The sequence below is a fragment of the Rissa tridactyla genome, chromosome 11 (assembly GCF_028500815.1).
Source record: "Rissa tridactyla isolate bRisTri1 chromosome 11, bRisTri1.patW.cur.20221130, whole genome shotgun sequence".
Lineage (NCBI taxonomy): Eukaryota > Metazoa > Chordata > Aves > Charadriiformes > Laridae > Rissa > Rissa tridactyla.
This window is the reverse complement of record NC_071476.1, coordinates 532,334-659,575: the sequence shown is the minus strand read 5'-3', so window position 1 is coordinate 659,575 and position 127,242 is coordinate 532,334. Positions and strand designations below refer to the sequence as shown.

General features: G+C 46.4%; 4 protein-coding genes across 25 annotated transcripts; 2 read left to right on the top strand and 2 right to left on the bottom strand.

Moving 5' to 3' along the window:
• Positions 1–9,192: 9,192 nt before the first annotated feature.
• Positions 9,193–25,295, bottom strand: BRD8 (bromodomain containing 8). Of its 7 annotated transcripts, XR_008468865.1 has the most exons (23): positions 25,231–25,295; positions 24,841–24,937; positions 24,076–24,145; positions 23,013–23,062; positions 21,782–21,904; positions 21,557–21,637; positions 21,034–21,098; positions 20,324–20,460; positions 19,674–19,889; positions 18,240–18,384; positions 16,884–17,093; positions 16,184–16,464; positions 15,226–15,681; positions 14,774–14,867; positions 14,513–14,559; positions 13,945–14,159; positions 13,543–13,635; positions 13,271–13,339; positions 12,404–12,581; positions 11,609–11,746; positions 10,742–10,786; positions 9,964–10,140; positions 9,193–9,589 (listed from the first exon to the last, which is right to left on the bottom strand). XR_008468865.1 is itself a non-coding variant. In XM_054217499.1 (22 exons), exons 1-22 carry the CDS (start codon positions 25,247–25,249, stop codon positions 9,530–9,532), a joined length of 2,889 nt encoding a protein of 962 aa, XP_054073474.1. In that variant the 5' UTR covers positions 25,250–25,295; the 3' UTR covers positions 9,193–9,529. The 7 variants fall into 7 exon arrangements, 6 of the variants coding, with proteins under 6 accessions (XP_054073474.1, XP_054073475.1, XP_054073476.1 ...); XM_054217499.1 differs by lacking the exon at positions 9,964–10,140; XM_054217500.1 differs by lacking the exon at positions 9,964–10,140 and having other exon boundaries at positions 11,642–11,746.
• A 160-nt stretch (positions 25,296–25,455) lies between these two features.
• Positions 25,456–34,412, top strand: KIF20A (kinesin family member 20A). Its single transcript, XM_054217252.1, has 19 exons — positions 25,456–25,603; positions 26,015–26,190; positions 26,661–26,750; positions 26,882–27,001; positions 27,461–27,599; positions 27,675–27,862; positions 27,945–28,086; positions 28,746–28,946; positions 29,188–29,299; positions 29,399–29,470; positions 30,021–30,164; positions 30,246–30,411; positions 30,669–30,833; positions 31,511–31,650; positions 31,741–31,843; positions 32,501–32,708; positions 33,095–33,186; positions 33,484–33,621; positions 34,136–34,412. Exons 2-19 carry the CDS (start codon positions 26,032–26,034, stop codon positions 34,406–34,408), a joined length of 2,652 nt encoding a protein of 883 aa, XP_054073227.1. The 5' UTR covers positions 25,456–25,603; positions 26,015–26,031; the 3' UTR covers positions 34,409–34,412.
• A 130-nt stretch (positions 34,413–34,542) lies between these two features.
• Positions 34,543–84,699, bottom strand: SFXN1 (sideroflexin 1). Of its 11 annotated transcripts, none has more exons than XM_054217265.1 (13): positions 65,444–65,560; positions 64,330–64,431; positions 62,615–62,794; positions 49,796–49,970; positions 48,991–49,161; positions 46,246–46,344; positions 45,088–45,163; positions 43,931–44,016; positions 42,584–42,711; positions 41,982–42,031; positions 36,699–36,748; positions 36,005–36,052; positions 34,543–34,848 (listed from the first exon to the last, which is right to left on the bottom strand). In XM_054217265.1, exons 4-13 carry the CDS (start codon positions 49,957–49,959, stop codon positions 34,752–34,754), a joined length of 969 nt encoding a protein of 322 aa, XP_054073240.1. In that variant the 5' UTR covers positions 49,960–49,970; positions 62,615–62,794; positions 64,330–64,431; positions 65,444–65,560; the 3' UTR covers positions 34,543–34,751. The 11 variants fall into 11 exon arrangements, with proteins under 11 accessions (XP_054073240.1, XP_054073236.1, XP_054073239.1 ...); XM_054217261.1 differs by having other exon boundaries at positions 62,626–62,794; XM_054217264.1 differs by lacking the exons at positions 62,615–62,794; positions 64,330–64,431; positions 65,444–65,560 and adding exons at positions 50,107–50,160; positions 53,873–53,956; positions 55,626–55,934.
• Positions 70,776–84,406, top strand: DRD1 (dopamine receptor D1). 6 transcript variants are annotated; one of them, XM_054217258.1, is made up of 3 exons: positions 70,776–72,125; positions 78,095–78,951; positions 79,688–84,406. In XM_054217258.1, exon 3 carries the CDS (start codon positions 79,696–79,698, stop codon positions 81,049–81,051), a length of 1,356 nt encoding a protein of 451 aa, XP_054073233.1. In that variant the 5' UTR covers positions 70,776–72,125; positions 78,095–78,951; positions 79,688–79,695; the 3' UTR covers positions 81,052–84,406. The 6 variants fall into 6 exon arrangements, with proteins under 6 accessions (XP_054073233.1, XP_054073232.1, XP_054073229.1 ...); XM_054217257.1 differs by having other exon boundaries at positions 79,640–84,406; XM_054217254.1 differs by having other exon boundaries at positions 79,060–84,406.
• Positions 84,700–127,242: the final 42,543 nt, after the last annotated feature.

Sequence of the window (127,242 nt, the reverse complement as noted above, 5' to 3'; positions counted from 1 at the left end):
TTACTGGGGTGCGGCGGGCGGTGCTCTCCCCGGTGGGCCCGGGCCGGAGAACGGCGGGGCCGCGGTGCCCCAGCGGCCTGAGGGAGGAGGGGCGGCAGCGCCCAGCCGTACAGCCAGCCACCGCCGCAGCGCTGGGCCCGGATTCATCCCAACTCGTCACAAAGATGTTTTTCTCTCTTTTTTTTTTTCATCCCAGGGAACCATTTTCTCTCGGCAGGGCTCCGCTCCTGCTTTCCCCAGGGCAGGAAGGAGGTTTCCCTTGCAGTGCCTCTCCTAAAAACCCCTTTGGCCCTTGCCCCATCAGCCTGGCAGCCATCACTGGAGGGTAACTAGGTCTGCTGAGGGCCATGGCTGCAGTGTCAGCGCATCCCCCGGGCCCCAGCAGACCTCTTGAGCCAGGGAGACAAGGCTGCTCCAAAAGAAACGGGCCTCAGGCCTGGCTTGTTACCTTCTCCCCCACCCCAGCCGGTCCCTCGAGCACAGGAGGGCTTCACCCAGCATCTGCAGCTGCTCCAAGACCTCTCGCTGCATCTCCATGGCCATGTGGTGAACGTGGTGGTTGGAGCTGTTGTACATCATCGCGTTCTGGAACATGAGCATGAGGTCACGCTGGAACTGGACCATGGACTGAATGTGTCCCTTTGACAGTCTTCTCTTTATGCTGGTTAAATCCATGGGTCTACAAAAGATAGATAGAATTAAATTGCACCCCACAGCCTGTCATTCTTCAGGCTCTGCATGAACGTGCTTATTCTCGTTTCAGGGTGTCCCTAAAAGCAGAGCTATTTTCAATCAATTTTATTGCTTAGGACAAAAAGGAGGAGTGAGAAATGCTCTTCTTCTAAGTCAGGCAAGTAAGTTTAGCCAATGCGACACTCGCTAGCCAATCAACTTGGCAGGTCATTAGCAGTCACCTCTACTGTTGAGCTCCACAGAAGGCAAGCAGAGCGATTCCTGTAATCAGTCTTCATGAAGTCAGTCCAGGTCTTAGTGGAGAAAGAAAAGTTACTAAAATAGGTATCTATTAAAACCCCTTAAAATCGAATGGTGCCACCAGCAAAAACAGCAGTGCTGATAAGGGGAACATGATGGAGAATAAATATTACTTCCCTTATTTTGACAGAATGAGAAAATGAATGGTTGCAGAGACGACAACTGTGACCAGAATAGAATATGATTCAGCTCTGAAAAATGCCCTTAATCTCTCTGGGAAATATTCTTATGACCTACTTCTCCGCTGAGAGTAAAACATCTGGGGAGCAAGCACTGGATGAGGAGAAGGTATCGACTGAGGCACACACTTCCAACACGGGGAGAAGAGACTGCTGAGCTGCAGAAGCTGAATCCCCGGCTCAGGCAGGGCTTACAGCTGCAGGGACTGTGCCTGGACTAGGTCAGCCATGCAATGCCAGCAAAGGGCAGGCACAACTCCTATCAGCACCAGATTCAGTGCAAGCTTCCAGGTTCTAATCACCCAGAAGGGAGTTTTAATAAAAGAACTCAGTGGGAGATGCTGGTGATGGCCAAACGTTGGAAAAGGAGGAAGGAAACCATCCCACTGGCCCTTTGGAAACCAGAGAAGACAGAAAAAACCAGAGAGAAATGAACTAGCAAAAACCAGAGAGAAATGAACTAGCAAGCACTCCCTCCACAAACTCACCTCTTCACCACATCCCTGTATCCAGGGGCTTGTTTCTCTGACACCGCCTTCAGGAACGGGCTGCTGTATCTACAGGGGCAAGCACAAAGAACGACCTCTTGTCCGCCTCTGCCGAAGACAACATCCCAACACAGATCGGTGCTTGCCTCTCCCTGTGTGCCGTCAGGGCCACCGCCGATTAGCAACAGCCAGTATTCGGTGGCTGGCACGACTCGGCATGGGAGGAGGCTGAGCCCCTCGCCGAAGCTGGCTCTGCCAGCTGTGTAGGAAGCAACATTTGGGCTCTGCCACATTAAGCAGAGGAAATAAATATGCAGTGTTTTCTCCAGCTTTGCAGCACGCAGCTGTTCTTGCTGCGAGGACAGCCAGAAGCAAAGCCATGGAGAGACAAGCCAGCCTGTGGTGGCTGTTGTGGAGGGGAGGACAAGGCCTGGTGACACAGGAGCTGGAAGTCAGGGCAACGTGTTCAAGAGCCGTGTCAATCCAGCCCTTTGCCCCCACATACCTGTGACTGGCTATCATCTTCCAGATGGACAGCAGAGTTCTTTTGAAGAGCAAATGCTGCAGGGGGTTATCCCAGCTCAGCTGCACCCTGTGGAGGGAATATATCACCAGATCATCACACTCGAGGCAAAGTAGGAGGTGGCAATTCTGCTAGCACCCACCACATCCAGGTGGATGAAGCATGGAAATCCATTGCTGTAGCTACACAAAACCTCTCAGGGTGAGACGGTGGAAACATTCTGCATCTGAACACACAACTAAACATCCAGAATGCAGGAAGATGCCTGTCAATAAGCAGAAAGAAGATGTGAGCTGAGCAGCTCTAAAGGGCAGGCTCGAGTTTGATAGGAAACCTCATGCTACTCTGACGGGCAGCACTTTACTGAGGTGTTTTTTATTCAGTTCGTCATCCCAAGAAACTATGTTTTTCCTCCGAAAGGCAGCCCAGGTGATCACACATGTGTGTGTCAGAGCCTGCATGTGACTGACACATCTGCACCTGCCTAAAGGGGGCTGGTAATGCCTCTCTTGGGAGCTGGACTGGACCTTGCCTGACGAAGCGTGATGCGCAGCTCACACAAGGCCTAGCTGCCTTGAGGAAACATGTATTTTCCATTTAATCTCTACTCTTCTCACTTCAGTTTAGGATCAATGCCAAAAATGCTGGCAGATCCACAGAGACAGCACAAGTTACCTCCTTCCCTCCAGCTCTCCTTGGCTATCTCACCTTCCTGGAGGTGACCCGTGCCACACGCTTGTGCCTGCAGGCGGGCAGAACGAACTACTTACAGCTGCGTGTTGGCAGGGCTTGTGAAGGCCAGCACCGGGGCTGTAGAGGTGCTATTGCCGTCATCTTGATCCTGGGCCTGATTACTCATCTCCTGTGGATGCGGCTCACCTAAAGCTTGTTCTCCAGGTGTCTCTTGAGTCTTGTCCTGAAGAGCACAGAAGAAAAGGAAGATACATCTAAAATGGCAGCCCAACACCCGAATGCTTTATCTACAAGCCAGCCTGCTGCACATCCCTTTACTGCACCCAGTCTCAGCTGGGAGCTAGCTCGCTCCCTGTTACTCTGGAAGATGATGTTTGACCTTATTCAGACCTCCAGTAACAGCTGGGTCAGATCTCCTGGATCACAACCACCTCTGGCTAACACGAACACTGTGGAGCTGACTGGCGCCCAGTGTTGTCTGTCTGCTTTTCTGGGAAGAGTCATGGATGTGAGAGGGCAATCAAGAGCTGAGGTAAGACTGCCTCAGGCTTGTTAAAGCTCAAGACACAGATAACACGATCCCCTAGAGTGCAACAAGGTTGTTTCCTCACAAACTCCCACGTGAACATGACAGAGAATAGACTCAGCCAGGAAGGAGAGTGTTGCTGTTGTTGTAGTGATTTGCCAATAAAATGCAGAGAGTGACAGGTGCAGGGAGAGAGGCTCTTTGGAGTCCACAAGTGGGATTATGTGCAGAGGCACCTGAGAGTTCCTCAACAGGAGATCTGAAGCACGGAGCTCTCTCCTCAGGAAGAAAGTCGACACTGTGCTGTGTTTGGCTTTGACCACTGGCAGAACCGCAAGGGAACTGCTGGGAATAACACCATCCTGGCTGAACAGGTGAAATGCGAGAGCCCTGAAAGTTATTTCTGTCTCCAGTGTCTAAGTTTGCAAGGGAACAAATGTGAGTGTGGAAAAACGGTGCTCTTCTTCCACTGCTATGCTACCTCTCCCAGGCAACACCTTGTGGGCTGGTGGGAGCCCACAGCCCCCCTAGACACAGGACTGATGCAAACCCAGGCTAGACAGTGCCTGCTTCCAAGACATGACGGTCTCCAGGGGCAGATGGTTATTGCTATCACAGCCACGTGGGCCTGAAACCAGCCAAGCTGTGTGCTGCATAACACAGCAATTAGAACAAGGCAAGCATTCCAGTCTTGCCTTAAACCTGAGAGCAGACTGCCAGCTCTCATGAGTCACCTTTACACTGCCAAGGAGCAACTCCTCCAACTCACATCTGAGGGTTTGATCTATAACAAGCTTCCTGTTCGTAAAGATACATATCCACGCACAAAAACCATCCTTCCCCTCATATGTTTCTTTTGCATTCCCCTCCCTGCTGTCTCCCCCTCGGTGTTCGTCTCCCCTCTCGGAACCTGGGACTTCCCCATCTCTTCTACAATTTCCTTCACTGTCTCTCGTCTCTTATCCAGGACCAGAGGCTCTCTCAGGACGACCTCTCCCCTACCTCTCTTCCTGGGAAGTGTTCTTTCTCATCGTCTGCCAGGACGTGTAGTTGACTTCCCTCTGTTCCTGTGGTCTTTTCCTGGCACCTCACATCTTCCCCATCACCCTGCTTCCCACAGCCACAATAATCCCACTGAGTCTGTGATGACTCTGTGCTGCTAATGCGGAGAGGTTCCATCATCTGGGTTATCTGCAACACAGAGATTTACTGCTTCAAATTGTGAAGGCAAAAGGAAGAAAAATAAGAGCACAGATGCTATTTTTGCTTTCACTCACGAACGCCTTTCCATTTTTAGGAATCCTTGCAAAGTCTCCTGCTGAAGCCCTGTGTTGTTGTCACAGTGTCAGTTCACTGACATCGCTGTGCTTTCGGGCGAGCTGTGCCTTGGCAAAGCAGCTGCCTGGTTGTGGCGCCAGCTTTACGTGGGAGCAAGGGCTAGGCTTGGGACGGGATGCAAGTGAACTCAGGGCATCTGCTCATCCCCCAGACTTCTCCTGTGTGTAGGGATGGTAGAGGCCCTGAAAACCCAATGTTTCAGGAGGGCCTGAACGATGCTACCCACTTTCCTGTCCAAACAGCCCTACCTCTGAGAAGAACTGGAGAAGACTGTCGTCTTCACGTGGCCTCTCTGCCTTTTGGTAGTCTTCACTATCATCCTCCCAGAGAGGCTCACTGAACTCCAGCTCCCGGTCTCCCTCTCGGCTGCTCTCCTCTAGCTTCCCCATGGCCACCTCTTCAGTACTCCTCCAGCTCCCCACGTCCAGATCCAGGCTTGAATCCCAGCTGAGAAGAGACTGGAAGTCGCTGTTCTTCTCTGACTCGCTGGGAGACTCCGCCTCAGACTCCCACCACCCCCAGGCACGGCCCACCTGCAAACAAACATAAAAAGAGAGACAGCAATTTCTTTGTACCCTGGTCCAGAACTGCAAAGCCCCGCTCATTTCCAGACATACTCAGAGGGCCACATCACGGGAAGGACTCTGTGAGGAGAGCAGCCTGAGCCCACAGCTCACAGCACGTGGCGGGGCTGTAGCTCTGCAACACAAACTGTCATTTCAGAGCAACTGAATTTCAGGTTTTCTGGTGCTTTTGCTGTGCTCTCCCCCTGCCCAGGGCGCTTGGAGGATGCTGAGGCGGTTGGGAGCATCTGGCTTTGCTGGATGCTCCATGTTTACGGTGCTGAAGGCATCCAGCAGCCAGCTCAAAACAAGTCCTGCCGGGCTCCTGAGCGGCTGAACAACTCGTGACTCCAAGGACAACTCACTGAAATTCCCTTTGCTGCCCCTTGAGAACTTTTTACATTGGAAATAACTTATTACAAACTCTACAAACGGTTTGTTTTGAAAGTGACAGATGTGATTTAGCTGCATGGTGACACCCTGTGTACCTGAGTCAGAAGAATTATAACCACGCACAGCCACACACTGACAGGGGACAGTTCTACACATTTCAGAAAATGAAAGTTAATATTCTCTTAAGAAGGAAGAAACAATTAATTTAATCTCTGTTCATTAGTCCATGCACGAGTCCGCTATGATTTCTCTCCGTCTAGGGAATTGCTTGCAGAGTCACAGTAACAACAGTAAAGGCTGTTAGAAAAATCTCTATCTCACCACTGAACTCAGCTGCCTGGATGCTACACCTATGGAGAATTCTATGCATTAATTAGCAGTGTCTTTAGAGTTTTCAGTTAATTATGTACAAACTAATTTTTCCAGAGTTTTGAACAAGCCCATTTCTCACTGATTTCCTTTTGCATTCTCAGGACCGCTAGCACAGCTAGAAATACAGCGTATGCTGCATAACTGGGAGGAACAGGGAATCCATTGGGTTTGGGATAAGAAAAAGAAAACTTATTTGCTTACTTTATGAACTTGCAAGCAGAGCTAGGATCCGAAAGGCTGTCCTTCTGAAACCTCTTTCAAAGTTAACTTCAGTGAAAGCAGTTAAAAGTTGATGAGGTGAGAGATAACATTACCTGCTTTCAGCTTGCAGCTGAAGGAGTTGGGCAAACTGCGATTTCATCTGAAGAGTAACCCCACGCCTGAAGCGCTTTCCTGCACCATCGGCAGAGCTGGCCGCGCACGCGGAGCCAGCCAGCGCGGCTCAGCTGGAGAACAGAAAGCCTTAGCCTAGGGGAATCCAATCACTTGGGATCATCTCGCTGTACTCCAGCTGAGAGGGATAAGCATTTTAACATCAGGAGGCCCAGGGAACTCGGGCAAAAGCATTGATGAGAAAGATCTTCGGCCTTATGTTCCGTTTTACCAAATCTTGGAAGAGTCAAGATGACAGAGAGCGGAACAGCAGCATTGGTGCAAGACAAGCGGGATGAGTGAGATAATTACAGACTGCTTAGTTCCATACTAATCCTGTACAAAAAATAAGGGACAAAAAGATACAGGCTTCAGCGATCAATTAAGAACTGCTGACGGTTCTTAATTATGTTGGCTACATAAGTCACCAGCAAGGAATCGTATCAAATTGGAAAGTTCTAGTTCACCTTGCAGAGATCAGACACTGCGCAACCCTCGCTGATATGAGAGAAAGCTGTTAGAAATAAAAAAGACGTCCTTTAAAAGGAACTTACACGTGTCAAAACAAGAAAAATGATAAAAGCCGTAAGTCTAGTAAATGAAATGTAGAATCCACAAAAAAGTAGGTAAAAAAAAAAAAAGAAAAAATTGAAGAACAATTTGCTAAAGACATAAAAGCAAATAACAACAACAAACTTCATCAAAAACATCAGAAGCAGAGAGCTGCCAGATGATCGGGGGGATGACGCATGATCAGTGCCAAACATCTGAAAATAGGGACAGTTGGGAAAACCAAATTAATCATCATTATCAGCAGTTGCCACAGAGGAGATCACACGAGACTTTCTCTTGGGATTGGCCCGAGAGACTGTTTCTAATTAAAATGTCAACAGGGGAGGTTTTAGAACAATTTGAAGGAGACCTTAGAACCAGTTGGGATTCACTCGGGAGTCCTAAAGAAGCTTAAGTGTAGTGTGACCAAACCTGGGCTGTGTAACCTGTCCCTCAAGCTACCCCCAGCGCAGGAAAACCAGACCGGTGCGACTGCTCCGGCTGTGAAAGGGTGCTGCTGGGAGATGCGGCACACCGAGCCCGAGCTCTGCACTAGACAGATCAGAACCAAGGATTAGCAAAACCAGAATTAGCAGTCAGAGCGTGAGGTGATGAACTGGGAAAGAGGCAACGGGGCTCTGTGGAGGAAAATCATCTCTTAGATTTTTAAACATCTTAAACATCGTTAAAGGCTATTAAAATGTCATGGGACAAGAGAAAAGGCTCTTTGAGGGAAAAATACCTGGTTAAGAGAAGAAACCAAGGGCAGGAATGAGCAGGAACACTTTCCACAGCAAAAGCAAGTTACTAGTGGGAATGACAGAAGTCCTCCCGCGTGTGCAACTTCACTTTCTCAACACGGACAAAGACGGGGCAGAGGCGTTACAGAGGACACGCAGCCACTCTTCTCAGTGGCCGACAGTGAAAGGAGAGGGGGCAGTGATGACAATGCACCAAAGGAAATTCAATGTGGACGTCAATGTTTACTCCATGAGGGTGGGCAAGCACTGAAACCGAGTTGTCCAGAGGGGTTAGGGAATCTCCATCCTTGATTTTCAAAACTTGACTAGACGAGGTTCCGAGCAACCTGATCTACCTTTGAAGCTGGCCCTGCCTGGAGCAGCAGGTTGGACTAGATAAATGCTAAGAGGTCCCTTCCAACTTAAATTATCCCATAAAATACCAGAAACCAAAAGAAACCTGTAAGTTTTTGTGCTATGAACTTAACAACCTGTAATCTCCGGAAACCGAGGCCATAAAAATTCAAACCAGAAATTTGTTCCCAATTTCAGTAGTGAAACAAAATTAAGCAGCAAGCAAACCAAAGGATACACTTCTAGCATCAAATGATTCTACATCTCTAGCATCAATATAGAGTGACTCTTGGTGGAAATATACCCGAGCCAAACATGAGACTCCATACAGCAGGCTCAACCAATTTCAACACAACTTGTGAAAATCAAAGTAAGGTAAGAATCCCTCTGCTCTTAATCGCAATGACTCAAGTTTCCTGCAACTTGTGTCTCAGAGAGCTGCACCCTGTACACTACTCCCAGCTGCTGCAAGCATCGGGAAGGATAATGTTTGTTGGTTTTGGCTTTTTTTCCTCTGGAAGGTCATGGGGGCAGAAAATAGGCAAGCTCACAGGTCGTATGAGCAGAAAATAAGACGGCGACTTGAAAATTGTCACAGAGAACTTAAACCTCAGTTAACCGCCCATCTTGCCGAGGAAAAGAACTGTAATTTCCAGTAGAAAGAAGCAGTTCACAAGCTCAGATGTGAAACCAGGTACTGCTATGCCTACAGCTGCTGGAATCACAGATTTTCACTCTGACGAGCGTACCCTTTACGAATCTCTGGGGAAAGAACCTAAGGTTCAATACACCGGTATCTTAACGAAAACTCCAACAAGGCTGTTGAATACAACTTCTCATGGTTTTCTCATGGTTAGATCTCCTATTCCATCACAGCAGTGCCATATTCTCACACACTTAGGCAGGGAACGTTCCCCTCCATCCAATTCCCATGATTAATGGATTGTCTCTAACGTCAAAGCTCTGCCATGTGTGTATGCTATATGGATAACTGGAAGAGAGTTATATTTGCAGATACTCAAGACAGGTATGCACGCTTGTACAAAAACAGAGTTCCTCACTGCGGAGAGATGCGATGCTCAGTACACTGCACACCAGACCCTGGATTTGTTCCCAGACTTTAATATACATACACATTTACACATCACTAGTAAAAATCTGTACACTTCACATTACAGTACATACGAGCCACCAGCTGCTAGCTAACACCAGAACACTGATGAAGCCCAAGACGACTGCCCTAAAACAGGCAGGGGGGCTAGTCTTCCCCTCCAGGGAATTTTCTTTGGGTTACACATTCCGACGAGACACTGCTTTCCAGAGGGGCAAGCAAAGAAGGTGGTCCAGGTCCCAGAAATGGACCTGCAGCTTTTCTTCCTCTTCCAAGAGCTGTTAACCGCATCGTGCTTGCACTCCAGCTTGGCATGCCAGGTGCCTGCAGCATCATTTCTTCATCTTCATGTCTGCCTCGATGGCACAGCGACGCCCTCTGGTGCCGCCATCCTAGTCACAAGGCAAACAAAAAGAGTTAGTTATGCAACCCTAAACGCGAAACGCTTCCTCCAGCACTCGGGGAGGTAAGGAACTGTGCATCTGGCAACAACTTTTCATGCCTTCCAAACAGGAGAAAGGGAAGCTGTCCCTAAGAAGGCCTGGGGAGGCCTGCCTGCAGACCTACCTAAAATTCACCCTGGGCACAGCACAGACACTGGGATCTGCAGCATTTCTGTGTGCTGCTGGCAGCCAGGGCAGAGAGAGGCAACAAGGCTCTTGCCCAGACAGATGCTTTTGGAGCCTGCACAGTGCAGGCTTTCTCCTAAGTGGCAGATTCTAGCTTGGCTCTTAAGATGGGAAGAGGAAACTGCTGACTAACCTACCTTATCAGCTGCTGATCCCTATGGGAAGTGATCCTCCAGTTGAGTGACCCTGGCACTAGCTCCCTAGTTTCTCCGCACAGCTCCTTTCCATGAGCAGAAGGCGAGCTGAGAGCTTCCTTTGATCCGCTGCCCTCTCCCTCTGGCTGACATGCTGACTCTCCCGGAGTACTCCTCTGTCTTTAGATATGTGCGAGAGAAAAAAACAACTCTCCATCTTCCTCCCCTCTCTCCTCCCCGCAACTCAGAGACTTGGGGTTTTCCCAGAGGGAATATTTTTCCAAACACTTCCAGATCACCAGAGGCAGAGAACAAGGTATTTCTGCAGAGTATCTTATTTCCTTTCTGGACCATGAATGATAAAGGAGCACACGGCTGACTCCTCACTTTCCCAAGACCCTTTGTACTGTCTCGAATGTGCGGAAGGGGCAGCTGCATAAACACGAGAGATGCAAGAACTACAGTACTGCACCACTTGGTCTGTCTTCCCACTTACAAGGAAAGAAAGCAGGAGAGAAGTTGAGGAAAAAAGCAAAGGCAGATGACAAAACGAGAACACTTGGAACCAGAAGAAAAGAGTGAAGCCCCTCCCACTCACCCACGCTGAGAATAAAGAACGGAGATGTTTCTTCTCTAATGATCACAGTTGTACAGCCCGTTAAGTTAAACACACACCGCGGCAATGCTAAGGATGCTGTGACAGCGCAGCGATCACCCAGACAAGGAGCAGAGCACACTGCCAGCAGTACTGCAGTACCTGCTGGAGCCTTTCAATACTTACAAAGAGAGAGAGAAGGAAGGCAGGAGAGCCCATTGGCACACTGTCCTGTTAAAAGGCCAAACAGAAGGACTCATCAGATATCAGATACAGAGATGCACACACCACACAGAAGCACTGAGCCCACGCATGAGCATAGAGAAACATGTGCCCCGCTCCCCATCCCGCATGGCATCAGCCTTATGCAGCAGGAACATTAAAATGGACAAAAGAGGGATACTGCAAGAGTCAGAATGCTAGGAAAGGGATATTCCCTCCTCAGCCGTGGCAACGCCTGGTCTACCAAACAATTTCTGCACCGTGCAGTTGCCACTAGAACTAAGCAGGCGGTCCTTGCTGTCACAATGTTGTGTGCACCAGCTGAAAGCACTTGAGGCCACTTAATCAAGTCTGGATGTGTCTTCACATAAGGAAAAAACCAAACCAATCTACATGGCTATTAGTCCAGATCAGTGCAGAAGTCAAAGGTTCCCTGGTGTGTTTTACACAGCAGACCAGACTGGAGTGATTCCCTGGTTCTAAAAATCTAACTAGGAAGTGAAGAACACAGCAGAGGCTAGTCTTCTAATTCTCTACACCTTCACCTTCCTGCCACATCACGCCTCTTCCAATACTCTGTTCACTTCCCCACAGTTTTCATCACCTGTTTTTAAAAACAGGGAACAGAACTATTGGGATTACAGAAAAAAAACTCCCGAGACCCGCCTCTGGGATGACATACAGCTCCAGAGATGAAATCTCATCCATCGACACATTTAAAGAAAAATTTCTCCACATGAAAATCCCGGACCTACTGCAATGTCAAAGAACATTCTGCCTATCTTTGGTATGGGAACTTCATGCAGTATCTTGGGATTCTTCAAAACATACCAAGTGCCCTTCCACAGGGTGCAGCATTCTCACCTTCTCCGAAGCATCTTGCTTGCGAGTGGAGTCTCGCCCACGCAGGCTCTTTGCACTGATCCCTGACTCCGATGTTTGCATGATCAGCTGCGTGGCCAGAAATTGCTGCAAGAAAACCACACTCCGTTAAGATCCGCAGGCAACACAAGCTCAGTTAGCGTGTGTCAGTGAACTATCACAAACCACAGACTGGGAATGATTGGGTCAGAGGCAGTTTCAGTTCCTTGTCTGCTGCTCAGAATAAGTTCCCCAATTTACCTCAGAAGCCACAAGTCCTGAGGAACTACAATACTCCAGTTCAAACTCTGTTAGCCCTGCCAGTTGGGACATCCTACTTCACAAGAAATTTTGAATGGCATATATTCACAGGACACTGTTCCACGGACACTTCACACCAGCATAAACCAGCACAGCCACCGAAAGAAGGAACTGCGTCCCCTGTCATTCACCGTTCTTGTTGCTTGTTTCTGTTCCTGAACCACACCCTGGTTCTTGCTGGCCTAAGCATTTCCCTGAAGGAAACTAGATTTGAAATTGGTCTGGGCTGAACCTAAAAAACATTTTGCTGCATTAGTTTTACCTTATCCACAATCTAGTTCACCACAAACACTTGATCTAGCACAAGAGATGCAGGAAAGGGTAGGACTACTTCATTCAAAGCCACTGTGAGTGAAACTGTGGTCTCACATCCAGAAGCCTTTCCCGTACCTATGGACCAAGGCAGATGCTCTGTCCTGCACTGGCCTCAGCTCAGTACTTTACCTGGATCTGCTCCAGGACGTCTCGCTGCATCTCCACAGCCATGTGGTACACATCATGGTCAGAGCTGTTGTACATAACTGCATTTTGAAACATCAGCATAATATCACGCTGGAACTCAGCTGTGGTTCGTATCAGACCATTCTCAATGTTCTTTTTGATGGTAGATAAATCCATTGGCCTATGAAAGAAATGCAGTCAAAATAGCAACAGAAATATTTATCGCTTTCCCCACTCTCTTGTGAACAGCCCTTGGTCCGTAACATTTCTCATTAGGCCATCTATTTAATTCAGCCAATAGGTTCTCCCCCACACAGGCTGTGTTCCTGGGTACCAAGGTCTCAGGTCAGAAGACACAAGCCGTCCAGCAGTTACCATGAATGGTAACAATGGTGTGAGAGACGCCTCGGGAAAGGCATTTACGTTCTCCAGGCACCGCTGAAGGAGACACTAAGGAGCTTGAGCTGCAGCCACTGAACTGTTTAGGAGAGATTTCCAGGGCTACCAGGGGATTCTGGTGAAGAGTCCACTACTCAGGACAGTAAAAAAATGCTGACTAAAGAAGATAGGTATTTGGAATTTCAAGGATTAAATCCTACCCTTGGATAGAAACTGAGAGAAGTAAATCAGTCACACACCACCTTACAGATAATGCTCTAGTAAGTCAGTGTACTTCACTCAAAGAGAGAGTTGTGTGAAGTCCCTTTTCTTGGGGAAACCTGTTTCTGACTGAATCATGCCAGAAAAAAAATAATTTTCCAAGTCTTGCAGTCTGCACAGCAGCCAAAAACTACATCGTTCCTGACAGAAATCCCTACACAAATATGCAAATATACAGAGCTCTAATGAGAGAAGACTGCTGAGACTCACCTCTGCACAATACTGTGGTAGCCTGGTGCTATATCGTCAGTTACGGGCTGCAGGAAGACGTTGGCGTACCTGCAGAGAGAAGGAGTCTGTTTAGGGGCTGTCCTTGCTGGTAAATATTTGTTTCATGCTCTCATGTTTATTCGTCTGCTACCAGTAACAATATGATTCATCATCTCCCGGTACCAAGACAGATGAGTCTCCGAGATGGGAGAGTGGAGACTTGTCTTGGATTAGTCACTTCTTTCTGCCAGTTCTCAAGATATCAAACTCACCTGTGATTAGCTGCTGCTCTCCAAACTAGCATGATGGCTTTCTTCCAGATCTTCTGGGCCTGTATTGCTTCCTGGTCCTCACTGCACACTGAGCTGGGAAGAAAAGAATAGGACTTCCTTCAGGAGTCTGCATACTGCCTCGGAGCAGAGACCTTACAGTTCATTTTGCCTTTGACATGCCTACGAAAATCCATGCCAAAGACAGCAAGAAAATAAAAGGGACCTGGTACTATGGCGCTGTCTGTACACTCGCACTTGTAAGCACGGAGAACCAGACAAATCATCAACAATTCCCGCTGCAGACCCACTGAGTCAGCAAAGCAGAAATGAAAATCCTACAGTCCCTCCACAAACTAGCCCGGGCTTTGCACCTGTGTGCCTGAGAGCTTCGCTGATACTCACAACTGTGAGGAGGCCGGGCTGCTGGGGATGGAGTCGGCGAGCGTGTGAGACTGCAAAGGTGCGTTATGGACACTGAAGCCATCATCGCTCTCACTCACAGGAGGTTCGTTATCCATCTCCGATAGATATCCCTCACCCTGATCTTCTTCTTTGGGTTCCTCCAAACTAGCAGCCTCACTGGCACCATCCTCATCATCCTCTTCACCCTGCCCATCCTGAAACACAGAGTTCATGAGTCTGCACAGCCAGCTAAAGCAGCAGCTCAGAGCCTCCAAAGCAACTATGGTTCTGCAAGCAAAGTCATTTTCTTGCTACGGCTGCTGCTAACTGTACAGGCACTTTCACAAAATCCTAGTCATTCTACCCTGCCCTGCCTCCCGCTGCAGAAACAGAAACACACGCACAAACAGCTTTAGTGCCTGAACCGATCTCCCCTTTAGCTCCGACTTCCGACTGACCAATTCTCAGTGCAGAAAGCTGAATGCAAGCTTTGCTTTTCAGCACGTGAAGCAGCAGCAGTGAGATGTTACTAATAAACTCAAGATGACTACAACCAAGGCAGAATTACCTTCATCTGACTCCTAAACAGGGCTTGGGCCTCCTCCTTCATTGACTCTGTGAAAGAAAGAAAGAAGAGCAGAAAGGTTGATTCTCCAAAGCAGTCTTTCCCACACAAGCTCCTGCACCGATGCCTACTGCCCTGCAGTAATTACCACTGTTCCTACACATATCTTTTCTCCCTCCTCCCCAAAAAACCTGAACCAGATCACTGACATCTATCCAGCTAACAATGTTGCATGTAAAAGATTTCCTAGCTGAATTAAGTTACCTGACAGCTCAAATTTGTGCTGAACATCAGCCTGTGAGGAGTCTTCACTCACATTTGGGACTTGTGGAGGGGATGAATCATCATCAGGTGGGGTCTGGAGGGAAGAGAAATGCACAAATCTAGATGTTTGTGTCAGCTTACTTCAGTGAAGGTGTGGGCACATCTCACTCAGCCTGAGCTAACTGAATGCAACAAACTTCCCTGAGCACCTTCCCAACAGCGATTCTGCACATGGGCGGGGGAAGATGCATAAAGGTACTGCCTAAAGCAGAGCGCTTCTCTGCAGATCGAACAGATCAGCAGCACGACTCCCACAAAAACAGTCAAGGCACATTCATTGAAGGGTCACCTTCAACCCAGCAGTCATCCTTCCTCTAAACCTCTTTCCTACCTGCCACAACTGCTCCTTTCTTTCCCCACACCAGTTCCAGAGAGCCTCTCTACTCACATACCTCTATCTTCACTGTACTGTGCACTGCATCTTCTCCCTTGGCCGATTCTATCTCAATTTCAGAAGTCTCTGCTGCTGCTACAGCTGCTCTTTGATCCTCTTCTACCTCTTGACTTCTAAGCTCTGGTGTTTCTGTCGCTCTTGCAGCTGCTGGTACAGTTTCCTCAGAGCCCAGCTGATTCTGCTCCTGCTCTGCAGGTTCTGTCTTTATTTCCGATCCCAGCTCTCCAATGCCCATTAGGTCTCGAATTCCCTTTGCCTCTGGCTCCTCACACTCCAGTCTCTCCTGCTTCACAGTCACAGATACTTGGGGTATCTGGGCCTGTTTCTCATGCTCCTGACGAATTGAGTGTTCCCATGGGCCAGGCAGGGTCTGAGGGTCATCAGTATCTTCACAGAAAGAAGACAGAGCAGCTTCGACGACTGCTGCATCCAGAACTTCAGGGTGGTCATCTACCTTTATTGCCAAAACAAACACACAGCAGTGCAGGCTGAAGTCAGAAAGAGGGATTAAAAAAATATTCATGATACTTGGTAATGAGAAAACTGTGGAAAACCCGGTGTACTGGGTTTACAAAGTTGCCTTTCGCAGGCAGACCCGTATCACTCCCTGTGGGAGTCTCCTGTGGAGCTTCAGTTTCAGGAATACAGCACTCTTGGAAGTAAAGCAGGGCTCATTTGTCTGCCAGAGATGTGACCCAATCCCTACCCAACATGCGGTAGAAAAGAGATTCCTTTCTGCACTCTGAAGGAGCACCAGGCTAAATGTGGCAGATGGGCAGCAGTGGTGTCGTAGGATCATTTCCTATTGATCTGGACAACGATGGTTAAGAATGTGCATTTTGGAACAGTTACTTCGTACTTGTTTAAGCTATCTAAATTGGTGAACAGCAATCACTTGAGATTAACCAAACTAGATGTGGAGCAAAAGGCACTGGCACTCTGCTTTGCTCATTTACCTTGTCCTCAATGATGGCTATAATATTTCCAACTGTATCGAAGTCCAGCTCTTCCCCCGTATAGGACACTGCAATATCCATTTTCTCAGCCAAATCCAGGTCTTCTTTCCCATCTATGCAGTGATCTTTGGAAGACCCTGCAGTGCTGCCAGCCCCAGAACCCAGGCACTCTTTCTTGATGGAATCAATGATCATGGATATTTCACTGCTGTCCATGGATACTGTCACAGTATGGGAATCAGATACTGCCTCCATGGAAACACAGGCTTCTGGCTGGCTCACTGCACAAGGATGAGAGTGACAATCAGAGACCGATCTGGAGAAGTCACGCCCACATAAACAAATACCGCAGTGGGTAAGACCAAGCACTAACCGCAAGTATCCCGGGTCCACCCACAACAGCATGGCTTAGGAAAATGAAAGACAATTATGGGTTTGCTTTCCCACAGTAGAGACAAAGTGAGATTCCAGCCCTTGAACCACAATCCAGCAACATACCATTAGCACCCCCACCCCCACCCAGCAAATCCTGTTTTAAACCATCTGTTTACTCCAGAGCCCAGCCATGACCGTCCTTTCAGCAAGGAGGGTGAGTCTGAGCTGATAAACGGCCAGCTGAGAGCTCGCTGGGTGCTGATCCCAAGGGAAGTTCTGCTTTCCAGCAGTGCATGACCTACGAGTGCGTAGTTCAGGAACGCACCTGTGGCTACGCTTTCTGGAGCTGCAGCTGGTGGCACAACGGATGGTGCTGACAGCGTGGGCATCATGACAATGGTTGCCTGAGGCACAGGCTCTACGGGGGGTGGCAGGAGCTTAGCTGGAGGTTCGCTGGCAACAGCGGAGAAGGAAGCAAGAGGTGAGGTGAACTGTGCAGGACCAGCTTCTAAAAGCCGGGAAAGCGTAGGAGCACCTAACAGAGAGTAGAAGGGAAAGGCACATGAGCAAGAAGCAGCCACCACTGAAGTCCACAAAGCCACCACTGGGCTCTTCACTGTCTGGTGGCTTCTTCTGGGAGAAGACACTGAGAAATACCTATAAACAGTCCCAAAAGCTATATGGAGAACCTGCACCAAAAACGCACAACTCCTTGTGTGTGCAGTCTGAGACAGGATCATGCAGAGTATGGGACACTGTGTTCAATGTAAGGGCTGGACAGGCTAAGCCACACATGCAGAGATGCCCTTCCAAAGGCTCATCCCAATACAATTACAGGAAATCTGAAAAACAGTGCCGAGAGAGCCACACAAGGTAAGCCAAGACAAACAGTCATCACAGGAGCTGGAAGGGAGCAGAGGGGATCTCTTTGCAGAGGTTTCCTGAAGAATTCCTCTTGTATCAAAGGTTGCCACACATCTTAGCTGTAACTTCCAGTCTGAATTTAACTGAACTGTCTGGATCAAATTAACAGGTCTTAAAGAATAGACAGGGATAACGAAAGTGAGATTATTTGTACGGAATTATATATGAATGAATGGCATAAATCCTCAGTTGCAGACAATGTGACTACACCACTGGTTAGCAGTGCCTTTGGCAGGTTGCTCTGATGTGGGCCCATGCAAAGACCCTTGCATTGTCCCTCTCACCCCACTCTGTGGAACTTGCTCTGGAGCCCACAGTCCACTGTGGTCTAACCCTCAACGGCTCTCTAAACTAAAGCAGAGGTAAAGACACATGAGTTCTCCAGATTCACAGGGAGCTGTGGTTTGACACATTGGGAATCAGATACTAGACTAATTTTCCCCCAACTCCCCCTCAACTGACCCTTCCTTTCCACACTGAAATGCCTGGTGTCAAAACCAGAAAACTAGAACGCATGGACCAGGATCAAATCAAGTCTAATTGTTTCAGTAGTTCTAGACGAAGGCACTCTTTCTTCTGCAAGGATTAGATTATTCTTAAAAAAAAGTAGGGGAGAGAGTGACAGGGGTACAGAAATAGGAACATAACTCATAAATAAGCTAGGCTAGATGCCCTTTATCTCTCTCCAAAGAAAATTCATAGAATAGTCTGAAGGGACATCTGGAGGGAGAACTGTACAGGGAGAGTCCTGAGTTACCTGAAGCAGCAGGAGATGCAGGGACAGCACCAGGTGCCGACTGCATTTCCCCACTGTGCAGCACTGGAAGGACGCTTCCTACCTCCAGCAGGACTCCCGAGCTGTTCATGTGACCAGAAACCACTGCCATTTCGCTTTCACCAACCTGCCAAAGAGGACACAGCTGAAGTTCCTGGAGAAACCATCACACCAGTGATTCTCTGCCAGATAGGCACCTTCATGAATATGTCCATCATTTGCTGTCTCAGCATTTCTTCTGGGCTTTTTGTCCCGTCTACTCCCTGCCTGAGGCCCCTTATGCCAGCGCACAACATGACACCCCGAAACTAGTTGTTATTCTTCAGCTACGACACAGCTGCCGTGCCACCTTCTTTTGAAGTTAGGCCAAATACGTCATTTGCTCTACCTTTGTTCCTCTGCTCAAGGACCTCACAATCCTTTAAACGTACCAGCCTGAGTATCCAGATACATCCCTGAGATGGCATGGAATTATCCCTTATTTTGAGCTGAGGGAAAATAAAGCACCAAGATGGAAAGTAACTCTATCAAAGGCCACACAGTAAACCTGTGATGGACCTTGAAGCAGATATAAAACAGTCCTGCTGGTAGAAAGAAAACCCAGTCTTTCACACCCATCATCTTTCCTGTGTTACATTGCACCCTGCAAACACAGAACCCGTGGACCATTTACCTGAGCTAACAAATAGAAAAGACCCCATATCTGACGACTAGAAAAAGAAAGTCAACAGCAATACTCCTATTCCATCACACAAGCACTAACACGGGGAATTCATGCCACAGGCAGGCTGATGGCTGCCATTTTCAGACTGGGCTCTGAACGGTGTCAGCAGTGGTTGCCCTCCTGAGACTTCCAGAGTCTCTAACACCAGAAAGGTCAAAATGGCTTGTCATCACAGTGATTTCAGTAACTGTCTACAACTACGAGAAGACTGAAGCACTTCAACATCGGCCATAAACCCCATTAAAGGACTGCGTACTCCTGTGCTAAGACCCATTACAAATATTGAAACTCAACTTCCTGCCAATACGTAAAGACGAATTGTGAGCCCAAAGTAGGTATCACGAAGAACACCTCCATGGAGACCACTCAGGATGATGCTGACTAACACGCCCCCTCCCCTGGGGAAAACAATTTCCCCTAGCAAAACCTGCAACTCCAACTCCTTACAACTGAAGGGAGACAGCCAGTCCTGTGTGCTGAACGAATCCTGCAGTCCTGCGCCCACAGGACTGCTGGGAAAGGGTCCCATCTCTGTGGCTCACAGGGGTAATTATTTCTCTCAGATATCACTTCTGTTGGGACTGTCACAAAAACTATGTTTTTAAGAAGCCTTTGCAGCTCCCCCTTTTTCAGTGGGAGAGTCTGGAGCAAATTGTTTGTGTGCTTGCATATATGAGCAGAGAGCTCCATACCAGCCTGGGGCTTGTGGGCAGGAGACTGCCCTTCTTCAGCAGCTCTGAGAGCAGAGGGGAAGGAGGCGGAGTTGCTTTTTGTCCTAGCATCTTTTTCTGGGGTGAATCATCAGTGACTGGGGTCATGGGGGCATCCAGGGGAGCAGAGCCTGGAGGGGTGTCAGGGATTCCAATGAAGGAGGCAACTGGGGTGCTGGGCAATGTCCCTGGAGTGACCTGAGAAAGAGAAAAACCACACTGTTCAAAGCCACACTCCACCACACGGACTAGCCCCACTTGCTCCTTCCCCCAAGAGCATTGATCCAGCACACCACAGACACCTACTCCATTCACTCGCTACACCTACTCCAGGCATATGCTTTCACCCTTTCCCTGCCCTGGAGTGCCATTGCCCAGGCACACACAGAAGACTGCCTGGACAACCCACTGACGCCCCTACATAGCCTTTGATCCGGGCGCCTGATCATCACAGACATGGAAGAGGACACGTATCTCGAGCAGCACTGTACATCAACCACACTAAAGCACTACCACAGCGAAAAGTCTGCAAAACAAGGCAAAGGCTTCTCCCCAGGCTCTTGTTCCATGATGGACACGGAGCCCCACGACCCAAGGTGGTCTTCCCCTCTTACCACGGGAAGCATCCTTACCCCTGGACTGGCCTCATCCACAGCGGGCTGAGACAGATCTCCCAGAGCATATTCTCCCCCGGGGGAGGTTGAGCCTGCAGGGGAGCGAACCATCACACCTGTTAATCGTCGTGGCGGATTCTTAATGGCCTGACGAGCTGGAAGAGAACAGAAAAAATAAGTGAGATTCCCTGACTCCATCTTGGACGGTCCCCGAGAGTTACCTCTGACTTTATCCTAAAGAACCCTAAGAAAGCAATTTATATTGTAGGAATTTCTTGCACCACACTAGGCTCAGTTCACAAATAATACAGCTGGGTATTCATCACCTCCCAGCACTGGCAGTTTAGTTCACTGAATTGTCCCAAGAATTAGAAATTAATTAAACACTCAGAACAAATCTCTCTTCCTTTTATCTTCAGACAACAGTAAAACTACAGGCAAAATTAAAGGGGTGAAAAGCCTGACATTCTAGCAGAGAGTTCCTGCTCATCCTGCCTTCTCTTAGATATACCTTTTCTACAGAATTTGTTCTCTTCTCAGAAGACTCTGCATTTTTCCCTGTTACAAATAACAGTACTGGAAAGAGAGTATCATCTTTCTTTCTAACTCCTAGGGTCAAGGAATTCTTCCTGAACAGGTCTTAACAGGACTTAAGTATTTCCCAAATGTTCCTAAGAACATACGCATCTCTCTCTGAGGAGGAGTAAAGCAGCTCATTTCCAGCTTACCCTGATAAGCAGCATCTGTAGCCTTCCTCTTGACTTCTGCCTCCTCCTCTTCCATTTTTTTCTTTCTGTATACAGAACCAAAACCTACTGTCACACAGCGTCCCACTTCCCTTAGTTCCTCCTGCAGTTTACTGACCCCCAGCCCATTATCTCCAGACAACAGTGACCGGCCTGTGGGGACTGAGGCTCAAACCCTCTGAGGAGGGAAGCAGAGTCAGAGGCCAGTCAGAGAACACCACACTTGGCAGAAAATCTCACTTCCAGCTGATTATCAAAACGGAGGAGGCAAGCACAACATCGCAAGCCATCACCAAGCTCTCCACTGAGAAACTCCAAACGATGTTCCACACAAGCTGGTGCCCCCCAATCTAAACTAAGTCTGCCCTCCGAGGCCAAAGCATCTGCCCAGCTGCCCTGTTTCTCTCTCCCAGTGAACGTGGAGCAAGAGGTGTCTGACAAACACAGTGTCAGGCAACTACAATCTCAGAAGAAAGCACAAGATGGAAATAATTAAATAACCCACATCATAATCTCATTGCACAGCTCCTCCAGTCTGTTATCCATGTGTCCAGCCTGGATCAGCTCTGCATCCTTCTTGAGTTGCCTGTAATCAGAAAATCTTCTTACTCACTCATCACTGAACAATACGTCCTAAGCAGCATTTTCACCCCAAGCTCCATCCCACTTAGGCCTCTTTTTCAAGACGGGACTCTCAGGTGCACCACAGCTTAATGGCTCTGCAACACACCTGTATTTCTCCTGTGTTTCTTTAATAATTTTCTTCAACTCCTCAACTCGTTCTGCAGTCAGTTTCCGCACAATAACATCTTCCACAGTTTCCACAACTTCTCCCTTCTCACCACGTTTTCTCCTATACAAAAGAGGAAAACTAAACAGTTCAGACAGGAAACACAGTACTCTCTACATAAATGGCTGCTGTCGTCATTCCTGATACAAGCATGCACAAAAAAAATAATCAACCTCCTCTTCCAATTTCTCTTAAATGATATTGGACAGCACGATGTTCAAACAATCTCTTCTGAAAAGTTTAGCTAATTCCTAAATGTACCCAGTGTTAAAGACTTCAGGAATAGAACAATGATACAAGCCCACTGCAAATTCTCAACCTGAAAAAAATCAATCATTCAACTTCAGAGAAGATTCTTAGTACCCATGAACAAACATCTATTTTTTTTTCCTCAATAACTCTATTAAGTCCTTTGTCCTTGCGACTCTAGTGCTGAAGATCATTCATCACTATCGCAAACAAGTATTACTTTTAAACATCCTGCCTTTAATTTAATTTGACTTGATATGAAGTCTGAAACCAAAATGCGTGGATTTAGGAGTGATAAATATCTGAGACCACAAAGCTGTTGTGATAGCATTGATAAGAAAATTATAAGAAACCACTGCAAAACAGAGATGAACACAGAACATTTCCCTTCTCACAACCCCTTCTCTACCCCTATTCTGAATGATAATTTTATGTGCAAAGCTTCTGATCAATAAGACTAAAATGTAGTGGTTTATTCCAGCCAAACAAATGTTTCTTTTTGCTGCATTAAGTCCTCAAATTCACACCACAACTCTTACAAATGGAGCTGTGGCAAAGGGGCCCCAATTACCCTGCCACGTATTGCAATGACATACATTGTAGTAGCATATGGAAGACACTAATAAGTACACGGTGACCAGTTTTAGAACCATGTAATACTGAAATACTTGGGTCTTATGAAAAAAAGGAGACAAGATAAGGAAATACGGGAAACAACTTCTAAAAAATACCCTGGGCTTGCCAATCTCCCCCACCTGCCATACCCTGATCCCGCTGTTCACCCATGCCCGCTATCACAACTGAATTTCCTCATTCCTGTGCGCTCCTTTTGGGAGGAGCGCTATCAAGTCCTTTGCTGTAAGAACTAACAAGTCCACCCAAAATTCCTGCAGACCGCACTTGCTTCAGACTTTGTACTCACTTAGGGGTCTCTGTAGTCTCCAAGAGCTCTGAATACTGAGATGCACAGTGCTAAGAAGAAACAAAGAAAGTCAGAGGATGATGAAGAGTCAGCATCAGCAAATGCCTATCAACAAAGCCTACAGGGCACTTACTCCTATTTCAGAGGTCTAATGCTTTATGAACATAACTGACAGCCTTCTCCAGCATTTCCCCCACGGCTATAACTTAGTGTAGCTCAAAGGGAGGAAGCATATCCACTCTTTCACTCTCGCACTGCCCAGGCTGATCTTCAAACAAAGCTAAAGAACAGACGCTCCCAATTAACAATTTAGAAATCAAAGCAACAACGATTAGAAAAACTGTAGCTGTAACATTTCCGTCTGTGAACACAAACCAAAAATATTTCAATGGTGAAGACAAAATATCGTTATATCAAGGCCAGTTTCATAGCTTAACAGAAACAGCAAGCAACATAAAAACCTCAGCTTCTCCTCCCTTGATTCTCTTAATCTCTTTCTGTCCCTTATACAACAAAAATCCCAGGCGCTTGCCAAACAGCAGGACACACCAAAATACATGGGCATCCACAAATTCCTGGGGCAAGGAATGCCACAGCTTAATTACTTGCCTGGTGAAGAACAATCTCTTTTGGTTTGCTTTGAACCTGTCTCCTGTTAGTCTTACTTAACATACTCTAAATCTTGTACTGGACAAAGCACTGAACGATTAATCCTTACTCATCCTCAAGATGCCACTTCTGATTGTGCAGACATCTGTTCTATTCCTGTTACTTATCTCTTTTTTATGTTAAGGGTTCTACCTTACTTAGCCATCCCTTACAAGGAAGCTGTTTCACATATTTGATCATCCTCATCTTTTTCTTAACTTTATCCAACTGTACTGTAAGCTCTAATTTAATTTCAGAAACAGGAAGAAGTATTTAATCTAATTTAAAGGAAATTGATTTTTTAAAAATTAGTTTTGCTATCTTTTTTAAAAAACAAGAAATACATCCTCTTAGGCAGCTTACATATCCCATGCAGAATTTGCACGTTTCCAAGATTCAAGTGTCAGTATCTCACCTTTTGGGAAAACCAGTCTGGTGGGCGTCCTGGCTCTGCAAAAGGTTTGATAGCTCTGCTGACTGAGACCCTACAGAGAGAAATGGTACGTCACTGTCAACTTACTTTCTTCCCCAACTAACGCACAGAGAAAAGACGCTGACCTGTCTTGACATTCAGCACTGAATAGCCCCCATAAACACAATAAACATGACAAAACAGAATTGTTACATTTGGGAATTATTCAAGTACAGGCTTTGGACTAAAAAATATTTGCCTGCTCCTAATAAACAACAGCTTCACTTCCTTGCTTTGGAAAGCAAGTTTCTAGCTTCTGATGATATTATGTGTGAGCATTATGTCTCCACAAAAACTTTACTTTGGTGAGGAGAAAAAGGCAGCAAAACAGAGTTGTAAGTGCAGAAGCAACACACAGGAGTCTTGTTATCACATATCCTTCTTGACTACAACTCACGTCTTCCAATTTATGTTGGAATAAAGTTAGTCTTTGTTCTGATTAACACACTTCTGTGTTCACGCGGTAGTTACGAAAGAAGCCAAAGGATTGTCAAGGTATGCCTGTAACATCATATCTTTGGTAGCCCAACGTTGTTTTGTACAGAGAGCGCACAGAAAGCAGAAGTGTTTATGATGAACCCAGCGAACCGGCACGGTGAAAAGCCACACACCGGTACGGCACACAGCCCTGGGAGCGGGCCCGGTGCCTGTGCGCACCGAAGGCGGAGCAGCACCGGGACAGGCCCCTCGCCGCGACCCCTCCCTTACCAGTTCTGGTCCCCGCTCCGCATGACGGAGGAGGCCAGGCAGAGCTTCTCGCGGATGGACCAGGGCTCCGTGGGGCCGGCGCTCAGCAGCTTGTGCTCTGCCGGGAGAGGGGAGGGAGTGCAGGGGCCCGCCGCGCCGGGAGCGCCCCCCGCCACGCCTCCGCTAGCCCCGCCCCCTCCCACCGCCACACACCTGTAGCCCCGCCCCTCCCCGCGTCCGTTGGCCCCACCCTCCCTCGCGCCACCGTAGGCCCCGCCCCCTCCCTTCGGCCCCGCTCAATTCTCCTCAGGAAGTTCCCCTGCTCCCTCCCCACCGCTCCGGCCCCGCCGCCGCTCCCTCTCCGCCGCCCACCCGGTCCCCGCCGCCTCTCCCGACGGGCCCCGCACTCACTGCCCGTCCCCGCCGCCATCTTCCCCTCCCGGCCCGAGGGACGGGGGGCGGAGCCGCGCGCAAAGCCCGCCGGGAGGCGCGCGCGCACTCCCCGCCCTCCCCGGGCACGCCGGGCAGGGGGGCGGGGACCGAGGGCTCAGGCCCCGCCCCCTCTGCCCCACGGCGGGCGCTGATTGGCGGCCGTGCGGGCGCGGGTCCTCATTGGCGGAGCGGGCGGGCGGCGAGGTTTGAAACCCCAACAGTAGGCGCCGTGCGGCCGCGAGGTGGGCTCGAGGCGGCGGCGCGTCTGTGCGGGGAGCGGGGGCCTGCCAGCGTGAGGGAGGGAAAACGGTGGTGGCCATTTCGTGTTCGTGCGGAGAGGAGCTGTGTGCCGGTCGGTGTGGGTGCGGGCAGGTCCCGCGCGGTGGCCTCCGGGGGCGGGTGCTGTGGGGGGCGGCCTGTGTGGAGCTCTGTGGGGGGGTGCCGTGTGGTGGCCTCTGTACGGGTTGCGCCTGTGGGGTCCCGTGTGTTGGGGAGGGCCCTGCGTGATGGTGTCTGTGCGCACGGGGGGAGCTCAGTGCGGCGGTCCGCGCGTGTCGGCGGTGGTGAGTGTGCGCTTGCAGCGGCACCCTCTGTATGAGTGCGCAGGGAGGCTGCCGAGCGCCAGTCTGTGCGTTGTGGGGAACGGCTGGGTGCGGTATGGGCAGGCTGTTTGTAGTGGGGCGTGTGTGTGGGGAGCAAAGCTGGGACTCCCAGCAGATTGCTGTAACATTGCCCTATCCTCACTGTGCCCCTCTATCTCCAGGAGCTGTGTGAGACGCCATGGCGCAAGCACTTGCCTCACCAGGGCTGTTCTCTGATGATGATATTGCAGCCTCCCCTGTCCTCGAATCCACAGCAACAGGGTTTGGGGCTGATGTGTGCAAGGACCTGCTGCCGGAGTTCTCTGCCATCTCTCCAAATGTGGAGGGCTCCCAGCAGGTAAGGCTGGAGCTCTTCTGTCACAAACAGAGCAGTATTTTGAGTTGTGGCTGTCTCTGTACAAAGGTGTTGTGATGCAGGGCCAACAGAAGCTCCTCATAAGAGGCTAGAACAAAATGTTGCGTTGTGGGGAGCAGCTCTTGTTGTGAGCACTGTACTATGAAGGGCACAGTCAGTAAGTGCCTCTTAACATGATGCCTCTTAGTGTGGCACTTGGTCTGGGGGCTGGTTTTGGTGCCAGGTCTTCAGGTTGTTGATCTGATTCACTAGATAAACAAAAGAAATGCTGGTGTGCCTGGAAATGCCTAAGAAAGCTTCTGGCATTGCTGGGGATTTTGGAACCAGAGTTACTGAGTACTAGTCAGGGTAGCCCCCATGCGTGTTCCATGCTGTGGTTCCTGTTTGTGTTCCAACAGATGTGTGTGTACTGCCTCTCTAGCTACCACATTTAACCTGTGCTGGTTTTGCAGTCTGTAGCTGAAGACAATGATGGAAAACTAAAGGTATATCTGAGAGTCCGACCCCTGAAACCTACAGAAGTGGAAAAAGGGGAAGACCAGGTGAGACACTGAATGAAGCAGTCTCTGAGCTGGTTGCCTGTATGCCTGCTGGGAGATGCCATTATCCTTTGCTGTTTATGCTATGGCCTCTTGTAAGCCCCTGTGGTGATAAGGTTTTATTTGTTCTTCAGGGCTGTGTCTGCATTGAGAATTCAGAGACCCTTCTTCTAAAAGCCCCTAAGGACTCCTTCACCATGCGGAGCACAGAACGTGGAGTGGGACAAGCAGCACACAGATTCTCTTTCACCCAGGTAGGTAACTGGGACAAGCAATCCATCTGGAAGTTTTTCAAGCTTAAACCAGCCTTACAGCTTGAAAAGCTGGCTTAGTAATACACACTGATTCCAATGTACTGTGTGAATTATGTAGTCTCGTACAATCCTCTCAAGTTTGTTTCTATTGCTGTTTCCTTAGTTTTTCTCTTTTTAGGCTGATCCTGAGCACTTTTTCATCAGCAAATGCCAAACTTGTTTTACTCACAAGGCTCTAAACATGCTAGAGGCTGTAGGATATCAGACGTTACTGGATTAAGCAAGCAAACGGCTTGTTCTTGTAGGGAGCTTGGACTGGAATTACTGGTGTGTCTGTCAGTCATGATGCGGGGGTAGTGGAGGGAGCAAAGGACTACATAGTATCACTTGAACAACCATCAGCAATCAAAAGATAGGAAAGATCTACATGAGACCACTTTTCACGTGTCTTGTTTGCAGATCTTTGGACCAGATGTGGGGCAGAAATCGTTCTTTGATGAGACAATGAAGCAGGTGGTAAAGGATGTCTTGAATGGACAGAACTGGCTGGTTTACACCTATGGGATCACCAATTCAGGGAAGACCCACACTATTCAGGGTAAGGAAAGCACCAGTTGTTAGTAGCCTGTCGAGGGAGTTGTCTGCTTCTACACGTGAATCCTCTGTTCTTCAGGCAGCAACAAAGACGGGGGGATTCTGCCTCGCTCCTTAGCGGTCATCTTCAACAGTGTGGGGGACCGGCTGTACCAAGCCATGGATCTGAAGCCTTCCCTCTCCAGTGAGGTGATCTGGCTGGACAGCAGGCAGGTGCGACACGAAGAGGCCAAGAAGCAGACCATGCTGCAAGGGGGCCAGTGGGAGGTAAGCATGCAGCTTCTCGGAGGTTTAATAACAATAGGAAAAGGGTGGTGCCATGCTACATGGTCATGTTGTTTCCTTCCAGGAGGAGCTGTTAACGCCAATGAAGAGGAGTCATAGTGCCGAATCTCAGCTCCAGGCCACCACCAGTGGCAGTTTTGACAGTGGAGTTGCTGGCCTCTCCTCATCTAGCCAACTCACCAACCATTCAGACATCCAGACAGAAGGTATGTCTGGAAGTCTGCTGCGCACTACCTGCTGCTCGGTGGAAGACAGGGAGAGAGAGGGTGATGGCTATTTAGATACTGTGTTGAGGGCAAGGGAGCAAAGGTGCTGTAGTTTCACAGCTTTCCCTTTGAAAGATAAGGATGTGGAGGCTGAAGACCTCTGTACTTACGTTTTGCCAACGTATGAAGACCTTACCACTGCATAAAAACTCAAGCCTTGTGAAATGAAAAGTTACTTGATAGTCACTTACTCGATGCATGGGGTATGGTTACTGACTGGCTGAATGCCGTGCAAAGGGGGCAGCTGGGAAGCAGGGTGTTAAAGTGCCGTGTTGCACTGAGCACTTGTGCTCAGGCTTTCGAACCAAGGAACTGCTAGCTGACTAGGTACCCAGAAGCATGGAGTGGCTGAGGTAACAAGGAGTAAAACTTTACACTGGGAAGAGTTCTTGTCCTTACACAGAGGAGGATACTGTCAAAGGAAATGTCAGGCTGACTGGCGACAGGTATTAGTGTAGGCCCATATGGGAGGAGGTCTATAGAACAGACGAGTCTGGGGTAATGCTCCTGCTGAAGAGATACCTCAGTCTATAGCCAAACCATTCAGGTTGCACCTGTGAAAAGCTGCAATCATGACTCTTCTTTTATCTTTCCCCCAGAAATGGGCCCTCACTGGGCTGATTTGGATCGTGTTTCACTCACCAACACAGGAGATGTGCAGTTCTCCATCTGGGTCTCCTTCTTTGAGATTTACAATGAGTTAATCTATGACTTGTTAGAACGAGCTTCACCTGGTCACAACCGCAAGAGGCAGACACTGCGGCTCTGCGAAGACCAGACTGGCAACCCCTATGTGAAAGGTAGATTTGCCTGAAAAGTGTTTCCAGTGGTTTGCTAGGTGGATTGTACCTGAGGTGGGTGGGTGACTTAGCAGTGATGAGTTGGGGAGCATGGTGTCCTCTGTGGCCCCTCAGAGGTCTAGATAACACGGATGTTAAGTTTGTTGATGTCAGGGAAATGCAATGGTGAAGTTGGGGCCAAGAGAATTATTTTTCTGCCAGTCTCCTAACTGCCTTGCCCAATGTGTGCCTGCTTTTCCAGATCTGAACTGGATCAACGTCCGTGATGCCGACGAGGCCTGGAAACTTCTGAAACTGGGTCGGAAAAACCAGAGTTTTGCTAGCACCTACATGAACCAGAACTCCAGTCGCAGGTCTGAAGGGGGAGGGGGGTTGTTTAGGTAAAAATACAATTCTGAAGGGCTTTTAAAGGTTGCATTTCCCTTTTAAAATATCTGCATGTTTCCTTACAGTCACAGTGTCTTCTCCATTCGGATTCTGCACTTGCAAAGAGGTGGCAGTGAAGTTGTTCCAAAAATCAGCGAGTAAGTTTCATGCTGTCTAGGATCTGGGGGTGTTCTCTGTGGATTCAACTTTCCTGTCTCTCTTGTTGTGGGTATGGGAAGTATCTTGAGGAAGGTCTTGTTGAAAGTGCTTTAAAGGAGTAGATGTTCCCACTCTTAAGTCTTGGAACTCACTGAGGAGTTTGTGAGGAGTACTGCAAAGTACAACTTGAGGTAGTTTTCAGGCTTTTTGACTGAAGGGAAATGTGAGTAACTCTGCACTTGCAGCAGGGCGGATTTGAGTGCTGCTGACGCCTGTTCCTGGGATGTGGTTATCTGGAAATGGGTTGGCTCGGTACCTAGGGAGCAACTGTCCTGAGGACTAGTAAAGGATCATTGAACTTGACACTGCAAAGCTCACGTTGGTGTTACCTTGTGTAACCCCTACATTTAGGGTAGACCCTTCTGTCCAGCAATAGCCCATACACGGGAAGGTGAGCAGGGTAGACACCACAGGGTGTCTGAATTCTAAACCTGGACAGAACAGGACAAACCTAGCAGGTCATGCGAGTGTCACCTGTGCTCTTTTCAGGTTATCCCTGTGTGACCTTGCGGGGTCAGAGCGCTGCAAAGACCAGAAAAGCGGGGACCGAATGAAAGAAGCAAACAACATCAATACCTCCCTCCACACATTGGGTCGCTGTATTGCTGCCCTGCGCCAGAACCAGCAGTCCAAGTGAGTATCCAGAAGTCCATAGGGAGCATGTGGGGAGACTGATTTGCTTTCCCATGGGCTCACTCTTGTCTCTCCCCATAGATTGAAGCAGACTGTGGTTCCCTTCCGGGACAGCAAGCTAACCCGTGTGTTCCAGGGTTTCTTCACTGGACGTGGGCGCTCTTGCATGATTGTCAACATCAATCAGTGCGCATCTACATACGATGAAACTCTGTATGTAGCCAAGTTCTCAGCCATTGCCAGCCAGGTAAGTAGGACACACAGCAGGATCATGGCACGCTCGGGATATACTCTGTTTCTGTCAGAATGGGCCCCTGTCCATGACAAGACGGGGGGAATGCTTGCAAGCCTTCCTTATGCTTCTCCAGTGGATTATTACCTTTACAGTTATCTCCAGATTTTGCTAAATTAAAAGGGTTGACAGGTTGCAGAGAAGTAGCGTGTTCAAAGACTACACAACTTCCAGGCTTTTTGGACTAGTACTGATGCCCTTTTTCCCTTTAGCTTGTTCAGGCGCCTCCCACAAAGCTGAGACTTCCATCTATCCAATCAATCATCAAAGAGCACAACAGGCGAACCAGCCAGGGTCTAGAGCCAGCGGCAAAGGAAGAAGAGGAATCAGAAGAGGATGGTGAGGATGAAGCAGATGTCACCATGTATGAGAAGGAGGTGGGTTGTGATTTGTTTTACAGCTTTTATGAATAGAGAGGGAAGAACGTGACTGTTGGCTTTGTCGTTGGGAGGTCTGGCTGGAGCTCAGCACCAGACCAAGAGATGACAGAGATCCTCAGAAGGATATGGGACCCAGAAAATTCAGATCTATGAGGAAACCATCCCACAATTGGTCTAAATCTGAAGCACATGCTTAAATTAGAAACGCTTTTCATCTGTGGAATAGGGACAGTAAGAGCTTGGGTGTAGATCTATAATCCCTACTCTGCAAGGGAAATCTAGAGATCAGAAAACATACAAAACAAATGGCTAAACTAATTGAGGAAAAATAACCAAACTTCCTAGATACTCAAAGTGTCCAGCTGCAATAACTGAAAGATAAAAGATGGAAGTCGTACACCTACAGAGACTTGAGTTGTAATGTGCCGAGGCAGCAAATCCCTGGGCAGTGCAGTAGGGGAAGCTGCTCTGGAGACAGCTCCACATGGAGTGCAATGTTTAAGCCACCTCATGGAAAAGGGATTAAGAGCAAACCTGGCAACTTCTCTTTCCAAGTGACTAAAAGAATCTTAAACCAACATTACCCCAGCCTACGTCTATGGGATCAGCTAACAACTTCTAGGTCTTAATTCCGTTGTGAGGTGTGTGCAATGGAGTTTCCGTCCTTCTTGCAGGACTTGTTGCGTGTAGTGGAAGCTGCACGAGAGCTGCTGGTGCAAGAGCGGCGGGACAAGCTGCAGCTAGAAATGCGCCTCCGTGAGGAGATCTGCAATGAAATGTGGGAGCGCATGCAACGGAAGGAGCAATGGTGCAGGTACAGCTTATGCTGATCTCTCTGCTCAGGGTGAGCTGCAGCACCAAGAACTGCCAGACCCTGACATGTAGATGTTTGCTCCCTTTGTAGCCAGTATGTGGACACTCAGGAGCGGATGCTGGAGGAACTGTATGAGGATAAACTGAATAACCTGAAAGAGTCGCTAACCGACTATTACCAGGAGGAGATCCAGGTTTGTTCAGGGCAATGGAATGACATCAGGAAAGTGGCAGTGGGTTGGGAGAGGACTCAGGATACCTGAGTCCACGAAAGTGACTTATGCAAACCGAGAGGAAAAATTTTGCTTTTTGTGGTATTTCTTGTGATGATGCTTGAGAGCGTGATCTGCAATTTTTGCTTCTTGTCTTCTGCTTTATGTAATTCACCAGGCTTTCTCATTTTCAGCCCTTAATCTAGAAGCTGATGTGCAGCCATTCTGACTCTTCTGTTTGGTCAGCATGATTCTCTCCCCTTTTACTCTTTTCGGTAGTGGCCTGCTTTGCACTCTTCAGACTAACACAAGTTCTGTGAATTTCTCCTCTTTAGTTATGACGGGCATAGCCTGTCTGTTTTCCATGCTATGGCATTCGAGTGGCCTCTGGGACTTGTTGCAGACCTCTCAGAAAATGCCAACTTTAAAAAAATTTCTTGTCTTTAGAGGCTGGAAAAAAGTGGTTTAGGCTCACAGGAAATGGGTTCACTGTTTTCAGTTAAAGGACATTAAAGGCTGGGTCCAATGTGTGAAATGTGTGATTGAGAGAGTCTCCTGGAAGACAGACATTGAAAGTTTCAGAAAAGCTGTGTTAAAGAAATCTTGTTTGAATATTTGAACAAACTTGCTTTTCTTAAGGAGCGTGATGAGAAGATTGAGGAGCTCCAAGTTGCTCTACAGGAGGCAAAACAAAAATTGGAGAGCCTGGAGGCTAAGCAAAAGGACTCGGGGCAAGGCTTGCGTCGATCCAAGCGAGTGGCCACCTCATGCGCTCTGCAACAGGAGCTGGCAGATACTAAAGCCAAACTGGAGCAATGTCAAATGGAGTTAAATACCGCAAATGCAGGTAAGGCAGATGCTGCACTAGCTCTCAAGTACGCCTGAGCAATCCTCGCAGAGGGCTAGTGATGCCTTTTTTCAGTAGGGTACACAGGATTCAGACATCCTGAAACCACTGTTCAGAGTTGTAGATAGGAATGTGCTGGATGGACAGGGTTTCACTTCATTTTCACAAGAAAATGGATTTTAGGGCAGGATCCATCTCCCTGTTCAAATCCTGAAGTCCCTTTGTGTAACTGAAAGGAAGAAGCCTGGACTGTTTGTGCATGTGTCCACGAACTCAAAGCTTGTCTCAGCTTGCCTGTGGCAGCTTGTCTCAATGGAAGTCCTGACTTCAGAAAAAGGGGAAGCTTAGGGATGTACTGTTGGTCACTGCTTTTTGTCTGTTCCTAGAGTTGTGCAAGTACCAGAAGTTACTGGAGCCACCTCCCTCTGCCAGAGCCATTACTGTGGATGTAGACAGGAAGCTGGAGGATGGACAGAAGGTAACTCCATCTCTGCGTTGCAGAAAGGAACATTTGCAGGGCAAAGTGGTTGCCGGTTTAAACAGTGTTTTGGAGCTGCTGTCTCCAGGGTGTTTGTAAACAAATGGCTGAAGGTGAAATGGGTCTGTTGAAAACAAACCCTTACGAGAGATGTGGAAGGTGCTGGTCTCTGATCCCAGCACACCTCACTCAGAGGGGATCCTCCCTTAGTACTGCATGTCTGAGTTACCCTGGAACGGCTTTGTTTGCAGAACCATGTCAAAGCTAGCTGTTGGACTAAACTTCTCTCTCCTGTAGAATGTCAGATTGCTGCGTTCAGAATTACAAAAACTTGGGGAGTCTCTTCAGTCTGCAGAGAGGGCGTGCTGCCACAGCACAAGCGCAGGGAAACTTCGAGAAGCCCTCTGTATGTGCGATGACATTCTGGCTAGACAGGTAACGTGTCTGTGGGTTGCAGGGGGATTTAGTCTGTGCCCTTTGCCCTTATCAGAATAACCTAGGATCTTGCAGCTGCAAATAGAAATGACTTATTCTCCAGACACACATCCTCTATTACATTAGGAAGCTATATTGCTCATTTTTTCAGTGCCTGAGTCACTGCATATTCAGCTCTCCAAAGGAGACCCAAGTTGTTCCTGTGCAGTTAACTGACAGCCTGCACTTAAAGTAGGAGAATTCAGAGTTCTCGCTTCCTTATTTGCTTCACTCCATCCCAGTTGCTATGGCAGTGTGTTTGCAGCACAATGGATTCAGCTTCTTCCTAGCCTCACTGTCCCTATTTTATTATTGAACCGCTACACTGGTGACGCAGAAGCTGTTATGCATGGCCTTATTTAACACACCAGTTAGTGAATTTTGGCAAAGGCAGTTTATTCTCTTCCGTTCACAGTAACCAGGGAGTTATGAAACTTGTCATATCTTTATATATATATTGCCTTCCCTTTTTCAGGACCAGACACTGGCAGAACTACAGAACAACATGATGCTGGTAAAACTAGACCTGCGGAAGAAAGCCGCTTGTATTGCTGAACAGTATCACACGGTGCAGAAGCTCCAGGCTCCTCCAACATCTACCTTAAAGAAACGGTTCTGTTCCAACAGAGAAAACCTCCAACCTAATCAGCCTCCTGGGAAAAAGCCCTTCCTGCACAACCTTCTCTCTTGTTCAGCGACCCGGCCCGGTGCTGGCAGAGGCTGGCAACTTCGCTCAGTTGCTCAATGACTTTTCACAGAGAGATCCCTGCCCCGCTATTACTGGGAACAGGTGCCAAATCCAATATAATAGCATCTCTTTTTCTTTGTGTGCTTGTTTATCGTTATTGTAGCTGCTTGAGAGCTTATGTAAACACTTTTGGATATGTATGGTTAAACTTTTAATTGATACCAAAGTGGACAAAACGACCTTCTGTAACTTAAACAATACAATGAGGAAACTCTTTAAATATAAAATAATGCAGATGACAAAGTTGCTTAACAAAAGTTGTTTAACACCTTCAACTATGTTGGCACATAATTAAAAATAAGTTTGCAAGATCCTCCTTGAAAGATATTTTCCCTTCCTTGCATTATAATCCTTTATTAAAGTATACTCGTTCTAGGTCAGGGCTGTTCTCTCGGATCTTGGCTTGCAGTTCTGGCTCCAAGCGTGTTACAGACATAGAACTAAGCAAAAGAAACAGTAAAATAGTTATATATGACAAGCACTTGAATGTAAAATAAGATGGACAATGCATCCAGTCAAACTTCCTTGTTTTTTTAAGTTCTTATGAGGGAATCATGCTCACGGACCAAATGAATCCCTGCTTAAAAGGCAGCAATCCAGAAATAGCTGTTGCTACTGCCATGAGGGTCACTTCAGGAGGGGCACGTTCTCATATGCAGTTTAAGGTCTAACCTTGCTATGAACTGGAGAGCCAGGGCTGAATGAAGAACTGTACGGCACTTGCTCTGCTCGTTTGTGAAGTCAGCTCCAGGTAGCCTAGTGACACACACTTACACTGCTCCACCCTGTGCCAGGCAGGGAAACGCACGGTGTCACGACTGCTTTGTTGTACTCAAATGATTGCCCTGGATAAGAACTAGGTATTGCTTTCTGGAAGTCAAAAGCTCAATATTTTAACAAAGCTCCAGCTTGCATTGTTTAAGCTTGTCAAGCTTAGACAACCACTAATAACGCAAGAGGAATAGTTTAGTTGAATTTAGGACCCTGTTCATACCATGTACTGCACATTCAGCTAACTTTGTTTGTATGTGATCCATCCAAGTTTCATTATGATTTAAGCTATAATGAATATTGTTTCTAAGACAGCTTACAGTACTGAACTACCTGTGTATTGATGAAAAATAATAATCAAGTGCTGTTCTGTATAACCAAAGGCCTTTCCAGCTGAAAAGAAAATGGGCTCTGACTGTATTTCATGAAGCCATAATGTTGCTGGACACAAATATATTGTTTGGACCACATTAGCCTTTTTTACAAATCATTCCAGTGATTCCTAACTCTGTATTGTCAAACTTTTCAGCTTGAAAGAGTGTGGTTCAACTACTTACCCATACCTCTTGTTCACTGTTCCTATGGAGCTGCGGCTCAAGCTGCTACCAGTTTGTAAATAAGTGAGCCCAATTCAACTATTGTATGTCACTGATGAGAACATAGTTATTGCTTTTCTCAGTATTCTCATGTTTATCACACTTGTTATATGGGAATTATGACTGTGCTCTGGGAGGCAGTGACCGCTGGTTTCTGTCTCTTTGCGGTAGCTTGCACGCAGCTGGGAGCGTAACATTAAAGTAAGAATAATGTAACAGGAGTACGTACCTTTTTTGAGGAAACAGTGCACAACACAGGGGTGTTGCAAACACAAGGCTAGAGGAGACAAAAATGGGTTTACAGTATTTAGGGTGCTAAAAGAAAATTCAAAGCCCTCAGGCATGGTCTTCTAGGCAGAAAGCTTTTTTTTTGTATACAGTGAGGTGAAGTTCCACGATGTGCTGTGTAACCTTTGTTTCTCACTGCATTATACCTTATGAAAGCATTTACCTACTATGTAGTACTAAACGCCTCAATACCATGTTTACAAGTGTGTATAAAATTATCATTTGATGTCGTCTCAGTGTTTTGCATTGGTGTGCGTGACAACAAAAAGTGTCAGACAACGGCAAATGAAGCTCCATTAACCAAGTGTTTCAAGAATTCATCAGCCTGCAGGATCCGATTCCAATTATTATCTATGGAGGTAGCAGTCAAAGCGCCTCTTCTAATCAAGCTGCTACGTGCCTTTTTTTGCCACTCCCTTTCTTTCTCCCTCCTTCCCTCTATTGGCAGCTTCTTTGTTACTAACAGCTTTTTTTTTTTTAATATGGTAGTTATCAGTTACAGATATGGAAGTGAAGTCACTGCTGTAGCTTCATTAACTCTCTCAACTTTAAACAAAGTGCAAATACTGCTACTTCCTCCAAAACCCTACAACTATCTCTTAAAATATCAGACACAACACAAAGAATTCACTTACCAGAATCCGACTAATCCAACTTGAATTGGAGCACTCATCCAAGGAAGTCTCTGTTAAGAATAAACCGCACAGGGTGAGTATGGTATCTTCTCCCCCCTCTTCCCACCTTCCTGGAATTCTTGTATTGTAAGAGACAGACTGCACCTAACAGACTTTTGGACACGATGAAGGCAAAACAATCACCAGCATACCTTAAAGCTGAGCTCCAATTTGAGAGCCCAATCCCTTTGAAAAGTAATAAGAAAATTCCCAGCGATATCGGCGTAGACTTACACCGAGTTAAGTGTCCCTTAGAAACTACGACAGGTGGTTGACTGTTTTACTTACGACCTGATCCCGAGTCTGGGGGCCATTTGAGTCACGCAGGCCCCCAGCAGAAACACGGCCAGAGTTCGGAGCGGTGCTGCAGGAGCAAGGGGCTGCCACACCTAAAGGCACGGCAAATTTTGCCCAGACACCCCTAAGAAGAGCCAGGTCTGGTTACAGCTCCCGCCTCTTCGGTGCCATCAAATGGTTTTGACGCACGACTGGAGATTTACTTTGTGAGCAACAGCAACACCAACCATACATAAGGGAGGTGTCAAGGGAAACGCGAGCCTGCCTCTCTCAGCCCTTTCTCCTGCCTTGTGATTAGTTTCGATGGGTAGGAGCCTGCCCCTGCGGCACTGCCCAGTACACTCCAGTTCTGCAAGAGTTCACCTTTCGTTGAAGGAAAAAAGGCTGGAAGAAGTGTGGATACAAAGCTGAGAAAGCAACATGTGATCTATAAATGCATTTTTAGCACACTCCTCATTACTGTAACTTTTGCAGAACTTGAACATACGCCAAGAAATATAATAGTTCAAATGACTTGGGAATCCGCTCCCCACCCATGTTAGAATTTTAGTTGAAATTAATTACTAACGAAATAAAATCAGACCTGTTTAAATGACACTGCTGCAACGGCCTTCTGTTGCTACAATAAACTCGGTGTCTCCATTGAGCAGGACATACGCAACTGCTGTGCTAACAAGAAGTTGATTTTAAATCAAAACAGCTAATGAGTTAAAAATCACATGTTACAGTGGATGATGTTTTCAACAAAGATGATGTTTTTCTGCAAGAAGCATTTGTCAAGACACGGAAGTTAGAGGGAAACTGGCGAACACAAGACCGTCAGTATTGGAGAGCAGAAATGATAAAAGGAAATTTAGAAAGCTCAATGGGACAAGGCTTGGTGCTAAGGGAAGGTCGCAGCAGCGTAAGAGCCGTGGAAAACAGGTTTGTGTAGATTAAACTTTCTCCAAAGCCTGAAGGAGAAGAAACGACGTAGAAGATTGCTTCTCTATCTCCTTTTTTTTTATTTTTCCTGGAGTCAATCTGTAATCCAGAAATGAATGTAGGAACAACTGTGCAATTCAGCAATCACCTGCAACAAGAGATAACAAATGGAAAAAGACAGCAATAGCAAGAAGGATAAAGTGAATGCAGCAGCGCCTTGCCGTTCTGGCATTCCACTGAACACACATTCGTCTGACTCTTCGCTGAGATAAGTTCACTCAAAAGGCTTAAATTTTATACACTGGGAGAGGTCATGAGGAGAGCTGGTGTGACTGACCGTGCAAGGCAGGCAGGACTGCGGCACTGGTGAATACGGCGTGTTATTTGGGAGCACAAGTGACTCCTGTCCCTAAGGAGAATTAAGGGAAAGGGACGCCACGCACTGCGGTGTGAGCGTGGGACCCGAGACACGTAATGGAAAAGCCCCAAATATGATTTTATAACTGAAAAGGCTGTTGGAGAGCATGACGAGAGCAACAGATGGTTTCATGCCTTTATCCGAGTTGGTCATTAATCTGAGACAGAGAGGTGTCTGCCAGTACAGACAATACAAGCAACATCAGTTTCATGTGGAGGAACGGTTTTTGCCAAGGTCCTTGATCTGAGTCACAGCCTTTATTTTTCAGGAATGTTCCCAGGCTGCACTAATCAAGAAAGACGGTGAGGTAAAACTCTTAATGCTGGGGGTCAAGAGGAGGAATTGGAGTCGGCCAGGAACAGTGTAAAACAATAAAGCAAAACCCAAACGCAGGCTGTACATCCCTACGAAGAGATAAAACGGAAAAGCACAAGACAGCAGAAGAATTTACTGTGTTAGAGATCTATCGTTTAACTCCGGAAGAAGGCCGTTCCCGATGAATTAGGATTTAAGTTCCAGATGTCTTTATGGCGTCTTTAGTGGTTAGTGCAAACAGAGAAAATGGAGAAATGATAATTAAGCAAACAAAAGCCATAAGGAGAATGAGCTTTTTTCTAACTGCTTCCTCTCATTGTTGGATCTCAAAATCTGTCAGCATTCCCAGGCTAGCTATGCCTGTTTTAAAAAAAATGAATAAATGAAACGACAGTTACATTAGGAATGCCCTGAGGACTCTAAGGCATAAGACATTCAATAATGATGGTTTAAAAAAAAATAAAAAAGGCTCTCTGTTCTGGTTTTGTAACAGTTTTGAATAGATATTTTAGTTGCAGACTAAGAGACCTCAAGGAGCTTGTTTTAAGGACATATGAGGAAATTTCTGGAATCAACTTGAATGTTCAATACAGTACGTAGAACAGGAGAGAAACAGCAGCTGAAGCTGTGAGAGTCATAAATTAAAATTTCAGCGCGATTCAAATTTTCAGAAGTTTCTATGGCAAAACCCAATTTATTTCCTTAGGAGAGGTTACCTGTAACTAAAATAAATCTATACGTGCTGCGCCTCAGAGCACGGTTGTTTACGGACCCTTCTGCTGCAGCAGACAGAACAGCCTGGTTCTGCACAGAGCGCCCGCAGGGATAACGAACACAGACGTTAGACAGCCCGGTCAAGAACTGCAGCACTGTGTAATCGCAGAAAAGGCCGCAAAAGCCACTACTGAAACCTATAGCAAAAGCACGCGTAAATATATATATATAAAAAATACTTTTTCAAGTCAAGAAATAATTAGATTCTTTTTGAAGCAGCAAGTACGTGCTCGTGTTCTAAAAACATTCTTCAGCCATTTTCTAGCAATAACTTTTGGGAATATTGTTAATTCATACTAACGTTGCCATCGAAATGTCCTCATGCCAAACGATGTCAGAATACGGGGGATGAGCAGCGCTCCATATCCGACACCTTCTTTCAAATCCCAGAGGCGGACAGCCTGCTATCGCTGAGGCCAGCATTCCAGGAGCATTTCTTTCTCTCTATCTTACTGCAGAACATCAGTCTATTTCCTTCATTATTTCACAACCATCGGACTATTTTCTGGCCCTGTGTGTTGCTTTAATGGGCTCTGGCAAGCGTATGAGAATTATTTTCCAGAGTGACGGTGTGCAAAGCAAAGGCTTAAGAAAAATCAGTTAGTAAAGCGTCGCGTGGATGGTGCTGGAGTACTGCAAATGGGATGGTGCTTCTCAGACCTCAAGAGAACATGCAGAAGCTGCTTGTTAAAAATGCAGCTCATTCCTCAATGGTTTTAATACTAATCTCTACCAGGTGTTACCACTGACTACCTGCAGAGCAGTGTTTCACCTCAACTCACAGTCTTTGAGGCTGAGGGGGAGGAACGGGTGAGCATAAACGGTCACGATGGTACCAAAGACCACTGAGTAGCCACTGACGAAATCGCTCATTTTTGCTGATCTGAAAAATTCACAACACCCTTACATTGATTATACCACACAAAACCAACAGATACTTGTCTGCAAACCCTGAGAATTGCTGCAACTTCTTCACAAAATGTCATGCATTTGCCACTTGAGTTGGCAGCGTTTGTGACATTTCTCCCATGTCGAACACATATAAAATCATATTTGCTCTAAATTTACATGTTTGTTTGTTTTCATTTTTTTTTAAAAAACCAAGAGTTAATGTTCCAAGTAATATACCATCAAGAATACAACAGCACGACAATCTGCTTAAGGCTACTCCGCAGACAGGGTCCAACGACACGAGCGACGAAGAATGAGCCAAGCCAGGACAGGGCTCCTCGTGCCGCAGACGTGCAATCTGGAGAGGCCGCAGCCTCGCGTCTTTCAGGAGACGTAAGCAGCGCACGCTGACTTGCGCTCTAGAACTCATACACCACATTTCCTGTTTTTACACTCTGAGCAATAGTGTTTTCTCTTAACAAGGCGAGGAAAAAAGCAAAGCGCTTCAGGGAAAAGAAGTTTTTAAAATCAGAAGACAATTGGGACCCCTTCCCAATGCATCATTTATATACTGACACGGAAGCACTTTCAAATAACGTATGTAACAGGGTAATCGAACTCGGCACAAGAAAACTGAAAGGCACAAATAATACGGAATAGAATTTAAATATTTTAGAAAACTTTAGCTTAGGCAAATAAAACCAGGCAACGTCCCAGGCTTGTCCTCCCAGTCCCCACCCAAACCGCTTTTCCAAGGGAGGGTCTGCAGGCTCAGACCACACTTTGTTTTCCAAACTTTCCCCACCAGGAAGGAGAGATTCTCTTAGGCTGCTGTTCCCAGCTTAGCTGGTGTCTGTCACAGGCAGAGACCTGGCCCGGAGCTACACGAGTAGATCGGTGATGTCAACTGGCCGAGATGAAACTCTCTTTACTGGCAAAGAAGTTATAGTTTCTTATCTGAAAAGTATTCCTCTTGTGTTAGACAGCCTTATCATTAATTTCACCGCTGCTCTTTACCCTCTCACGCATACACAGTACATGTTGATTCAATTTATATATTTACTAACACTACATCTTTGACTTCACGCTACTTTAGCGTGAACAGAACACAGCAAATCTGCCATCTCCGATGGAGCACGCCCGTCCCACGCTCTCCCCCACTGCTCACCCAGTAAATTTTGATGGATCGTTTGTAAAAGAGATTTTTACTACCATTGTTGTTTACAAAGTCAAATTGCTACTACAGCAGGTAAACAAAGCTTCCTTATTGAAATCTTGAGAAAAAAGCATTGTTAAAATTTTCAGTATCTTTCTAATAAAATGTATACTAAGTCTCAGTACAAGGAAGGCTGATTTACTAGGAGGAACTCTGCGTTTTAAGAACAATTCTAAAAATAACAAAACCCCCCACATTTTCTTAATGTTATTTCACAGCACGATAAAAAGAACCAAACCACCTCTGTCTAAGAAAGGCACATAGAAAGCGACGGCTGTAATGCAAGCTCTGCAGCGATGTCCTCCCAGAGTTTGGGAGGCAAAGATGAAGACTCCGAAAATATTTTAAATTCATGAAAATATTAACTTAGGATACAAAAATACGTATACATATATTATCTAAGACTAACCTTTAAAAAGGCTCTCTTTTCCAATGTATTCATTATGAAGGGAGGAATTGCTGCAAATGAGGGAAAAAAAAAGCATTAATTTTAGAGAAAAAGGCACTTTTAGTTTATGTTAAGATGAACTAATACCATAATACAATTTTCACAGCCATTTGTCATTAAATGAGCTTTCATTTCACATTGCCAATTCAAGATACTGGATTGGTGTTTCCAGAGGTAAATTCTCCCAATGAGTAAAATTTCTAGTTTCACACATAACTGAAGGTGAGCTCCGTAACTCGGCACCGGTCAGAGCACCAACTCTTCACTGCACTAATTCCACTCACGCAGAACTTGCTGCCATTCCTTTGCTGTCTGGGTCTTTTCTGCAAACGCATCCCAGGAGCTTGTCTGCTGCACTCCAGTGTAATCCACTGGGGAGGTGTTCAGAGTAAGAAATGTACATTTCCCTCTGGAACTTCTTGGAACTTCTTAACAGAAATGTAAATACTGCCTGGATAACTGTAAGATAATTTGGCCTCTGGGAAAAAACACTTATTATTTAAGCTCTCTCTCGCATTAGGAGCTGATGACCAGGAGCTGCACGCGACTGCAGTTATTCTTACCCATGCCAGGAGCAGCCATAAGAATCCTTGATATGACCACCTGGGTAATTGCCTGCTGAGCTGCTTTTGTGGATTCACCCAGTCTGTTTCCGTTCTCATCCGTGACTGGGATTCCAAACTTGAGTTCCCTGCCGAATAAGGGGTAAAAATAAAGCAGTGACTGACATGCGTTTATTTACCTTTTTTGTCTCCTTGTATTTGTCCCCTTAAAATTGTCAGTTATAAGAATTAAACTTTTTATTTTGTTTTCCAATTTAGCCTGTTTGTAACACTCTTTGGCACAAAAATTTCAAAAGGCAGAGAAAGATCTGGGGAAAAAAATGCTAAAAAGTAAACAACTGAATATTTGTAACAGCAATCTTCTGCTTGAGCCTGGTCACATGCGTTTCAAGGAGGAAGAAAGGAGATGCGTTATTTCTGTACTCCACAGAAGGGAGAGGCTCCTTCAAAAAGTAATCCAGAAAAGTGGAATTTTCTGGACTGCTCTGGAAGTAGTCTGTCCTCTCCAACAGACAACACAGGGGATACAGGAAGGTTAAGCTTCACCGAACTAAAACATAAGTCTTTGTGAAAAGTCCCCTCTCTCGTTCTAGTCTGAGCTTTCCAACCGCTAAGAACACACCTGAGAGCGTACACGTACGCACAACGCGAACCATCCCTCTGGGACTCGTCACTCAAGCGCGGGATTAGGTGTTGGACTCCCATACTGGGGAGAACTGCCAGGGCGGTGAGGAGCAGACAGAAGGGCAGCTATACCGAGGACTGCCCATCTTTTGTAAGAGATAAAATACTACCACGGATTGAACCCCATTGTGAATATAAACTTTAAATATTCCCTTTTTTGCCCCAAACCTTGTGTTTATAAGAGGATGCTTTTCATTTGTTTCACCCCACTTCCATCCTTAGTCTGAGTCAAATCAGAATACGCATGAAGGTTTGTTTCTGAGAAAGTGCACATTTTTGCAATCTCAGATGATTAAACAGAACTGCAGAGCCTGACTCCTATGACTGACTTCTCTATGTGGGATCTGAAGCACCGCTTTTGAAATTGCTGTATTTTTCCAAAGTGGAGTTTGTATTTAAAGAGTCCATGGGATCAAGTCTCGAAGGAACTTGGTTTCTGAGATCTAAGACTGAAGAACTCTATTGATATTTACCTGAAGAGAATGAGGATTTCTATTTTATACCTGTCACAATTAATCAATCAAAACAAGATCACGCATGAGGTTTTTGCAAGGTTCTAAACCAAGCTAAAGATATATAATGTGCTTTATTTAGTAACTTACTGATCTAAAACTCAATAACATCCTTTCTTCTGGAATGAGTGATCTTTGTTCTTTTTCCTACCTTTGTCTCATTAGTGGAATATTAATGCAGTTAGCAGCAGCAACAGCAGCAAAAGGAACAAACCGCCCTATAAGAGGTGAGACGTGCTGTAAAAAACAGAGAGGGAAAAAAAAGACAGAAAAAGAATTACATAATAATTTGCTTTCCCAAAGGTCATATTAAAATGCTTCATGCGCTAGTGACAGACCAGTCTTATTTCCTTTAGATTAAAATTCAGTGAAAACTCACCGCTGGGGCAGAGATAAAACAACAAACAAACATGAGGCAAGTCATAAACTGCTCTCCGAGAGAGCAGTGGCAGGAGATAGGTGAAACCCATCTCAATTTAGTAGCATCACTGTGGAGAAGTGTCAGCTTCTGAGCATGCCTGTCAGCCCAACGGCAACCCGGAACAGCCATAACGCCCCTGTCTCCACCGGCACGGGGACACCCAGCAGCACCCGCACCAGCCGCTTTGCATCTACGGGCACCGACTACGGAGGCGATTCATCTCGTCAGTGTCTTGTCTGATCTGAATCACTCTGCTGAGAACAGTCTCTCAAATAACTTGTCAATGCTGTTAACGCTCCCAGTCCATAAAGCATAAGCAGAGGGGTACCAAATACAGTGTTACTTTTTTTTTTTTGTAAAGGATCCTTTTTTCTTGATTGTGTTGTGCGCTCGTTTAAAGAATTTGAGTTTTCTGCATTTATGAGTGGCACCTCCTTATAGGTTCTTCAGCCAGTCTAGAGTAGGCGTCCACCTTTGCAGAAGTGATACCGCACCTTAAAAACGCACCTATACAGCGTATGGGATGACGAGTCGCCATTGTTGTAACTACGCATACACTCCAATTAACCTTCAAATGCTATTGGATACTTTGACATGTAAAAAGAAACTGCAAAAAAGGTACCTTATTGGATACAGTTTGTATTAAAAAACCACAAGGCTGTTTGATATACGTATAAGGAGGACAGACTGTCTGAAATACACATAAAACCATCTCCATGGGGCAAAAATAAGGTTGGGATCTAAAGAAGGGAGCTGCCGATTGCCATTACACTCCATACCGGGAGCTGTGCATAACACGACACAGATACACAGGAGGAGAAACGAGCCATTAGCATTTCACAGAACACCAAAGTTTAGTTAAGAATGGGAAAAAATAGTGGCAATACCTTTGTTAGTGCGTTAAGTCCTAAAGCTGTTGCAACAGCACCTGTGGTAGCAGAAACGTAGGCTGTTCCCAGCTGGCTAAAACAAAAATACAGGCGTTTGCACATGCACAACAACTACATTTATGTCACTTTTAAAAATAATTGTATTTTACATGTGTAGTTATGCCCCCCCGCAAAGTTAAGAGGTAGACCTTTCTGTGACGCTGCAATGAGATGCGGATGAAGATGCAAATGGGACACTAAATTAAACACTTTTCTTTCACTAGTAGTAAAAATCACATGCAAGCAACATTTTAAAATTGAATCGGGTTCTGCTGGTTCTGCACTGCTATCTGTTCAGCATTTTCTCATGTGTCTGAATGAACACCTTGAAGGATTTAGTTCTGTATTTAATTTCCTAATTGCTTAAACTAATAAAATCAGTTTGGATTTCTAAGGCCTTGTCTACAATAGCAATTAAATTCAACTGCACTGAAGCCCATTCATGCAGACCAGCTGTACTGCAAACACCCAAATCCAGCCCAAACTGCCCTAAATCATGCTTTGCATGCTTCCCAGCTAGGAGGAAAAACATTCTGGAATCCCCTGCTTTCTCCCAGACCTCTACAAGCCTGCCTCAAAACCAGGAAGTCAAGCACTGCCGTTCCAGTCCCCCATTCATGACCTCTAGCTTTCTGCACCTATTTAATCTCTCTCTCTGCCTTCAAGAGGGGACGGGTACCGTGCAGAGCAGTCCCCCGAAGGGTCCTCTCTTTGTGAATAAGCACAGTGTGGTGTGTGCTCTACTGCAGGGCACAGAGAAGGGGACTCAGGAAGACACCTGAAGGTCCACACAAAATATCCACTTAGAAATATCCTCGTATAACGCCAAGCTGATGAGGCGCTTTCAAATGGCTGACCGAGCAACGCAACCCAGACTCCTATCAAATCCTACGCTGTTCAGTTCCTCTCATCAAGGTGCTTTGGCTTATCTTTGATGGCAGAAATGGAGTTCTCACCTGCCTTGTTCTCAGACTTCTCATCTGCGCACATCAAATTAATGATAAGCAGAGATGAAAAAACTTATCCCTCTATCGCCTCAAACTTTAAACCCCAACCATGTTGCAGTACATCAGAGAGCAACTATACACATCAGAAGTACCTCGTCTGGTGTCTGACCTGACAGTAATTGGGGCATCACCGCTCCTGTTCGTGTAATTGACTATAGCATTGAAGGACTGGTTAATCCACTGCCAGAAAACCACCGCTGGTGTCGTTCTTGAAAAGCGAAATAATTATTATTATTATTAAAAATACAGCAATCAACAGCACAGAAAAATGATGGCAATGCAAGAAAAGACAGCGCAAGCAGTAATCATGCAGATTTATTCTCGTTTACCTGAATGAAACAATACAGTCAATGAGATACTGTCTTAATAATGAAAGTACAAGCTATATCTAAGAATAGAATTTAAAAGCACTGTAATCAAAAAGCAAGGTTCACTTAGGACAAAGGTTTGTTGTGATAACAAAAGCATTATAGCAAACCTCTCTCTAAAGACACACTGAGAAATAGGAAAAGCTCTAATTTCTAGAATACTTTTCCAGGGTTATTATTCCTTTACAGTCTGCTAGTTCTCTTTGGAAGCTCCGTAACTGACTAAGAAGTGGATTTTAGGAGACAGGGTTTATCTTCTCAGTCTTCAAAAAGCGAATATACTGCTATTGCTTTAATAAATATCTGTGACATTAAAACATTCAGCTGCATGTAGAACCAGATAAAAAGACACTTAACTCCAAAATAATTATTTTAATGAAAAGATATGTATGTTTAAGTTGTACAGGTACAACGCAGAAATTAATCTGGTTTAGCACAGCATGAACCAGATGAGCAGTCATCATCAAAAAACAAAAGAGAGCTCCAGGGAATCCTCACAAATGATGTCAGTGCCGGTATGCAGACGCCTTAGGACAGAAGGGTGCTAACTAGCGAGCACCAGCGTAAACTGCAGATAGAATTATTTTACAAATGGTTATGCTGGTAAGTCACAAAAGTGACAGTCAATTTGTTTCACAATGTACGGGGCTGTCTTGTGGAGGGATGAATGCTTTTGCTCTCAAACTAGCAGCATATCTAAACAACGGGACAAACTTATGAAAAAGAAATCCACTACGGGCCATTAAATAAAACATTACCTCTGGATCAGGAAGTTCCTGACCCACAAACAGCTGGAGGCTAGGAGAGTGTACCAGGGGCAAAGTGTTTCTTCGTGTAGTCCGACCACAAACTCTGCCCCCAGTGAGACACCACTGAAGATTCTGCTCCACCGGAATTTCACTCAGGGGAACCAGGCCACCGAAAATAACAGTGGCTACTCAAAACTATTTCCTGACCATTAACATAACTTGTCATAGGACTTTAAAGCTTATACTTAATTAAATTATTTAATAACACAGGCAGTAACGGTAACAGGAAGGTTCTCATTAGAGGGCTGCCATGGAAATTAAGAGTGCTCAAGAGGAAGCAGTAGTTGTACCAACTATTCTGTAACGGGCGGGAAAGCAAAGAGATGCCAGAGCAGAAGGTGTGTGTCTATCATGAGGCTTTGGTTCTGAAATATGAAAATATTTCTGAAAATATGAAATCTGAAGATACGTTATTTCTTTAAATTGCAAAAAACTTAAAGATTCAGGAGATCTGAAAGTGTATTCTTATTCCCTCTGGTTTCCAGTCCCTGAATACGATACCAAAGTAACAGTGATAAACTAGCTGGATTTTTCCCACCACTACTACAGGAATAACCTTCCTTTCTTTGTCTTTTCTTTTCCTCTTTCCTTGCTATTGCTATGTAGAGGATTTTGGTCTGTTACGAAGTTCAGGCACAGCTCACGTCGCCTTGCTGCACGCCCAGGAGCCCCAATACGTATAACGAGGAATTTGCTTCTTCCAGTGGCCAGCAATCACCAGCAGACAGTGACATGGACAGTACGATGGAGGCTACGCTGCATCATCCAAGGACTTCTACACAACCCTGTCTGCACTGCTGAGGGTTTGGTCCAAAGAAACCAGCGTCTTCCAGGCCAGTAAACCACCTCATTTTGAATCTAAGTGACTCTACCAATAATGCAAAGAAAAGGTTTACAGCTGCTGTAAGTATTACAGATAATAAGAGAACATGCATAGAAGAACAACCAGGTAAGAGGAAGGAGTAATTGTGAGAGGGCAGCTGTACTGATGGTTTTATTCATATTCTCAACTGTTTTTTAAACACACACATAAATATGCACCTTCAAAATGGTTGTGCCTTTCTGGAGTGTGAGTCAACTGGATTGTAAAATCTCAGCATCGAAAACGCTATTGTGATTTCCTCTGAACCTCCCACTAGTTCTTGCTAACAAAGCGCTGTGTCACAAAACCATTTCTAACGTGGAGTCTACTAACAGATGGTACTGGCTTCTGCTGTGGGCTCCGCTGTACAGGTGAGTCAAGAACTACTGAGGAAATGGCAAGGATCAAAAAGGCTCTGGAGACACTCGATGGCTGATGGCCTGAAGCATACTGAGTACTCCCTTGGCAGACAGAACGTCCTACTTGCCAGATCTCTAAGGTTAGAAATCCCCAGGTGTCTCCTCCTCTTTGTCCTCCACACAACTCTCCTACAAGAACGGGATTTTGGCACATTCAACTTTCCCAGTTTAAGGACAAGTGGGATGGTGAAGAAGAGGGGCTATCTCACAACTACTTCTAGCGGAAACCATTAATCAGTGTGAGGGAATGCAGAGAGAGAAGACAAAAGGAAGCAAAATTTTACACTTTAAAATATTTCTTATAACTCTTCTAAAACGCTCTTTTGACAATAACATTGATTTTCACTTATCTAACTTGTAAGCAAATGTTTTATGTGTTATATTGCCATCGCTTACCTATAAAAGGTCATCATACAACCTGTGATAGTCATGTTCATGGGTACCTGAGCTGACATTCGGCCAATCAAGACCATCTTTTCACCAGTGTCTGGGTGAAAGGCTGAATCATAGATGTATTTTGCTCTCCACAAGTCATCTTCTGTCAAGCCAGGTGCCACGATACCTTGTCTTGAGACAAGTTAAAAAAACAAAACAAGACAACAGCGAAAAGCAGAACTGTTACAAAATGCTGCAACCTCCAGTGACAAATGTGGCATCAGAGGATTTGGGGATGTTCATACTAAGTTAATCTAGCCTCACCGAAGGCTTGTAGATCTTCAGCTTTTAAATGGACTGGTGAAATAAAAAGAATCAAAACCCCCAGCCGTAGTTATGTTGGCTGAGTCAATACATACAGCATCAAATTTCTATTTACTTAAACCCGTACTAGATTTTAAACGTGCAGCTAAAATCTCTGGGGTCAGTAGCATGAAACTTTGAAAATTTACTTGACAAGTATTTAAGAAAGTGCTTGCTTCAAACAATATAACACATAAGAGGAAGCTTTAAACCCTGTTGTCATATTAACTATTTTCAGAATTAGACACTTCTGTATTTCAGAATACTTAACAGCGGTTCTCAGATGACATAATCTCCCCATTCATTAACAAATTTGTTTAAAAAAAAAAGTGTTTCAATCTCTAAAATAAAGAGTGGTGCAATGAATACAGCGTCTTAAATATTTTCTTTTAAATATATAACCATGTACTTATCATTGACATGGACTTTTTTGGGCTGGCAGTAGAAGTGATCAAGGCCATACCTGTAATCATGCACAATTTTTCTTGCGTTTTCCAGCTGGGCATCAGATAACAAAATATTCCGGGGGTCTGTTACAGTAAAGAAGTGACTGGCTCGTCCAACAAAAGTGCTTTGGTCCCATCGGGGCTCCTTGATATTAATATTTAAGGGTATATCTGCTGACATCTTCAAAAACTCTGTGAAAAAAACCATGAAAATTTGCAATTTAGAATTCCTCTGATTTCATAATGTCTCTATAGGGTGCAAGATGACAAGTGGTTATGCTTACAGTAAAAAGAAAAAAAATCAGGGAAAAAACACTGAACAACTTGCAGAACTGAGCTTCAGAGGGGCCAGTATCCATCCAGAATGCAGATGATGTCAGCCCTCATTACGGGTTTTAACGAGGTAGGTATTGATACGAGTGAAAAAGCAAGAGCTCAGTTAAAAGTCTACAGAAACGCTTCTGTGCCTGCTTCCCCAAGACATTTATACATTACATCTTTGTAAGAGCATGACTATCTGATTATGAGGTAGGGGTTCATCACATACACGTACAAGTCTCTGAGGATGCGGCAGATGCAAAGGAAGTATAGAAATTTATTAATAAGGAGCTGTACTAAATAACAGTACACTAATCAGAAGTGTGCTTTATTTCAGTGATGAATTACTGTTTGCTGAAAATATTGCCTTAAAGGGAAGGAGAAAATAAATATTTCAAGAGATGCCTTAGGGGCGGCTGTAAAGTACAGTGAAAGAAGAAATATTTTATAAGATACAGTCAACTGCTCCGGCATAGCAAAACAAAACAAAAATTAGGAACACAAACCCAACAATTTCTTTTAATAAATGTTGTTTCTATACATCCATGTTTTAGCAAAAAAAAGCTTATATAATGCAACAATTTGCCACATTATGAACGCTTGACCGCATCGCCTACTGATACTCAAAGACGGTTAAAGAACTACAATGAAGGGCACTGACCTAAGACAGTTGTGCATTTATGGGGCCTAAAGCCCAGAAAATTAAAAATTACTTCATGATGACTGGGATTACGTCAACATCCAATGAAAGAAGGACAGTCCCTGCATAGCGCAAGCTATATGACCTTCAACTTTCTTACGAGAAATTTCTGAAACATATTCAATAGCCAATTAAAAAAAAAAAAAGCCATCCTCCAAATAACGCCTGTAATTCAAATGGCTGCAGTAAATTTAGTCTATAAAAATACTGATCACACAGTATTTCATCTGTTTTAATAAGAAAAACATCATCATTATGAGGACAACCGATACATACGGTGTACGCTGCCACTGAAGAGCATTTTCATCTTAACTCAAGAACACCATGAAGTTGTCTGAGACACTTTAGTCAACTTGATGAAACTTGCGTGTTGTAGAACAGAAAAAAAAATAATCACAAAAAGACTAATCACGTAAAGTGTCTCCATCATAAAAAAATGTGAGCTTCATGGGAAAAAAAAAGAGACCATTCATGAAATCTGAAGAAGTTATTGTCCATCTCTCAAATGTAATTATCACCCTTCTCCACCTCAAGTGGAAAAACTTGGAAGTCTTTGGAAAAGTAAACTTCTACAGAAATAAAGGCTTAAGTCTCCCTGTCTATCATAACCAGCCCTAAATCAGCAGCTTTAAGCAACTGGAAGAAGGAGGAAATAAATAAATATTTAGAAGATACTACAGAACAACATTTCTAGGAAAAAAAAAAGAAAAAGAAAATAAACAGAATAGTCTGTTCTTGAAACTGAGATAATCAGCTCAGTTGTACGAGTAAGAGATTATAAACCTTTGTAACGTCCCTCGTCAGAACCATAAAATCAACTCTGTAAGCAGAATGAGGACTGCATAAAAATTATTCTGCCTCGAACCGCTTATCAGCCAGAACTGCTGTTAGAGTGGGAATTACTCAGGGAAGAGACCAACTTCCCTGCCTTTACCCAGACTTAGTATTTTTATTCTTATGTCATAGCGCAAGCACGACTCCTATTTAGGACTTCTGTGGTTATTACTATCGTGATTTAATTACAATGGAAGCCTAGTGGCCACATATTATTTTATGGTGTACCATGCATACACGACAGGAAATATCCGATTTTCTGATATATCATCTGCCAGGAAGAGCTGCTGATGACATTCAGACTGCTCCAGTTCTTCCCAATGCTACACCTGCTCATCACGTCAATAGAAACCGTGTACGCACAAGCACGATGGCATCGTGCACCAGACACGATTGTAAAGCTGTAAAGATAAGGTAGCAAGAACGCAGAATAACTGCATTATAAATGACGATAAGCAATGTTTAAAGAGGATTTGGCAAGTACATTCTACTCAGCACGTTGTAACGGGGAAAGCAAAGTAACCTACTGCTAGTACATTAAACTCTGAGAACCCAGGACAGATTAAATTAATAATAACAAAGGGTTGTCCTTCACAATCACAGCAGGATTAACAGCTGAATGATGAAAATGTCATAGCTCAGCTAGTATTGCTAAATAAGTTTGTTAAAAATCCAGTAGAAAATCCTAATTTGGTGCCACTCAATAAAAACGTCCTTCCTTTCATAGATTGACTGGTAATTATGCAAATTTCTTTAAGTTAAATAATCAGTTTCTATTGAAAACCCAAGGAGTTTGTTTTTATCAAATGAAAAAAAAACCCCAAAACCAAAGCATTTAGGATGTTTACGTCTTATTTTTATGTTTAGCATGTATTATTTGCAATAGAATAGTGGAAGACCAAAAGCATTAAATAAGAAAGACCTCTGTTTTCCACCAGATGCAAGCTCTTCCTTCAACAAATCATCTCCAATTCTATAGGACAGATCTTATTATTGAACTTTACACAAGCCAAGTCAATTTGGTTAAAGTCACACAAAAACTGTAACTACACAGACATTCTGTGTCCTGCTCTCTAAGTCTTCCTGACATCAGGAGAAACTCAGAGTTGTACTGGCAAAGCCGAGCTGTTTGTCCTTGCGGTGTAGACATCGGTTGTGTAAAACCAAGCTGTGTTTCTACAGATATTGCTGAATTCTGGATAATCACGACCTGACAGCACAGGCTGCAGGTACGACACCAGTAGGATCGCTTTTGCTTTCTCCTGATAAACTGTATTAAGAGCTTAAATGCTCAATTAATCCTTTCAAGACAAGTTTAAATTCCCAGTTTCTACTGCAAGTCATCATGTGCAAGGTCGTTTCAAAGACTCCCAAATCATTATAAATTCTCACAGCTTTTATTGCAATAATTAACGCCCCCCAGCTATTTGACGAAAGCATAAATCATTCTGAATGCTTGGATAAAGGAAAATATACTGAAATATCCCCCTAAAATGATACTGTTAAAAACGCATGACCATCTGAAAAGACAAGGCTAGGGTTTTCTGTAACTCTCTCCATCCAGTACAGTGCTCTCTCTGTATTAAGCGTGAAACCAGAAAAAGTAATGAAATAAAGCCAGTTTCCACTAACCTTACTGAGACCTAAGCACACAGAGCTGGATCTACCCCTTTCTGTCCTGCCTTAAAAAGCCCCGTTCACCCGGCACTGGCCCCAACCCGCAGCTCTGAACCCCTGGGTCCAATGAAGGCACCCGTAGCCAGCGCCTTCTTGCCCACTGGGTATATATTTCATGAAATATGAGCTATTTACTGCAGTAAGTTATTGCATAATTTTAATTTAATACATTAAAATGGTATTGTGAGGCGCAACAGAGGAATATGCCCATTTTATTTGGTGAATGTTATGAACAATTAAAAGCTATTCACTCCGTGGTGTTTTACCTGTCAAGGAGGTCATCCACTACTGCATAGAAATAGCTGCCAAATATGTGTTTCAATGATTAAAATGAACATTGATAAATGTATTTAATATTATGAAACCAGATCTACTGAATACACTTTCTTGTGCTTTCACTACGTCATTTTTTCCCTAGTAGCCTCCAGGTTTTCTTTGGTACAAGAGAGCTCAAGAAAAATGTATTGTTCCAAAGGCCTGTTAATGTATTAAAATTTGCAGTAATCAACTCAAATAAGCATAAAGCAAGTATACAAGGAGCATCAGCATTGCTGCTGCAACTTACAGTAAATATAGTCACGATTCAATTACTCTCAGATCTTAAAGTTTCACCATCAAGTTAGGGAAGGTCCTAAAGCTTCCTGGGACACTAGAAGGTGAAAAAATGTGGTACAGTAGGGGAAATTAGTATTTTCCTTGTCCCTCCATTCCCATTTCCTTCACTGTTAAGTTCGTTATTGTATGACACCTTTTATTAACATCTTTACTATATGCTGAGACAGGATTTCCCTACAGTGAAACAATAAATCTTACAAACTTCAAGAAAATTAGGTGCCGTAGCAATATATCGTTTACTAAGCTAACCTTGACGCATGAAGGTATTTGTATCATAATTCTACATAACTGACATTAGACCAGTAAAATCTAACACTACTTCTTTTTGCAATTTATTCCAAAGACATTTAGAGGTGTTACCAGCTTTTCAGCACTGTTAAGAAGCATCTTTCTCCTCACACACAAGTAAAAGAAACAGACCATTAAAGAGAATCACAGAATCACAGGGTGGGAAGGGACCTCTGGAGATCATCCCGTCCAACCCCTTGCCAGAGCAGGGTCACCCAGAGCAGGTGGCACAGGAACGTGTCCAAGCGGGTTTGGAATGTCTTCAGGGATGGAGACTCCCCCACCTCTCTGGGCAGCCTGTGCCAGGGCTCTGCCACCCTCACAGCAAAGAAGTTCTTCCTCATGTTGAGATGGAACTTCGTATGGTCAAGTAACATAACTTGGCTCAAGACCGCAGGTAAAGCCAGAAATGACAGCAGAGCCCAGACCTCCTGACTGTGAACCTGTGCTCCAAGCACTGCTGATACGGCATGGCACAAGTTATTATTTCACAAAAGTGATGATGAGAGATGAAAAGGTGCTGGGTAAGAAGCAGAGAATTCATCCCTCGCTTCCAGTTGAATATTCTTGTCCTTTTATTCCACATTCCTGTTTGCTGTTAAGTACTTCCACAGTCACCAAACAGTTTAAAACACCCCAATGTGAAGATGCCTGTGGATTAGTAGAATTATCTTCACGTGACACATTTCTCAGCAGGCATGCCGCAGAATGAACACAGACTATGGAAATTAAAAGAGAGTCAGGACAGATTTGGAGAACTGAGTTCTCATGCAGAGCGTCAGAATAGGAGATGCTCCTTAGGTTTCCTTGCTCTTTCTTAGTACTATACCATTAAAGACACCCTCCTGTGAACATGATATATTGTGAAAAAACAAACCATTTTCCGTTCTAAAATGGTAACTGCCGTTTTTGCAAAGCAGTACCCTATGAAAGTAGGGTGAACTCATTTATTCAAAAATTGTTTTCCACTAATAAATAAATCTGTACATTAGGGCTGGTAAGTCATTCTATGAATGCTTCCCTGTTGGTATGTTATTTGTAGGAAAGTCCAAGTTTCCATATTTTTATAATTAAATTAACAGTTTCATTAAGAAAGATTAAACCCTGCTTAGGATAGCTTATGTTAATCTGTTTAAAGCTGTCTAATGAATGCTTAATAAAGCAGTCCGTAAACAGAAGCTCTTGTCTTTCTTTTCACTCTGATTAGCATATATACTACTGGGTTGTCTGTGAATTGTTTTTATATACTTATGATACCTCTTGTCCACAAAAACAAGTCCTGCAGTAATAAGAAATCAAAGCAATAAGGATCTGCCTTCACTGGAGATGGTTCATAGTTCAATTTAGTACTGCTTCACTTCATTTCATTTAGCCTACCCTGGCGAAGGCGGATCTACAGAAAATAGACAACTTACCATTTCCACGTCCCATCTTTACCCCCTCCCGACCTGGTCTGCTCTGTGTCCGCTCTGACGCTCCTTGAACCATGTGCGCTGATACAACTTATGACCCTAGCTGAAAACTAATGCAGCAGAGAGAAGAGAGGCCAGCGCAGTCTCCCGGATCAGTACGTTGAAGTGGCACAGGAGAAGGTTCGAGCACTAAAGGTCTGCACCCCCGTGCTCCTTCAACAGACTAACCGGCCATCACCTTGGGTTACCATTTTGCTCAAGTTCAGGATCCGCAGATGCGGGAGGAGCCAGGCGTAATGCAAATCTTGAAGCCTAACCTTAAATCTGCAGGGAAGACAATGAATGAGAAACTTTAGGCATAGATAGTTTTAAACGTTTTGTCTTGCCACAGTTAAGAGATTGAAAGTCTACAATGCAGACCAAGAAATGGGTGCAAGAGAGACCTAACTTGCCGTAAACTGGAAAAACTCCCAGTCCTTGTGTGTTTACATACCAAAAAAAAAGGTATGATGGTCTAAAGAGCTAACGTGATCTAAGTAGCAGGGGTAGGAGCGTAGCCAGGGTGGCCGTAACACACGCTAGCAGAGTAAAAGCACCCCACAGACAACACACAACCACCCTGGTTGCCAGCACAAGGTAAAACTCCCGTTTTGCTGCCTTTCTCACTGCTGTTACCCACGCTAGCCAGACTAAGCTAGCAGCAGCGTGTCAGCACATGCTTTGGTCTCTCTTTCTCCTTGTAAATCTACCAAAAAAGGGTTAGTGCTGCAGCAGCAAAAAAGCAACCTAGCAGGAAAATGGAAAACATACGTTAATGGAGGACCCTTGGTCCCTTGATGAGCTACAACAAAAGATCATGCGTCAAATCACTGTGTCTGTTCACAAAGATAGCAAGAGAAAACTGGCTTTAATATTACTAATCTTAATAAAGTTAAAGGATAGTATATAGCCTCCAATCCTGCACAGGATGGGGGAGAGATGGGGCGGGATAGATGTGCACTGTGCAGAAGATTAGAGCTCATGCAAAAAGGGATTAAAACTTTAGGTGATAGCTACTTAGGTACACGAAAATATTTTCTTCTAAATGATGCACTTGACATACTTGACTTGCACTTTAACAATACATGTAGGAGCAATGCTATTCTAAGTAAGTTTAAAATAAAAATCATAAAGACCCTGGGCAGGGACAGACCACCAGTGCCCACAGAGAAGGAATAAATGTCATGCATACAAGGGAGCATAAAAAGTTCAGACACTGGAATAATGCAATTTGGAGACACATAAAACTTGCAGCGAAGTAGAAAAGGTCGCTGAGTTTGCCGGTCTCGGGACTCTGAGTCATAGGACTGTTACAATGGTGCCTGTGAATTTCTGTCTTGAAAACTTACAAGTTTTCCAGCGAAATATTTTTAGAATAAAAGCCCCACGTCTTGCATTAAAGAGACTGTATGATGCTGCTCAGGACTTACCAGCCCGTCAGTAAATGCTGAAAAGGGAAATAAATCACAGAATCACAGAATCTTCATGGTTGGAAAGCACCCTTAAGATCAACGAGTCCAGCCAAACAACCTACAATCTCTGCCCTGAAGTGCCACATCTAGACGTTTCTTAAACACCTCTAGGGCTGGTGACTCAGCCCCCTCCCTGGGCAGGCTGGTCCAGTGTCTGGCCACTCTTTCAGTAAAGTAATTCTTCCTAATATCTACTCTAAACCTCCCCTGCCGCAGCTTCAGCCCATTTCCTCTGGTCCTGTCATTATTCACCTGGGAGAAGAGGCCAACACCCACCTCTCTCCACCCTCCTTTCAGGGAGTTGTGGAGGACAATGAGGTCTCCCCTCAGCCTCCTCTTCTCCAAGCTAAACATGCCCGGCTCCCTCAGCCTCTCCTCATATGCCCTGGTCTCCAGACCCCTCACCAGCCTGGTCGCTCTCCTCTGGACACGCTCCAGCACCTCAATGTCCCTCTTGTACAGCGGGGCCCAGACCTGGACACAGCACTCGAGGTGAGGCCTCACCAGCGCCCAGTACAGAGGCACCATCACTTCCCTGCTCCTGCTGGCCACGCTATTCCTGATACAAGCCAGAATGCTGCTGGCCGCCTTGGCCACCTGGGCACACTGCTGGCTCATGTTAAACTGGCCGTCCACCAGCACCCCCAGGTCTTTTTCTGCTGGGCAGCTTTCCAGCCACTCTTCCCCAAACCTGTAGCGTTGCTTGGGGTTGGTGTGACCGAAATGCAGGACCCGGCACTTGGCCTTATTAAACCTCACACAGTTGGCCTTGGCCCATGGATCCAGCCTGTCCAGGTCCCTCTGTAGAGCCCTCCTACCCTCCAGCAGATCAACACTCCCACCTAGTTTGGTGTCATCTGCAAACTGACTGAGGGTGCACTCAATCCTCTCATCCAGATCATCGATAAAGATACTAAACAAAACCGGTCCCAAAACTGAGCCCTGAGGGACACCACTGGTGACCGGCCGCCAAGAGGATTTCACCCCATTAATCCCAACTCTCTGGGCACGGCCATCCAGCCACTTTTTAACCCAGCGAAGAGTACACTTGTCTATGCCAGGATTCGTCAGCTTCTCCAGGAGAATGCTGTGGGGGACGGTGTCAAAGGCCTTACCAAAGTCCAGACAGACAACGTCCACGGCCTTCCCTGCATCCAGAAGGCGGGTGACATGGTCATAGAAAGAGATCAGGTTGGTTAGGCAGGACCTCCCCTTCCTAAACCCATGCTGGTTGGCCCTGATCCCTTGGCTGCCCTGCACTTGCCGTGAGAGCTCACTCAAGATGATCCTCTCCATGATCTTTCCTGGTACCGAGGTCAGGCTGACAGGCCCGTAGTTCCCCGATCCTCCTTCTGACCCTTCTTGTAGATGGGTGTCACATTAGCCACCCTCCAGTCATCTGGTACCTCCCCTCTTGACCAGGATTGTTGATAAATGATGGAGAGAGCCTTGGTGAGCTCTCCCGCCAGCTCCCTGAGTACTCTTGGGTGAATCCCATCCGGCCCCATAGACTTGTGTGCGTCTAGGTGCAAAAGCAGATCATTGACTACTTCCTCCTGGATTATGGGTGGGTTGTTCTGCTCTCCATCCTCATCTTCCAGCTCAGGAGGCTGAGCACCCTGGGGATAGCTGGTCTGACTATTGAAGACGGAGGCAAAGAAGGCATTAAGGATCTCAGCCTTCTCCTCGTCATTGGTTGCAACTTTCCCCCACGCATCCAGTAAGGGATGGAGATTCTCCCTGGCTTTCTTTTTGTTGATGTATTTATAAAAGCTTTTTTTGTTGTCCTTAATGTTAGTGGCCAAGTTGAGCTCCAGCTGGGCTTTTGCCTTCCTAATTTTCTCTCTGTATAATCCCATAAAGCAAAACCATAAACCCATAAAATGCCTATGTACTTCGAAGGGATCCTCTGAAAAAACAAAATGTCCAACTATAAAGTAAAAATGGTGACTGTGCACAAAAATGGTTTCATCAATATATCATCCAACAGCCATGCAGTCATCATCATAAACTGTATGGCTATTTTTTTATTTTTTATTTGAACAGTGAGATTGTAAAACTGCAAGAAATAGGTACAACACCCTCAATTTAAGCTGCTGCAAAGTATTTTACCTAGCCGTCACCTTAATTTTCACATACCATTTTAGAGGGGTGCTGCTGTTTGCGTAATCCATTCAACTACTCAATAACAAAAGCACTGTAATAAAATTATTTAAGATTTAATTATTATTTTAACTACAACACTTTGTCAAGGGTGTAACTCCACTACCTTCAGTGGTATAACTCTCCATACACATTAAGCGTGCCCAAGATTTAAGTTCTCATTATCCATATATCCATAATAGAATTGCGTAAAGAAAAAAGAAAGGACATTTGGGTTAAATTGAAATAAATCCACCTGAACCCTGAGATAAGTAGAAAGTTTCCAAAGGCACTGGAAAGTAAATGCACAAATCCTCTAGAACAAAGATAAAAATGTTTGCTTTGTTACGGTCAACTAATGAAGACAACTAACTTCAACAACTACGTAACACTTAACCATCTATATACAAGCATCCAAATTTATTGTTCCCACACCTATGGCTATTCAGTAAGAACAAACAGAGGGGAGACAACCTGTGAATTGGGACAAAATTTTGAACCAACAGCACTTTAAATTTTAAGGTGGAAAGGTAAGCAGCAAAATTACCCAATCTGATCTTGAAACAACTCTCTTCCTCAGACAACTCTCTTAACAGAGGATTTGGGAAACAACGTTAATTTTACAAACACGTAAGTTACTGTAATAATCCATACGGAAATATCACTTTGAGGTCATGTTCACACGGGAGGATCAGCAGTACTGGAAAGGTAAAAGACAACACCATGATGCAGTCAGTTAACATCTGTCATGAAAAATATGTAGTAAGGAAGGAAATAATACATATTTTTGGTGTTTCAAGCAACAAATCAGTTAGAAAAGTATTTAATACAGACACTTGTACGTGCAAACCCTGAAGCTGGTAATAGTCCACGCTAGTCAATTAAACCAGTAACAAAGAACGGGCTACGCTCTCTAGCACATTCATATTATTAAACCCTTTCAGTTTCCAAACTAGGGCGGCTGTATCCAAACTGCCCATGGAGAACGGCTGCTAAACCCTCCCTTGTGCTGCCGGATTGTCTGGGTCAGCATCTGCTGTCCTGGCCAAAACCACTCCGCACTGCGCTCCAGCAAGTTAACAATACGGGGGACTGCATTCCCGCGACCAGGAATACTTTTTGGCACTGTTTACATCCCCAGCACTGACACAGAGGTTTGATTATCCCTGTGTTTCACACCGCGGCTCTTCCTATGTACCAAGGTGTATTTTCAGAATCACAACTGCGACCGTGTGTTCATAAAGGTTTTCATAAACATGACTGTCAAGCTAAAGAAGTGGCCATGGCTTGCCGTGTACTTGGCACCAAAAGCTGAGCTGACGACATGGTTCCGTAGACCGGAGGCAATTAGATGTGGCGATACAGATGGCAGATCAGAGAGGACACCGCGGTGTCAGACTGCACCTCCCGAGTGCTTTAAAGCAAATTTCACTGCCAGCCTCTCCTCTACCGCTCTCTCTCCAAACCTCCCTGCTGCTGCCTCCTCATCTCTCTGCCCAGCGCTCTCCCAGCCCTAGTAATCAGAAAATAAAAACACTAAAAAGCACAGTGGAACTCACTGACAGTGAAAACTAAGGCCTTTGTTTACCTGAAGAGAAACTCTCAACTCCGTATTTTTAATAACCTTCTCCAAAAATCTTTATTTTAAATCGGTAATTCTTTGACTATCTTTTTCATCTTGTACTTTCAATCAGAAAGTGACACTGAAGCAAGTCAGAAGCCCCAGTACCAAGCCACCCAAATTTCTTGCCCTCTCTGGTCAGATGGAATCATCTGCCAGTTCATGGTCTAATGTTTAATATTAACATTAACTGGAGGGAAAACGAATAAGTGAGAGTGGCCTCTCTTAAAAACCAATTACATAAAAACCAGCACAAAGTCTGATCAACAGCTTTAGTACACAGGCTACGCTTAGATTTGCCAAAGAACCAGCAATAGTAGAAGACTTTAAACCCCGTTTAAAGGTTAACAACAGCAGTTTCAGCAATTCTACAAAATGCAGATTCAGGAGTTCAACTCTCCGCTGTTCCTTTTCAAAGTTCACATTTTAAACGTCACATTGAAGGTCATATAACCACTTTTCAAACCAAAGCAATAGCCAAAAGACTATCAATGACTATTTAGTTTATTTCAGGCAGTAACATACTGCTCAATTTTGAACAACCCAGACATTTGATCATTTATTTGAAACCCTGTTGCATGACTGAATAATCCAGGTGGGGGCACACGATGTGGGAAAGTCTGGGCAACTTAAACTCATGCAGCGGTGCCTGAATGATGAAAAGCAGCTTTGCTACCTTCCTCGGAACCATTTGTATTTTCTTACATTAGTGACACCTTGTCTTTCAACTCAAGTCTTAAAAAAAAAATCCACTCCACAATTAAGCAGCTTTGTCAAGTATGTGATTAATTTTTCTAGCACCTAAGCTAAAACTGGGAATAGAGTGACACAAAAAGAAATTTCTTGATGGTATAACTGTGAACCCCGTTCTCCATATCTGATCTAAACACACATTTTTAAAGCTATAGTCACTGCTCTGAATCAAGAAGCATCCCTAATGGCAAAATATCCATTCCTTGAGAGATGCGGACAGTTTAGGTTGACAGGAGTGCGATACTGTCAGAGAGAATATTTGGGAGAGAAACTTGCCTGAGAACTACCCCAGAAGCAGTCTGTCCTCAACAGATGGAAAAGTCTGAATTCTCTTGAGTGAGGATCCTTCCACAAACGTCCTGAGACTGGAGACTGGGTAGGGTACTGCTTCACGCTCTATACAGAACTTTCTGTTGGTTTTTTGCTTTTATGGGGGCTGGAGTCCAGATTACAGCCTCCTGCACCTTCCCCTACAGAAGCGGACTCTATTAATGAGAGTGGCCTTTCACCTCTGGCATGCAATTTCAGAAAGTCAGCAAAAACTGAGCTGGGGGAGGGAGAAGTCTAAAGAGAAGTCTGCGTCCAAAAGCAGCACAGACATAATTGTGATAATGAACATTGCAACATTTCACTTCTTGCTGCCCAACTCCCACACTGCAACCTGCAACCCTCTGGCACAAAGCATGGGACACGCTGGGTGCTCTGGCTTAAAAGAGAATTCAAACCAGCCTGCATACAGGACGGCAAGTGAGTAAATGAGCCAACACAAACGCCGAAAGGAAGGTCTAAGATGTATGGTGTCCTTTACCAGGACTTAGACCCCTAACTTCAGGTGACGTAAAGGCGCTCAGCTCAGATCACGATTCACAAAATCTCCTAGAGGCAACCCAGAGTTCTTTTTTTGAAAAATGAAAAGTGAGGCTTTTCCCTGAAAACCCGGTAAAAATAAAAGGTAACAGCAGTACCACGTTCTTACCAGAATCCTACAGAATAGGAATAGTTCAAAAGTTAGAGCCAGGTGCTGCTGAAAACGTTTCATGTGCTGATTCACTGAGAGAGGAGAAAACAGGTTTGACACACTTAGGCCCCTAGATCTCCGTTCTTCAAAGCAGTCCCCAACAGCCTGACGTCCAGCTGTCAGTGCCCTGTTCTGGGAAACGAGATGCGGTTTGGAGAATCTTTAGGTTGAGAAAAGTACCTGTTGCTACAAAATGGGGAGAGGAACAGCTTCTCTTCCTCCTCTGACACGTTTATAAACCAAAGCGCCCATGGCCACTTGTTTGTTCTGACACAGCTGAGTTCTTCTGAAGTATTTCCCATGCTACTTTCATAGAGAAATATTTAGGGATCCCAGTAAGTCTCTCTATTCCTCAAATAACACGTTAGCCCTTTTGGGGGCCTGAACAAACTCAGATCTTTCTTTTCCAGGAGCAATGCCCACAAGAGCTGCCATGTTGGCTCAGGAGAACAGACAGGAAGTTAACTACCTCCTGATTAGTAAAAGGTGACCTATTCCACTTTAAAACCAATACACACTGGCAAAGCAACAACAGAAAGGCAAACCCAGCTACGACCCATACTTTAATTGCCCTGGCAAAGAAAAGAACACAATGCGTTCTCCAGGGATGTCATGGCAGTATAATTAGTTCAAATGAGAACCACTAAGAGATTTTTAGGGGAAGAAAGCATTTTTGTGTGATGGCAAAAGAGCACATATCAGACTTATCAGGGTCATTAAGCAACGGGCTTCCTCTATTTGCACGACGTTTGCTACACAGTTTGAAAGAAGCAGCCCTGCTGATGACTGGGAGGAGTATGATGCAACGTGCTTACACCAAATGTTAACAAAGCCACTTGCCAAGTTTTCCTTCCCCAAAACAGCTTCTAAAAGTAAGTATCTATTTAAATCACAAGGAAAAAAATCTTTGCACTATGATTTTTCCTACTGCAATCATAAAAACAAGCTGAATGCTGGAGAAGGCAAATCATAGCAACACTACAAGATACTTTTTTTTTTGCTTATAAATGTACGTCCCGCTTGTAGCCTAGCAACAAAAGCAGCAGTCTGTGTTAAACACATCGAGCCTGCTGCTGGGGCTCTCTCCTCAAAACAGCAGCCATCTTTGGCGTGTAACTTGACGAGAGATTTCATCATTCTGCATTAAAGCTACCTCCAGATGTCAGAGGTTGCCCGCAGCCAGCTCAGCAGTGTCGGCTGTTGATTTCCCACCTCTTCTCCCATCGCATGAGGTGCATTGCAGAGACACGTCACACGTTCGCCTCGCCTCTTCATTAAGAAAAATAAAGCTGCTTTGCTAAAAAGGGTTAGTGCAAGCTCTTATTTTATTTCAGTCCTGATAGCTGCAAGCTTGTCTCTGCTCTCCTTATTTTTTTACCCCCTCCATAAATTGAAATAGGATTATCTGACTCTACCCAGGCATGTTCATGGCCCTCTTCTGTAGTTTTTCACTATTTCATGTACCTTTTTCTGACAAGATCCATACAGGTCATTTTTTAATTGCACACTGGTACAAAGCCAGTCTTCACTGCCCCTTTCCCCACCCCCCCCGCTCTCCCAATACCCATTATAATCACAATAAATTATTTATAATTCAATAAATTAAAAAAAAAATTAATACTCATAATTAAAATCCCTGCCCCTGGCTACCAGGTGTCTGACCTCCAAGTTATTCTGTGCGCTCCTCTCCTGGAAAAGGCGATCCCCCAGCAGGGAGGCTTGTTTCCTTCAGGCCTGGGATCCGTGCCGCTGCCACACACTGCCCTGCGACAGACAGCTCATGCTCAGGGGACGGTTGGTGGCCAGGGGGACATTTCAGGAGCGCGTAAGGAAGCAGGGAGCTGTGATATGTGATTTTGGGAGGCGGGAGGGGAGGGCGATGCCAGCCCCCTGCCAGCTGTCGGGCACTGCGAGTGCCCAGGCAGCACCTCCCCGGGAGAGGGGGGACACGCTGGGACGCCGGCCCTGCTCCCAGTGAGGGGATGGGGTGACATGCGGGGATGGGACCCTGTGGAGGGGACAGGGGGACATGTGGGGCTGCGCCCCTATGGAGGAGATGGGGTGACACATGGGTCTGGGCCCCTGTGGAGGGGACCGGGGTGACATGCAGGTCTGGACCCCTACGGAGGGGACAAAGGTGACACACAGGGCTGGGCCCTGTGGAGGAGATGGGGTGACACACAGGGCTGGGCCCTTATGGAGGGGACAAGGGTGACACACAGGGCTGGGCCCTATGGAGGGGACACGGGTGACACATGGGGATGGGCCCTGTGGAGGGGATGCAGTGACACACAGGGCTGGGACCCTGTGGAGGGGACACGGGTGACAAGCGGATCAGGGCCTCTGCAGGGGTAACAGAGGTGACAGATGGGTCTGGGCCCTGCGGAGGGTTCGTGGGGACAGACAGGGCCGGGCCTGTGGGGGAAGGACAGGGGTGACCGGCGGGGCTGGGCCCCTGCCGAGGGGACCGGGGTGGCAGATGGGGCTGGGCCCCTGTGGAGGGTACGGGGTGACCGGCGGAGCTGGGTCCCCGAGGAGGAGACCGGGGTGACACACGGGGCCGGGCCCCTGCGGAGGGAACGGGGTGACACACGGGGCCGGGCCCCTGTGAAGGAGACCGGGGTGACCGGCGGGGCTGGGTCCCCGCGGAGGGCACCGGTGTGGCTCTGGGGTGCCCGGCGCTGGCTCCTCCGCCCGCTCCCCCGCCCGCGGCCCAGCCCCGCAGGGTCCCCGAGCAGCGGGGACGCCCCTGCCCGGCCCGGGCCCCGCTACTCACCGCACCCGCCGCGCTGCCGGCTCCGCGCCGCCCCTGGCCCGCCGCCCGGAAGAGGCTCGCTGGGCGCCGCGGGCGAGGGGCCGGGGAGGCGGCGGGGCCGCCCCGCGCCGCTTCGCTCCGCCCCGGCGGGGCCGGGCGGGGCCGGGCAGGGGGCGGCGGTGCCGCTGGAGGCCGGCCGGGGCCGCCCCCCGCACTCGGCCGCCGCTTGCCGGGGTGGGTCGCCGGGCGAGCCAGGGAGAGCGGCCGGGGAGCGGCGGAGGCCGTGGCCCGGGGGCCGCCTGGGCAGCCGCGGTGCGTCTCGGCCTGCGCTCCGTTTGCATCGCTCCCGCTGTCACGCGCGTTGCAGGGAAAACAACGGGAAAACAGATGTCAAACACACGCGGATCCTTGATTTTGTTGGAAGGCTGAGAATGAGTTCAGAGCGTTTCTTTCCTTTTTGTAATTATGGTCAATCCGCATTTTACAGCATCCGATAGCTTCTCTGTTTGAGATTAGGTGTGCAGTAATTTGAGATTTAATAAAAATGGCAGGGATACTCAATTACACTGTTCTATTCTTTCTCCAGCCCAGCTGACTGATGAACGTGGTGACAGACACACAAACTAGATCCCTAATGCCCATTTCAAAAACTGGCACATTAACGTACGTTGGTGCTTGCCCCGGTTTCATCTGTGCCAGTTGCCGTGTTGCCAGCCACTGGTGACAAACTTCTGGGCAAAATTTCTTCAGAAGGGTCATCAAGCATTGGAACAGGCTGCCCAGGGAAGCGGTTGAGTCGCCATCCCTGGAGATATGTAAAAGATGCGTAGACGTGGTGCTGAGGGACACGGGGTAACTCGGCAGTGCTGGGTTAACGGTTGGACTTGATGATCTTAAAGGTCTCTTCCAAGCAAAAGGATTTTATGATTCTATGCTACTGTCATGAGTCAGCAATGCATGAGCTGTTCTTATCCCATAACTGCTGCTGGCTTCTGGGAACGGGGGAAAACATGTCCAGACACAGCTGTACGGCACCCTCTGTACCTCCTGCAAACAGGGCTAGCTTACCTCTTTTGTGGGCCAGAATAACCTGCCAACACACAGAGGCCGATTGCAACTACCGTCTATAATCCAGCTCAGCTCCTCCGAGATCTTCTGTTAAAATTCCCTTTGTAACAACGCTGCGCTGCCCACAGGTCTCCTCCCCGAAGGGGTGGAAGCTGTGCCCGCGGAGCAATCCTACTCTGAGACACGCCGAGTGACCTCCCCGCCATTGCTCCTTGCAGGGTGCTAACTGGGAATTTTGTATTAAAAAGCCAGAACACTCCCCAGGTATTAAATGATTGTGGAGATGCACTTACTGGTGAAATCTTTGCTGTTAAAACTCAACTTCTGTGAAAAACTGGATTTTTTAAAAATAAAAATATAATTGTTTAGGCTAGAGTCTGTTTTCAGCTTTTAACTGGCCTACTCAGTTTATGGTTTTCAATTAAAAGCTAAGGTTCAACTTTCATTCTGACACAGACACATTCAATCTCAGATGCCCACCTATGTGTTTCCCCTGTGGCTCCACAACTTAGGTCTCACAGATACGTATCACAGAGAGATAGAGATATATATATGTACATATATGACAGCTGCAGGTGCAAATATACCAGGTGAGATTCCGTCATGAAAGAGTAAAAAATGGCACTGATCCCCTTGCACTGCACTTTTCTTGCACAATGAAATTTGCTCATGGTTTATCTACTTTACTGCTGGCGTCTTTAGTTCTTTTTAATCTCGCCGGGCAGATCCCAGTCTCCATGACCAGTGACAGATCCAGCACCGAATACATCTTTGATTCTACCTGGCCCTCACACTTGTTGCTAAAAACATTGCAATGACCGAGCAGGAAAGACATCTCATTCCGACATGGAGACAGCTGGATGTTGTGTATAGAAATAAATTAGTTGCCGGCGGGTACAACTGGTACTGTGGAATATGGTTTATATTTTGAGGATTGATATCTTCTGTCTCTAATAATTCTCTCACATGCCAAAGATACTAACTTGTTAATCTGCTTTAAAACCACGCATGGTCTTTTCTGCAGATCACAACAGAAACTCAGCTTGCAGACTCTTTTAATATAAATATGTAAATTCTTTCTCTGGGTCGGTAGCATGGAAAGCTACATTCATTCCTCGAGTTAATCATTTGCTCTACACTCAGTGCAGATGGTTTTGAACAGCTACGTAACTTCTCTTTCACAGACTGGTCACTTCTCCTATTGCTCGGAAACAAATCTGATTTTTTGCCACGAATCCTGAAAAGTCTTGAGATGGCTCTGACCAACCAACAAGCAATTGCTCGTGAGCCACCAAACTGGAAGGCAAATGGACGAATACGGGTATTCACAAGGAATATCTAATCTCTGGCTACATGTGTTTCTTCGTCTGCACTAATTTTCATGCTCAAGTGTTTTTGTCTGCATTAAAAAAATGCAGAATCCAGGAAGATGTGCCAGCTCCCGGATCCAGATATGTGTTTTGGCCTGATCCAGCTTCCATTCTGAGGTGAGATCCGTGGTGTACCGATCCCCTGGGTGCCCCCAAAGGTGGTTTTGAGCATGTTGATCTGCAGCTGGATATTGTGGATTTGGTCTTCACAAGTCACGGTCCCCCAAAAAGACCGCTTCTCGGACAGTCCCATGCGATCAATCCATGTAACTTGGTCAGTGTCTCGGTTGGAAGCTCAAGCCTGTGTTTTCTTACAGTTTCATGCAGAGTGTAGCATCTTGCTGGTTAAATTGCAGCGCACGTACTGACGGTGCACACAGAACGCATGTGCCTAGAGATGAGGACTGGATTCGTCAAATAAGCCCGTGCCTTAGCTCCTGTTGAAGCATTCCTGTCAGTGGCCTCATTTCCCGGGGAATAAATGAACAAGACTCCTGCAAACCTCCAGGTGTACATTCAGTCCTTTGCATTTGTTGAACTAGGGATGAATTTAACCACCTGCGCGTTGTCACCTGAAAGAGTTCCTGGAATATTACCGAGCAAACTCTTCCCTATGCTCACTAGAAAAGAAGGATTTCTTTTCCTCTACAGTTACTGCCTTCATCTAAGAAATGAGCTTTACTGTATTTGCTTTCCTCAAGCTTTCCTGGATTCATAATATTTACATTGGACACGAATGCTTTTTATGTTTTTTACCATTTCAAATTGGCTCCGGGAATCGACTGAGGAAAATGAAGAGCTGCTGCACGCTCCGTTTATTAACATAAATGTCCAGTAAGCGGCACTGCAGGACCGGGCTTTCTGCAGCCCTGGCTGGCAAGCAGTGCAGTCAGAGAGCACACGCAGACACCGGCTATGTCAAGACTTTTCTGCGCCGTGAAAAAAAAGGAGTTGTGGAGCAGGTGGGAAACGACGTGTGACGATGGCCCTGAAGGTGCAGTGCGAGGAACCGGGGTGCATTCGGATGCTGGCTCTGGAACTGGCTCTGGCACCACGCTGGCTGTTATCAGGGGTTTGCCAGAAGAAACCAGCAGCGTTGCTGGAAACTATTCGTTAGCGCTCACGCGACGGGAGGTGCCTGTGAGGGCTTTGTGCTGGGTTTCGCTGTCCGGAGCAGGACACTGGGCGAGGTGAACCATGTACGTGCAGCATTGCCCATGGTCGAATGACGCACTGGACATGAATTTAATGTAGCAAATCCAAACCCCAGACTGGAAGGGACATCAGTGCAGTCTGAGGAGTGCCCATAACTTCCTAGATTGTTTCTGTCAGTGAGGTAGGGATTTCTGCCAGTCTGTGTCAGTATATCAAAAACCACCACTCTCTTTTCCCAGTCTCAGCTGATAATAAATAAACTATTCCCTAAGGAAATTTTATCAAACAGACAAGTTCCACTACAGTTTTTGGCAATATAAATTGTAACAAAACCCTTATATAAGCTGATAGAGGATTACTTAAATCAATTAAAGCTTTTGGCTCCGTCTGCAATATTTGAACTGAATTTTGGGTTTCTCATTCTATACCGTGCCAAGCTAAATTGATGCATACTCAATTTTCCCGTTTATCTAGATGAAAACGTGCGTAGTTATATCAGATAAGTCGGGAAGGGAATGAACATGAAAAGCCAATCTGCATTTAGAAGGGATATAAAGCTGCATTTAAAGGGATAAACCAGCCTTTCAAGGGGATTAGGAAGCCATTTCCTCTATGATGTGGCTATTTTATAAATGTCTCCTGTGGATCGTTCAGGCCCTGGAGCATCTGTGCCAGCCGCTGTCAGCAACGAGACACTGGACTAGGCAGGCCGATCTGGGATGCAGCTATGGATGTAGCGTGGGGCAAGAGGAGGGGGTGTGGAGCATCACCCCGTAGGGCACAGGGAATGACCACAGGATCTCACGACTGCCTCAACCACGTCTGACAAATTTTTTTCATGACCTTCTAGGGACCAGATGGGGTCCTCTGAGGGCCTCTAGGACACCTCTTGAGTCATTCCAATGGCTTTTGAAAATAGCAATTAAAAATGTGCACTCTCAAGTGTTTATTCCTGCAGCAACACAGGATGGCACTTGATAACCTCTGCCAGCACGCAGAAGCAGAAGATGACATGCACAAGAACATGCCATAATGACATGGGAAGGCATGCAGCAACACGAGCAAGCGGGTGAGAACCACACGTGGCGGCACAACACAGGACAAAATAAGACACCGCAGGACAACTCAGAATAGCACACAACATGCCACAACACTAGCTAGCATGCAACAGCACGAACAGCGTGGAACAACGCTTGACGCCGTGCCACAGCCTGATAGATCTACCTGGAAAGCTGATAGAAATGCCTAGGGAGCAACGAGAGATTTGTAACAGCGGAAAATCCCTAGAAAGGTATGGAAAATGTCTAGAAAGCCATGGGAAATTCTTAGAAAGCTACAGGGAACTCCTGGAAAATTACGGACAATTCTTAGAAAGCAGAACTGAATTCCTAGAAAGCTGCAGGGGGACTCCAGGAAAGCAAAAAGAGAATTCCAAGGAAGTTGGCTACAAATTCCTAGAAAGCTGGAGGGAATTTCTTATGCAGTAAGGAGGAATTGCTATAAAGCAATGGAGGAATCCTAGAAAGAAACGTGCAGCTCCTGGAAAGCTGAGAAAGCTGTGAGAAATTCCTGAAGAGTGGAAGGGAACTGCTGGAAAGCAGAAGGGAATTCCTATAAATAGTGTACAATTACTAGAAAGCATCAGGGAAATTTACAGAAAAGCATTAGGGATTTCTTGAAAGCAGCTGGAAATTCCTAGGAGCAACCATAAATTCCTAGCAAGGTGAAATAAATTCTTGGAAAGCAATGGGAAGGTTTCCTAGAAAGCAATATGAAATTCCCTGAAAGCTGGGTGAAAATTCCTAGAAAGCTGGTGGGGACATTCCCAGAGACCACTAGGAGAATCCTAGAAAGGCATGTGAATTCCTAAAAACATGTAGAAAAACACAAGAAAGGAAAATCCTGGCTGAGCTGTACATCCTGTAGTTCCTAAAGACCGGGGGGGGGGGAAGTTTTTAGGAAGTGATGCCGAGAAAAGCGCAGGAGAAAATCAGCCACTGTAAAGAGTGGGGGAAAAAGTGAACCGAGAAAGCAGACAGGATCAGAGCCCATGGCCTTCCCTAAATGTAACTTGTACCGGGAAGACATCCCTAATTTGAACTTCTCCTGTAAGAGGAGAGGACCAGTCTGGTTGCCTGTGTTGGTGGAGCACTGTGTGCTCCCTGATGTCGCTGGTCCCAGCCCTGGGCAGCTGAGCATCCCGGGAGCGGGGCCAGGGAACTTGCTGCCTTGGAAGGCCCCTGACCTTGAGACAGATTTTGACAAGCAGATGATGAAACTCAGGGAACATTTCCAGCCTGGGAAAGTACTGCCTGTTAGAGACTGACACAGCAACAACTTTTTGCAACACAAGGCAGGGAAAAAGCCAAGGGGGTCGAGGCAGGCTGCAAAGAGCGAGATGTTGCGTATGTTGCCAGGATGAAACAGTCCTGCCTGATGTGGTGGGACAGGGATGGAGCCTGGAAGGGGAAAACGGATCCAGATGAGCTAGGGTGAAAGTGGATTTGGGATTGTATCATAGTTTGGGGTAACCCAGCGAGATCACTGAGTTTTTCAGAAGTTCAAATGAAAGTTACGGCAGGAGGAGTGAAGCAGCCCTACGTTTAGACCTTGGTGTAGATTCTCGTTTGGAGTATTATTCCGGTGTTTTATTTAACTTGGTGGAACATTTCTCACTGCCGTCGAGCCCAGACTGTGTGATTTGGTGAGGACTTGGACAACCAGCGTCCTGCCTCCGAGAACAATTTAACCCAGAACCTGGAGGTGAGACCTGGGGTTGCTACAGCTGCAACACCGCGACGGCAGCAGGGTTGTGTGGAGAGCTGCAGAGGGGAAAATGCTGCCGGAGACAGCAAAGCTCCAGGTCTGGGACACCTGGAGTGTTCTGGTTGTCGCTGGACCGCTGGTGGAGCCTGCCCGCCGTCGCTGGACCTGCTGTGCCCCTGCGTGCGTACCGTGGGGCTGTCCCCCTGCAGAGAGCCCTGGCTGGGTGTCCCTGGCAGAGCTGCCTGCTCCTGCAGCTCCCTGCGGCGCCGACGCAAAATGCTTCTCTTAGCCTTTGCTACGAGCAAGAAGTGATGCTCAGCGCAGTATCAGCTTCTATTTTTGTGGTAAGTACTAGTTTAATTATCTTTAATTCCAGGAGTCTGTAGCCTGCCGATGGGAGGGCTGCGGGGCTTGGCCACACTGGATGTGCAATAATGTGGACTTAAAAATAACCCGCTGTAGTGTGAACTATTGCTCGCTTGCTCCACTAACCTTTAGAGGCAATGGTCTCTGGTAGGTACCAAGCATGGTCTTCACCGTCACATGTTCTGCACCAGAAAGCCACAAAAATCTGCTGGTATAAGTTTAACGGTTCTTCGCCATCCATCAGTCGGGGACTGGGCTGGAATTCGGGGAAGGATCCATTTTCTGCTGGCACGCAGCTCCGGCGTAGATCTGTAACACCAGTTTAGGAGGCGAGAGTGCCACCTACCAAGCCATCTGCTAAGAAAACCGTATCATCTGCAGTCTCATCCACTGTTGCTAGAACTCACTGTAGCACTCATCTGTGAAGAGTTTTGCTGCTAATATATCTATTTGTATTCTTTCTATCCATCCACTCAGAATTAATTATTTCTCAAATTAATTTCATTCTGATGAATCATGCTGTATCACTGGCTTTATTTCATTTCTGAGACACTAATTAATATGTCAAAGCCATCTTCAACATTAAAGCGCTGTCGTTTTTTCTGTGACTTTTCTTTTGATTCATATATTCAACTTCAGTTTTTCTGAGGGCCTAAAATGTCTGCCCAGTGGGGAGTGAAAGAAAAAATACAAGCTATACAGTATTAAAAAAAAATTATGCATATGCAAATGAAGCATAAATTGGGAGGCAACGGCCCAGTCTGTATTTTTGTGTTGATATACTAGTTTATGTGCTATTTCGTACAGGAGGTCCTCAGCAATCAGCTGTGTAGGGCTTTTATATGCATGGATTAGAATATAAAATTCAGCAGTACGTCGAGCGTCTACATTTGTCGGGGAAATGATCAGAAATTTTGATATATTTTGTATCTGTTGGTTTAGTTTAGGTCTTAAAGAAAGGGTCTTGTTGGTTTGCTGTGGATTTCCTGGCACCATTCTGCCGTGCCGCAGGGACGAGGCAGTCGGAGGAAGCGTTTTTCTTTCCTTAGAGCTCTCCTCTCCTCTCAGCTGTAATTTATTCTCATCGTCCTCTGCAGTTTGGCTCTCTACCCACTCTGGAGGGACGTGTTGGCAGGGCAGTAATCCCCCTCCTACCCCGTATCTGCGGCAGATGGAAATCCCAGAAAGAGAAGGGGGGAAAGTTTAGGCTTCCCTGCCGGAGCAATTTCCAGGGTGACTTAAGATCAGTAATGGCCTTCGGTTTGACGGAGCGGGTTGAGCTGAGAGACGAAGGGTCGCCCCAAGTGTTCACTGTGGAAAACTTTTCTTTCTCTGGACCTGTGGGAGTCAGTGGGTGGAACTGGAAAAACCCCATAAAAAGTCACTGCATAAACTCTGCCCATTAAATAACACAGTTATTGGCAGCATCGTACCAAGCTTAAATTACCCATGGCTCCTGCGTGGCAGGAGGCTGGGGACTGTTTAGCTGGCAGCTTCTGCTTGGATCCCCGGCTACAGGTTCAGTATTTCTCTTTCTTTCCTGTCTTCCGCTTCTTGCCAAAAAGAGCTATTTTGTTGTAAAATTTGGGGGGGTTACGGCTGAAAGCAACCAGCTTCGCTCTGGGTTTGCACTGCAAACGTAGAGGGGGATTACTGGGGAGGGAAGGAAAGGGGACGGAGCCTGAACGGGCCGTGAGCAGGAGTGGGGACGGGAGGGGAACACCCCACCTTTCCCTTCACAAACAACCAGGGGACGGTTTCCACCGCTCCTACAGCCTGTGCGTGCGGAGCCCTGCGGACGTGAGGCTGCTCTGTGAGCCTGCTGCCTGATCTGCCACGGAGCAGAAACCCTCTCTGCAGGCTCCCTCCGCGCTGGCCCAGGGGGCTCTCCCGGGGGGGCTCTGCTGGCTGGGACCGGGGCCGCGCTCCCGCAGCCGAGCATCAGTTCCTGGGACAGGAGATGCCGGAGGAGCAGCAGTGCCCGGTCCTGCCTGGTGAGCACCCTGCAGCCAGTGCAGGAGCTCCGGATCCCGGGAACCCGTAGCGCCACCCATCAAATCCTTCCCATTTATACCCTCCTTGCATCACCCTCCGTGTCCAGTTCTACCACCGCCTGAATTAGCTGCCTCGAAAAACTACATTCAGGCTTTCGTAAATGGTGTTGCCTTTTGGGGTTTTTTCATTGTCTTTTTCCCTGACAACGTCCAGGCTTCTGCACACACTTCACCAGTGACCTGACACCCAGGGATGCTTTGTGCACCGCTTGCCATTGGAAATCGCGCACAGAAATGTGCTTTTTGAGATCAGTCCTGCTGAATCCCCCAGACTCCAAGGTCCAGCTGCAGATGGACATGCCTATAATCTACAGACCAAAAACCCCACCCACACTCAATACTGAACATTTAGGCCTCTTGTCGTCAGAGTTTGGGGACTAGAAATCATTTCTCTCACTGATCCTTTCTCCCTGCTGGTGGATCTTTATCATTCAAGAATGAGCTTGAGATCCTTGGAGATGGTTTTTTTTTTTTAGCAGCAATGTAATAGTTTTTTCTGCTGCTCCTCTTTGCTCTGTGCTTTTGTAGTCACTGCTGTGGTTCTCCCTGTGGAATGCCCTACAGGATAATATCAATTTAACCACTGTGCTTCACTGGTCTTTAAGAGAGTTCACAGCTGTTGTTCAATTTCCAGGAACCCTTGATTTTTCCGAGAAGGTTAAATTGAGGCTAAAGTTATCTTGGCTTATTAGTATGACCACTTACTTAGAAACCTGACAGCTCTTTTAGACATTATTTCTGCTAACATGCCTCAGCTGATTTCACGTTTAATAAATCCCATGCATGCAGACTCAAAAAGTCATCCTGAGAGTGACGTGAGTACAGTTTGTATCCATGCATTGCAATATTATTTTGTAAATTAAGCTGCCTTTCCCCAGCTCTAGCATGTGTGCTGTTTTGTAGATTAAAGCACGTTTATCTCTGAATGGAAGATCTGGACTTTGTTCAACTCTGATTTGGTCTTCCAGGAGCTAATTACTGTTTGGATAAAGATCATTTGGATCAAGGTGCTACTCAGTATTTATATTTTTAAATCTTCATATGGACCAAACAGGATTTTCTCCAATCGCAGTCTCCTGGGAGGAGCAGGTGCCTCGCAGGGTGGTAATAGAGACACAAAAGCTTTCCTCTGCTGGGCATTGCTTTAACCCCAGCATCAGTCAGTAGTGATTGAGAAGCATTAAATAAAATTAAAGAGCTCTTTTATGTGGGCACCCAGGGAGAATTAAACAAGGTCTGTGCTTGCTTCTGAATCTCCAAGAAACACCTGCACCGTCGTCCTGTTGCTGGCAGTTTTAGGCAAGTCCCGACCTGGATGAGAGCTGATCCTTCTCGCGCCGGCTGGAGGCAGGATAGCCGGGGAGCAGCAAGAGGAAAATTCACCCTGCACTTTGCATAACTGGCTCCCGGAGTCGTGTCGATCGGCCGCCCAATCCCACCACTAAATTTACCTAAATAATAAGGATTTAATGGATTTCACTTTTCTTCCTCACCTGGTATGACTATTAAGTCATGAAAGTTCTAAAAGCTTACCAATTAGCCGAAGTGACAAATGAGTACGGCAGGGCGCCCTGCTTGAAAAGCTGGTGTTGGGAACCTGCGTAGCTGCTGAAGGGGCTTTGCTCCACTAGAAGGGTCTCGGCTGAGCCAGACCTTGTCACCCCTGAGCTGCTCACGCAAGCTGAGAGACGAGACAGGAGAGGGGCTCTGACTTCTGCAACACGCCCTGAATTGCCAAGTAACGAACCACCGGGAGATTTTTAAAGGCTGCCGTAAGCAGGAAGATAAAAGGCATTTTTTTAATGTCGGATTCAAATGGCAGTTTTAAACCCTCACCCATATGAGCAGCATTAGGGTATTCCAGTGCTGAATTTGGCCTCTGCCCCAGGAAAGGCTACTCCATAGCAAAAATGAACTAAAAAAAAGACTTTGCTCGATGAGCTGATAAGCAGATGATTGAGAGCAGACTGCTCTCTTCTCTGCAACACGTACCTCAGTGTTTCTCTCCAATATGCCTCGAAGATCGTGCTGTTTGTGTACTCTGGAGCTGTGATTTCTCCTGGAATAACCCAGGATGGCTGTGGTAGCAAGCCATTCTGGAGGAGCCCCTTGAAGTTGTTAGAAATAACAGTGCTCAGTGACTTCTTACGCAGGCAACGTTCCCCTCAGCCTAGGGTTTCTACCGAAAGGCAGGAGCATGATAACTTTTTCAGAAGATAAGTATCACACAGTAAACCTCACCTGTGTTGTGCTTTAAGAACAGGAGAAAAAAGAAAAAAATCTTGAAAATAGAAAAAGAAAGCTCACAATGAGTCTCATTAGAGATCTCTATTACCGAACAGCACAGGATTCATTTTCTTGTCTATTTTCACCCTTCCCTAGGGATGAATGATGATCAAAGGACAGGATAATAAGAAGGGGGGGATTGAGAACTTGCTGAGAAGCAGTTAAAAAAAAAGAGAATGAGAGGAGGAAAGGAAAACAAGTGTTTTAGCTAGTCAAGGTTAGTACAGCACTGTATCTGCTTTAACTGACATTATGAAAAATTATAGATGGCACAAAAGCAACTTCACTAATGACGAACCCTACAAAATTTATCTTGACAACTTAGTGAGCTTATTTGTTCTTCTAGGAGGTTTTTACCCCCCCACGATGTTTTTTATCTTAATTTTCTGATTTTTTTTTTTGGAGTAAGATTCCTACACAAAGGTAGCAACTCGCACCTCAGCACGTCCATCATCTTCTGTTGCCTGTTGTGGGTAAGGTAAGACAGAAAAATCCCTTTCGTAGAAAGAAGGGGTCTGGGATGTAACCGCTCCGCTTTTGGCGCTTGCTACCGAACTTGGAAGGCTTTTTGCGAAGGAGAAAACACGGTTTGAGGAGAGCGACAGGTTTTTGCGCGCCAGGACGGCAGTTCACTGAGCTGTTTTCTCTGCAGACACAGAACCAGCTGCCCGAAACGCCGCACCTGCCATCAGGGGGTGCCCGCTCCGAGGCTCCGAAGTTGCTCCCCTGCTGTCCCCTCGCCCGACCGCGACCAGATCAGCCAGGACGCGGGTCCCCAGGCAGCCACACGGCCCTGGCAACCGGGGCTTTGGGGTCCCCCCCCCCCGCCTACGCGCAGAGATAACGATGCCCTTCGCCTGCGTTAGGAACCCAGCCTCTAAACTTGCCCGGGGCGGGACGCGGAGCGCCCCGGCACAGCCCTGCCCCTCGGGGCTGCCTCGCTCGCCCTCGGAGGGGCTGGCGGCCGCCTCCGCGGGGCGGCGCGGAGGGGCGCGGAGCCGCGGCCGCCCAGGAGAGGGAGCCCGGCGGCCGCGGCTGCGCCGGCAGCGGCGGGGGGGCGGCGCGGAGCGCAGCGGAGGGGAGCGGAGCGCTGCCCCGGCCGCAGCCAGCCCCGGCCCACCCCGCCCCCGGTGAGTACCGCCGCCCCTTCCCCGCTCTGCCGGGAGGGGGTCCCGGACAACCCCCCCCCGCCCCCGTCATTCCCGAGGGTGCCCCGGGGCCGGGGAAGCGGCGGGTGGCTCGGCCTGCATCCCGCCTCCTGAGCATCGCCCAGCCCGGAGCGAGGTGCCGGGGACTTACTTTCCGCATCAATTAACTGAACTCCCCAGCGCCGAGGCGTCACGCAGCACCCCCGGCATCGGCGGAGCTCAGGACGGGGCAAAGTAATCCCGTTTGCCCTAAACTCCGGGACAGCCGCTCCGGGAACCCGGCTTTGCGTCTCCCCCCCGGCTGCCTGGGAGGTTATTCCCCAGGAAGGCAGAAAAAGCGGGGAGAGGCTGCCCAGAAGAAGCTGCGCCCGACCGAAGATGTTAGAGGAGGTGAAGGGGGGTTGCTTTTTGCCCGCTGCGTGCCTCCATGCCTGTCTTTCCCTTCTCTTAATCCTTTAGGAAGGAGACGCCGGGCAGACAGACCTTCCCTGGAGGGGCGATGCTGCCGAGCCCTGCCCCGGGCAGAAGGAAGCTTTTGCCGCCGGGACCCCCCGGCACCGGAGATGCTCGGCCCGGGGCAGGCTGCGGGAGAGCGTGAGGAGCTGCCTCCGCCTGCGCTTTCCTGAGAAGGGGGAAAAAGCATGTTAGGAGCTGGACCCGATCCCTGGAGCGCAGCCCCGCTGAGCAGGAGGTGGGATTATTGCGGGGTGGTTATGGAGAGCTACAACCTGGCAGCGGAGCGTTGAAGCGACTTGTCCCTGCTGGAAGAGGAACCCTCTGTGGGCACCGCCAGTGTGGCCGAGGGGAGATCACTCAGGTCCTTCTCCTCCTCTCGCCTTTCTTTCTCCTTCCATTGAACAACAGAAGACGGAACTGCTACTCGGCTCTTGCCAGTGTTGGGAATACTGTGCCTTTTGCCCGGGATGATTTTCCCCGATGTGCCACTTCGACGGGATGTACAAAGTGCGACCGGGACGGATCCAGCCAACAAAGTTTGCGGAGTGATCCGCAGGGGCTGTGGGATGGAGGTGGCTGGGGACATGCCGGCGGGGTCCGTCACACACGGTCCAACAGCGCAGACCTGCTGCTGCTCCCGTGAGAACTAACTCCTGATGGTCAAACCCTGCCGGCTCCTCTTTTTACTTCTCCCCTGCCGATTCGCACTTTCAGGGGAAAAAAACCACACACAGGCACCTGATGCAATGCAGTATTTCTGTGTTGGTTTTGTATATAAGATTTGCTATGCAATTCCAGAACTAAAAGAGGAGGAGAGACGGCCCTGCATCCCAGAGCAAACAGAGAATCAGAGGTGAAAGGTAGGAGCGAGCATTTCTTGTTTAAATAAAACGAAATAACCTGAGCTGCTTCTTACTGAAAACCTTTAAAACACACCTACTGTATGTTTATTTTCGTTGTCTCGGAAGTGTAAAACTTAAAACAGTTTGAAGCAAAGTGAAGAATTGCTCTCTGATGCTGCCCAGAAACAGAGAACTGATGCATTTTCTAACAGGAGAGTACTGAGGAGGAAGGATGGAGTGTTTAATCAGTGAGACATTTAGGAAACTAAACTAGAGAAAAAGCACCTCGTATAGTACGCTTCAGTAAATATGAAGGGCTAGTGCAACGGATGCTGGAAACACTCGATCAATAGCCTATTTAAGTGGGAATATATGCAAGCATGGAAAAGTGATTGCTTTCCTGTCCGTGGGGTGTATTTGCCGAGCGCAGCAGCAGAGCCTTCGCAGGTGAGCTTGTCTGAATTAGGCTACTTCATGCCGGGGTGGTGCAGTGTGTTTCTGAAGGGGTTGCTTAAAAAACCCCCCAGTCTGGAGGGTGGGCTGTATTTGTGCGTTTTCAGTTGCTGCTCATAGAGCTTTCGGTGTTGTTCAGGATGATTCAAAGTGGGTGAAGTCCATCTGGGGGCGAAGGGACCGTAAGAAAGGACCTCTGGTCTGTTTGGTGATGAGTAATTAATGGACGTCTGATGTCTCTGATCTCTGCAAGGAAAGGAGCTGATGTCGTCATGAAAATCATGGTATGATTTTCCCTCAGGAGAAACTATGACTTGGAACGAGACCACTATGGACGGGGAAGGGTTGCTGGTGGAAAGGGACTCTTCCTTTCGGATCCTCACAGGCTGCTTCCTCTCGCTGCTGATCCTCTCCACGCTGCTGGGAAACACGCTGGTCTGTGCAGCTGTCATTAGGTTTCGCCACCTCAGGTCCAAGGTGACCAACTTCTTTGTCATCTCCTTGGCCGTGTCAGATCTCTTAGTGGCAGTTTTGGTCATGCCGTGGAAAGCTGTGGCTGAGATCGCTGGTTTCTGGCCTTTTGGTTCCTTTTGCAACATCTGGGTGGCCTTTGATATTATGTGCTCAACGGCCTCCATCTTAAATCTCTGTGTCATTAGTGTGGACAGATACTGGGCCATCTCCAGCCCATTTAGGTACGAGAGGAAAATGACCCCCAAGGCAGCCTTCATCATGATCAGTGTGGCGTGGACTTTGTCTGTGTTGATTTCCTTCATCCCCGTGCAGCTGAACTGGCACAAGGCTACAACCACAAGCTTTTTGGACCTAAATGCCAGTTTACAAGGTATAAGCATGGACAACTGTGACTCTAGCCTGAACAGGATGTATGCCATCTCCTCTTCTCTAATTAGCTTCTATATACCTGTGGCCATCATGATAGTAACTTACACGAGGATATACCGGATTGCTCAGAAGCAAATACGACGCATCTCGGCTTTGGAGAGAGCAGCAGTGCATGCCAAGAACTGCCAGAACACGAGCGGCAACAGGAGCAGCATGGACTGCCAGCAGCCGGAGAGCAACTTCAAAATGTCCTTCAAGAGGGAAACGAAGGTTTTAAAGACTTTGTCGGTGATCATGGGGGTGTTTGTGTGCTGCTGGTTGCCGTTTTTCGTATTGAACTGCATGATTCCCTTCTGTGAGCCTACCCAACCGTCCAAGGGAGCGGAAGCTTTCTGCATTAATTCCACCACCTTTGATGTTTTTGTTTGGTTTGGATGGGCTAACTCTTCCCTCAACCCCATAATTTATGCCTTCAATGCTGATTTCCGCAAGGCGTTTTCAACCCTGCTGGGATGCTATAGGCTCTGCCCTATGTCCAGCAATGCCATAGAGACTGTTAGTATTAACAATAATGGAGCAGTTGTTTTTTCGAGCCAACATGAGCCCAAAGGGTCCAGCCCCAAAGAGTCTAATCTGGTTTATCTGATTCCACACGCAATTATGTGTCCGGAAGAAGAACCTCTCAAAAAGGAAGAAGAGGGCGAACTATCTAAGACCTTGGAGAAAATGTCTCCAGCACTGTCGGGTATCTTGGATTACGAAGCTGATGTTTCTTTGGAAAAGATCAATCCCATTACACAAAATGGGCAGCATAAAACCTGAACAGTAAGGTTTACCCAGGAAGACCTAATAGTGTATATTGTAATAATCTTTTTTTTTTTTTAAAAAAAAGATATACAAGATTTTTTTGGTAAGAAACTAAACTCTAGGGAGAAATACACATTTACACCAAGCCCAGAATTAATTTTCCTGGCATTCGAAGCAAATTTAACCTTTAGAACAGTAAACAGGAAAAGATACTGAAAATTGGTTAAAAAAAGGGTATTAAACTGTGCTGTTCATACTGAGGGAAATATACAAATTTAGATACAGTGCAGTTTCAAAGAAAATATTGCCTCTCTCCACTGAGAAGCCGATTTCTAGCTTAAAATGAGGCAGAAGATAAGTGTTAAGTATTTAAAGATTAATGTTTACTAGAAGTTCAAAGATTGCCGTGTCTTGTGCTAGTGGGTGTTAACAGGTCCTAATTAAAGACTGAGGGATTGTAAAGGTAGGTAGATGCCTTCTTAAAATTATTTCTGACAAATAATTGAGCCTTATAATGAGAATGGTTATTTTTAAAGCTTTGGGAGGTAATATGTTGATACTGGTTTTATTTATTTATTGTTTTAAATTGATATTTTTCATATGTTATAACAGATCTAGCTTTATTTATGTTATTTAAGATGTCTAAATAATGGGATATTTTTGGAGTGTCATAACTGCGTTTTGACCAGTCAACCAGTCAGCACTTTATTACAGGCTCTGATAGTCTGGAAAGCCGGTGCGGGGAACGGAGGAATGTTAACAAGCTCAGCAAGAAATGAAGGAATCGACAAAACCGATGCTGCGTGGAGTTTGTTTGCTTGTGGGCTTTTTTTTGTTGTTAAGTGGGATTTCTTTCAAAAGATAGGACCAGCGTTGACTGAGTTGTGAATTCTCTTCCCTTATAGAAATAAAAGAAATTGCTGCTATTTATTTTTAAAAAAGTCTCATGTTACAAAGACTTTGCTAGAATGTCAAGTTTGTGGATCTGTAAATACCTTAAATATGACTACAACCTTAAGAAGAATCCAATTTGAGAAGAGAAGCTTCTTAGATAACAATTCTTAGTATATAATGTTTTGTATTTATGTAAGATAAACAGCTTTCTCAGACTTTTCTTATTTCAAGTCTTGGATATCTTTTCTGAACAAACACAATTGGTTATAATGGTAGTAAACATGCCAGACCTCGTTATCATCTCTATTACTGCAGTACCACCAGGATCATGCTGTCTGTCTGCTGCTCTATCACCGTCAGAATTAAAAAGTGAGGTACCTAGTGCTTTACTTTGGAAACGAGGAGGACATTACATTTTAGTAATTACCATGTCAATAGTCCATTCGATAAAGAATAGTGCCTCATTACCATTTTGGATTAAGACATTTCTAAACACGGACGGAACTGCGGCCCCCACCTCCAAAACGTCCTGTGAGCTCCAAAAAAGTTGCCAATGTTTGATTAAAAAAAAAACCTGCTACTTTTCCATTGTCCTTCCCTGCTGCTTTCCCTGTGTAATGCCAAAAGCAATCAGTGAACGTTAGCAACAGGAACATTGGGTGTTAATATTCAGCAGCAATCGAAGAAAGCTCTTTGTTTTCTGAATGGGAGAAAATACCCTTTGGAGCAACTTTTTCAAAACATATATCAAAAAAATGTGTTGTCAGGAAAAGAGAACTGAGAGGGAAAAAAAAAAAAAGTCTAATGAACTATATACATCCTGCATCAGGTCTGTGTATTTATGTATTGTGAATGTTTTCATAATTTTATTGCCTGTATGCTGCTTTCATACATATAATAAAATTATTTTGTGAACAGAAGGTCAAATAAAGCAATCTACATTGCATTTATTAAATACACGCTGGGTGTTGGCAGTTTTATCGATTGTGTTAAAGGCAAGGACAGTTCCTCTTTTTCCATTTGCCCTTATTTGGGATCACACACGTGAGGCAGGTGGGAATTTTTATTAGAAGCAGGAGAAAGTCCTCTCTCCCGAGAGACCTCTGAGCCCTTGCTCTAAACTAGGATTTGAAAGCAGTAAACGCAGTTTGGAAATGACCAGAGTCTGCTTTAATGTGACTAGTTAAAATGTGTAAAGCTCGACCTACCAGTGACTCTTATTTCAATAATTTTTTTTGCCTTGATGTAACAGAGTAGTGAACTTGGTTTATGGTGTGCTTTTATTGTGGCTTTTTTTTTTCTTCTTTTTTCCCCAAGCTGTGCAGTACTTTCCAAGGCCTGTGTCTGTTTTGTGGAACAAACCGAACCATTTCAGAAGTGAGGCGATGGGTGCAGCTGAGGTGCAGCAGTGTCCCTCTATTCGCGGCCGCCATCTCCTTTATTTTTGCCTCTCTCAGAAGATTCATTTTGAAATGAAGAAGCAAACCAACACACAAATGTGGTCACTTCTGCCTCGAGCATTACCGGCGTGACCCATTTGGCAGCTGGGATCTGCGGTGATGCCCAGTTCCCCCCTCGTTCGTGCTGACCCCCCTTGGCCAGGGGATGCAGCAGGGCTGGGGGCAGGCAGGGGGTCCTGTCTGCCTCCAGGCTCTTTTAGCTCCTTACGTAAAATTTCCTTCCATGGTGCTGATTCCTGTTTTTTTTATTATTTTTTTTTGGTACCTTTGAGGATTTATTTTGCTCCTTAAAAAGCGCACAGGCCAAAGATGAAGTTCTGTCGTTGCTTAGTCAAATACATTTGCCTGCAAGGGCTTTTATTCTCAAAACTCCCAGCAGTTTGATATAACAGCAAAATACAAAATACAATTTAAGGAGATGACGTGAAGCAAGAGGCTGTACTTTTTGTACTAGTTTGTATGGTGATGATTTGTGTTCTGAAACAAGTGGCTGGTCTAGTGTGACCAAGAGCCGCCCCCAGACCTCCCTGCTCGCAGCTGGACGCGGGTTTCGGAGGGTCTGCGGGGGTCAGTGGGGAAATGCTCCCTGCTATCGCTGCTAGCTGCTTCCCTTGGCGTGGCAGGCTGAAGGCAGGGCAGGGGAGACAACTGCATGAGTTGATTTTACTGTTTTCTCACTCCTTCTGTTTAAACTGATTTTTGCATCTGCCTCCTTCACCTTACATACATTTTAGAATACCATGAATTCGCCTTGATCCTCCCTTACTGACGTCCCGCATTTACCCCTTCATTTTCCAGCCTTCCCAACGTGCGTTTCTTTACCTGCCCTCTCTTCCTTTCCTCCCACCTGTGCCAGAGCCGTTCTGTCACCCCATTTGGCTTCATTGGCCCCAATAATCATAGAATCACAGAATCACAGAATGGTTGGGGTTGGAAGGGACCTTAAAGATGGTCTCGTTCCAACCCCCCTGCCCTGGGCAGGGACACCTCCCACCAGACCAGGCTGCTCAAGGCCTCGTCCAGCCTGGCCTTGAACCCCTCCAGGGATGGGGCAGCCACAACTTCCCTGTTTGCTTGGGAGAAAAATCCAACTTAAAATCTTATCCCCCAGCACGGCCCAGAGTCCCCTTCCCACGGCCTGCGCCCAGAAACGCCTCTTACCTGTTGCAGAGCCGGAGAGCAGCGTCAGGGGTGACTGGAGGGGACGGCAGCGCCTACCTGCTAACTGCTGCTCTGTTTATGTGCTCGATTAATTGCTCGGAAGCGGTGTTACCTGTCCTGCGCCTGCTCGAGACCAAGCGTTCTGCTGAAACTGCCGGTCACGGCAATGTCAGGGCGCACCCCCGGGGCTGGGGACGGGCCCGAGCCGGCCTGAGAGCGGGGAGGCGGCCGGTGAGGCCTGGCCATGGTGGCCCCCGCCGGTCACCTGCCAGGAGCTTACAGCTGGGTGCCAGCAGCCTCTCTGCTCTCCTGGAGGGCGAGAGCAGCAGAAGGTTGTTGGTAATAAACGTCACGTTTGAGGTAACAGCCGCTCTGGGTGAAACACTTCCCCGGGAGCAGTTTCTGGCCGTGTGTTGCGGAGGCAGAGGTGCCCCAGGACACCAGAGTGCCACTGCTCCCACCAGGATGGCCACCTTCTCAGCCCCACGAGGCAGCAGGTGGCTCTCGTGCCACCTCCTTGTCCCCAAAAAGCAGTATTTTCTGCTGCAGAGCGACCCTTATTGTGCACCTTCCCAGTGGGCCTGGCTGGACCGCGCTGGACGAGGCCTTGAGCAGCCTGGTCTGGTGGGAGGTGTCCCTGCCCAGGGCAGGGGCGTTGGAACGAGATTTTTAAGGTCCCTTCCAACCCCAACCATTCTGTGATTCTGTGATTCTATGAAATAACCCGTGTAACCTTTTTTTTTGGTGTTGCTTCCTTGTGACCGAAGGTATTTTTCTATTTGTGGATGGAATAGGTTAATAATTCACCTGATGGCCTTGATGAAGGAGCTGTTTGCAACGAGTCAACCATAATCACCAGATTAAATCTGAATACATTTCTGCCTTCCTTTGGCAAGCATTTTATGCTGGTTTGGGTTTCTAACTCAACAAAGCATACAAAAGATAGAGGATGAATCAGTAAATGCCTTTGCTAATGTACAGTTTTAATAACACAGTTATTAGGAGCCAGTCCTGGATTTTTTCAAATCAATAGTTTTCAGAAGCACCCAAATCTGATTGAAATCTCAAAGAAGTGCTTTGATTAGTATCTTGAGAGACAGATTATTCCAGTAAATATTTGAGGCTTTTTGATGTAATGATAGTAGAATGTGTTCCTAGTGGTAGCACTTACGTGGCCGACGCAATGAATGTAACTTAAAGACTAAGGAAAACCACGGTATCTGTTTCTTAACTTTTAAAAGATTGAAACATGTAACATGAAATGTTCTTGCACTGCTCTTTGCAGTAGGGACGGGCTGAACCGAGCGTGGGTCTCCGGCCACGAGCCTCGGGTGGGGTGGGTGCTGATCCCCTCTTTGAAGTGGGTCTGGGCTGCCCGGCTGCCACGTCCCGACCTGCAGGCGGCTGCTGGGCTTTGCACCGTGGTCCTCCTTCCCCACCCCGGGTCTCAGCCCCAGGGTTGCTCTTGTGAAGACCAGCCTTCCCAGGCAGATCTGCCCTCCCCAGCCAGGCACAGCTCTTCCCAAAGTACCGCTGGAAGCATCTGTCTACATACGCAGTTTTGGGGCTCCATGTGTCAATGGAGTATGCGATGCCTATTTTCATGTTGGTTGTCTGTACAGTCATGGTCGGAATGAAATGGTACTTTTCTGCCACGCTTGTTTTTATTCTATTTCTAGGAAAAAAACCTCTGGGCCATGATGCAGGAGAAGACTGCTGGGCCCTCCTGTGCTGCTGGCCGTTCCTTTTCTATTTAGATTGCGTTTCCCTTTTGGTCCCGCCAGGCTGTTCCTCCCCCTTTCCAGGAGGGACGTTCCCCTGGATTCTTTGGTGAAGGAGCTTCCCCAGAGCCTGGCGCGTGGGCAGAGGTGGATGGTGCTGGCAGGGCCGCGGTGCAAATCCCACTACGAGTCACGCGGAGCAGCAACACCAGGCCTGGGCTCCAGGTTACACACAGGGATAACAGGGTTGGCATCAACAGCACCGCTCGTTTCTGTCCCTCCAAAATGGGATGGCAACATGGGGATCGGAGAGATACCCTGGGCCTCACTCATCATTGTCCCATGGACCTGGTGAGACAGATGATTTGACTCAAAAAGAAACGAAATTTGTAATAATGCATGTGGTGGGGGATTTGTAGAACTAACTTATACTTTGCTTTGCTCCAGATAACTCACTCATTTGTTTTTCTCGGATCTCCTGTATTTGTTATGCCAGTAGCTCCCCTTTAAATCAGTTGAATTTTTTCCTGTTCGAGTAGCTCCCACCCAACAGATCTATTTGTGGGATATTTGTGGGAATTAATGTGGGATATAATGTGGGAAATTAAAAAAAAAAAAAGAAAAAAAAAGAAAAAAAAGTGTTGTTTGAATATATCATTAGAGGATGTATTTACATTTTAAAAATTAATTTCTTCATTTTTAATTTACTTCACTTTTCAGTGATTTTTAAAATTTTAAAATCAGCTAGATTTTTAAAACACAGATCAGATCTCTGCTTTGAAAATATTGACAAAAAGTTAAATAATAACAATAAAATGAAATTATTTAATATGACTTTTATTAAACAGTTAGCTTGTTTAAAACTTTTTCCTGCTCCCATCCCTTGATTTTCAGATCGTTAAGCTCCTGTTCATTTCACATTTTCCTAAGACAAGGAAATGTCTTGAAATCTTGAAAGATACAGAATGAGAGAAATATTTGCTTCCACTGATGTGAGAAGTCGAACATCTCACTGAACTGAACTACCCTTGCAAAGTTTCTCTTAATTTCAGAGAGAGAATTACGGATTCAGACACCCAGATATTTCCTTCAGTTTGTTCTATTTTATTTCTCTGTTAACAAAGGAGTTTCTGATGGGGCTACTTTTCCTGATTGTTTGGATGCCATTCTGCGTCAGTACCAACAGTTTTACTGTCATGTGCATATACATACACAGCACACATTGTGCTCCATCAGTAGATTCATGGAGCGTGGGGGGGGGAAAACCAAACCTCCATGTGAAGTGACGAGAGGTGAACTTACTTAAATGAATATATTTCTTTGCTACGGAATCAGGCCACAGAAGAAGAACCAGGCCTGCATTGCCTGCATTAAAAGGACAAACCTGCCAGGACTGACAGATCTTTAATGCCAGCGGTCCTTCGCGGCTGACCTTGGGCTCAAGAGCCACCAGCCACACGCCGGAGACGGGCTGGGGCTGGTGGGGCAGCAGTTTGGGAACTGCAGTTCATCAGAGCTGGTTGAGTCCTGCCTGCTTGGAACCACGTGCCTGCCTGGGAGACGAAACGTTCAGAAAACTGTAAAAACACACACTTCGAAATTGCTCAGGAAAAGGTGTTTTAAATAAATAAATAAATAAAGGCCTAAGGGTGCTGTTACGTACTGGTTCGCTTTGTAGTTTTCTAGGGCTTTTGTAACTATTTCCATAATGATTTCAAAGCTGTAAATTTTTCCATCCAATTTTGTTCTCTTTGCTCTTCTGTGGTTGTATTAGACTTTGATATCGATTTATGTTCTCAGCTGAACAGGCTCTGCTCCAGCAGCTCCTGCAGCCTGCTGACGCCTGCTGAAACCCTGGATCCCACCAGCTCCACTGGGATGTGGGACAACCGGGAAAGGAGTCCCCTGGAAACGGCTGCTTTTGAACAGGATATTATTTTTGAGCAAAAAATCCACTTTTCAAGTTGTTATCTATTTTGTAGGTCCTAAAACTAATCCATTTTCATATTTTTCCTGATTTATTTGTAAATAATTTGAATTAATTTTCTCAAAAGGAAGATTAATGGCTTAAATAACACCAGTATTTTCTAAGTGAGAAAGATTTTAACATTATACTAGTTACCATTTCAGAAACATTTTAATTAAATATCATTACAATCTTCATAAAGTGGAACATTTCCAATGCATTTTGTTCACATACAACATTCTTCAAAATGCCAGGACGACTTCTGACGAGAACAGTTTAGTGCAGAAAACTTCCAGTCACGTTTCTTTCTTGCTTCAGAGGACAAAATAGAGCGGTGGGTAGCTTCGTGATAGCATGTAGCGCTAGTAAAAGCATTTCCCAGCAAACGGCGTAAGCAGTCACCTTCAGACATTTAGTAATTCTGCTTGTGCTGTTTAGTCCTCCTCATTCTGCAGTATCGATTATATTTAATGTTGTTTATATTTAAAAATAAATAATTATCTAAAGGTAACTTCTATCATAATAAGTGCCATTAATTGGCCTTTTGCTGGGAGTTTCCACAGACCCCCCCCCGAGGATGGAGTCCTGGCCAGGACTTAGAAGGACCTTTACCCCTCGAAATGGCATTTTCGTACCCAGGTTACGGCACATGAATTCCTGCCCTCTGTGTCCGTGTTGCTGCCTTTCAGCAGGAGCAAATTCCTTCTTCCCCCTTCACTATCCTTTATTCTCTCCATTCTGCCTCTTTTCCCCTTATTTATTAGGATAACGTAAGTTGTAGGAATGTGATTTGAACTGATACACTGAACAGTTTTTTACTGGAACAGCTGAGGACCCGTCTCTAACGCAGCCAGTCCCGCTGTGAAGACGGCCGTGGTCCTTTTCACGTCCCCTGCCCAGGCACACGAGCGTGGACACAGCTCATCCGTCGGGACAGCCCCGGGGTGCATGATGTGCCTGTGGAGGTGGGACGAGCTCATCCTCTTTTGTCAGTGACGGTGTGCTTAAGCCCTGAAATAGTGCTCCTCAAGTACTGCCAAGCGTTTGCCCTTCCCAGCTCAAAAAACATATCTAGTCATTTTATTTTGCAGTATTTACTCAGCTCTAACGCGCAAACATGCATATCTTCTACATGTGATTTAAGTAAGGACCCATCTGCACAATAAAACCACGTAGAATATAAAGTATAGTTACCAATCCTTACGCCCAGGAAAAAAACCAACCAACCCCATCAGCAAAGGGCTGGATTCCCACCCCCTCGACATGGATGTAAACCAGGGCGACTGCATCGGAATGGTGCCGACCTGCCGCGGTGTGAGCGAGGAGTCGGGCCGGGGTCTCACCCCGCAGCGGGGCTGCCGTCCGCTCTGCCGTGCCCGGGTGCTTCCCCTTCCGAAACAGCGCGACCAGAGAAACGCTTTATGTGCCATGGGGCTGCAATCAATGGAGCGTTCGATATTTCAGTCACTTTCTTTTTCAAAACGACTGGTGATTCCTTTCCACCCCCATTTGCTGGCTGCGCTCAAAATTAAATGTAGGAAAGAGTCACCAGTAAAAGCCTCTGGGGTTTATAGTGCGGCCAAACTGTCGCAGCGAGGGATGTGTTGGGTGGGATGGCTGAAGAGAAAACGCACTTTTCCTTAGAATGGAAGGGTTTCTGTGTTATTTTATTTTGTTCTATTTTATTTTGTTCTATTTTATTTTATTCTACAGCTTCCCCTTGCTCGCAGCTGACAGAAACCCATTCCCAAAAGCTACTTTCCTATGTGCTTTATGTAATCTTCTAAAACCACGAGCACCTGTAGATACCAAAGGCACGGGCTCGCTCGTTAAGGTCTGCCCCAGGTGCTCTGGAAACGGTGCTTCAGAAATTCCACGGACAAAGCTGGAGACCCTGAGCGGAGGAGGAGGGTAACGTTAGGAAGAAGGACCTGCCTTTCTAAAAAGCTGTTTCTGGCCTCTGAAGTGAGGATTTCCCTTCCTTGGGCTGAACGTCTCATTTATTGTGTTTTACTCACTTATTTTGAGTGTAAAGTTGGGTTTTCCCCCTCCTCACTCAACTGACTGGAACTGGGAAATTCGGCGTCGTCTTGTAATGTTGCTCCTTTTGGCAGCAGCAGACAGATATTTAGTTGTATCCATAACTCAGGTGCACTAAGCAGACTGTAATTGTTTCAACAGTTAAGTTAATCAAAATGCCCCTTATATTTTCATTCCTTAAGGAAAATAAAAGAATGACATGTAATGCTGCAGAGTAGCTTTTTGGTCTTGAAGTTCTCTCTCAGGCACACGTGAGCTACAGTCAGCAGTGATGCACAGTCGCAGCACGGGTTGAGGGTGTGTGTACAGTGCATGGAAAAACTGTACAAGAAAAATATACACATTAATGTACACAGTCCTCCTCCCCATCGACATATCTGGGGATATTCACAGTGCTGACACATACTTAGATATTATGATTTCTGTGGTTGTTATTCAAGCCAGCGTCCTGCGATGAATGTGGGGACGTCAGGGAGGACACAGTTACCGTTTGTTACCGCAGACGCAGGGTGTAATGCCAATTTCATACTTTAATTCCAGCTGGTTCCAATCTGTCACATCTGTCTCAGTGGGAAGCTGAGATGGGAGGAACATACATGAGGAGGTTTTAACGCTGCTTTCATGTCGTTATCGTTTGTCGTTCTTGGAGGAGCTGTCGCTTCTGTTACCACAGCAGTCCCGGGTGTTGGACTTTGGGGACGCGGACATTAGGTTTGCTGCAAGGGCATCGTTGTAATGCTGCCCAACTCATCTTCACTCCAGCCGTCGGGTTGTGCCCCATGCTGGCATCCCAAGCGACTTCTGCTTCCTCCGTTCCTTTCTGAAATCAGCCTCTCCTGTAAAAAAACCCTAATTATCGGTAGCAATCCCTCAACGAGCAGTTTCTGGGGGCAGGGTCGGCTAGTCCTGAAGGCTCCATTTCGAGTAGATGGAGACATTCCCACCTGCGCAGCCGCTACATGACCACTGGCAGAGTGGGTGCTACCAAAGCAACTGCTCTGTGGTCCCGTCGTCTCCCACCAGTGGAGCTCAGGGTGCAGCTTTCCATCATTGGCAAGAAATCATTGCCATGACCACGGCTGCTGACATTAACGGGACAGCCCGGGCACGGACGTGCTTCTCTGGTGGGCAGAGACGGCTCGGGCTGGCCGGTTCTGCTTTAGAAAAACGTGGTGATTTCGGGAGACAAATGTTACGGATCCAGTCCCACAGACTCGCTGCAGCTGGACATGGAGCCCTTGGGGACGTTCCGCGAGTGCTGCCCAAGCACAGTGCCTTCTGCACGGCTGCTGGAGGGGGTACCCACGGTACTGGCTCCCCAAATTTACCTCCCGTATCACCTCCCACCTGCAGCTCAGGAGCTACAGCAGGAGCCGATGCCGGGATTTCAGCGGAAGCCTTGATTTTATTCACTCTGCAGCCAAAATTAGGCCACCAACACTGCCAAGAGGCACGCTTTTTGGGTTTGATACACAGAGAATGCATTTTTAATGCTATAAGTGCTATTCTCTACCATTGGATTCCCATGTGATGCATAACTGCAGTCAGAGCCTCGCAGTAAAACATTTGCTTCCAAGGAGGATAGAGAGAAATACAACAAACAATATATTTTCATTAAAGCAGAAAAATATTACTTTTAACTGGCTGACCTCTGACCTATCTCAGATCTCAGCTGCCGAGTAGTAATTCTGCCTTGTGAGGCTAGAACTGGAGAAAGAGCAATTTTCTAATTAAAACCCATGTTTGCCACTGCAGGAAAAGTTGTGTGTCTAGACATGGACACCAACTATCACCTGAAGTTGAGAAACATTCAGTATACATTTTTTTTTCTTTCATCCGGGTCATGCTGTGGACCGCTCCCTAATTGTAGAGAAGGTTTGGGATTAAATGCGCAGGCTTCGTGAATCTGAATTCTCAGCGGAGCAGAACAGATTTAATACTGAAAAGTACCCCCCAAAAAATCCCAAACATCCTCCCCGCCAATGCAGAACTCGCTGTGAGGTGGAAACAACCATATTTGATTCTTGGACATCTGTGATTCCTTTCAGTCATCCCTATGAAGCCTAAAATAATAATCACAAAAAAATTTGGGAAACAGGATTAAAGATGATTTTCCTGCGTGACTATCCACTGTACTTCAGATGGAAGAGAAGTTCTTGCTGTGGGTTACCCTATGAAATAAACCTTTCCGGGGGCATGGGCAGTTGCCAGCCCTTATGCAGAGTCGTTAGGGAGCACTTGGAGCGTTGCGGATCTTTGCTTTCTCCAGGGGAACTGGGATCAAAGGCGTTGGGGTGCTTGCGTGAGAAAGGAGAGCAAAAACTTGGTGGTGATTTTAGGTCCTAGTTCCCGGCTCTCGACACAGCCTGCTGCTTGTCACTTGCCTGGGGCTGCAGTTTGTCATCGAGTCACCCTGGTGGGAAAGGCCCCTGGTCCCAGAGACTTTCCGATTGCCAAAGGCACCCGATCACCACGTAGAAAGAAGAGTCATTGCAAGGAATTAATGAGCCACCTGAAATATACCCGCATAAAATGATGATGTTTACTGGAAAACAACGAGTTAAACAAAATCTGAGCAATGAAGTGCTCACTTTATATCTCCTGCTGTTCTCCCCAGCCAGTGCGGCAGTGGGCAGCCGGACCTGGCCGTGCCGCCGTCACGCACAAAAGCCGTTCCCTCGCTCCTGTCTCCCGGCGAGGGCCGGGAGCAGCTCTGCCGTGCGGGGTCTGCGTGCAGCGCATCTGGCTGGCTTGGCGATCTGTGTCATTTGGGACAAGATTAGAAACAGCGCTCGGGCAATCCCCGCGCTGCCGGGGAGCGCTTTCTAATCGGCAAGTTTAGGGAATGAGACAGTGCCAGATGAGCAGCTACTTAATTTCTGATGCATCCTAAAGCACGCAGAAAACGGGGGGCAAGAAACTGGACAACTGTTCCCTTTCTGGATTAGTGTGAGAAAGGTGTTTTCAGAAGAGAAACGCAGAGGTGTGAATCCTCTTGAGCTTTGAGGAGTTTCTGTTTCAGATCTTCACAATCTGAATTTATCGCTTTTTTCCATGTGGGGGCATGGTTACATATCTGCATTCATCTGAGACAGGAGGCCCTGTCTTAGAGCAACCGCACACTTGAAATTCGCCCATCAGGCAAAATGCAATTGGTTTCTTCCCCTCTTTCCTGCTCAGCAGAAGAAACGTTCTCTCCCGTGGGGATGCATTAGCAGGGAAGAGACTGTACACGGGAAAGAAATGCTGGAGTCACTCAGGGACAAATGTTGATCTGTTACAGCTGAATAAATCCACAGTAATATAATTTATTCCCTGGGATTTGCATTAGACTTATCCTGGCATACATGAGATCGCAGTTCTGCACGCACGGTTCCCCCCGCTGATTAGCACAATGCCGCCTGGATGAAATTCCAGACCACCTTAAGACTGCCTGATGTTTCCCTCAGAAGACCCTTTTTTCAGCCGTTTATCTCTTTGCTGAACCTCAACCACTTGGATAGAGATTTTTCTATGCTGGATATGTGCCTCAGGCAGATCTACAAACTTTTAAAGTGTCAGTCACAGCAGTGAAGTCAACACAGTGTAAGAGAACAGGAGAAAAAGAAAGTTGCGTTTCCCACATGAAAATGTATGGCTGCTGTGAGGAGAAGCTCAAAGGCTGCTGTGCTTTGGAGCGAGGGCACCCCGTTCTGCAGGTGGCTGGTGCCGGCGGTGCCTTCTGTTGGATTTTGCTATTCCAGCAGGGAAAAATACACCCAAACTTCAGCGATTTAGGTGTTTATGGAACCACCTCACTTTGCGTGTGCTCAGGAGCGTGTTGAGGGGGATGAATACATCCCCCCCATGTGTACTCCTTCTCCTTCCGCCTGGAACTGGGCTTACCTCCAATGAGCTTGTGGGAGTGACCTAAGACAAGGTCTGCAGAGGCAGAGGAGCATTTTCCCTGCCTTGACTGCGGCGGTACCACAGGTGAGAGGAGAAGCAGTGTCCATCCTGTGCCTTCAAAAACCCATTTTGATGCTCCCAGGGCAGTTGGCACCTGCCTACCTGAGACGTTTCAGTTGAAGCATGGGAGAGATGAAAACGGCTGTTCTTGCAGCAGAATCACCTCGTTGCACATGCAGGTTAACAGAGAGGAGCTAAGGTATTTTTCAGTTGTTATTAGAAAAGGTGGAAGAACAGGGCTGAGAAGGTTTCCTGCCCAGGGACGGCTGTCCAGGTGGACAAGGGACCTCTTGGTGGATGGTACAGAAAAGCCGCAGGCAAGTAGGATGGGAGGAGAGAACTGGGAGGATGGGAGCTGGGAACCCAGGACCCTCCACTCCCAGCCCCACTGCCCCCCGTGACGCTGGGTTTTCCCCTCCAATATTAAGGATTTATTATTAAACCATAACAGAGGGAGAGGTTTTGTTTGGCTTTTTGTTTTTTTTTAATAAAAGGACACACGGGAGTGTCAGAAAGGGAAGATATTGCTAATCACTTGCTTCCATGTGCGTGTTTAATTGACAGTTTTGTGCCCAGGGTGATTCCAGCATTGCCATCCAGGAAACGAAATGAGAGTTCTTTCCTATTAAAGCTGACACAGCTTCAGAGGACTTAAACTACAAAACTAAAAAGGAAAATGAACAGCTGGAGCTTCCCTTCACATTGAGGCAGAAGATGGGGGAGAGGCACGAGGAATTTGGTCAATCTGAAAAAAAAGGAGTAGCGTCCCACAGATAACGCGCTGCCAGCAGCAAAGACCAGTGCTGGTGAGTTGCTGCTGCCACCCGTGATGCCCAAACCTAACTCCAGAAGTCTTCCTCGGGCAGAAGCTTGGGGGGAAACAGCCCCCAGAAGGCCGCCAGCCTGCACTGCTGGAATTCACACCAATTTCGCCTCATCCCAACAACCCGCCCAACCCGTGTTCCCAGCCCGCCACGCGGAGCGTTTCTGTGGTCTGGCTTCAGGCATTGCATGTGCCTGCTTTGAAGCAGGAGTTGCTTGCGGCGGCTTTGCAGGATTGTGTTGTCTTGCAAAATGTTGTACGTTTAAAATAATCTGTGATATTAAAAAAAATCTGCCCTGCCTGTTTCTAGCCTCTCTGAATGGGATTTTTACTGTCGAAGACTGTACAAAGGGGTCTGAAATAAAAGCAAGCTGCATTCCTGCTCTGTATTCCAATTAGATGTGGCCTTTTTGTGGAATTAAAATGAGTGTAGAGGGGGGGAGAATTGTTTAAATTAATTTTTGTGCTTCTAGGCATCATAGCTACAATTTTTTTTCTTAGTTGACTGAAAAAAACATTTAAGTGACCCTGTTTTCCTAATGCTCCCATCAACTTTCCAAACCCAAGCTTAAGGAAAGCAACTGAATTGCTGATATTTATCTGAGCCTAAAGAAGCAGAATCCATCACAATTCTTGCATCACGCGAATTGAGAGGCAGCAGAAACACGGCAGCTCCATAATTTGGTTTCACTGACATGCTAAGGGCAACAAGCATGACACCTTGCAGGATAATTATGGTATCAAAGGAAGATTTTTAATTACCAGAACTGAAAGACAAATCCAGAGTTCCTTTCAATGATTCATTTCCATTTCAAGTATCCAGGTCTTTTGATGGAGCTGACAGGAAGGGAGAAGGACGGGAATTGCTTAGAATGTCTGAAAGAATCCAGAAACGGATCAAGCTGCAGTTTTCATTTTCTGGAGCATCTCAGGAGGAACAGACAACTCAGCCCTTTTGTCTCTAGCTCCCGAAAGTATTTATTTTATCTTACAGGTGCCCTCACTTTCTTCCTGACCAATTTATCTAGATTTTGAAGCTTTCTAGAGAGAGGAGAGAAAGCCTGGAGGATCTACTCCACTGCCACGTGTCGCAGGGTGACCTCACGTAACGGTCCGACCACCCCATAAGTGATTTCTTCTCTAGACACCCAAGAGGAATCCCTTCCCGCTGGGCTCTAAGCCTGCCCTCCTGGCCACCACTAATAACTGGAGCAACCAGCTCCTCTCTGCCGGGGCTAACGGCTGGTGCTGGTCTGCTGATTTCCCCCTACAGCTTATGGGGAGCTCGGACAAAGAGAAAGAAACCACCTCGGCTGATGGAAAAACTGCAGCCTCAAAGGGAGAGAAGGAGAAGGAAGGAGAGGACAAACCCGGCCGCCATATTCCCCTGGGTCACATTCCTTCACTCACATTTTCAGCATCTACACTGTTTCTGACTGTTGTGAGCCATCCACTCGTCCACCTCCCTGCCGTGGAACAGGAATATTCCCTACCAGCCAAGGCAAGCCGAGCCCTGGCCATTTCCTGCAGGGAGCAATAGGATACGTTCGTTTACGTCTGGGTGGCCTCGTGTTTCACTGAGAAAAGCATTTCCCATCCACTGGGGTGAATGGCCGCATCCCGTCCCAACCTGTGGGCAGCTGAGCATGGCTGCGACAGAATCACAGACTGGCCGGGGTGGGAAGGGACCTCTGGAGGTCATCTCCTCCGACCCCCTGCCAGAGCAGGGTCACCCAGAGCAGGTGGCACAGGAACGTGTCCAGGCGGGTTTGGGATGTCTCCAGAGACGGAGACTCCCCCACCTCTCTGGGCAGCCTGTGCCAGGGCTCTGCCACCCTCAGGGTAAAGAAGTTCCTCCTCACGTTGAGATGGAACTTCCTATGCTCAAGTTTGTTTGACAGGTACAGAAGATCCTGCTCCTGGGTGCCATGGGTGAAGCAGGAAACCTTCAACCTCTCCCTGGTCCCTACACCAGCAGGCACAGCCCTGGGGTCGTTTGTGCCTTGATCTACTGCCCCTGTCAGTGCTGTCAGTGGCTTTACATACCTCGGGTACAGCTGACAGGCTCCAGATGGTCGGCATGGTACCTTACAGAGGAGTCAAATCATAATTAAAAAAAAGCCACATGAGTGATTTTGAAAGCAGTAAGATAATGTTGCCCTAACACGAGGGACCTGGGATCAGAAAAGCAATCACTTTGGATAAGTCATTCAGCCATTTAACCTTCTCAGCATCTGAGAAATCCCCTGTAATGGACTGGCGGTTGTATAGTACCACCCCGTCTGTGAGGCAGACACTAACAATGTCATTGTTTTATTCTTCTTCATCCTGCTGTCAGTTAACCACTGTTTTCTCTGTTAGATAATAATAAAGCTGATGTGCATTTTGCTGTGCTCAGATATATTGCTCTCTAAATGAGAGGAAATAATTTCAGTTTAATGTCAGGCTCCAGTGAAGGAAGAAATGAACATGAAAAGCAAGTACCCCCTTGAAATATTTGTTCCAAAAGCAAAATTTATTGGTGCATATTGAATGTCCATTTTTCACCCGTGTTTTGTACAGTCACGGTGAATTACATATAAATTGTCACAGCTCCCTTGGCTTTGATAGCGCTGCACTTACAACTACTGCCTGATGTTGAAACAACCCTTTGGAACGAATGATATTTAAATATGGGTGTGAATATTGAGAAACTGCGAAATTGAACCTTTCGCTGAGGCCCATGAATATCACCTTGCCCCCAGGTCTCTTGTCAGGCTTCACCAGTTTTCCTAAAAAAGGGGAGATCAGCCCAGAGCTTGCTCCGTTGCCCACCGCCCACGCAGCCAGCGCTATCTCCCCTCCCAGACTGTGTTATCCATCACCCGATTTTATTGTCTCTCGTCCCCATTAACAGATTGCTGCAGCACGTGGGTGCCAACGGGGAGAAGGTGCCAGCCTGGACCTGGGAGCCTGGCTCTGTCCCCCTGAGCAGGAGCTGCCGCTGCTCCTTCTCTCCCCGGCTACTCCCCTGCTTCTGCCCCGGCCTGGGGGATGCGCGGGGGGAATGTCAGAGCGTCAGAAAGAGTGCAGGGAATGTCACAGGGTTTCGCCCTGCACGGTGCGGGAGTGGTTGCCCAATGGCTGTCTGCTCGTTTCTCGCTTCCAGCACGGAGCGGTACCTCTCCCTGCACGAGCTGTCGGGTACAAGGTAATGTGAAGGGTTGTTCTCAGTTACTGCTAAGAGGTTGCACGGGCAGCCCTACAGTCCACATTTCAATCTGTATTTTTGCTTTCTTTGTTATCCTTTAGCATGCCCAAGTCCCCTAAACTCGCCTAACAACGTGTTGTGTGCATCTGTGATTTTAGTTTGAATTATCTTTCACTTTACTATATTTATTATCTAATATTCACATAGCAATAGATAAGTCTTCAGGGGCTTTTAAAAAAATGAAGAAAAATAAAGTCTCCGATTGGAATCAGTTGCTTGTTTATTTATTCAAGAAATGGCTGTTTTCAGATTTGTAATGTAAATCTCGTAGTATATGTAAATATCATAGCATATGTAGACTATGGTAAACATCTACCGAAAAAGGCGAGCAGCTTGTGGTTGAGCACAAGCAATAAAACAAATTTCAAATTTAGCATCCTATTTTCTGTAATGTGCTTCTGCCCTTCACGCGCTGTAATCCATCCTGGGGGTCGAGTACGGCATTGGCTGAATGCTGAAATAACCACAGAAGGGAATATTTCACCACGGGATAGTCCAGGTCCTCTGCTCTGAGCTGTATTTAACACAGCCTGCCGGGAGACGGGGAGCTCAGGGAGGGCGACAGGCTTGATTTGTTTCCCAGATACTCTCTTCTGAAGCCTTTTCTTCGGCCGGTGAAGGCAGGCACGTCTGATGGACGACTGTCTTCAGACAGGACCAAGAGCTTGAAAAGCTAAATGGGATGTCTGCTGGAAAATATACTCAACAAAAGCAACAATTTGTCTCCGGAACAATTTGGTGTTTGCAGTGAAGTCCACTTTGTCCTGGAAAGCAGTGTAAAATAGGAAAGGTTGAATAATACAAAGGGCATCCTTTCATGTATGTGGACACATGATGGGGCTCGGGCTGTGTGCTTAAAATGCAGTAACGACATACAGCGAAGGCATTCAGCAGAAAGAGGGAAGTGAATTAAGACAAAAAAAATACCTAAATTTTCAACATTCAAAGGGTCACGGAAAGTGTATCTTTACAGTATTGTGGAGAAAAATTAGAAAATGGCCCGAACCCAAAGGAGACCAAGGCTGTAATGGGTGAGTCACAGGAACTCAATCGCAAGCCCGAGAGGTAGAAAGTGAGCTTGGATTCTCAGTCATCCTCTCCAGGCGGGGGTGACTCAGGCAAACAGACATTTGATGATGCTCATTCCAGAGAGGAACTGGAAAATTTACAGCGGGAAGAAGAGCAGCCCGTGTGTGAGCCATGCGGAGCCCCGGGAGATCTCAGCCCAGGGCTGCTCGCCAAGGGCAGCCATGAAGAGGCGTCCGAGGGCAGATTTCTCACTGCTTTCATTAGGAGGGCTGAGATAAAATCCTCATCCAGATGTAATTCTTGTTGCTCTGGCTCTACTACAGTGTCATTTAGCCTATCTTGTAAAAAAAACCCCATTCTGGTATTGTCTTATTGCTTGATCCATGCTTCCTTCCCTCTGGATCTGTAGAGCTGATGTACGTTGTGGCTCTTTGGGATTTGGCACTGGCAAATTTACAGCGGGAGGTCAGCGAGGCGCTTTGAAGCCCCCGTCCCCGGCGCTGCGCCTCCGGCGGCCCCTCGGTGACGCGCAGAGTGGGACCTCGCACCCTGCCTGCTGGGGGTGCGCTGGTCATCCCAACGCAGGAACTATAGGGCCGTAACAGAGGAGGCCACTTCTGGAAAATAAAGGGTCGGAGACCCACATGCCCCTGCGCTCACTTCGCCGCAGGATTTGGGGAGGTTTGTGTGTGGGGAAGTCACGAGCCTGCGCTCCTGGCAGGAGGGACCCTGGCTGTTGGGTGACACGCTGGGAGAGATTTTTGAGGTGACGTGAGGTTTAGTGACGGTTTTTGTCAGCGTTAGGTCGGTCGTTGGACTAGATGATCCGATCCCTTTCAACTTGGGCGATTCCATGATTCTATGACGGGAGAGATTTTGGGAGCAGCGTCCTGGAGCAGCTGCAGCGAGGCTCTCGCCGCCTTCACCTCCCAGCAGGCCGAACACCTCTGCGTGCACGGGGATGGGGTTAAAAGGAGAGATCCAGGCTAAGGGAGTCAGACCCGTGGCTCCCCAGGAAGGTTAGGCAGCGTCCCCTGCTATTTAGTGGCTGCAAAGGGGACAAAGTCATTAACACACACCGCACCGGGGTGCAGCAGGGCATGCGCCTCGCTCCCTGCGCCTGTCAGACCTCCCGCACTACGAGGCGTGGTGGAGGCAGCTCTGCAAGGGCTTCAAGTGAAATGAAAGACCTGTCCCAGTCTATGAGTTGGTCCCGGGGGTCAGTGCTGGTGGCCTGAGGAAGCCCTGGCAGGGCCTGTGCTCGCCGGCGTGCAGCGTGGGGAGGTCCAGCCTCGCCGCCGAAGGCAGCAACTTGCTCTTCCCCTTCTCCAGAGGCATTAGGTCTGAGCAGAATCACAGCTGTGCTAACCCTGAACCACAGAGAATACCGGTTAACATGAAGCAAATGCTTCAAGCCTAACCCTTTTCAAAAATTTCCCCAGTATCAAAGCCCCCTTTCAAAGTAAAGGCTTCCTTTTATTATTTTCTTTTTCTTTCTTTCTTTCTTTCTTTCTTTCTTTCTTTCTTTCTTTCTTTCTTTCTTTCTTTCTTTCTTTCTTTCTTTCTTTCTTTCTTTCTTTCTTTCTTTCTTTCTTTCTTTCTTTTCTCTCTCTCTCTCTTTCTCTCTTTCCTTCTTTCTTTCCTTCTCTCCTTCTCTCCTTCTTTCCTTTCTCTCTTTCTCTCTAAGTGGCTCAAAGAGAATATGCTGCGTTACATAACTCCTGCTATTTTTTCCAATATTAAAAGCCACCCGGCAAAGATGTGCTGGTGGCGAGTCGGGGCTGGGGAGGGGTGGCTCTGAATTAGGAGGTAGATGGGAGGTAGATGTGGCCCCAAAACCAGGCTACCGACGGCGACAGACGCTCTCTCTTGGGCTCTGCCCCCCAGCCCCTCATGCTGCAGGAGCTGAAGCTTTTTCTGCTCCCTCCACGCCTGCTCCTTCCTTCCGCCAAGGTCCTTTCTAATAAGGATGTGTTAAGCACAGCTGGGTGGGCTAAGGGTGGTCTCAGCAATCAATGGTCTTCCTCTTACACATGCAAAACAACCGTAAAAAGCATTGTCTCCCATGTTTGCTGCCCCTGTCTCTTTGGAAATTTTTATGAGATTCCAGGCTCTGAGTCGAGATGAAGAAGTTCTCCTCCCACAGAAAATGTACAGATAAATGATTTGGTTATAAAAGCATGAATTCTTATTTAGTGAGAATATTCTCCTGAAATAGAAGAGAGAATTATAAAACCTTTTGTCTTACAAAATGAAGCTCTTTCACAAAAAGAAGAGCGAGCGTTAATTCATTCAAAAGGCTCAGGACTGTTTTTTAAGTATGTCATGGAATGCATGCAGCAAAATGTGAAATACCTGAAATCTGAGCGGTTTTCAATGTCCCTGAAAATTCAGAGTGGGGCTGGCTTTGTGAGATTTTCAGCTGAAAGGTGATATTTTACAAGCGACGTTTTCACAGGACATTTTCTGCACTGTGTACGTGTCAGAGTGCTTATTTGCCCAGAGTGCAAATTCAAAGCTATATCAAGCAAGAGTAAAACCTCCCTCAGTTCAGTATATATTTAAAAACAAAGGGAAAGAGCCAGACAAAACTGGAAAGTAAAAAAAAAAAAAAAAGAAAATTTTGCAGCTTCAGAGTAGCACAAGGTTAAAGTGGGTTTTTTCACTTCGGATAATATGTAGGTTATTAATATCACGTATAAAAAGTGGGCTATTTTAGAAGTAACCCGGAGGCTTGTGAGTCAAGGTTTCTTTCAGTCCCTTCCTGAATAGCAGCATTTCCCCGGTTCAGCTCCTTTGCTTATGTTGCCCGAATGCGTTAACGTTTGTCGGTCAGACGAAGGAGGGTCCGCAGACCTTGCAAAGATCGTCTTTGCTTTTCTGTCCCCTCAGCGCTGCTCTTCACCAGCTGCTCTCCCTCCGCTGGGCACGCAGGCAGCCCCCCTGCCCGCTGCCTTCCCCGCCGCCACTTCAAACCCCTCCATTCCCCTTTACCGCACTGGAGCTCCACCGTCGTGCTCAGCGTGCTAACGGGGGCAGTTTGTCCTGGCGTTTTCCCTGGAAATCCCCCTTGTCAGCTGTAGCTAGCACGGGGGATCACTCCCTCTCCGGGGCTTGAATAGCTGCTGAAGAACTGGGGGAGCTCTGCTCGGCACACACGCACCCCTGACCTCTCCCACCCACGGGCGTCTTCCATTAAATAAGTGCCCAGGCTTGGCTTTAATCACCTCAGCAAACCCGCGGAGCGGTGTGTTCGACCGCTCGGCCAGTGAGGGCCCCGAGCAGCATCCACCCACATCCCCACCACTTCTTGGGTTCCATCCCAAGGCTGATTAAAGTATTGAAGAGGTCTCAGCTCAGAGAAAGAACAGGATTTTTCGTGGCATAGATCATTAAAATCTGGACAAAATACAGCCCTGTCAAGGCTAATTAATTTCTAAAATAATTCAGTTGCAGCGATTCCTGCATATATTGAGTGTGATTCTATCCACTTTAACTGAATGACCATGTATGCAAAATATGTTTTTTCTCAGGACATGTTGAGGACAAATTTCATTTTAACATACCTTTTTATCTTTTTATTGTCCTTTTCAGCAGACTTTTCCAGGGAACCATCTGAAAATTTATCCTTTTATCCACCAGCTCCACGCAGACCCTTCTGGGCTGAAATAACAGTCTTTTTACAACACACATCATTCAGTGCAAACCAGCTTGGGGCAAGAAGGGAGACAATGTCCTGTATCTATTAACTTTGAAGGAGAATTTGAGATAGGAGGCAGTTAACTGCTCGTACAGAAATGCAGCAGAAGAGGAGAAATCCTCCGTACTAATTGTTAGATCTTTACTAAGCAATGAGAGCCAGATCTTTTCTTTTCGCTCATATAAAGAAACCTAACACAGCCCGACACTCAGATGAAGTACGTGATTGCCACAGATTTAACCAGCGAGCTAACAGTAGACGTTTTACCCTTCCTAAATTGCAGCTACGTGAATTTTCTTTAGAGGTCTTGCATCCATGACAGATCCCACAGGATCTTGCTTAAGCTGTGATGATACAGAGAAATTGGAGCCTGTTGGTAGGCACGCATGGATGTGCGAGCTTGTAATCAAATATTCAAAGCTGCCAATAATGAGTGATGCCAATGATGGCAACGATGTAACTGAAGTGACAGTGCAGAAATGAGTCCTGTGATCCAACACATACAAATTACAGCTAAGCCGCATCCTAACAACTTTCATGAAGTTGATTTGATGCATACTTTATTTTTTCCACTAAGTAAAATGACACGTACGCTTCTGCCTGCAGTTCCCTAGCCCTTCCCGTGAAGTCTTTCAGGATGTCGTTTCTCAGAAAGTTCTCCTCAGTAAGTCAACACACAAAGGAAAGCATGAATTAAAGTGTCAACAGACTCGTTGGGATGGATGGTTTGCAGGGAAATGACAATTCGGTAACAGGGGAGTCATCGTGTAGAAAGACGCCACCCTACGAGCACTCGTGTCTGATGAGCGGTCGGATGTGCTCCCCAGCAGCGCGCTTGTGACAGAGCCACGAGTTTGCCATGACTGTCAGTGACTCTGGTGTGCCTAATCCCCGGGCTCTGGTCCACACACTCAAGGCATCTTGGCCACACAAAACTTTTGCTCGTGTCCCTTTACCTCGCCTTGTATGGATGGCCATAGAGAAAGGTAGTAGAATTGCTGTAAATTGGTTGTGTTAATAACCAGCCTGCCCTGTGCGGAGCTGATGCCGTCAGATTTCAGTGTTGCAAGCCAGATTGATTTTGTACATTTTTATTTTTAAGGCAAAGCGCAGCCAAAAATGTTTCAAGAATGAAATGTTTCTGCTGCAAAAGAACCAGCTGGCTGGGGCAAGGCAGCTGCTGGGAGCCACCCTGGTGCAAGCGCTGGTGGAGAGGCTCGACAGGGCAGGGGACAGGGGCGTCACCGTGATGCTCTGCAGCCCCTTCCAGCCACGGCCATGAGGATGCCAAGCGGCTCTGACGCCCTGGGTAGCCCCATCCACACGCCCACTGGCCACAGAGCTGCATTTCGGCTCAGCCCCTTGGTCCTTGCCCGAGCTGTGCCGCCGGGGTGTTATGCCCAAACCCTGTGCCTTGACCTTGTGGCTTGATTTGCGGTTGCCCCATCACTGTGCACTTGCTGGGGAATCTGGCTGACCCTGGCTGTGGCCACTGGACCTGCTCAGCTCTTGCCCAGGTACTGGGGAGCTGCATCCCTAGCCGGGGGCTGCTGCCCTACTCTCACCCTCGGTCCTGCTTGCCCGTCCCTTGCAGAACATCCTGCTCTGTCCCCCTCCTTGACTCTGCCACCCACACCCTGGCTGCAGCCAGCACAGAGGTCACACAATCACAGAACAGTTCGGGTTGGTGGGACCTTAAAGATCATCCAGTTCCACCGCCCTGCCCTGGGCAGGGACACCTCCCACCAGCCCAGGCTGCTCCGAGCCCCATCCAGCCTGGCCTTGAACCCCTCCAGGGGTGGGTCAAAGATGAACCAACCCCCCCCCTTCTTTCCGCCTCAAATCCTGGGGCAAAAAGGGGGGCAATAATAATAGCTGCTTTCCAAATGGGTAGTTCCTTTTAAAATGCAACTTTTTCCTCTGCACATATGGCTGGAAGAGATGGCTACAGAAATCTATGAGAAAGCACAGGTTAGCAATGTGTTGGTCCTGAAATGTGTTAGTCAGTTCGTAGCCAGGAAGAAGGAAATCTCCAGCCCTTGTCTTGGTGACAACGTTCTTGGCAAGAAAAAAATGCAAATCAAAAATGCCAGTTTTAAAATCTGGCCCCGAGAAGGAGAAAGGAAAGAGAGACGCAGAGAAAGCACACAGCTACAAAACTGGGAAAATGTGATTTTCTGGGCTTTGGGAAACTTAACACCTTGTCCAAAGCATTTGGATGTCCCTGTCTCATCCAAAGCGTCTTACATGGCTGGGTGATGTAGCAGCACAGAAATGTGCTGTCAGTGACAGGGAAGCTTTGCCTGAGCTAGCAGAAGGCGCTTACAGTGCGTCCATGAGCAGGAAATCAGGAGGATACACCCAGGTAACAGCACTGGCCAGACGGGTCTGGAGGCTGTGCCCCTAGAGCTGCTGGAGCTGTGGTCAGAGAAGCCAACAAGGCAGGAGAAACAATGCTTTGGACTGATTGTCTGTGCTTTGCACCTTTGGGTGCAGGCAGAGAGTGGAGTGAGAACATGAGGAGCAGCTCTGCAGACACCAAGGTCAGTGGAGGAGGGGAGGACGTGCTCCAGGCGCTGGACAGAGGTTCCCCTGCAACCTGTGGTGGAGACCACGGTGAGGCAGGCTGTCCCCTGCAGCCTGTGGAGGTCCACGGTGGAGCAGAGATCCACCTGCAGCCCGTGGAGGTCCACGGTGGAGCAGAGATCCACCTGCAGCCTGTGGAGGAGCCCGTGTCGGAGCAGGTGGATGCCTGAAGGAGGCCGTGACCCTGTGGAAAGCCCACACTGGAGCAGGCTCCTGGCAGGACCTGTGGCCCCGTGGAGAGAGGAGCCCACGCTGGAGCAGGTTTGCTGGCAGGACCTGTGACTCCATGGGGACCCCGCTGGAGCAGTCTGTTCCTGAAGGACTGCACCCCATAGAAGGGACCATGCTGGAGCAGTGCGTGAAGAACTGCAGCCTGTGGGAAGGACTCAGGTTGGAGAAGTTCATGGAGGACCATCTCCCGTGGGAGGGTCCCCACGCTGGAGCAGGGGAGAGTGTGAGGAGTCCCCCCCTGAGGAGGAAGGAGTGGCAGAGACAATGCGTGATGGACTGACCACAACCTCCGTCCCCCGTCCCCCTGCACTGCTCAGCGGGAGGAGGGAGGGAAATTCGGGAGTGAAGCTGAGCCCTGGAAGAAGGGAGGGGTGGGGGAAAGGTGCTTTTAAGATTTAGTTTTATTTCTCATTATCCTACTCTGATTTGATTGGTAAATAATTAAAAGAATTTTCCCCAAGTCAGCTCTGCTTTGCCCGTGACGGTAACTGCTGAGTGACCCCCCTGCCCTTCTATCCACCCGGGAGCCTTTCGTCGCGTTTTCTCTCCCCTGCCCAGCTGAGGAGGGCAGTGACAGAGCGGCTTTGGTGGGCACCCGGGTCCAGCCAGGCTCCCCCCACCACAGGGAGAGATAAAATCCACCCGTGCTTTGCCAGCAGGCAAGAGAGAGAAAGATGTTTTAATGCGAGATTATAACGTAAAGGCCACAGGAGGAAACTGAGAGCTGTGAAAAGCGAGGGGTGCAAAGAGGGCACTGGTGCGGTGAGCTTTGGATGGAGATGAGGAAAAAAGCCTCATGGAAAATTGCTCCAGACGCTGTCTTCTCCTGCAGCAGCAGCACTGCGCGAGTCTCTGGCTGTTTTGAAGGAACCAAAATAGATTCGATTTATTTTCCTTTGACACGCCAGCCGAGGGCTTAGAAGACTTTCACGAAGGCCTTTGCTGCCGCTGAGGGTGGCAGGCGTCTGCCAGGCTGGCTGCTGGGGGCTGCTGGCAGACCCTCCTCCTCCTCCTCCTCCTCCCCCCTCGCTCCCCGCTGCAGCCTTCCTCCACCCGCCCGCTCCCACTGCCAGCTCCTCTCCCTCCTCGGGGCTTGTCAGCTCCCTTCCTTCCCCGCGGGCAGGGTGTGAGATTGAGAAGAGCCTTCCAGGCAAGCAGCCCAGGAAACGTCGCAGAAGAACACCAACATTTTTTCCAGCAGAACTGAACATTTCAGGCAACGTTGCCAAAAAAAAAAATCCCAAACCCAGCCAACCAGGGAGCTTTGCCCAAAAGAGACAATTCTTGACCCAGTGAAGACTGCCAGGTGAAATGATGTGAGGGGCTGGGAGGTCAACTGGAAGAGGTGCAGAGAAGGTCCACCAGGACGGTCAGGAGAGCAGAGAAAGCCTGTTGAGAGCCAGGTGTGCCTCCGCTCCCGACTCGGGTGGGACGGCTGTCTACGAATGCATTAGGGAATACAAACCCTGGAAAGGGAGGGGGAAAGCAGTTCATTCCAAAAGGGCAGTTTGAGAAGAAGCTACAGGTACAGGGAGGCCATGGATGAACTTCAGCAGGGAATTGCCAGGTCTGACCCTGGGGATGCTCCGAGGAGCATCCGATGTGGCTCTGGGGAGCTCATCTCGCTCCCAGGGTGAAGCGTGGGTGGGACAGGCACACGTGAGGGCTCTGAGCACATCTCAGCAGCTCCATCGGGCTGTGGAAGTGGCTGCACGATGCTTGTGCCTGGAGCAACAGCTGGGGTCAATGGCTCGGGAGGCCCCTTTTAATGCCATATGTCTGTATTTGCTTATCTTTCATGTTTTCTCCCTCCTGTCTACCTGTCTGTTTCCTCAAGCAATGGAAATCATTCTTACCTTGGGTGAAACTTGCTAACGGCTAGAAAAGAAAAAGAGAAAACAATGTAAGAAAAATACGGACACCATCACTGTCAGAAAGGTTTCACTTTTTTTCTGCAAAGCCGCCACAAATCCACTCCGAGTTGATTCTACGTTGCCTTTTGAAACATCCGCATTCAGAAACTGTGCTTCAGCTCAGCTCCGTCAGCTTGTCTGTTGTGTGCAAGTCACGTACTTGCTTAGAATGTTAACATAAAATAACTTCGTTTCATCATAGTTAGAACTCTTTTCCTGGAATTTATATGTGGATTCTTTATTTTGGGAAGAAGGGAATGTGATGGAAAGGCACAAAGCAATGCCTGATCAGCGAGCAGTGGGTCAGAAACCTCTCCGTGTGTTGTGCTACGCGAGCAAAGGGATTCACTTAAGCGACAGTCATTGGGAGCAAGAATTTTGACAAGAATTCCAACGGAATTTGGGGTTTATAGGAATATCAAGAATACTCAGTTTTTGTTACTGACGATAATTAGAATTCTGGAAAAGCTGTTCAACTTTGTGCGTTGCATTGCTTATGACCTATGTAGCGGTTTCCAAATACTAAGCCACCACCGTAGTCATAAACTGACATTAAACCCAGGTAGCTGCTGGCTGAAAGCCCTTTCTGTTTAAATGGCGGATTAACGGCCATTTCATTAGATCAGTGGTTCCGTTTCTGTCCTCAGTGGCCACATCTGGATGTGGAAGGAAACACAGGCCGCAGCTGCCCTGCTGGCTGGTAGCCCGGGTGAGAACGGGAGCCGCTGGGCAGGTCACGGAGGCTGATCCATTTTATCAGCTACGTAGAAAGGCTGAGTCTTTCTATGGAAAATAAAAAAAAAAAATGGGAGTCGCTGGAGAGGTGGGTGAGCACTTGCCCTGCTGCTTCTGTGGTATTGCCATCCTAGAGAACAAAGATCTTCTGTCTCGTTATGAAAAGGGAAAAAAAATTACCGTTATCCCCAAAGCTCGTTCATCTATTTCAATTCTCACTCTCAATTCTTTCTTTTGCTGTCAATCTACTTATATCTCTGCCTGAGGGAAAATTAAGGACCGAAACACTCCTCAAATAACACTGGAACATGCCTCAAATAATAAAGGGACAGAGAAAGCGCAAGGGCAAACTGTGCCACGGGGACAGGGCTGGTTAAAACTCAAAATGTTTGAAACCAAGAAGAGCTGAAATTTTGTGATGTGGTTTTGTTTTGATTTGGAATGAAATCCATGTTTTGGGGGAAAATAAAACGAAAATATGGAAAGTGTGTTTTGTAAACCTTTTTTTTTTGTTCCGTAATTGTGTTTCATGTCTGGTTACGGTTCCTTGCAGTCCTCTGTTGTTATATTGGGCTCATATTGTTTCCACTGTTTCAACGACCAAGTACGACATGAAAAAGTGTTAAAGTGAAAGAGCACTAATCCAAACTGTCCACAATGATAAAATTTCGGCGTTTATACCACCTCCTTCTTGAAGAGCTAGTGGAGGCGTTCTTTATTTTTTTCAATTTTCAAATAATTTGAAAATAATTTTTTTCCCAAGCAATAAACAAGCACAAATAAAATAGGCTGAATGCTGTTCCCACTTACACTTGGAGGTAATGGTCCTCATTTCCCGTCACTGCACCTCTTATGTCTCCTGACTGACCCTGGTGAATAACCGAGCTCTGAAAATTGTAAGCTTCTGGAAAAACTTGGAATTTCAGGCCAGGAAAAACTCTGAGCGTCTCAGCTTGCTTTTCCTGTCACGAGAGCTAACGCAGAAGGAGCTGGAGGAGCAGCAGTGCCCTGACCGGGGCTTGGGGGTCAGGTCCTTCCGTGCCCCTTCCAGCGCGGGTCCTTGCCTGTGTGAAACCTTACGGCTCATTAACGTAGTAGCAAACTTGTAATGAAAATTCGGGTGGCACACGCTTCTTCTTTTATAGCTCAAACTTCATTATCACTTGTTACAAACAAGCTCACAACTTTATATACCTAATGTAAGTGAAAATGAAACCATCTGTTGAATGGCTTCCCACTGTGCAATAACAGATGCATAAAACATGTGCCATAAACGGCGCCGGTGGCTGCGAACCCACTGTGGGACGCCAGATTGTGTTCAATCTTCTCCCACAGTGACCGATTACCCTGTGGGTATTGCTCAAGTGCCGTGTTCTGCTTTTTATCTAGCGTGGGGCAAAACTGAGTGAACTGACAGCTATTACACGGACTGAAGACACGAGTGCAGCATCTACTGGACGTCCTCTCTAATCCAGCCCACCAAGATTCCCGTGGTGGTTTCTGAATCTAGCCCAGCTCTAGCAGAGCTAAACAAGTGATTTTTCAACCCAAAGAGTTTGAGGACTCCTGACAGCTTTGCAGTACAGCTATTAACTCCCGTGTTTCATATTCGAAATGCGGACACCATATACTATTGAAGTTACTTCTTGCATATATTTCACAAGAGTTGTGAAAATGACAGGTTGAAAACCCAGAGTGAAATTATACCTTTTAGCTTGAAAGATATGCTCGGATTTCTGTGCTTCGGGAGAGAAATGTTTGTCTTTGCACAAACCAGCCCGCCAGATAAAGGACATCGCAAAGATACCAGAACATATCGGAGCTGTTGCTCGAGGGGTCTCTAAAGGCTGCTGCCGCTCCGCCATGGGGGGTGTCTCTGTGTTTGGCCCTTCATGTTGGCTCTTGGTGGCGAGGGGCAGAGTGTGCACCGTGCTGACCCGGGTTCTGTTTAGCGGCGGTTCTGATAAGCATGCACAAAGGCACGGAGCGAGGACGATCTTGTAAGCCTTTTTTTTTTTTGTTATAGCTAGACCCATACTTTGATTTCATCCCCTCCTCTTCTGACTTGGTCCTGGAATTGTTCCATTTGACACCTACCATTTTTGGACGTGCTTTTGTTTCTGCTGCCTCCAGCAGTCTGGGATGCATTAACTGAAATGCCCGTCAGATAATTCACCTTTGGAGGTGTGCGTACAAACCACAATATTTCAGGGTTATTTTAACAGTTCTGTTTGCCCTTTCCCTTCATTGACAACATATAATAGATAGAGAACAACCGGTCTCTGGTTTACCCCAGAGGAGTCTTAGTTCTCTCATTATCTTGCACAATCAACCCTTGAACAAATTTAGTTTAGTGACATTTTGTGTTGGAATAGACAAGCATTTCTCAAGAGCTCCATAATAGGATTTCTTTGAACATATATCACTTCTCTGATCTCCTCATCCTTTCTTCTGCTTCTTTGCTCCTCAGTGAAAGCACTATTTGCTGTAAAACATTTATTTTCACTAGCTGCAGACATGCAGAAATTCAGATAATATTTCTTTTAAAGAAACGTTTAGGGTTTTTTAAATATGTGAATACACGTATGCGAGTTCTTTGAAGATCATTTTTGGTCTGCTGAGGCTCATAAAAATCACCGAATATTTATAACAAGGACCACAACAAAAAGAAAGAAGAATGATATCAAGTATAGACTAGAGAAACTGCTTTAAAAAGGTCTTTGGGGAATGACTTTGAATGCAGTCGTCAAAGAAGCCTCGGGGAATTAGGTGCTCGAATTCCGTTAGACTTCATAAGAACGTAACCACCTCATCACCTTGGTCTCGTAAGGGGATCCAAGCCATGTTCTGAATATTGTTACAGAAAGAAGTGTTTAGAAACGAATGATTTGCATTTCTTTTAAAAATACAGGATGATTTGGTGTCCTCCTCATCGGGAAGATGAGTTGCAGTTTTGGTTTGCAATGAAGAGCTTCACGAAACACAGCAGGGCAACACGGCAATTCTTTTTGGGAAGAATTTAAGGATTTTTACATTTGTCCAGGATTTCTTGATGGACCTGAAGCCCACCAAATGCTGAGAAGGAGTGCAGAGGGGCAGCAGTGTGTCCAGGGTCCAGCACAGATGAGGTGAGGGAACGACGTGTGGGCGACCAGCTGGCGAAAAAAGCAAGTTCTGCCAGAAGGGTGAGAAGCAGCAGTGGATCTGGTGAAAGCCCACCATGGGTCTCACTGCTACAATAACTTTGGGATAAATCACAGCCTGAAAATACCAATAGGAAATCTGTTCTTGCATAGGCATAAAATTGGCAGGATCAAGCCTATGGTTTGTTCCTGATCCTGAACATCCAAAAGAAATGAACTGGTTTTCTGAATGGAGCTCGTCACCGCGCCAGCTCATCAGCCTGGCTAAATTCATTCATTCGTTAATTACATTACAAATATCATTCGGATGGAAGAAAAAACACAGAAAAATTAGGTTTGTGCTGAAAAACTGCATCCCATTCGACTGTTTACCAATGCATTCATGTATTTTTTTCATTTAGGGACAACTCCTTCTTTTAAAAATGTATTTAAGTTAGTATCTAAACACAATGTTTTTCACAGGAAAAGAAAACCCTCAGGCTTTTCATTAGAAAAATGTCAGAACCATTTGTTTTTCAGTTTTGAAATTTCTGTCTCTGGCTTTCTTAGCCAAACCAAGTCAGTGAATTTGACTCTCGTACTTGGGAACTCAGTTGGTGTAAACGGCATTTTTTTTCCTTTGACTTGCTCTAACGCTGAGTGGCAAAACTTGCACCACTTGGTCTTCATCTGAGAGGTTAGGCAATTAATCTTTACTTCATTAGTTTCACTTTCAAAGCGCCTACATGTTATTTCTTCTAGAAAACATTAGTAGGTTTTCAGGTAACTTGAAAAGTGTTTGCAATTCAAGTTCAGTCGTAACTCCATCGGAGAAGCATAAAGTGCTTTGGATTTGTACTAGCAGCATCTCAAACTTCCTGCTTGGAGAGCAAAAAAAAAAAGAAAAAAGGAAAAAATGAAGGAAAAATGTGAAGAAACCAAAAACCTATTTCAATATTTTTCATGGAAAAGATGCTTCACTAAGAAACCAAACTGGAAAGGTTTATTTGATGTGCCAGAATTACTTGACAGAGGCCAGGTACTAAATGCTGCCAAAGTGGAAAGCCAAGGATCTTATACAGCACCGAAACATTTACAGTGCCCCAGAGCTTGACCATTTCCTATTAACTGCTGATGTATGAGCTACATTCCTCATATCTTTGGCTTTTCTGCAGTGGGCTGAAGTCTAAGCAGACTGTTGTGAATGCCACAGAACATGCCAGAGACTCGTTACTCTGTGCTGTAAAAATCTCAAGGTCCAACAACATCCGACTATCTCCAAAACGAAACTGAGCTCCACAATACCTACAGCACTTTCCTGCACATCATTAAATTTTTTCCACAACACAGTAGCAAAAGCTCTGCACGATTTTAGATTTTGGTTTTCCATTGTTTCCCAAGACACAGATGTAGAATTTGTTGCTTTGAAGAATATCCAAACGAAGACATTCTTACAAATCTAAGGCTGCTCTGGATCTGTGGTGGAGGCGGTGCTGCTGGCGGGGGTGCACAGCACCAGGAGGGGCAGCACCCGGGCCCCCGCGCTTCGGCAGGACGGTCTCCTCTGGGGACAGGCGTGCCCCAGCCCTCTGGCACGCGGCGCCCGGGGAGAGGACGAGCAGAACCGAGTCGTTGTCGTAGGGTCCTGGGTCACAGCTGCTGCGTAACGTAACTATTTGAACATCTGAACTGTCTCTGGGTGGCAGGGCTAGGAGAAAAAAATAAAGAAAAAACCAAATCAAGGAAGCCGTCGATAGCAAGAGGCGATACCAAGCACCAGCCCCCTCCTCGAACGTCGACCTCTCCAAGAAGCGCGGAGACGGTGCCCTGGAGATGCTCTTTGTCTGGGCTGACTAACGGAGACAAAGTGGTGAACGTCATAGTTGTCTAAGATGAGATAAAATGAATCCCGCTCTGCTGCTTAGTTGACTTCTGTTTAGCTTGTTCTCATCATTTTGTGACAAATTACACGATGCCAGGCGTTTCTCTCAAAGCTCAGCACTTTCAGTCATGTGTAAATACCAGTTTTGGCTTCCTAATAATCCTCTGACCTTTGTGGCTGCAAAGAATAAACAAACAAGATCTCCAAAAGATCAAGATCATGTACATATATAGAAATATACATATGCACAGATGATAACAGAACACTTCTCTTAATCTTCTGTTTGGACTTGCTGAGGGCTGGTATTGAAATCCCTACAACTGTATCCACTTGGAAATGTTCAAACCAGGATCTGAATGCTTTTGGAGATCAACTTTGTACCATATGTTGAAAGGGTTTGAATTCTTTTCCATTAAAGTTAAGGGAAGCTTTGAAAATCAATTCTGCGGGTGTTTTTAACTTTAGATTAAGATATTAAATATTCAAAAAGTGCATTCTCTAAAAAACCTGTTCCTCGCATTAGAAAGGGAGAAAGACCGGTCTCCGATGTCCCTTCTGTGGGTCTGTCCCCACGTAACAGGCATTACCCTTTTCACAATTTTAAATTATTTCTTTTTCATCCTTTCCTCTTCATCCCTGTCACTGAATTCATTATTCATTTTACTGACACATCTACTAAGTGAGCTAAGCCCTATTATGATTAGCTTCAAAATATGCTAATCAAAAAGCTACAGTATAAATATTTAAATTTCAGACTTTAGTAAATCTACCTTATCAAAAGTGAAAGGAAAGAAAACGAAGCAACAGAACACATGTATTATGTATACTATTATTATAGGAATATATGAGAAAGCCTCCACAGAAAAGCCTCGATTTTTAAATTTTTTTTTAAAAAATAAGGGTCCTGTTGAGAAACATTATTGCAGTGAGTGGGTGGGCAGCTTGTACCTCCGCAGCGATGGTAATTCAAGCGGTGCCTCGCTGTTCTGACAGGCAGCACTGCTACTGATCAACCAGCTGATCAGCTGGATTCAGCCCAGCCACACTTTCCCACTGAACAGTCAATTTCTTTAAAAATATTTAATCGTATCTGCATTTGGGTGACTCTCACCATACTTTCGGTCAATTCAGTGAGGGCCAGAGCCAGTTCTGATGCCCACAAGCCACATCTGAGTGCGTTTCCCTCTTCCCACATGGTGGGATGGTTGTGGAGAGGGGGAGGGACGCGCGGCCCCGTGCAGGTACCACTGTGGGGGACGCGGGTCAGCAGGTGGAGGGGCTAAAACCTGGCAGGGAGCTGGACGAGGCCTTGTCGGGGGGAAGGGAAACAAGAGCTTCCTGAGAGATCCTCCTAACGATGCTTATCTTGGCCTTCATACCTTGATGTGCCCAGCATTGTGCTGGGAGGAAACACGGCTCTCGCAGCCATCTCCGCGTACTTTAAGAAGTGCTGGATGGGGCAGAAAACACTCCATTGAAAAGATGTAGTCTTTGGTGTATTTTTTTGTTTGCTTTGTTTGCTTCCAGAGCTTCCCGTAGTTCAATATTCAAATGTCAATTGATTTAACGGTCCATGACCTACAGCTTTGGTTTATAGAGTATTTTGTGAGTTGCTCAATTCCTTACCTTTTGCACACCAGCAATAAACATAAATCCCCTTGATCTATGGGCGAGAAGAGACTGACTTTGGAACCTGTGTTTAATCTCGTCTTTTGCTGTTCCAAAGGGTTTGGGGCCTTCGTGCGTTGCCAGTGAATGGACAGAAAGGAGGAAGAAGAGGCTGTCACACGGCTTCAATAGTTGTCCTGCCTCTAAAAGAGAAAACTTCTATAGGAGAAGCAGTTCTGTGTCCCTTGCTGTTGACGAGCAGACGGAAAATGGAGCTAGTAGAGAAGTTTCGTTTGCAGCAGATTACTTCCTTGAAAGCCTTAGGAACTACCATTACTGTGCACACATTCATAATTGATTAACGGGACAGCTTTTAACGTTCTTTTGGTCCGATGTATCTACAACAGCCTGAGATACTCGAATTCATGCAAGGGCAAATTCTCAGCCTTTTCCAGGATGCTCTCACTTGAAAAGCAGAAACATCAGCTCCCTGCAGCTGCCCCAGGGTTTCTGTACGTATAACCTTGCCCCATTTTATAAGGTTGCCATGAATCTTTTCCAGGATATATCCTATATCTTATACTATACCTGTATCTTCCACTGAACAATTATTCTGTAACATTACAAGATTGTGCAAGAATGGAGAACTGTGTATCTCGTGCTGCGTATTTCTTATATGTGACATGATTCCTACATATCTATCTGAAATCGTAGAAACATTAAAAGGAAATAAAAATCCACTCTGATTTGATTTTCCAGAAATATTTCTGCAATCAAGAACTACATTTTAAAAGCCGCTACGTAGCTAGATGAAAGCAGAAACAGGATCTGGAGTGCTGGTAACGTTACTTTGCTTTTCCCAATCATATCCATTCTAATTGGTATAAATCTTTCCAGGTCACATGAGAGAGGACAGGATCCCACATCCCTAACCAACCTGAAATGAAAATATGCACAGTATGAAAAGATCAGCAATCAATAATTCCCAAACTGGCTTCCATCAGCAGCTACCCAAACTTATCATACTGCCCGAGGACAATTTCCTGCCGAAAACCCAGTCTGAAACAAGCGATTAAGTGAACGAGTGATGATAATGTGCTTTGAAAGTTAAGCCAGGGGTGATTAAATGTCTGTGGGTAATAAACAGAATTATAAATATTTAGGAAACAAAGCACAACTCCAAACACAACCAGAGCATAGTATATCATTAGCTGTGCTAAGGAAAAGACATTCATTTGTGGGACAAGATAATGGTTGGACGTGAGAAACCGTCTGCTCCATTACGCGCTGTTTTCTCCACTCTTCAGAACGCCTCCCCGTAAGCCAAGTGCTGTGTTATAAGCGTTTAACATGCTCGATGATACATTTATACATTTCATAATTCAAAGCTGCTTCCATGCCCTCGAAAGTCTCTTTGCTGTTTTGAAAGGGACAGCTTAGCAAGAAGAGAATTTGGCTCTTGAAAACACGAGCTTACTCCTACGTCACGTGGATCACGGTGAAATTTGACTGGGAGAGGCCCCTGGGAATCGAACTGGAACACATCAGCACACATTTTGAGCCATTCTTTGCATCGTATTTTCAGACAATAAGCGGTAATAATTCAAGATTTAAACTTTGATGGCTTCAATCGCTTAGCAACAGATTTAGCAGACTCAGATCGTTTCAACTATGAAATCGAAAGAACTATTGGGATCTGGAAAACAAATGATAGATTAATCTAGCTAATTTCATTCTTCATTTCCTTTGCCTTAATTGCAGGGTAGCAGATTAGGTAAAATCCAGTACGAGCAGCCATCGTAGGCTGGAAAAGCAAAGTGGTTTGTCCTTTAAGGAAGCTCTTAGCCAACATTTCTATTTTGGCATACACAGGCAATAGTGGAGAGTTATCGAGAAATAATCGTCAGAGCTTGGTGTAGCGCTGCAGAGCACAAGGTTTGAATTAACAGGTCCTAATTGTTGTCAAACAGATTTCCTGATTAGTGTTAAAAAAAATATATATATATTTCATGCCACTAGATAGAGTCAGTTGAAGCCTGGGGATTTTTGCTATAAATATTGACGTGCCCCCGCAATCGCTGTTCTGACTCATTCGCTTTCTCTTCCCTCTTCCCCTCTTCGGCTTCAGTTTCACGCTAACGTTCCACTTCTTACTCCCCAGGCGGCAGAGTCACCGCCGCCCCCAGCACGGCTCTGCCAGCCCCCCTCCGCCCCGGGGGAGAGCGCGCAGCCTGACAGGGCACCCTCTGCTCCTCCTCTCTGCGAGGGACGCCATCTGCCCAGGCAGCGAGGCTCGTACTGGGGCAGCGCCTGCGCCACGTGCCTGGGAAGGAGGCCCTCCCACCCCACCGTGGGGTCTGGTTGCCACTGGGCTAGTTGAAATTTTGCCCCTTCCCTCTGCTCCTCCTCTTCCTCTGCAGCCTCATGCAAGCGCTGCCGGAACGGCTGAATGGAAAGGTTTCCGTGTGCCACAGTGTGTCTTTTTTTTCTCTCCTAAATAGAGAAGTTGCTCCAAAAAGAGTCAAAAGAAAATCCCAAAGAAGACATGCGAGTTTTCCCTTCAGTGTTGGATCGGGACAAAGCAGGGTGGAAGGCGCATTTTTGACGGAAGGTACGGTGATGCTCCCGCGACCAGAGGACGAGCCAGCTGAAGCGTGCAAAGCGCGGAAGGGTATGACCAGCTCTTTAGGTAAAGGGATGGATGGATTTCACAGAATTTTGTGGCCGAGTTATAGCTATGTTTGGAGGTTTGCAAAACTGACATCCATTAACTTCTCTTTTCCAACTTTAAACTCAAGCCTGCAGGTTTTCAAGGCGCTTCAGCTAAAATCATGGTTATGCAGGAGATACGAATTACTGGTCTTGGTTTTTCGCCTTCCTTCAAGTCTGAATCCAGGTTTTCTAAGGTAACTTCTTTTCACTTCAGTGGTTTTTGAACGAGGGTTTTCAACAATTTTTAACCATAACAATACTATCACCTTCCATCAATACTTTGTTTAATTATTAGCGTTTTTTGATGGACCTTCTTCAAGGAAACCCCAGATGGAGTGTATTGCCTATGTTTTTCCTCTTATTCATTAACCAGGATTGGACAAGTAGCGTTCTCCTGTAAACAGCTATCCTGTTTTCTTCATAACTCATTATGATCTTCTAGTAGTTTTATTATTTTATCTCTTTTTAGATTGTCAATCAATTTCCTTGTAAACTAAGTAAGTTAAAACTAAGTAATTTAAAAATTCCTGCAATCAAGGTCCTGCCCTTCAAAAGAAGGCGCCAGGTCTCGGGTACAGTTTCCAGTTTCAGCATTTTTACTGACATTGTCATTAACTCCTTTTCACAACCCTTCAGATCTCTTGCATGAGTCATCTCTGTTCTAATGACCGCCGTCTGGTCTTTAACCAATTTATGGTAGTCACTGCCCCAGGCCTTTTCAGTTTATTACCTTGCTTCAATTTATAAAAATAAATAAATAAAAAAAGGACAGTGCTGTCTTAGTTTGACGTGTCATTGTCTGCTCTTGGAAAGTAAAAAAAATGTAAAAATAAAGCACGAGACTCTCCAAAATGAGGGGTTAAGATATGCAAACAGAGCTGACAATCGCATCAACTGTTCACAGCCTTGCAAGCACGCAAAGTTTTCCTCCCAAAAACGTGGCTGTAGACCTGAAAGCACTGGTCTGTGTAGGCCGTGCTGGTTCAGGCTCGAGAACCCTTTTTCCGTCTTGCCTGAAGGTGTCCCCTTCACAGCCGGCTTCAGGTGGGTTTATGATAAACTTGTTGCTGTGTGCTAAATGCCATCCTGCTCCAGGCTAACTGCTTTACCATTAATTGTCCTGCGGGTGCACCCTCACCCTTCAGTCCTGTGCACGGAATTGCAGCAACCCACACCCTTCTGCCTCCGGCCTGGCAGCAGCCCACCCCAGACTGCTCCGGTGGACGTTATCCTGGAAAAATATTCCTGAGCTTCTCTATTGCATTTCTCGGTCTCTTCATATTGAGTGCAGGTTGGTCGGTCACCCTTGGGCTGCGAGCACCCAAGCACGCAGGGCGACGGCATCTGCCCCAGCCCGGCCAGTGGCTGGCAGCGGTCACCACCTCGTGTGCGTAGGGAGAGGAGCAGAGACAACGTCTGCCGCTCCCCGGGGCACTCGGGGCAAGACAGAGGGGAGGCGGCGAGGGGAGGAAACAAGAGGGCATCTGGGCGGGCGCCTGCCCTGCTCCTGCCCTTATTTTCCCTGCTCCTTGGCTATAAACCGCGATGCCAGTCTCCGGAGCCGTCAATCTAGCATCCTCCACTCTCAGGAAAGTAACTTTTAAAAAGTGACACGGATTGAACATGTAAAATGCTTTTTAATTTTCATGTAAATTCCATCCTTGCTCTCCTGAGTCTGGAGGTGTCCAAAATTTGAGAAGCAGAAAATAGATTTTGAAAGAAACATTAAGCTATTTGCTAGCTTCTCTGTATAAAAAGTATTTAAATGTGCAGTGTTCTGAGTCTTTAAATACCATGGATTTGGTTATGTATTCTTATTTTTCTAAGCTTTGCCCGTAAGTCGTATGTCAATAAGTTAAGCTGTGCTTTTTGCCTGAGCACTTTTACCTTCTGTTCCCCAGAGTGAGTGTCATCTTTGTAACAGGCGGCTCTACCATTTCCCTGTGTTTGCCAACTGATCAGTTAATTACTGACCCTGGCCCTCAGCACACTGGGCTATGCCACCCAGCTGAGGTTTGAGCTGGAAAATTTGCCGAAATATGGTTTTAAAGTGTTTATTTCACTGTGTTTTAAGAGATCAGGAACTGGGCGCTGTAGGACATGAAGATGAAAATTAATTGATGTCCCTCTTTCATCCACCCACGCAGCAGTTCAGATCCTTTAAAGTCCTCTGCCCGTCCCCAGCCGCGGCGCTGCTGCAGCGACCCAGGGCCGTTCCCGCAGGGCTGCCTCAGAGCAGGTGCCAGAGACCTCAGAGGGCTCTTAGCACTCGATTCACATATTTCTGGTTAGAAAAAAAATTAATTGCATTGGAGAGTCCCTGTAGAGCACGGCAGAGCCAGGTGGCAGCACCATGTGTGCCTGCAGGCAGAGCAGCAAAGACTTGCCAGACTTATTAGAGGTCCCTCTCAGAAGACTATTTTCCAGGTTTCCAAAAATGGAGATAAAAATTTATCATCTCTGAAAGATTTTCTTAAGGATACTCTGCTGCGCACACACACACACACTTTGCCTGGCTCCACTGGGAAACTGAGCTTCAGATACAGTGCCCCTAACCACACTTAATTTTTGGTCCTGGCTTAGGGAAATATTGAAATAGGATGAGTGTTGCTCCCGGTCAACTGAGGAGCTGGTTCGTACGCTGCGATTGTTGAGTAATGCCGCGGAGGTGAAACCGTCCACGCGTGTTGAGGAGACTGGAAGGCAGCGGTGCAGTAGACCAGCCCTTGTGTTTCATTACGGGCTGCCCTGGGGACCCGTGAGCTCAGCACGCAGCGTGTGCCGTGCAGGCTGGGACGCGAATTGCTTTGTCACAGGGAAAGTCCCACAGACGTTTCACTTGAGAGGTGTCAACTGGTATGTCGTGATGTTTTGGAATTTTTCTGTCTGTTCTCCAGCCACTGAATATGGGGGGCGTCTCCTATACAGGAGTTTTCAAGTTCTCCAAGGAGGCTTTGCAATGAAGAGGTAATTCAGTGAATTTCGTCTTTTTCTGGCTGCGAACTGCCAGCCAGAAGATCACCTCAGGTCTGTGGGTTTTTGCTCTTTGCCTACATTAATCAAATGGTTTCTGTGAATAGTGCTCGGTTTGTGTCACCCGATAAGCAGCTCATAATCCTTAACTGGTGTATGATATCAGGTGGCGAAACACTACTAATTTTATTGCACTTTGTAGTCATATAGTATATTTTTCTTATTTGAATGGATTTATAAATATGCAGAAAAGCTTTCCTGGGGAATATCATACCATCCTAATTTTACTTTTGTTGAATGATGTCCAATGTCTGCTTAACATTCCCTGTTCTGCTGGGTATTCCAGCTGGCAAACTAGAACAGTCACAGTAAATTCATTTCAAAGTGCAAATTAATATTTGCCAAGACGCACTCACTCTCTTTGCAGCATTCAGTCAGCTCTCCCTAAAGCACAATGGGTGGAGAGGCTGAAACGGATGAGATACCTACTGCAATTCACATTAATGCTACTAATGGGAGCTCTACATGAGAACTGGATCAGGCGCTAGATGGATTAATATGTCTCTCTAGTACTTAATTAATCAGTCCGTTTATCAGTAATTACGAATACAGCACTTCTGATCTTCAGGAAAAGCTTATCCCCCTCCCAGAAACCATGCACATATCTAATTTTCATGTCTGAGGAGTGCACATTTAGCAGTTGCTCACTAAAATTCTGATTTTTTTTTTTCAATTGAAAAGCTTCATGCTTTTTTTTCTGTTTTTATTAAATGGATGTTTTCATGGAAAGCACACGTTCCCGCTAGAGAATTTATGTGAAAACAGTCTTTTAATCACCTTTTATCAGAACTGTTTTACACATTCTTCAACCAGTCGCAGAGTTTGCACGGGCCGAGTGTCCCCAGCAGCCTGGCTTGTTTCAGCAGAGCAGGCAGAACCATTTTAATGGGGTACAGATGTTTTTACTGTTTCTTGCAGAGATGCTAGAAGAAGCGTTGTGCCCAGATGTTTTGAAATTGTATTCATTTATGATATTTAGGACTGATTTTTATACTGGCATTTTATCGAACAGATACGGCTTTAGTGGGAGATTTCAAAATTAGTGATAGGTTCACTACAAAAATTATTCGATTTGTGATTTGAAGGTAACAACCATAAGGGCTGAACAAACTTCATCTGGTTTGCTGGAAGAAGAAGAGAAAGAATTTCACAGTAAAACGTGTTCAAATCCTGGCGCCTCTGAAGTTGTGGGCGCTTAGTTGAGCTGGGGCTCGTCTGGAGAAAGAACAGTGCAAATCGCTGCTGCTCTGTATTAGCCTCGAGGTTGAGAGTCCAAGGCACCGCAGGAATTCATTAGACGCTGGTACTGTGGGAGCGGGACCTCTGGAAAAGCAGTGTCGGTAACAAGGACACTAGGGAAACATTTGGGTTTACGGCTAAGGGTAGTTTCTGGCTACTTCGGTCCCGCTGACGGCTTTTGCAGGTGACTGGGAGACTTCCAGGTTTGGAGGACTTGTAATGAGATTAGCCTTGGAGGGGTCTTGAACTTGAAGCACTGGCAGGAAAGTTTCTACCCCAGCGCTCTGGCTTTGCAGCCCGTGGTGGCTGTATTGAGGTTCCTGAAGGAAGTGGGAATGAAGAAGATGGGCAGCTTGGAATTACTTCTTTTTCTTGGGCAGAGTTTGGGAACGGAACAAAGGAGTTTGAACAAGAGATAAAAAAAAAATCATCTGTGGAACTGGTGGTCTTCTCGGCTAGTGACTTCTCTGGCTGTGTCTTACCTGTGTCTTCACCAAGACTCTAAACGAAACACGGCAGTTATGAGGCCAAGATAATTCATTTTAGGTTTTCTGCTTCTTCTGTGGCTTGAGGTTAGTGGGGTATTTTTTAACAATGGCCTGATCTTGGTTGATTTATTCTACACATCTTCTGTGTTGGGCTTTGTTGCGATGGGAGGCAAGTCAGGACTAAGACATCCCGAAGGAGTGGAGTACAGTGCACTAGATTAAACTCAGGAGCTGTCATCAGTAAATCTCTCTTTTGTGGATGATTAGTGGGAGAATCAAACGCGACATTTTAGATTCTCCATGTGGATAATCTGAATAACCACACTAGGAGCTGGCAAACTGACTTTTTTGGTTTGGCGTTATCTTTACCTTTCAGTTTTTTCTCTCTTTCCTAAGTTTAGTATGTATTTTTCACTTACAAAGATGGTTGTATTTTCGATATAAGAGATATATTTTCTAAAAAAGGGAAATTAACATATTATTTCTTTCATTTGAAAACTGGAATGTTAGTTATTTTTTTCTAAACCTTCTGTAAAGTCAGCTCAGTTTCAAACTTTTCAGTTTGGGTAGTTGTAGAATGTATCAAAAAGCTTGAATTTAAGGAAGTTGGCAGGATATATATATTTTTTTAAAGTCAATTCCTCACTCAGTTTCCATCCCTACTGAATTTAAAGTAGACTTGCATTAGGTAGCAAGTTTTCACATGCCAGTAACCTGCCTTATGGGCCATGCTCTTTCTATAAATATTGAAGTTTATATTGAGTTTATATTGGAGAGCACAAAGCTTTCCAAAGGGGATGACACCGCGCCCTAGAATTGCTCAATTCATTTATTGTGCGGAGATGCGAGGGTACCGAAGTATTCTGCTAAAGCAAGCTTACTCAAGCTGAAAACATGTCACTCACAGTTTTCTTTCTGCTCTCTCCTCTTTCTTCACAGCCTTGGTGGCCTTTTGTGGTTGTAATGACCTGAAGTAAATCAGCCCCCTCCGCTGTTAATTCCTGTGACTGACACAACCCTGACCGGGGCTGTCACTGAGACAGAGTGCTGGGTTTCAGGATATTAATTATCCTTCCGAATATTTCTGTTCTTCTTCATGTTGTTGTGACAGAGAACGTGCCCCGCTGTAAAGGGAGGTCTCAGGTGGCTGAGACTGTCACAGCCGTAGCAGAGGCGGAACCGCTGCCTTGCTGCCAGCTGGCCCTGAACTGGGCTGAAGGTTTAAGTGGCCCACGGGGAGCACCCCACACCCCGACGGCGGAGGGGCTGGCGCACCAGGTGGGAGCCGGCACGGAGAAGAGGTGCCCGTATTTGCGCTGGTTGCTCCGGGGACCTTGAGCCCTGGCTGGTGTTGGACAGTCCAACGCTGGATGTGTGTGAACCTCCTCTGTGCTCAGATAGGGCTGCAAAGGTTTAGCTGGTATTTTTCCAACGACAGCTTGAATTTCAGTGGGTTGGTGAGCCAAACTGTGGGAGATGTAGCGCCGTTCCTGACCTTGGTGGACCTTTCAGTTGTGAGCTGCTGACAACTACTTAATGACTGAGTAGCTTTGATGTTCTGCTAATGTGCCTTCCTTTGCTCCCTTGTAGTAGGTCTCTTCCAGTTCCCTAAGCTGGGTCACTGCCTGCTTGAGCCAATAGCTTTGCCATTTTAAAGAGAAAGGAATGGCTCAAGCATAAAAATATTTATTTGCATTGTACATGCAGGCTGGAAGGAAATCCTTTAATTAAAGACCTGAGAGGTCAGAGAAGATATGTGGGATGAATGAACTCAATTCATTTATCGGTATACGCATGAATATGCACAGATTCAATGAACTGGTGAAAGCACAGTAAGTTTAATTCATGCAGCAAAAATTTAAAACATGGAAAGGAAAATCTAGGAAGGCTTCTCTGCTGAAATAATCAAAGTGAGAACAGAGCAGAGATCAACTTACAAAGCACACATATGGCCAGACTTCTCTGCGTTAGAAACACCTCCAGAATCACTGTTTACTTAACAAATGGAATTGTACTCTTTGTTTCTCTCTGAATAAGGGTTCAAATATTTTTAGAATATTTTTAATATACATGTTAAATACAGTAATAGAAGAGGAGGAAGACATATAGTTACAGAAATATATGCTAGTTCTGCCCTCTGATAATGCAAGGTTGACTAATTGGTGATTTTGGAACCACCAAACCTGTATTCAGTAGCACTAGGATTTCCATAGTGAGGGATTCAGCACATTAGAAGGTCTGGGGGTGTCTGTGATGGAATGATACTATGATGTGAACAGTTTACAGTTGAAAAAAACAGCCCAACATAAGAAAGAATAGCCAGCTTTTAGTAAAGTTAAAGAAAAGTGTGTCTAATTTACAATTTAATAAATGTTTAGGGTTTAAATAAATTTTGTTTCTCTAATGATAACATAAGGTTCCTCCAGCTCACCAGTTACAGACATCGAGTGCCATGCAGTGCATCAAGGTAGTATACATCTGGTCTTAATAGAAAAGCTGTAATCATAGAATCATAGAATGGGTGGGAAGGGACCTTAAGGATCATCTCATTCCACCCCCTGCCCTGGGGACACCTCCCACCAGCCCAGGTTGCTCCAAGCCCCGTCCAACCTGGCCTTGAACCCCTCCAGGGATGGGGCAGCCACAGCTTCTCTGGGCAGTCGTCCTATCGTTACACTCCCTGATCCAGAGTCCCTCCCCATCTTCCCTGTAGACCCCTTTTAGGGACTGGAAGGAGATATACGCTCAGCCTTCTCCATATCCCAGGTGACGAGGTCTCCCTTTTCCTCCCAGATAGGGCCTACATTTTCCCCAGTCTTCCTTTTACCACTGATGTAGAAGCGTTTCTTATTGCCCTTGACATCCCTGGCCAGACTTAACTGCATCTGGGCTTTAGCTTTCCTAACCTGATCCCTGGCTGCTTGGACAATTTCTCTGTATTCCTCCCAGTTTACCTGTCCTTGCTTCCACTGTCCGTAGGCTTCCTTCTTCTGCTTGAGTTTGTCCAGAGGCTAATGTGGATGGAGAAACTCCTGTCCAGAAGTGGAAGAGCAGAGCTGCTCTGAAGCCTCCCTGCAGTGAGGATTTGAGCCTGGGGACAACTAAGCATCTGCTTCCAAACATCCACGTGTTTCACTCAGAGATAAAGCAACGGGAAGTTCTGGCTGCGGGGCATCACCAGTCTCCCACTGAGCAAATAACATTGTGATGAGCAGTGTACTGAGACTGGAAGACTGGAAGACTCCTTTATGGAGTGTAAGCTGGCTATTGCCATCTTTTGAATAGTTCTGCTTTAGGTCGTCTCTTCCAGAATTCCCTCTTATTCAGATAGTCGATGTTATTCCCTCAGTTCAATCACTTCTCACTCCCACATATTTATTTCCCTGCCATTTTGGGCCCAGACCTGTTCTTGTGTTGATTACGTTGTTCGATACAATCACTGTCGTACTGATTTCTGGATCAACAGAAATTTGACCCATCATTTATCGCTGCCTGTAAACTCTTCAGCTTCTTTATATCCCTTCAAAAATGCAAAGCAGGTCCTTTGTGTCCAGCCCCATTTCTTGCCTTGGGTGAATACGCTCCACTGACTCAGACAGCCTTTCCCTGGGGGCTCTGGAAGCACCCTTGCCCATGCCCCTGGAGCATCCCCTCTGCAGAGGCTGAGCCTGTTTGGTCTCACGCTCAGCGCAGCACTCAGGGACATGCCGTGCCTCGTGCTCCGTTTTGTTCATTTATTCACATGGAATTAAAAGTACTTTGCATCAAAAATAATGAATAAGTAGGGCAGGGTAGTGAGTTAAAAATAAGCTGTGACACGCTTCAAGTGTTCCTTCATGTCCGGTTACATCTGATTACTGTACCACTCGCAGTGACCACTGTCACAACCATTTCCCTGGCACGGTTAGAGCGGCTAATACGTACGGCGGCTTCCCTACCGCTGGGCTTCGGGACTGGAACTGCCGAGGAGAGTGCACGATCCTAACCATAGCACGTGATGAGAAATGATCTCTGTTGGCAAATCCAGCTTTAAAACGCTGGACTGAAAACATTACTCCATTATTTAGGAGGAGTGGGTGCAGCAGACCTATTACCAGCCACTGCTATTACTCTATTACTGATGCTCTAAAAGTTTTTGAAGACGACAAGCTGAAGTTGTTCAGTTATTAATAGAGATGTTATATTTTATTAATTTCAGATGAAAAAAACATAGGGTATGATATAAAATTCCCTGAAGTTGAAGCGAGACATGTTTTCAGTACATTGAACCATTGAAAAGAAGTAGTCGAGTGAAGTGACATTATGAACTTCGCATCTTACGGATGCTTTTTCTACATGTCTCTTTAAGTGGTGTCCTCACACCATCCAGCCAACCACAACAGCTACCCTTTAGGTCCTCTCTTCTCCATGGGGGACTCTTGCAAGCGTTCCCGTTCCACATTTACCACGCAAAGGGCTGGAGTACGGTCCTGCACCTCTGCCACGGCACTGAGCTAACGCAGGTGGCTCACGACAGAAACCGCGCTAGGTGGCTGTGTTTACTCTCCTGCGTGCTGACGTGTTGTACCAGAGGCTGTCTGAAAAATAGGGGGCTGAGTTTTTGGTCCTATGGCTTTTGCCTTTGGTTTAGGGCAAGGCTCTGAACACTCTTGGTGTTGGGTGGTG

Bases quoted from the DNA above. Each gene is read 5' to 3' on its own strand.
- SFXN1 (XM_054217267.1), bottom strand. From the start codon at position 49,959: ATGTCAGCAGATATACCCTTAAATATTAATATCAAGGAGCCCCGATGG. The intron at 44,017-45,087 runs GTATTGCCACTA...TGTTTTTTACAG, and splicing joins GACTTAACGCACTAACAAAG to CACGTCTCACCTCTTATAGG. The intron at 36,053-36,698 runs GTAAGTGAATTC...TGTCTCCTCTAG, and splicing joins GTTGGATTAGTCGGATTCTG to CCTTGTGTTTGCAACACCCC.
- BRD8 (XM_054217497.1), bottom strand. The intron at 11,747-12,403 runs GTAAAGTACTGA...GTTTTCTTGCAG, and splicing joins ACGTCCTGGAGCAGATCCAG to CAATTTCTGGCCACGCAGCT. The intron at 10,787-11,608 runs GTATGTTTTGAA...GCCTTTTAACAG, and splicing joins ACCCTGTGGAAGGGCACTTG to GACAGTGTGCCAATGGGCTC.
- DRD1 (XM_054217258.1), top strand. From the start codon at position 79,696: ATGACTTGGAACGAGACCACTATGGACGGGGAAGGGTTGCTGGTGGAA.
- KIF20A (XM_054217252.1), top strand. From the start codon at position 26,032: ATGGCGCAAGCACTTGCCTCACCAGGGCTGTTCTCTGATGATGATATT. The intron at 32,709-33,094 runs GTAAGGCAGATG...GTCTGTTCCTAG, and splicing joins GTTAAATACCGCAAATGCAG to AGTTGTGCAAGTACCAGAAG. The intron at 33,622-34,135 runs GTAACGTGTCTG...TCCCTTTTTCAG, and splicing joins ATGACATTCTGGCTAGACAG to GACCAGACACTGGCAGAACT.